The following is a 144,179-nucleotide window of genomic DNA, read 5'->3' on the forward strand; positions in this document are numbered from 1 at the left end:
GTTACCTCTTTGTGACACTCTCCTTACACATCAGTCCAACACACAAGCCATTGTACAGTTGCCATTCTATTTTTTAGCTACAAGTTCATTTTTCAGAAAACATTATCTTATGTGACAGTTATGAATTTATAAGTGTAGTAACATTTTAATCAAACTAGTACACGCTGCACTTTTTAAACACTAAAATAATAATGATTAAGTGAAAGAGTGCTCAAGTTGAAGTTCAACTGCTAGATCTGAGATGTAAAATAGTGACATTATGGACAAAAATGTTGATTTAGCAAATTTTTACTTCATTCAATCCACATTCTTTAACCATGGTATGGTCACTGCTCACAGGTTTCAAGTCTTGAGAGGATCAGGTTTACCTGCATTGTGACATTTGAAATTTTATCTTTCAATCTGATGAGCATAACTTCCTCATTAACTTTATACACAAAACATCTTCAATTTGGGCATTTTGGGGCATATTTTCCAAGAACTTAGATCTGGCACACCCCAAATTGAACTATACTGCCATTTGCCTCCTAAGACTTCTAGAAGAAAGTAAATGACTGAAATAATTTGAGGGATTTCCTTGGCCATCCAGTGTTAAGACTGTGCTTCCACTGCAGGAACACGGGTTGGATCCCTGGTGGGGGAACTAAGATCCCACATGCCTTGTGTGCGTGTGTGCATGTGCTCAGTCGTGTCCAACTCTCTGCAACCCCATGGACTGTAGTCCTCCAGGCTCTTCTGTCCTTGGTATTTTCCAGGCAAGAATACTGGAGTGGGTTGCCATGTCCTCATCCAGGGGATCTTCCTGACACAGGGATTGAACCCACATCCCTGAACTGGCAGGTGGATTCTTTACCACTGAGCTACCAGGGAAGCTCACATGCCCTGCATGTTCAGTAAAATGAAGTACTGAGTTGCTGCAAATTCTACTCATTCTACACTGGGTTCATATTTACAGATTGTGATAGTTTAAGATAATAAACAAATGCCTCCTAAAAACCTGTTTCACTGACCACCTCTAAAACTCTGTTGTGTGTGCTAAGTCACTTCAGTCATGTCGGACTCTTTGCGACCCCATGGACTGAAGACCACCCAGGCTCCTCTGTCCATGGGATTCTCCAGGCAAGAACACTGGAGTCGGTTGCCATATCCTTCTCCAAATCCTCTGCTGATGGAAGTGTAAAATGGACCACTCTTTGAAGGGTGACGGTCAATAGTAATAACTTTCTCAAATATTTTTCCTTTTTAATCCTGCACTTGTCTTGACATTTACACCTAATCCGAAGGGCAGGTCAGGCCAGCTTCTTACCCTGGTGCTGCTGCTGCACCAGTTAAAAGGCTGACAAGGTGCAGAGACCAGTCCAGCCAGTACCTGGGCTGCACCGGCCCACTCGCCCATCTATTCAAAGCTGAATTCTACCGAGTCTCCTCAGACTCTCAAAAGCTGGCTACTGGGCACGTGGGAGCTCTTCCTACAGTTCCCTGAGGAAAATCAGCTTCTTCCCTTACTGCAGGGATTGTCACGTGCCTTCAAGGGAAGCAGGGATACTTCCAGCAGTCACCCACGAGCTTCTTTTGCTCTCATCGCGTTCTATGATTTTCCTCTAGTAGAAGTGAAAATTTTCCCTAAAAGAAAAAAAATGCGATAGCGAGAGAGAAATGGAAACTCCATAAATCTAAATTGAAATTAAACTCTCTGAACCCGGTGTGTCTCACTGATTCGCTCGTGGGGCTTAAAAGGCATATTTTGAGGGCAGCTACCCGGATTCACCACAGAAAACGAAGTGAAGGATCTGGCTGGTAGGGTTCGTAAAGTGCGGAGCTTATTGACTGGAAGTCCCTACTACATGTCACATTCAGTTCAGTTCAGTTCAGTTCAGTCGCTCAGTCGTGTCCGACTCTTTGCGACCCCATGAATTGCAGCACGCCAGGCCTCCCTGTCTATCACCAGCTCCCGGAGTTCATTCAAATTCACGTCCATCGCGTCAGTGATGCCATCAGATGAAGAGAAAATTAGGATGAGGATGAGGTAAGGCCTGAAAAATGGGGCCGAGGCTTATGGCTTGAGGAAAATAGCGGAAAGGGGAGTTGTCGCCCTCTGTTTGAGGTGGCTAATCAGACGAACCGCGGATGCGTTGAACACCACACTCGTGCTACTGGGCCCGCGTGGCTTTCCCGCGCCCTGTCTTGCAGGCGGGGAAGAACCCGGATGGAACCACCCTTGCAGCTGGGACCACCCCCCAGTCTTTGAATCGCTGCGCGGGGCGGAGTTACCCTCCCTCCTTTGCTTTGATTGGTTTACCTCCGTAGGTCCCTCCTTGGGATTGGACTTTCCGGATGCCAGTCACAATGCGTCGCTAGTCACTCAAATTGTTGCTGGAAGCAGACGGTACTGTAGACGTCTGACCAGATTTCGGGGCGTCTTACTCTCGTGGAGTAGGCTGTCGCTCCGGCGCTCGGAACTTGTCACCGGCTTTTCGGCCGCGAGGCCTGGAAGGAGGCTTATTTAGGCGGCTTGAGAACGATCCTGGGCGTCTGAGTGTTCCGCTCGTCACGCACTCAGCGCCATGTCCTGGATGTTCAAGAGGTGAAGGGGGCGGAGGGGGGGTGGGGCGCCGGCGGTAACCGTCTAGCGGAGTTCTGAAATGAACCTGACCTTCCCAGCGTTTCCTTCTCCTTCGGGGTGCGAGCTGTGCAACTGTTGTTCGTCCTGCTGGCGGCTCGTATAGCCGCGGGAGAAATAAATGCAGAGGGGAGGATCCTCGGGCGAGTCTCCTGCTAGAGCCTTGGGGAAATATCTGTCAAGGGATTTGGGGAACCTGGGGCTCTAAGCTCACTCCTTACCCGGGGTCTCAACCTGTGCTTTATTCCACGAAACACCTATCAGGTACCCACTGTGCGCTGGGCATTGTGCTCGGCAGAAAGGGCTGGGTAAGACAGCTTCTCCCCAAGCACCTCGCAGTTGATGTGTATGCACAGACGTGCAAATATCTATCTGCAGAGGAGCCAAAAGCGGTGTTCGCGACGTTCGAGGAAAACGCAGGGGAAATAGCTTCTATCCATTCCAGAAAAGTGGAAGCTTTCTGGAAGGCCCCAGCCAACTGCCTGTTAGTTTTCATTGTCCGATTCGGTTTACATATTCGTTCCGGAAACAGTTCTCGATCTAAGGGTTGAGGTTACCCTTTAACCAACGGGAGTGGGAGGCTTGGGGTAAGCTTCCCATGATGGCACGGTTTAGATACCTGAATAAAAGAAGGGTTCTCTTCGAAGGGAATTCGAGTAATGGATGCTGAATGTATTATTTGTAAAGCTGTAAGTGGCTTCATGTAAAAAATAGTTCTATATTTTCGAGTTTCTTCTAGCTCAATATTGAAATTTTGGTGTAAAATTAATTACAGACGTCACATAATTTTTCAGTTTAAGTAAGTGATTGTGACTAAGAAAGGTTTGTGAACCCTTATTGGTGTTTTCACTTTGAATACCTGTGGGTAGAAGACGCATTATTGAACAGGTAGGGTTTCTAGAAACCTCCCCCACTCACTCCAATCCTTGCTTTAGCCAGAGCAGATTCATCTCTGTACAGCACTTCCCATATTAGATTTTTTTTTGTTGAAATAAAGTGTGAGAAAGCAATTGGCTTTTAAATATGGTATGGTCTTTGAGGACTGTTTGGTTAAATATTATATTTTTGTGCCCCCCCCCCCCCCTTTTTTTAAATAGAGATCCTGTTTGGAAGTACTTGCAGACTGTCCAGTATGGAGTCCATGGAAATTTTCCACGCCTCTCATATCCAACTTTCTTTCCTCGTTTTGAATTTCAAGATATTATTCCTCCAGATGACTTCCTAACAAGTGATGAAGAGTTAGATTCAGTTTTATTTGGAACTTTGAGAGGCCATGTTGTTGGACTACGCTACTACACAGGAGTAGTGAGTATAGTATTAGATATTAAGTTGATGTGATGTGATGTTATTAACCTAGAAAAGAAGAATTAGGTGATATGTGCAGTAAATATTTAAATAATTGAAATATATCTGGGCAAGAGATAACAAATAATTATTAATGTTCTATTTCTTTTATATCATGGTTACAGTATACAAAGCACTGTTTCCTGTGTAGTCTCATTTGATCACTACACTGTCTCTGTGGTGGATGGAACACTTATTATCCCATTTCAGGAACTGAAGAACTAAAGCTCAGGAAGGTTAAATGATTTGCCCAAAAAGCATAGATAATTGTTTGCAAAGTGACTTCTAAATCAGTTAATTGTTTTCTCTTGTCCTGTCCCTGAGCCCATTTCTACACTTTTTTTTTTAAGTTAGGAAGATCATTTCATGCTACATATGGGACTTGTCTTTTTTAGGTCCTTTTCTTTCTTCCTGTGTTTCTCTTTTTGTGTCTCTATTCTCTGCTTTGTGTGTGTGTGTGAGTGAGAGAACAGAGACAAAGACGGAGAAAACAGTTGTCTTTGTTATGGTTGCCTAGTATGCCTCTGTGTTATCTGCATGGTATATCTCTAGTTTTTTTAATTTTGAAAAATTTCAGATAGGCATAAAAGTAGAATAATACAGTAAACTTCCATGTACCCATGATCCAGATTCAGTAGTTAACAATTTTTTTGCACATTTGCTTCATCACTTTTTTCCTTTGGTACTAAAAATTCCAACTGTATCACTTTACACATTTAAGTGTGTATCTCTAAAAAATGGCAGACATTTTCTTACATCATTGTTGTACTTAGTAAAATTAATAATAATTCCCTGTTATATCCAATAGCTAATACATGACCAGTTTTCTTAATTGGTTAAAATGTCTTTTTATAATTAATTTTTTTTGAATTAGGATCAAAACAAGTTAATAATAGTATCTTTGGTTGTTATGTAAATCACCTCCCTACTCTTTGTTTTATGTCATTGATTTATTGCATAAGCTGCTTATATTGTTCTATGGAAATTTGATTTACCAGTTCTTTCATTCTCCCATATTTTTCTTATGTTGAAGCTTCTCAAATCATTTTTTGGTTGTGTAAAGTATGTTCTGCAGGAGATTCCTTGGGGAAGAATTCCATTTGTCTAGTGTTTTGTCCTCTCGTATTTTCTTTATAATATTAGAGCTTCTCAAATCATTTTGTGGTTGTCTGAAATGTGTTGAAGTGTGTTGTCTAGGAGATTCCTTAAGAAGCAACAATATTTCCTGAGATTTTGTATATTTGTAATTGTGATACGCTTCAAGGACAGTTTGGTTGAATATAAAATCCTTGACTCATATTTTCTATCCATGATATCTTTTTAAAAAAAATTGTATTTATTTTTGCCTGTGAAGTATCTTTGTTGCTGCATGGACTTTTCTCTATTTGCAGAGAGTGGGGGCAACTTTTTAGTTGTGGTGCACAGGTTTCTCATTGTGGTGGCTTATCTTATTGCAGAGCATGTGCTCTGGGATGCATGAGCTTCAATTGCTGGGGCAAGTGGGCTCAGGAGTTGTGGTTCCTGGGCTCTGATATCAAGGATTGAACTTATGTCTCCTGCATTGGAGGTGGACTCTTCACTACAAGCCACCAGGGAAGCCCATGCTATCTTGACGTTGTATAAGATATTGTTGGTGAAATGCCAATATAATTTCTCTCCTATATAAGTGAATTAGAAGTCCCGTAATTTTCATTAGGGAATGTCTTAGTGTTGATTGTTCTGTAACTGTTTTCTTCTATTTCAGAAAACTTTAATTATAGTTTTTCTTTTTTTGGCTGCCCTGGATCTTCGTTGCTGTGCATGGACTTTATGTAGTTGTGGTACCTGGGCTTCTCACTGCGGTGACTTTTCTTGTTTCGGAGCACAGTCTCTAGAGTGCAATCTCAGTAATTGTGGCATACAGGCCTAGTTGCCCCTCAACAAGTGGGATCTTCGCAGACCAGAAATCAAACCCGTGTTCCTTGCATTGGCAGATTCTTAACCACTGGACCACTAGGAAAGTCCTAATTATAGTTTTAAATGGTTTTTGTTTCAAAGCTTGTTTTTTTCTTCAGAGTACTCCATTCTGCTCTTTCTGTATTAGATCTTCTGTGCATATACATATGCCAATTACTTCCTCTGAGGTCATTTTTATCATGTTTTTTCACTTTGCTCTTTTCATCATTTATTTCCCTTACCATTTTTTTTTTAACAAGATGTGTTCACTTTTGTGTTCTTTCTACTTTATTCTTTAATTCTGTATACTACTTTTTTTTTTTTGACTACACTGTGTGACAGGCAGAATCTTAGTTCCCCAACCAGGCTTTGAACTTGTGCTCCTTCAATGGAAGCACAGAGTCATAACCATTGGACCACCAGGGGAGTCCCTATTCTTTAATTCTGAAGTAGTTTTTCTTTTCTGTTTTTTTCCTGAAGTCTATCAGTTCTCAGTTCATGTATCCCATCTGTTCTCCAGCTCTCATACTCATTTCAGAACTTTCCTATTTTAGATTTGTGAAATTTTTCCAAACTAAATATTGTTTTTAAATTTAAACAACCATTAAATCATGGTTGTTTTTTATTATAGAACAATCACTATTTGTTGATCTTAGAATAATTTCTGTGACACTGGTAAGCTATTAAAAATGTGATGGGCTGATTTGGACTGACTAAAATTTATTATTGCTTAATTTTTTAATTTCATAAAGTGTGTATTATTTTATAAGTACTACACATTTATTATTTTAAAATGGCTAAAAAAAAAAAGTAGTGAGTCTCCCTCAGTCCAGAACCACAACTTACTTTGTTATGTCTTCCACACTTTAATTTGAGAGCATATGCATATAAATTGCAACCTTATTATATATTAACAAAAATGAGGGTTGTATTATATATATTATCACCTTTTTTAAAGTAAAATATTAGGAATAATGTCTTTTCAATACAAATATTTATTGTATCTTTTATTTTCTTGATGGACATTTTGGAGTTGATCACTGATAAAAATATTGAAATAAAAATTGAGGTATTTATCTTTGTATACTTTTTTATTATTTATTATTTTCAACTTTTTTATGCTTTATTGAGATGTGATTTATATATATTTTTTAAATGCAAACATTGTAAATACATGATTCTGAGTTTTAAACAAATATATATACCTAATAATCATTACCCCATCAACATATAGATCATTTCCATTACCTCTGAAAGTTCCCTTGTATTCTGTTGCAGTCATTCATCCCTGCCTTTGCCCTAAGAACCACCAGTCTGATTTCTATCACTGTAGATGGTTTAGCCTGTTCTAGAACTTCATATACATTATTTTATTTTTTGTTTTTTTGTGGTGTTCCCTGAGTCATGTAGGATCTTAGTTCCATGCCCAGGGGTCAAACCTGTGACCCCTGCAGTGGAAGCATGGAGTCCTAACCACTAGACTGCCAGGGAATTCTCAAGAGCTTCATATGCGTTGAATCATACAATATGTACTTTTTAAGTCTGGTTTCATTCAAACAACATAATTAAGATACTTCTTGAGTCAGTTTCAGCAATTTATATTTTTATTGAAAAGCGTCCATTTATATTTTCAAATTTATTGCCACAAAATTTGCATAATAGTCATTTATACTTAAAAATATTTTGAGTATGTTTATGGTTGTATTCCTGTTTTCATTGTTTGTGTTATGTATTTGTGTCTATTCTTATTTTTTATTGATTAGCCTCAATAGAGATTTGTCTGTTTCATCTTTTCCTATAATCTTTCTTGAATTTTTTTAATGATTATCATCTTTCTTCATTGATTTATATATTCTGTTATCCTATTTTCCTTAGGTTCATTTTATTTTATTTTTGTATTCTTGATTTGAATGCTTAATTTTAATAATAAAAGCTTTTAATCTTTTAAATTTTCTTCAAAGTACTGCATTGGCTGTATCTCCTAGGTTTTGTTATTTAATATTGGCATTATACATTTTTAACTTTAAAAATGTTTTCCATTTGCTTATGTTTACATTTTTAATTTCTTGACCCTTCAAAGTCTTTATAATAGATTATTTCTTGTCTAAAAATACTGTTATAATTAGTCCTTATTCTTTTTGTTGTCTTAATCTTGTTTTAATATAGCCTTTTTTGTCTTGTGCTTGGATCATATTTTCTTCGTTTTTATAGTCTCCACATTTTGCCCTACTTTTTGGTTATATATTTCCTGTAATTTGCATTAATATGGTTTAAAGAAGATCATGCTTTAATAGTGGCATGGGGAAGGTGGGGTGGTAGAAAACAGAGTTATGCCTCACAGAATATCTTGAAGGAGTAATATTTGTCTGATAATCTGGATAGTTAGACTGTAGTCTCTTAAGTCAGTAGACAGATACTGGGAGATTTAAGCAGCTTTCCTGCATATTTTTCAGGCAATTTAAAGAATTGAGGTAATTCACATACCATAAAATTTATCATTTTTAAGTATACAATTCAGTGGTTTTTAGATATTCACAAGGTTGAATCCCCACTGTCTGATTCCAAAATATTTTCATCATTCCAAAAAACTTTATACTATTACTTTTATAGTATACTATTATACAGAGAAGGCAATGGCACCCCACTCCAGTACTCTTACCTGGAAAATCCCATGGACGGAGGAGCCTGGTAGGCGGTAGTCCATGGGGTCACACAGAGTCGAACACGACTGAGCGACTTCCCTTTCACTTTTCACTTTCATGCATTGGAGAAGGAAATGGCAACCCACTCCAGTGTTCTTGCCTGGAGAATCCCAGGGACGGGGGAGCCTGGTGGGCTGCTGTCTATGGGGTCGCACAGAGTCAGACACTACTGAAGTGACTTAGCAGCAGCAGCATTACTATTATAAGTAATCACTCCTTATTTCTCTCTTCTCTTAGCCCATGGCATCCATTAATTTATGTTCTGTTTCTGTGGATTTACTTACTTTAGACATTTCATATAAAAAGAATCATGCAATATATAACCCTTGGGTCTGGCCTCCATTACTGTCTTCTTTTGTGTTAAATATATAATAGTTCCCTTCTTGTTTCTTTTGTTCTATATTTTGAGTTGTTTCGTACTACTAAGAAACTACTACTAACTACTAATGCCCATGGGAATTGTAGTTATCTTAATTCATAAGTTTGGATTTGTGCTAACTTACTTTTAATTGTTTATAAAAACTTTGCTTTAAAATAGTTCCATTGTCTTCTTCCCCACTCTTCTGTGCTGTTATCATACAAATTAAATCTTTATATACATTGTATATTCATCAGTACAGGTTTAAAATGATTGTTATATGTCCTTTTAAATCAGTGAGGTGAAAAAAGTTACAACCAGAAATTTCATACTGTCTTTTACATTTACCTGTGTTTACTTTTACCTTTACTTGTGCTTTTTATTTCTTCATATATTCACAAATGTTACTGTCTAGTGGCTTTGATTTCAGCCTGAAGGTCTTTTAATATTTCTTGTGGAGCAGTCAGCAAGTGATAGATTCTCTCAGTTTTTGTTTGTCTGGGAAGTCTTAATTTCTTCTTTATTTTTGAAGGATAGTTTTGCCAGATAAAGAATTCTTGGTTGAGTTTTTTCCTTTTAGCACTTTGAGAAGTTATCCCACTGTATTCTGGCCTCTATGGTTTCTGGTGAGAAATCAATTGTTAATCTTCTTGAGGAGCCCCTGTATGTGACGAGTTGCTTCTTTCTGTTGTTTTCAGTGTTCTTTCCACAGTTTGATTATGATGTGTCTGGGTTTGAAGTCTAAGTGTTTTCTACCTGGAATTTGTTCAGTTTCTTAAATATGTAGATTAATGTTTTTCTCATCAAATTTGGGAAGTTTTTGGCTATGACTTCTTCACATGTATTCTCTACCTTTTTTTCTTCTCTCCTTCTGAGATTCTGTGTGTGTTGGTATGCTGCTGTTGTCCCATAGGATCTGTTCATGTTTCTTCATTCTTTTTTCTTGCTGTTCCTCTAACTTTTCCTCAGACATTATAGTCTCAATTGACCTATCATCAGCTTTACTGATTCTTTCTTCTGCCTGCTCATATCTGCTGTTTGGTCCTCTCTAGTGAATTTTAAACTTCGTTAACTATATACTTTTTTGACTCCAGATTTCTGTATGTCAGGAAATTTCTCATGCTTTCCTTTAGTTATTTAGAAATGGTTTGCTTTAGGTCTTTGAACATATTTAAAATTAAAACTTTAAGTTTTTTCTAGTTGTTATCTGTACTTCCTGGGGGATAGGTAATTGATAGCATTTCTCCTATGTGTGGATATACTTTCTCATTTCTTTGCATGTCTCATGTTTTTTTTGGTTGTTGAAAATTAGACACTTTGCATAATGTGACAACTGTAAATCATATCCTGCAGTCCCACTCCTGGACATATATCTGAGGAAAACTATAATTTGAAAAGATTTGTGCAACCTAATGTTCATCGCAGTGGTATTTTCAATAGCCAGGACATGGAAGCAACCTAAATGTCAATCAACAAATGGATGGATAAAGAAAATGTAGTATATCTGTACAATGCAATATTACGCAGCCATAAGAAAGAATGAAATAAGGCCATTTGCAGCAACATGGATGGACCTAAAGATTATCATGCTAAGTGAAGTAAACCTGACAGAGAAAGACAAGTATCATATGATATCACTTATACATGGAATCTAAAAAAAAAAGATAAAAATGAACTTATTTACAAAACAGAAATAGGTCCAAAGACATAGTTACCAAAGGGGAAGTTTGGGGAGAGAGAAATTAGGAGTTTGGGATTAAAATGTACACACTACTATAGAACCAAGAAGGACCTACCATATAGCACAGGGAACGGTACACAATATTTTGTAATGACTTTTAAGTGAAAAGAATATGAAAAATAATAGATTTTATACATATAAATATGTGTGTATGTATATATGCTATGCTATGCTATGGTAAGTCACTTCAGTCGTGTCTGACTCTGTGCGACCCCATTGACGGCAGCCCATCAGGCTCCCTCGTCCCTGGGATTCTCCAGGCAAGAACACTGGAGTGGGTTGCCATTTCCTTCTCCAATGCATGAAAGTGAAAAGTGAAAGTGAAGTCGCTTAGTTGTGTCTGACTCCTAGCGACTCCATGGACTGCAGCCTACCAGGCTCCTCTGTCCATGGGATTTTCCAGGCAAGAGTACTGGAGTGGGGTGCCATTGCCTTCTCCGGTATGTATATATATATACACACAAATATATATGTATAACTGAATCACTGCTCTACACCTGAAACTACCACAGCAGTGTAAATCAACTATACTTCAGTTAAAAGAATAATCTACGTGAGATAAAGAATGTGAACAACAACAAAAATAATGTGGCAACTTTCAAAATCACATTCTTCCTTCTCCCCATAGTTGCTGGTGGTTATTGATTTTAGTAATTGTTGTTTGTTTAGTAACTTTTCTAAATTAACCTTGTAAAAGTTTTTGCTGTCTGTGGCGACTGATAGCTGTATTTGGTTAGCTTAGTGGTCAGCTAATGATTGAATTAGAACCAGTAAATTTCCCAGTCTTTACTGAGAGGACCTGTGTGCATTTGGGGCACTCCTTCGACACTCAGACTGATAGTCGACAACTGTGCCTTAGCCTTTATTTTCTGCCTGTTGAGATCTTCAAGTTTAGCCAGAGGTAAGAGTTTAGGGCCTCTCAGGTCTTTCTTGAACATGTGCACAATGCTGGGCATGCAAATAGCCATGTGCTTGCTTTTGCCCTTCTAGATTTCCAGGAATATGCTGGAGCTTTTCAAAGCCCCTATGGACATCTTATTTTCCGCTTTTTCCTTTTAAACTCTTTGGTTATTGTTTTGTTTGCCTCAGCTATTAATCATTGCTTATAAATTTAAAAAAAAATATATTTTTATTTATTTACGTGGCTGTACTAGTTCTTAGTTGTGGCATGTTGGATGTAGTTCCCTAACCAGGGATTGAACTTGGGCCCCTGTGTTGGGAGTGTGGAGTCTTAACCACTGGACCACCAGGGAGGTCCCTGTAAAATTGTTTTTTATAAACACCCACCCAAGGAAGAAGGTTTTATGTATTGGATGAGTTCAGAGGTCAAGCAGAAACAGCTTTGTAAGTGAAAGTCTTCTAGAGAACCACCATACCGGTCAAATGACAATTCTATAGAAATGAGTCTTTGAAAGATTCTGCTTCAGTATGCTTACTCTGGTAACTACCAGGCTGTACTGAGAATTCTGGCAGGTTGTTCTACTTTAAAAGGCTGTCATGAACTGAGAGCTGGAGATGAGACTAGGGCATTCATATTCAGCTGTTTTCTTGAATTAAGACTCCCCAGGTTTCTGTGACACTTAGGTTAGTTTCCAGAGTTCTGAAAAAGTTGATTCAGTTTTTGCCAGATTTTTTATTGCTTTTATGGAAGAGACAATTTTTGGAAATCTTTCAATTAGAAAATTGGTAGTTTTTAATTAAGTGGGATCAGATAATGGCAGGAGTTGAAGGCTGGATGTGTTTTCTTGATCCACTTCCAATCGGACTTACAATTAATACCTTTTTCCCCTTTCAGATTCTGGAGAACTTAGGCTTAGGAACCAGCCTGCTGGATTCAAATTCTAAGCTCTGCTACTTATTAACTTTATGACCTTGGACAAGTTACTTAACTTTCCTGTGCTTTAGTGTCTTCATCTGCAAGATGGAGATAATGATAAGATCTATCAGTAGGGTTGTGACAATTTTGAAAGCCAATCCGTATAAGGTACTTAGAACAGTGTTTGGTATGTAATAAGCATTCAAGAGATTATCTGTTTTTGAAGTTATGTTGGGAATTTTATATAATGTGTATCTGTTAGTTTTGATTATACCTTTTATATATCAAGGATTTGTTAACTTTCCAATTAATGTAAATTAGGAAAATACTGCAAAAGAGTTATTTTAAAATATATTCTCTAATATTTCTATAGAAATTTGAGTCTAAGAAAATGTACATTTCTTATGTGTGGTGTTATTCAGCAAGCATTAAAAAAATGAATGGAAATCCCAGATAAAGTACAATGAAGAAATCTATCATATATTATTTATAACATATCTGTTTATTTTTATTAGGTTAATAATAATGAAATGGTTGCATTACAACGAGAGCCGACTAACCCCTATGATAAGAATGCAATTAAAGTAAACAATGTGAATGGAAATCAGGTTGGTCATATAAAGAAAGATCTTGCAGCTGCCTTGGCCTATATCATGGACAACAAATTGGCACAAATTGAAGGGTAATGCACTTTTGGAGTTTAGTTTTAATAATTGTGAATTGTGGTGATCTTGGAATTTAAGGATATGTATAGTTGCTCTGACAACTTCTGTCACCATACTTTTAGTATATGTTCAGTAAATATTTTAATTTTATCATCTGCCTGCAGTACCCTAGCCATCAAATAGCTATTCCCTCACTTTCCTGGTAAATTTGGCTCAAATATTAGAAAGTCCACACAATCTTTTAAGAAAAAAGCCTTTTTGTTGTTGTTCAGTCACTCAGTCATGTCTGACTCTTTGCGACCCCATGGACTGCAGCACGCCAGGCTTCCCTGTCCTTTACCACCTCCCAGAGCTTGCTCAAACTCATGTCCATTGAGTCAGTGATGCCATCCAACCATCTCATCCTCTGCTGTTTCCTTCTCCTCCTGGCTTCTATCTTTCCCAGCATCAGGGTCTTTTCCAATGAGTGGGCTCTTTGTATCAGTTGGCCAAAGTATTGGAGCTTCAGCTTTGGCATGAGTTCATCCAGTGTGAATATTCAGGGTTGATTTTCTTTACGATTGACTGGTTTGATCTTGCTCTCCAAGGGACTCTCTTGAGTCTTCTCCAACACCACAGTGCAAAAGCATCAGTTCTTCAGCACTCAGCCTTCTTTATGGTCCAACTTTCACATCCATATGTGACTACTGGAAAAACCCATAGCTTTAACTAGATGGACTTTTATCTGCCATGATTTTAGTTTTTTGAATGTTGAGTTTTAAGCCAGCTTTTTCACTCCTCTTTCACTTTCATCAAGAGGCTCTTTTGTTTCTCTTTGCTTTCTGCCATAAGGATGGTATTATCTGCATGTGTAAGGTTATTCATATTTCTCCCAGCAATCTTGATTCCAGCTTGTGCTTCATCCAGCCTGGCATTTTGCATGATGTACTCTGCATATAAGTTAAATAAACAGGGTGACAATATACAGCCTTGATATACTCCTTTCCCAGTTTGGAACCAGTCGATTGTTTCATGTCCTGTTCTGAGTGTTGGTTCTTGACCTGTGTACATATTTCTCAGGAGGCAGGTAAGGTGGTCTGGTATTCTCATCTCTTGAAGAATTTTCTAGTTTGTTGTGATCCATACAAGCTTTAGCATAGTCAATGAAGCAGATGTTTTTCTGGAATTCTCTTGCTTTTTCTATGATCCAGTGGATCTTGGCAATTTGATCTCTGGTTCCTCTGCCTTTTCTAAATCCAGCTTGTATATCCAGAAGTTTTTGGTTCACATACTGTTGAAGCTTAGCTTGGAACATTTTGAGCATGACCATGCTAATGTGTGAAATGAGTTTAATTGTGCAGTAATTTGAACATTATTTGGCATTGCCCTTCTTTGGGATTGGAGTGTAAACTGACCTTTTCCAGTCTTGTGGCCACTGCTGAGTTTTCCAAATTTGCTGGCATATTGAGTGCAGCACTTTCACAGCATCATCTTTTAGTCTTTGAAATAGCTCAGCTGGAATTCCATCACTTCTACTAGCTTTGTTTGTAGTGATGCTTCCTAAGGCCCACCTGACTTTGCCCACAATGTCTTGCTCTAGGTGACTGATCACACCATTGTGGTTATCTGGGTTTATCTTCTTTGTTATCTTTGGTGGTTATCTTCTTTGTATAGTTCTTTTGTGTATTCTTGCCACCTCTTCTTAATATCTTCTGCTTCTGTTAGGTCCGTACCATTTCTGTTCTTTATTGTGCCCATCTTTGCATGAAATGTTCCCTTGGTATCTCTAATTTTTTTGAGGAGAAAAAAAAGCCTTTTAGTGTATTGGTTTTAGAAGTTTGGGAATGTTTGTTTAAATCTGGTTGTAAGCTGATAGGCTGTGATCAGTTCCAGATGAGTTTGATTTTGCCTGCACAGTGTTTAAATTTTTTCAGTTATTTCCAGTATTAAAATATCTGGACATTCTGCATTTTATGCATATTATTTTTTCCCTAATTATAAAACATTATTTACAAAATTTTCTCTTGATAAATGGAAGATCTGGTAATGCAGGATACTCATTTCCACTTGACATCATTTGACTGGAGCTAGGTAGTTGGAGAAGGCAATGGCACCCCACTCCAGTACTCTTGCCTGGAAAATCCCATGGACGGAGGAGCCCGGTAGGCTGCAGTCCATGGGGTCGCTAAGAGTTGGATACGACTGAGCGACTTCACTTTCACCTTTCACTTTCATGCATTGGAGAAAGAAATGGCAACCCACTCCAGTGTCCTTGCCTGGAGAATCCCAGGGGCGGGGGAGCTGGTGAGATGCCGTCTATGGGGTCGCACAGAGTCGGACACGACTGAAGCGACTTAGCAGCAGCAGGTAGTAGCTGTTGCATTAATTAGGCATATCCCTTCTTAGTTTTACCACCTGTTCCTTTTTTAAAATTCAGTGTCCTTGGTTATATTTTATATGCATTTGTATTTGTGATCTAAATTTTAGTGTAGATTGTTTAGAATATTTAAAGGTGAGTTTGGAAGATAAATACTTAGCAGTGTCTTCTCACTTGTTTACTTGTTTTCTCCTTTTTCAATTCATTTCCTTTCTCAAGTTTTTCAGATGTTGAGAGTAAACTTTCAGTGAATCCTGAATCAGAAATAATTCTTTGAAATCATTCCCCATTTTCTCAGATTGAGTTGCTACACACAGTGGTTCTGTTAGTGAAAGCTCTACCTTCTCAAGTAAACTTACTATTTTACTTATCTTACAACCTTGGTAATAGGTTATCTTATGTATTTAAACACTTTTATCCCATCTTAGTTTCTTCTGGCATTCTGATCCTAAAAACTGCCCTTTCCTTCTCATTGTTGGTCCTCCTCCATGTTCTTTTTCTTGCTAGTCTGCCCAGTTAGTTCCTTTTTGTTGTGGTTGATCAGTTGCTATCATGTCCGACTCTGCAACCCCGTGGACTGTAGCACTCCAGGCTTCTCTGTCCTTCACAATCTCTTTCTGTTTTACTTCCATGTAAAATTTGCATGTGACAGTTATTTAACATGGTTCTTAATAGGACTTAAAATTAAATGTAAAAAAATAACTCTACTAACTTCTAGTTTTTTTCCCTTAATTATAATAGGGTAGTTCCTTTTGGTGCAAACAATACTTTTACCATGCCTCTGCAAATGACATTTTGGGGAAAAGAAGAAAATAGAAAAGCAGTTTTAGATGAGTTAAAGAAACATGGATTTAAATTGGGACCTGCACCAAAATGTAAGTTTAGGGTTTAATATACTATTATTTTGATACTGTAAGATGCCAGAATTATAAAACATTTATTTTCTTAAGTAATAGTTTTGAGTTTGGTTGACTAATTATTGCTGAAGCCTCCAAGTTCTTTTTTAGGACTATTTTTAAGGACATCCCTGAATTTTTTTTCTTTATTTTGAAGTAACAATAGATTCATAGGAGGTTGCACACATACACAGAAGAATGTACAGGGAGGGCCCTCCCCAGATTTCCCCCAGTGATAATACCTGGAAATCCCCGATTTTAAACATTCTTTTTAATAAGTAATAGACAAAAAGAATTTCCTAATAGAGAATGAAAAAGTATTATTTGTGTTTCAGAAGTTCAAATCATGTGCAATTCTTTTAATGTATTTTTTGAATGACCTAGGAAATTTACCTTTAAAATGTTTAAAACGTGTATTAAGGAAAGTTTTAATTTAGCTTATTAGACAAGCTTTAAAAACAATTTACTAAAATATAATTTTGTATTCTTTTCATTTTGTAAATTACAGCTTTAGGGTTCAGTTTGGAAAGTGGTTGGGGCTCTGGAAGAGCTGGACCAAGCTACAGTATGCCAGTTCATGCTGCAGTACAGATGACAACTGAACAGGTGTTCTTTTTTAAAATTTTGTAACCTGAAAGTGAATTTTAAATGTTGAAGATTGATGTTTAAAAATGAGATAAGTATGCATGTGCTAGTGTTAGTGATTTATGCTTTGATGTTTTTGTATTACTTGAAAAATTTTAAGTGTCCATAATTTTTAAAAAATTGAAGCTTGAAACTTATTCCTTCAGTAAGATTGCAAATTCAATGCTACAAAAAACTAGTTCCAAATCTTAGGCCTTAGTCTTTTTCTTACTTTTGTCTACTTTGTGATCCAGGATACTATTACATTGGGTTATGTGAAGTATGTGAAGTCACTCAGTCTGACTCTTTGTGACCCCATGGACTGTAGCCCAGCAGGCTCCTCCATCCATGGAATTTTCTAGGCAAGAGTACTTGGAGTGGGTTGCCATTTCCTTCTCCAGGGGATCTTCCCAACCCAGGGATCGAACCTGGATCTCCCACATTGCAGGCAGACGCTTTACCGTCTAAGCCACCAGGGAATTATATTGGTTTAGTTTGGGGGAACTGGAGAAGGCAATGGCAACCCACTCCAGTGTTCTTGTCTGGAGAATCCCAGGGACGGCGGAACCTGGTGGGCTGCAGTCTCTGGGGTCGCACAGAGTCGGACACGACTGAAGCGACTTAGCAGCAGCAGCAGCAGTTTGGGGGAAAATGGATATAAAATAGTGAAATCAATCTTCCAATTACACAATTACATTAAAAAAAATTTTTGTCTCTACTCACCAGTGTTAGCCTTTTTATATTCTAAGGTAGCTAGTGTGTTTTCTCTGTTCATTGTTAGAAGGGCTTGAGCCTGTGTCTGGTGGGTAAACCCCAGATTACTTCTCCTTACTTTTAGACTTGGCATGGTTTCTTCTGGACTGATGCTCTGTATTTATTTGCTAATTTACAGAAGTAATTATAACACATATATGTTACTATAAAATTGGGACAGGATCAGTTTAAAGAACCAACTAAATTAGCATTAAGATTGAAATTATTGTAATATTTTGTTGCACATAGCAAGTTTCTGATCATAGTATTAATCAATGTAATGTCATTTACTTGAAAAAGTCAAATATACCTGATAGGATCTGCTAAAATGGTTTGAATACAGCTAGTAGAATCATAGAATTTCAATGGCAGAAGGAACCTTAGATACACTCTAAATCTAGTTCATTCTGTTTGTTTTGCCGTAATAAGATACAGGGCCATATAAGTTAAATGTCTTGCCCAAAGTTATATAAAGGTTTATTTGTGACAGAGCTGTGACTGAAACCCAGGACTTCAAACTACAGCCCATATTTTTTCAACTGTAATAGAGCAGTGTAGTATCTCAAAGAATTAATATATTTTATGTACCTTTGGTATGCAACTCTTTTAGTTAAATGACTAGAAGTCTCTGAATTAAGTGCAGTTATTAATTGGTTTGTTTCACTATGTTTCTTGTTGCTGTTTATGGTAGCTTAAGACCGAGTTTGACAAATTGTTTGAAGATTTAAAAGAAGATGATAAAACTCAGGAAATGGAACCAGCTGAGGTACTGAGCCAGTATTTTATATCTAAAACTATTTGAAATTTTAAAATGTAGCATTAATATATACTTTTTTTTTTTATCAGATCAACTGTTTTCCAGATTCTTTGTGGGGTTTATTATAAGAAAGGACTTACTATATTTCTGTTTATGGCATTTCTTATAGGCTATTGAAACACCATTGCTTCCACATCAAAAACAAGCTTTAGCTTGGATGGTTTCACGGGAAAACAGTGAAGAACTTCCGCCATTCTGGGAACAGCGAAGTGACTTATACTATAACACAATAACAAATTTTTCTGAAAAGGACCGACCAGAAAATGTTCATGGAGGAATTTTAGCTGATGATATGGGTTTGGTAATTACATTTTTTATTAAGTTAATAACATTTTATTTTTTAACTAAGATTTTTTTTAACTTTATTTATTTGACTTCACTGGTTCTTTATTGCTGCACACAGGCTTTCTCTTGTGGCGAGCAAGGGCTACTCTCCAGTTGAAGTGAGCGGGCTTCTCATTGTAGTGGCTTCTCTTGTAGTGGAACCCAGGCTCCAGAGCTCACAGGCTTCAGTAATTGCAGCACACAGGCTACGTAGTTGCAGCTTGTGGACTTCAGAGCACAGACTTAGTAGTGCTTAGCTAAGCCTGCTGCCTGTGCCATCTTTCTGGTCCAGGGATTGAACCTGTGTCCCCTGCATTTCCAGGCAGGCTCTTCTCCTCTGGGCATAAGGGAAGTTCAGTAACTTAAGATTTATATGAAGTAATCTTAAAGTAGATAGAGATGGGAATATATTGGTGCCAGTATGGGAATAGATATCACTATAAGTGTAGAATGTAGTTTTTCTTTTCACTTAAAATAATGCTGAATTTTTCTTCTTTTTCTTTCTTTTGGCTTGTTTGCCCAAGGTACAATTAAAATAATTGGCAGTAATGATATAAACATGTTTCTCAATTTCTTTTGAAATTTAAGATTGCTTATCTTTTATAGGTTTTATTAAAGGAAAGACATGATTTGTTACATCAGCAGTTTTTATACTTTTTGGTTTTGATAATAAATTTTTAATTTTAACTCATTACTTGCTAATAGAACTAGCATATTTTTCAGTGAAAAGTGCACTCCAAAACAAGAACAGTTTTGATGAGAAAACTGGCATTGTTTTACATTTTTGCAAGTCTCTTTAATGTGTAGCTTAATAGTTGATAGCTGATTTCTTATACCTGTTTTTTCATTCATTCTGTTGTTTTCATTGAGATATACAGAGAAGATTAGTCCTCACATAGATATGTATTTGAAAGAGGTATACTTATGCAGTTTTTTTGGATAACTAGATCTTCTTTGCCAGAACATCAAAATTAAGCAAGTGTTAGTTTATTAAAGGGCCTCCCTGGTAGCTCAGCAGGTAAAGAATCCACGTGCAATGCAGGAGACCCCGGTTTGATTCTTGTGTCGGGAAGCTCCACTGGAGAAGGGATAGGCTACCCACTCCAGTGTTACAGCTTGTGGGCTTCTGTCTAGTAGTGGTAGTTGTGGCATTATATATATGCCACAAGTGGTAGCTGTGGCATATGTATAATTTCTATATATATATGGGCTCTGTAGTTGTGGGGCATGGGCCTAGATCCCCCTGAGCATTTGGGATCTTAGTTCCTCAGCCAGGGCTCGAATCCACATCCACTACATTGGAAAGTGGATTCTTAACCACCAGACCACCAGTGAAATCCCTATTAAAGGTTAATAGTTAGAATGTGGAACTTTTCTTTTTGGCTGTGCCATGTGACATGCAGGATCTTAGTTCCCCACCCAGGGATTGAACCTGTGCTCACTACACTGGGAGTGCAGAGTCTTAACCCCTAGACTGCCAGGGAAATTCCGATAATGTAAAAATTAAATATCATGTCAGTGAACTTTTTATAGTCTGTTCTGTTAAAATTCATTGGTGTAGCTTGAACATTGCATGGATATTTTACCCATGCATGATTTTGTAACATTAGGTATTGCTCATTTGGAATATATTGGTTCACTGAGTTACACAGATCTGCCAAATGTTGATACATTTCACTATATAATATAAAAAATTTTATGTTCGTGGGTATTACTTCTGATCTTATTAGAAAGGCATTTACATTTGGGAAGCTTCTGTGCTTATGGTGTTGATACAAGTTTTCTAATATAAATTTTGCTTAAAAGCTCAAATTTTATCATTAACCACAAACATTGTCAGTTTTTTCCTTTGGAATTGATAGGCTCACTTTGTTCGTAGGCTCACTTTATTCATTTTTCAAGAAAATGTCTGCGCTCAATCATAAATAACTAGTTGTCAGTCATTCTTTCAAGTTAAAATGGTGATACTTGAAAATGATGATGTACGGTAATTAGCTGAGTTGCAATTCAGTCTCAAGTGATTTTTCTCTAGATAACATTCATGTTTTGGTATGGAAAAGAAGTATTTTGTGTTCTTCCCATCTTATTACAAGAATAGTTAAAAGATCCATACTTAAGAGGTGAGATTTGGTAAAATGAATGTGTACTGCTTTATCAAGAGCATTCTTCAAGTAAAACATTTTTTTTCTTTTTACTGTATGTGTTAGTTAGAAATACGTTGACTCCTGGTATAGTACAGTGTCAACTGCTTTGTTTTATGCTAAGGCGGCAGCAGCAGCTTTGCCCACCATTGCATTTTGTGGTATTACTACAAATATCCAACACAAAGTTTGAGTAATATCAAAATATTTTTGACTGTACACACTCCTGAAAGAGTCCTAGGGGGAACTTCTAGGAGCTATGGACCACACTTTGAAAATGGCTGCTTTACACTGCTTCCAACTTGAAAGAGATTTATTTCTGTGTTGCTCACTATAAATTCAGCTAAATAGTGGAAAATAATGAAAATTTTTATATTTCTACTTTTAAAAAATACAAAAGAAGTATCTTGTCCTTTATGCTCTATTGGTAAGATGTAGCCTTTAACTTTTGAAATTAAATTAAGTTTAATAAAATAATGACCTTATGTTCATACTGGAATTACTAATCATTTTAAGTTAGCTTTGAATTATATGGCAGGCAAATAGTTGTGGTGTCATGATAAAGTTATTAGTTCAGGGTTAAATGTGAAATTTTAAATGGCAGTTGTTCAATAAAATAACATTTCTCAAAGATGCTTATAGTGTTTTAGAGTAAATTATTTAATAACTCCCAGTAATACAGAATGGTAAGACATTTGCTAATGTAATCAGTGAAATAACTTCATTAATATGTATATTATTTAGCATAATAATCAGCACACTTCTTTGGCCCTGAATGCTGTTTGATATTTTCTTACTTTATTTAAAAATTGGTTTTGAAATGTTTTCTAGTCATCTGGGTTTCAGAATCTTACCTGTTTTCTTTGTAAAACATTTTATAGGGCAAAACTCTGACAGCCATTGCTGTGATTCTTACCAACTTCCATGATGGCAAGTCTCTTCCTGTTGAAAGAATTAAGAAAAATCAACTGAAGAAGGTAAAGTATTAGTGTTTTTTTTTCTAAACTCTCTGGTTTATTGTAAAACTTAAATTTTGTCATTAAAAAATTATTGGTAAAAAGTTGATAATACCCAGTTTTTAGAGGTATGATGAAATGGCCTTGTATATTGCTGATGAGAGTGAAAGTTGATACTACATTTGAAGTCAGTTTGTAATATGTATCAGAAGCATTAAAAGCATTTATAATCTTTGACTCAGTAATGCCATTTCAAAAAAACTGTCTGAAAAAGTTATCAGAAATGTATTTATTCCAAAGAGAAAAATACAGCTTTATTGCCACAGCATTATTTTAAACACAGAAAAGCAATACCTTTCAATAAGATGAGAATTAACTTATTATCCAACTATAAAATCCTATTTTTGAAGAATACTTTCATGGTCTTTTTTCGTTAAAAAAAAGAGGCCAGGTACATCTTCTATAGAATTTGAATCTTCATTTGTAAATACATATTTGTATATGTCTTAAGTGTAGTCACACATACTGTATGTGCCAAAATGTTAATAGTGATAATTCTGTCCTATTGATGAGCATATGGGTGACTATTCTTGATACTTAACTTATGTATGTTTTTATATATAGTGTGTATACACATAATATATTTATATTCAGAACCACTTCAGTATTCTTGCCTTGAGAACCCATGAACAGTATGAAAAGCCAAAAAGATAGGACACTGAAAGATGAACTCCCCAGGTCGGTAGGTGCTGGATATCAGTGGAGAAATAACTCCAGAAAGAATGAAGAGATGGAGCCAAAGCAAAAACAAAACCTGTTTGTGGATGTGACTGGTGATAGAAGCAAGGTCTGTTGCTGTAAAGAGCAATATTGCATAGGAACCTGGAATGTTAGGTCCATGAACCAAGGCAAATTGGAAGTGGTCAAACAGGAGATGGCAAGAGTGAATGTCAACGTTCTAGGAATCAGCGAACTAAGATGGACTGGAATGGGTGAATTTAACTCAGATGACCATTATATCTACTACTGTGGGAAGGAATCCCTTAGAAGAAATGGAGTACCCTCAAAGTCAACAAAAGAGTCCGAAATGCAGTACTTGCTGCTGCTGCTAAGTTGCTTCAGTCGTGTCCGACTCTGTGCGACCCCATAGACGGCAGCCCACCAGGCCCCGCTGTCCCTGGGATTCTCCAGGCAAGAACACTGGAGTGGGTTGCCATTTCCTCCTCCAATGCATGAAAGTGAAAAGTGAAAAGTGAAAGTGAAGTCGCTCAGTTGTGTCTGACTCTTAGCGACCCCATGGACTGCAGCCTACCAGGCTCCTCCGTCCATGGGATTTTCCAGGCAAGAGTACTGGAGTGGGGTGCCATTGCAGTGCTTGGATGCAATCTAAAAAATGACAGAATGATCTTGTTCGTTTCCAAGGCAAATATCACGGTAATCCAAGTCTATGCCCCAACCAGTAACGCTGAAGAAGCTGAAGCTGAATGGTTCTATGAAGACCTACAAGACCTTTTAGAACTAACACCCAAAAAAGATGTCCTTTTCATTATAGGAGACTGGAATGCAAAAGTAGGAAGTCAAGAAACACCTGGAATAACAGGCAGATTTGGCCTTGGAGTACAGAATGAAGCAGGGCAAAGGCTAATACATTCTGCTAAGAGAGCACACTGCCAACAACACAAGAGAAGACTCGACACATGGACATCACCAGATGGTCGACACCAATATCATATTGATTATATTCTTTGCAACCAAAGATGGAGAAGCTCTATACAGTCAGCAAAAACAAGACTGAGAGCTGACTGTGGCTCAGATCATGAACTCCTTATTGCCAAATTCAGACTAAAATTGAAGACAGTGGGGGAAAACCACTAGACCATTCAGGTATGGCCTAAATCAAATCCTTTATGATTATACAGGGGAAGTGAGAAATAGATTTAAGGGACTAGATCTGATAGACAGAGTGCCTGATGAACTATGGATGGAGGTTCATGACATTCTATAGGAGCAAGACCGTCCCCAAGAAAAAGAAATGCAAAAAAGCAAAATGGCTGTCTGAGGAGGCCTTACAAATAGCTGTGAAAAGAAGAGAAGCGAAAAGCAAAGGAAAAGAAAAGGAAAGATATACCTAGCTGAATGCAGAGTTTCAAAGAATACCAAGAAGAGATAAGAAAGCCTTCCTCTGCAATCAATGCAAAGAAATATAAGAAAACAATAGAATGGGAAAGACTAGAGATCTCTTCAAAAAAATTAGAGATACCAAGGGAACATTTCATGAAAGATGGGCTCAATAAAGGACAGAAATGGTATGGACCTAACAGAAGCAGAAGATATTAAGAAGAGATGGCAAGAATACACAGAAGAACTGTACAAAAAAGATCTTCACAACCCAGATAATCACAATGGTGTGATCACTCACCTAGAGCCAGACATCCTGGAACGTGAAGTCAAGTGATCCTTAGGAAACATCACTACAAACAAAGCTAGTGGAGGTGATGGAATTCCAGTTGAGCTAGTTCAAATTCTGAAATATGATGCTGTGAAAGTGCTGCACTCAGTATGCCAGCAAATTTGGAAAACTCAGCAGTGGCCACAGGACTGGAAAAGGTCAGTTTTCATTCCAATCCCAAAGAAGGGCAATGCCAAAGAATGCTCAAACTACTGCACAATTTCACTCATCTCACACACTAGTAAAGTAATGCTTAAAATTCTGCAGGCCAGACTTCAGCAATACGTGAATTGTGAACTTGCAGATGTTCAAGCTGGTTTTAGAAAAGGCAGAGGAACCAGAGATAAAATTACCAACATCCGCTGAATCATTGAAAAAGCAAGAGTTCCAGAAAAACATCTATTTCTGCTTTATTGACTATGCCAAAGCCTTTGACTGTGGATCACAATAAACCGTGGAAAATTCTGAAAGAGATGGGAATACCAGACCACCTGACCTGCCTCTTGAGAAATCTGTATGCAGGTCAGGAAGCAACAGTTAGAACTGAACATGGAACAACAGACTGGTTCCAAATTGGAAAAGGAGTACGTCAAGGCTGTATATTGTCACCCTGTTTATTTAACTTATATGCAGAGTACATCATGCGAAATGCTGGGCTGAATGAAGCACAAACTGGAATCAAGATTGCCAGGAGAAATATCAATAACCTCAGATATGCAGATGATAACAACTCTTATGGCAGAAAGTGAAGAACTAAAGAGCCTCTTGATGAAAGTGAAAGAGGAGAGTGAAAAAGTTGGCTTAAATCTCAACATTCAGAAAACTAAGATCATGGCATCCAGTCCTATCACTTCATAGCAAATCAGTGGGGAAACAGTGGAGACAGTGGCTGACTTTATTTTCTTGGGCTCCAAAATCACTGCAGATGGTGATTGCAGCTATGAAATTAAAAGATGCTTAACTTCTTGGAAAGAAAGTTATGACCAACCTAGACAGCATATTAAAAAGCAGAGACATTACTTTGCCAACAAAGTTCCATCTAGTCAAGGCTATGGTTTTTCCAGTAGTCATGTATGGATATGAGAGTTGGACTGTGAAGAAAGCTGAGTGCTGAAGAATTGATGCTTTTGAAATGTGTTGGAGAAGACTCTTGAGAGTCCCTTGGACTGCAAGAAGATCCCACCAGTCCTTATTAAAGGAGATCAGTCCTGGGTGTTCATTGGAAGGACTGATGTTGAAGCTGAAACTCCAATACTTTGGCCACCTGATGCAAAAAGCTGACTCATTTGAAAAGACCCTGATGCTGGGAAAGATTGAGGGCAGGAGAAGGGGACGACAGAGGATGAGATGGTTGGATGGCATCACCGACTCAATGGACATGAGTTTGGGTAAACCCTGGTAGTTGGTGTTGGACAGGGAGGCCTGGCGTGCTGCGGCCCATGGGGTTGCAAGAGTCGGACACAACTGAGTGACTGAACTGAACTGAAGAATTAATAAATAATTAGTTTATAAAGCAAATAAGTGCTATTAGAATGAAATGGTTGTTCTTCATTCTCAGCTGAAAGCCCAAAAAACTTAAAATAGGTAATAATTTAAGTACAATGTATATGCAAAATATTTTTTCTTTTCGACTTTTCTATTGCTGCTGTTCTGATTTTTTAGCTTTCAAAGATGCTGCATATCAGTTTCCTACCGCTGTTTATTAATTTTCCATTTTCCTAATTTCTAAGCTTAGTTGCATTTCCTCTTTATACTTTTATTGGGAGTTTAACTATGGTAATAATATGTAAGATTCAGTCCCCTACCCTGAATATTCCAGTGCTTTTTACCTTTTATTCCCCCCCTACATTTTAGTTATTAAAACTGAAAAGTAGTACCTAAGACTACTTAGAACTTCATTGTTAATTACCTTTTTAACAGTAAGGCATTCTTTTTTCCCTTTACGATCAGCCATGCATTTAACGTGTTATGTGGTAGAAAGGCTTTAGGATATTTTGTTTGCTACATTAGTTGAAATTGAGACTAAGAATGTGATTTCCAGCAAGGCATTTACTGCAACAGAAATTTCATTATGTCAGATAGATTTGGATATTGCATACTTACAGAGTGAAATGTTAAATTCCATGAGATTGGAACATCGTATTTGATAGGTTAGACTTTATATGTACATTTTTTTGAACTTCATGAAGAAAAGGCTTGCTGAGCAAAGTCATTGAATGTGAAAAGAATAATGTAAAGGACATCCTTTATTTTATAGATAAATTTTTAAATTATTTCTGCATGCTATTTAATATAAGTGATTGTGCTGATTACTGAGGAAGACTGGGTGGGATGTCTTGACTAAAGGCATTTTTAACATCTGCTTCTTGGAGCTAATGCTTTTAAAAATTAATTATCTAATTTCTAGTCACATATTTCTAAATATGGTATATCTTGGATTTTTAATTTATTTAGACTCGTACTATTGGAAGGGGATGGATTTTCTTTTCAGCCACATTTTTGGAAAAATGTAAACTCTAGTGGGATTTTATAAAATGTTGAAAATTGTCTTTTAAAAAATAAAATAAAATCTTTTATTGGCCTTAATTCTAGGTAAAAATTACATTGTACTCCTGCTGTCCAATCTTGAACCCACTCTGAGGTTTTGATTCAAAATAATGATCTTCCTTTCACAATATACCTACCTTTCTTTTTAAACTGAAATAATTCATTTAATTAAACCCAATTTTATTTGTCATTCCTTCATACAGAATCAAGTCTAGAATTAAGATTGGAGGAACCCTGCTCTAGTAGACTCAGTTGAAAATACTTTCATAGAGAAGAATAAAAGCTTGCTTTTATAGAAGTTCTTGTGCTCACATAGATGCATTTTTGAAACAAAGAAACAGGAAGGGAAGAGAACAGAGAGTTGGCAGGAAAATCCCTGATAGAGCAAGGGAGGAGGTACTCTGATACCTGACTATTGGATCTACCCACTCTAGGAATTACAGAGAAAATAAGGATGTCAATGGCAGCTTAGCTTCATTATAGATCTATTAACTATTGAGAAGGGACTCTTGGTTTGAAAGTTTCTGGTGTTAGAATTCCTTTTAATTTTGAAGTAAATTTCATTCGTGACTGTTTCTCACAGTAATATGCCATTTATAATTGAAGTTTGCTCTTTTGTTATTTCTTTTGAAAAGATTGAGACAGACTAGTTTTCTTTTTTTAGATCCCTGTTAAAATTTTTTTTCAATTTGTACATTTTTCCTCTTAATGTACCTCCTTACATTGCTCCAGAATAGGGTAGCCATTTTAGTAGTCTTTATTGTGTAAAGTAAAGCAGTGTAAAATAGGATATATTTCTAAGTTTACTTAAAACTGATAGCAGTACTATGTAAGAAATATGCCTTTTCATCTAGGAATGTAATGTTTACGATGAATCTATGGAACTTGGAGGAAACAATACCAGTGAAAAGGCAGCTGGACTAATCAAAGGTAAACCTTAATTTTGGACATGACCCCATAGATTTTTCCAGTTTAATGATGTAATTCCACCTCTGGCTTTAGATACTTTTTTCTAAAGAATCTCATGGAAACTAGTAGTCAAGAAAAATTTCATGAAGGAGGCCATGATGAAATTGTGTGGTAGCACATTAAAGAACCTGAGGAAGAACATTTTTGGTTGAGAAAAAAAGCCCCAGGAAAGGGCAGCTAAAAGCAAAACAAAACAGAGTATCTTGCTATGGGACCTCAGAATAATTTGTGCTATTTATAATGTAAATAAATAACTGTATATGAATAAATAGGCATGAATAGCAGCAGATTAAGATAGATAGATTAGAGCCAAATTAGAGGAGAAATGAAAAGGGATGCAGTTATAATAGGTTGCATTTAGCAGTTAGTGACTTTCATAAAATTAATTTCTGAAGATTGGTTAGAGTAGAGCAAGACTGAAATATTTTAAAAGAAGACTAGTAGATGAAGAAAGAAATAACATCTGTGTTCTGTTACGAATTTTGCCATGTTTAAGACAGGGGCAAAATGGAGAGAGAGGCAGAATTGAGGGCTTCGTTGTGGCGGCAGGGTTTAGGAAAAAATTTTGTATGTAATGGAAAGAATAATTTGTTGGCCTTTATGAGGAAATGTGATCAAGAAAATAGGTAGATGAGTTAGCATTAGAAGGAAAGGAAGTAATGCTGAGGAAAAATATAGTTAATTGAGAGAATTAAAAAATTTAAAAAAAGGAAAATTGATTATAGAAGATGACATCTGATTTTCTTTACAAAGTGAAGTAGGTCATCTGCTGGGAGTAAAAGGAGTTTAAAATCTGGGCAGAGGATCCAGTGTATGATAGTAGTGGGTAGGGAGGCACTGTGATAGGTAGAATAGTTGCTAAGTGATGCAAGGTTGACAACTGAGATTGGGAAGTGTACATTTATTATCCCACTTGTTTGTTGTCCATTTTTTTCTGCAGCAGCTCTCAGCTGCCTTGGTATAGCAGGAAATACAGTCAGTGTGGGGACTGACTGGATGGCTTTAGGGGAAACGACTAGGTTACAAAAAAGTTGAAGTTACTTTTGTGAGAAAATACTAGATTAGGAAATTGTAGCTATTGAGTTATAAAACCAGTGTTTTAAGAAAGATGCTTCTTGTCTGAGACAGTTTACTAATACTCTTTATCCTTTTCTTTGAAATGGAAGGATCTAGATGTAGTGGAGAACCCAGTATTTCAGATGTCAAGACACAGAATAAATATCCCAAGTCAGAATTCTCTAGCTCCCGCTCCAAAAGGTAAACTCTTTATGGTTTGATTTTATGTAATATGTTTAAACTCTTTCTCTATTTTCTTACATATACAAGAAAGATATGACCATTATCTCCACAGCATAGTTCTTTCAAATACATTCTTTAATTTGAAACTGCTAAAATCATTGTGACTTAGGGAGGTAGACTGTTCTTATTTTATAGGTTAAAAGTAACATTAATATATAAAAGAAGTAATTGGTAATTTTTAATATCACTATCTTTCTATTATTTTCCTATTTGTTTCACATAGGAACTGAGATCTCTTGGGTTTTTTGTTTTCAATTGAGACTTTAGAAGAGTTTTCTTTGTGAATTTAAGGAGTTGAGAACTGATGTATATTTATTGGACGACTTGACAAAAGCATTGTTTGCTTATCTGAGTTGTTTCTCAATTCACCTTTAGTAGAAATAAAACATGATAAAGTTATTTATGGACAGTATTATATTCATGTAGACTGGAAGGAGAATTTGAATAAAACCCATAATGCCCCTCTGATTTCCCCTTGAATTGTTAAGTTTATAAATTTTATTTATTCTCTGAGGTAGATCTAAATACTTGGCTTTTGTGTTTTGTTGTTCACTATCAATACCTGCAGGTATGACCCCAAATCTTAGTCCCTCTTAGCTATTCTATTTGAAATAGAGATTTCAAATCTGGGGCTTTGTTAATTGTTCTGTCTTTAATACCTGTCTGAACTGAGTATAAAACCAGGACTCATCAGTTTCCCTTTTATCTAGATCTCAAATCTATATAACTCTGAACTGACCATGAGTCTGGGTAACAGAGCACTATCAGCTGGACAAGATTAGGTTCAAGGGTGCGGAAATAATGACATGGGAAAAACAACAACCAACACACAAACTATTAATTAAACTATTAATTAAAAAGTAGATATATACTTAGTGTATGGCAGGTACTATTTTAGAGGCTTTACATGTGGTAACACATTTTATCGTACAGAGTGAATTGTATCTTTATTCCTATTTTCCGAGTGAGGAAACTGAAACTTAGAAGAATATTAGCCAAAAGTCACATAGCAAATAAATGGTGGAATGGAGATTTGAATCTAGGCAGTCTCATTCCACAGTCTGTTGTTTCTAGGCACTTAAACATAGTACTGTACTACTTCTACACGGAATTTATAAAAGTTTCCATTATGAAAGAATTATATTTTTGCCTCTTAGCTGCTTACTTTGTATTGGAGGGTTCTCTTTGATAATCAGAATCACTTCTTTTTTGTTCTAGTTTTATACAAGTATTTTAATTGAATTACCAAATACTGAATTATTAAGTGTTGAAGAGATTAGTATTCTAGAAGGTTTACTTTCTCAAATTTATTTTAATAATCATGATACTGTATTTTGTACAGTTAAATGCATCTGGCTGTGAAAACAAAATGCTTTTAGCAAATTTGGCTTTCATTTGTCAAATAAAAATTTTTTTCCCTTGAAATTTTCTCAAAAAATAAACCAGGGTAAGAAAAAAGCATTTGTATTAAATTTATTAAGCATAGATTTTGTATCCCATTTTATTTTGGGTTGATTAAAAAATTGTGTATACTTAATTTTAGGAGAAAACCTGCTGCTGTACAGTACACTGAAAGTAGTGATTCAGAGGAAGTTGAACCAAGTGAATTGCCGCAGAAAATGAAAGGTAATATGAAATGAGTTTGATTTGATAACGTGTCCTATATTTTAATTTCCTAGTGTGACCATGTTATATTTGGTTTTATTTTTAGGCAAACTGAAAAGAACACAATCAGAGACTAAAATCAGAGTAAAAGGTATGTATATACATATCAATATCCACTATCTATACTTAAAGATTATTAAAGTAATCACTGATTTGTATCTCATTGATTTGTATCTATCAAGCTTGGAATTCTTTAGTAATAGTTCTTAAACTTGACTACTTTTTACATTTAAACTATTTATGGAGCTTACCAAGGGTGTTAAATGAATGAAGCAAATTGAAAGAATAGTTTCAAATTAAAATCTAAGAGAAAATATTTAAACCGACTTTAGACAAAATGAAAATCTTTCTGCTACTTATAAAATGACTTCAATAAAACCTGTTTTGTATATGTATAAATTGTAGTTACAGAAGTAGGGTGAGACTGCCTTTTCGTCAATATAGCTTAGCTATTATATTTAGCATTATACAAATTTATAAATGTTGAGTATCTTTACTTTTTCCTGTGTCTTTAAAACATAATTTACTTTGTTTATCTCCTAATCTAATTGTATCATATTCCTAGGTTAAGAAATTGTGTTGCATTTGGATAATAACTTATCACCATTTGACTGATCTGAAAATTTGGCAGCATCTTCATTAAACGTTAAACACCTGTTTCATTGAACATATTCTCCTTCCACCTAGGAGCTGAATCACTTTGCATTTGACTGCTTCTACTTTCACATTTCTTCCTTAGGAGAAGCTTCAATTTATCATGAATGACTGTTTCTTCTCTGAGCTAGAAAGATGCTTAGTGTCAAAAGAGGCAGTTTTGGTTACTAGAAATTATTTTATATTTATTAAATAATACAAACTCTTGAAGTGTGTAAGTGGTATTATGTTTCCTATCCTTAGAAAGTTATCTGTACTTAAGTACAGGAGAGAATTAGTTTTCAAATATCTTAATGATTCTGTGGTTTGTACTTTAGCAGGATCTTCTAAGGTTCAAGAGGATGCAGAATTTGCATGTGCACTTACTTCATCTACCCCTGTAACAAAAAAGAAAATGTTGAAAAGGGGTAAGTAAATCTGCTTTTGTTTGGTTTATTTTTTCTGTTTCTCAAATAAAAAAATTTTAAATGACAAAAGTATAAAACCATATTATAAGAAAAAAGTAGAGAAAAAAAGATAATCTCATTTTTAAAAGTACAATTTTATGTATTTTCCTATTCTATTTGTTTTAGTTAGGCTAAAAATATGATGGGCAGAGGTCTCTTACTCATCTGAGTAGCAGAGATACTGTTTCCAGTAAAGGCACAGAGCAATTTATGGCTGTTTTAAAACTTAATTTGGATTAATTAGAATTGTAAATATTTATTATTGGTATGAGAAGAATTTGTTTTTCAATTAAAAATGTGAGTGATATTTATTACTACTTTATAATTTGTAATTCGTAAGAAAGAAGAGTCTAAATATTTGAAATGGAAAGAGATTGGACTGTGGTTAAGGAGATCTAACAAATTATTTTATCTCTGTACCTTAGTATCTTCCATTTTACATATTGAAGATGCAGCAGACAAGTCTATTTTCATGGGGCTTATGTCTAATGATGAGGTGGAAACATAAACATGTAAACATAATTTAAAATGTTTTTAATTTATTTTTTACTTAAGTGTAGTTGCTTTACAGTATTATATGTTACAGGTGTACAGTTTTTAAAGGTACTACTCCACTTATAGTTATTATAAAATATTAGCTATATTCCCCATGTTGTACAATATATCCTTGTAGCTCATACCTAATATTTTGTACTTACTCCCCTATCTCTCCTTTGCGGCTCCCCTATTCCTTCTCCCTACTGTTGACCACTAGTTCTCCATATCTGTGAGTCTACTTTTTTGTTATATTCACTAGTTGGTAGTATTTGTTAGATTCTCCTTATAAGTGATATCATACAATATTTGTCTTCTCTGTCTGACTTATTTCATTTAGCATAATGCTCTTCAAGTCCAGTCATGTTGTTTCAAATAGTAAAATTTTATTTTTCTTTTTGAAAATATTATTTGTTTTATTTATTTTTGTTGTTGTTCAGTCACTCAGTTGTGTCCGATTCTTTGAGACCCCATGGACCACAGGATGCTAGGCTTCCTTGTCCTTCATTATCTCCTGGAGTTTGCTCAAACTCATGTCCATTGAGTTGGTGATGCAATCCAACCATCTCATCCTCTGTTGTTCCCTTCTTCTCATGCCCTCAGTCTTTCCCAGCATCAGGGTCTTTTCCAGTGAGTCAGCTTTTCTCAAGTGGCCAAAGTATTGGAACTTCAGCATCTGTCCTTCCAATGAATATTCAGAGTTACTTTCCTTTAGGATTAACTCGTTTGATCTCCTTGCTGTCCAAGGAACTCTCAAGAGTCTTCTTGAACACCACAGTTCGAAAGCATCCATCTTCAGTGTTCAGCCTTCTTTATGGTCCAACTCTCACAGATGTCCATGACTACTGGAAAAACCATAGCTTTGACTAGATGGACCTTTGTCAGCAAAGTAGTGTCTTTGCTTTTTACTGCGCTATCTAGGTTTTTCATAGGTTTTCTTCCAAGGAGCAGGAGTCTTTTAATTTTGTGGCTGCGGTCGCCATCTGCAGTGATTTTGGAGCCCAAGAAAATAGTCTGTCACTATTTTTGTTGTTTCCCTATCTGTTTGCCATGAAGTGATGGAAACGGATACCATGATCTTCGTTTTTTGATTGTTGAGTTTTTAAGCCAACTTTTTCACTCTTTTCTTTAACCTTTATCAAGAGGCTCTTTAGTTCCTCTTCACTTTCTGCCATTATTTGTTTTTAACTTTTTCTTTTGGCTGTACCACATGGCTTGTGAAATCTTTGTTCCCAGACCAGGGATTGAACATGGGCCTTAGCAGTGAAAGTGCTGAGTTCTAACCACTGGACTACCAGTGAATTCCCCAAATTTCATTCTTTTTTAATGGCTGAATAATATTCCATTGTGTGTGTATGTGAGACATTTTTTTTTTCCATTCATCTGCTGATGGACACTTAGGTTGCTCTGTATCTTGGCAGTTGTAAATAACGCTGTTGTGAACATTGGGGTGAGCGTGTTTTTTTAGAATTAGTGTTTTTATCTTTTTGTGTATATCCAAGTGTAGACCTGCTGGGTCATATGGTTCTTTGAGAAACTACCTTACTGTTTTTTTCAGTTGCTGTACCAATTTTTATTTCCACTAATAGTATATGAGGGTTCCATTTTCTCTACAGCCTCACTAACATTTGTTATTTGCATTCTTTTTGATGACAGCCATTCTGACAGGTATGAGGTATTTGATACCTCATTGTGGTTTTGATTTGCATTTCCCCAATGGTTAGTGATGTTGAGCATATTTTCATGTGCCTGTTGGCCATCTATATTTCCTCTTTGAATCAATGTCTCTTCAGGTCTTCTGCCCATTTTTTAATTGGGTTGTGTTTTTGATGTTGAGTTATATGAGCTGATTGCATATGTTGGATATTAATCCCTTATTAGTCATATCATTTGCAAATATATCCTCCCATTTAGTAGGCCTCCCATTTAGCTTATTTGTTTTATCAGTGGTTTCCTTTGCTGTGCAAAAGCTTTTAAGTTTAATCAGGTCCCATTTGTTTATCTTTGCTTTTATTTTCTTTAGGAGATGGATCCAAAAAATATTGCAGTGATTCATATCAAAGAGTGTTCTGTTTTCCCATAGGAGTTTTATAGTATCTGGTCTTACATTTAGGTCTTTAGTCTATTTTGAGTTTATTTTCATATGTGGTGGTAGAGAATGTTCTGCTTTCATTTTTTTACATGTAGCTGTCCAGATTTCCCATCACCGCTTATTGAAGAGGCTGTTTTCCATTGTATATTCTTGTCTTTTTTGTTGTAGGTTAATTGTTGATAAATGTGTAGGTTTATTTCTGAGCTCTCTGTACTGTTCCATTGATCTGTTTGCCACAGCCATACTGTTTTGATTACTGTAGCTTTATGGTATAGTTTGAAGTCAGAGAGCATGATTCCTCCAGCTCTGTAAAAATCACTGCTACTAAACAGAAAAAAGAAAAAAAAAGTGAACCTATTTACAGGACAGCAGTGTAGATGCAGACATAGAAAACAGATTTGTGGACACAGTGCGAGGAGGAGAGGGTGGGACAAATTGAGAGAGTAGCATCAAAACATATACATTACCTTATGTAAAATTAGATAGCCAGTGGGAGTTTGCTGTATGACACAGGGAGCTCAATTCTGGTGTGCTGAGACAACCTAGGGGTGGGGTGGGAGGGAGGTTCAAGAGGGAGGGGACATATTGATACCTGTGGTTGGTTCATGTTGATCCATGGCAGAAACCAGCCTACTAATGTAAAGCAGTTATCCTCCAATTAAAAATAATTAAAAGAAAAATAAAAAATGAATGAAAAGAAATGAGGACACTTTAAGAGACTTTCTGGGAAAGCAGCAAGCTCACTAATATTTGCATTATAGTAGTCCCAGAAGGAGAAGAGGAAAAGAAAAAGCCTGAGATGTAATAGCTGAAAACTTCACTAACTTGGGAAACAGTCACCCAAATTGAGGAACAACTGAGTTCCATACAGGATGAATCCAGGGAGGAACATGCTAAGACACATTGTAATTAAAATGGCAAAAATTAAAGAGTAAATATTTAATGCAGCAAGGAAAAAGCAGCAAATAACATACAAGGGAACTCCCTTAAGGATATCAGTTGATTTTTCAGCAGAAACTCTGCAGCCCAGAAGGGAGTGGCTTGATAAATTTAAAGTAATGAAAGAGAACAACCTACAACCAAGAATACTATACCTAGCAAGAGTCTTCTAAAGATTTGATGGAGAAATCAAAAGCTTTACAGACAAGCAAAAGATGAAAGAGTTCAGCACTACAAAACCAGGTTTACGACAGTTGTTAAAGGAACTTCTCTAGGCAAAGAAGGAAAGGCCACAACTAGGAACAAAATTACGGAAAGAAAAAACTCACCAGTAAAGGGCAAACGTACAGTTAAAGTAGAAATCATCCTCATACAAAGCTAGTTATGGAGGTTAAAAGACAAAAGTAGTAAAATCATCTATGTCCACAACAAACAGTTAAGGAATACACAAAACAATTAGATGTAAAATATCTCAAAAGTAGTTATCATAAGGGAGTTTTAAAATACATTTGAAATTAAGAGATCAGCAACTTAAAATAATTATGTATGTATAGAGACTGTTGTACAAAAACCTCATTAGTTCAGTCATTCATTCGTGTCCGACTCTTTGTGACCCATGAACTGCAGCATGCCAGGCTTCTCTGTCCATCACCACCTCCCAGAGCTTATTCAAACTCGTGCAGTGAGTCAGTGATGCCATCCAATGATGGTGATGCGATCTCATCCTCAGTCGTCCCTTTCTCCTCCTCCCTTCAGTCTTTCTCAGCGTCAGGGTCTTTTCCAGTGCATTAGTCCTTTGCATCAGGTGGCCAGAGTATTGGGGCTTCAGCTTCAGCATGAGTCCTTCCAAAGAATATTCAGGACTGATTTCCTTTGGGATTTACAAAACCTCATGGTAACTGCAAACCAAAATCTATAAAAAATTTGCATACAAAAAAGAAAAAGGAGTGCAAGTTTAACACTAAAGATAGTCATCAAATAATAAGAGAAGGGGAAAAAAGACCTACAAAAGGAAATCCAAAATAACTACCAAAATGGCAATACGAAGATAGATAAGATAGATATATATCAATAATTATGGACCAAATGTTCCAGTCAAAAGACATAGAATGGGACTTTTCCTTATGGGCAGTGGTTAAGACTTTGCCTTCCAATTCAGGGGGTTCAGGTCAATCCCTGGTCAGGGAGCTAAGATCCTACATATTTAGGGGCCAAAAAACCCAAAATGTAAAGCATGATCATTATTTTAACAAATTCAATAAGGACTTTAAAAATGGAGCTTCCCTGGTAGCTCAGTTGGTAAAGAGTCCACCTACAGTGCAAGAGACACAAGAGACTCTGGTTTGATCCCTTGGTCAGGAAGATCCCCTGGAGGGATGCATGGCCATCCACTCCATTATTCTTACTTAGAGAATCCCATGGACAGAGGAACCTGGTGGGCTATAGTCCCTAGGGTGGCAAAGAATCAGACACAACTGAAATGACTTAGCAAGCAGCAAACATTAAGAAAATAAAGGAAAATAGTGAAATAAATATGACCTAAGGTTCCTGGTTAAAAATTATGAAAGGAGTACATCAAGGCTGTGTATTATCACCCTGCTCATTTAACTTATATTCAGATTACATCCTGTGAAATGCCAGGCTGGATGAAGCACAAACTGGAATCAAGATTTCTGGAGAAGTGTCAATAAGCTCAGATACACAGATGACACCACCCTTATGGCAGAAAGCAAAGAGGAACTAAAGACCCTTTTGATGAAGGTGAAAGAGGAGGGTGAAAAAGCTGGCTTAAAACTCAGCATTCAGAAAACAAAGATCTTGGCATCTGGTCCCATCACTTCATTGGAAATAGATGAGGAAACAATGGAAACAGTGACAGACTATTTTCTTGGCTCCAAAATTATTGTGCATGGTGACTGCAGCCATGAAATTAAGACACTTGCTCCTTGGATGAAAAGCTGTGACAGACCTAGACAATATATTAAAAATTAGAGATATTACTTTGCCAATGAAGGTCCATCTAGTCAAAGCTATGGTTTTTCCAGTAGTCATGTACAAGATGTGAGAGTTGGTCCATAAGGAAGATGGAGCACTGAAGAATTGATGCTTTCGAATTGTGGTGTTGGAGAAGACTCTTGAGAGTCCCTTGGACTGCAAGGAGATCCAACCAGTTAATCCTAAAGGAAATCAGTCCTGAATATTCATTGGAAGGACTGATGCTGAAGTTGAAACTCCAGTACTTTGGCCACCTGATGGGAAGAGCTGACTTATTGGAAAAGAGTCTGATGCTGGGAAAGATTGAAGGCAGGAGGGAAAGGGAATGAGCGAGGACAAGATGGTTGGATGGCATCACTGGTTCAAAGGACATGAATTTGAGCAAACTCTGGGAGATGGTAAAGGACAGGGAAGCCTGGTGTGCTGTCGTCCATGGGGTCACAAAGAGTCGGATACAATTGAGCAACTAAACAACAACAACCTGTTTAAGAAGGTGATATTTGAACTAGCAAAGAATGATGAGAAAGAGTTAAGTTTCGTCTAAAATTAGAAATAGAAAATTCTTTTTAGATTACTGTTGACCCTAACTTTAGAAATTTTAAGAATGTGGGACTTCTCTGGCATTTCAGTGGTTAAGACTCTGCTCCTAATGCAGGTAGCAAGGATTAGATCCCTGGAAACCAAGATCCCAGAAGCTGTGGGGCACAGCCTACCCCGCGCCCCTCCCCCCCACCAAATCTCAGTTTATAGGCAAGGAACAGGAACACACAGTGTATGGAAGTGTAAATTACCTTGGAGAACAAGTAAGCCATACAGTGAACCCAAAGATACATGACTTAGAACTCTTGATATCTACTGGGAGATATGAAAAAATAGTTTTGTCACATTATTTTAGCAACATATTAGAAAAAATGTCAGTACTGTCCAGTAGGGAAGTGGAAAATAAAATTATAGTGTGTCCTCCCATAGGGTGTCTTAAATGTCCTCATGTGGCAGCTGGCCTCTCCCAGAGAGAGTGATCAGAGAGAGAAGCTGACTAGACAGAGGGAGAGGGCATCTGAGTCAGAAGTTGTGTCTTTTATAACAATCTCAGAAGTGATACACTATCATTTCTACCATATCCTGTTGGTCATATTGTTGTTGTTTAGTCGCTAAGTTGTGTCTGACTCTTCGCAACCCCATGGACTGTGGCGCACCAGGCTCCTCTGTCCATGGGATTTTCCGGGCAAGAATACTAGAGTGGGTTGGCATTTCCTTCTCCAGGGGATCATATACACCAAGTCTAGTTGAATGTGGAAGGGGGCTATACAAGATTGTGACTTTGGGGAAGTAGATACCATTTGGGCCCATCTTGGAGTCTGATACCACATTAACTATAGTACAAATTCAGAAAACTGCATAAAACAAAATTTAATAACTATGAATAACCTAAAAAGTATTAGGAGATATTCCATACTTCCTCCCTATACCCTTTCTCAGTCATCATTCTCTACATTCCCCATAAACAATCACTATTCAGATTTTTAGTTGTATAAAGTGGCAAGATAAAATCTAGTTCCTGATACTTCATTATGGTTAGAAACAGAAGTTTTTTTTGTTTCTTTTTAATTACTCCTAATTTCTCTTCATAGAGGCACATTTTTGACATACCTTTATTGACTTCATGTATGTTTGAGAAAAAACTGCTGAAGGATGTGTCACTGATTCATTCTTTCAGGAGCGTCTGCAGTGGAGAGTTCAAAGAAAACTGATGTTGAAGATAAACCAAGAACAACACTGATCATCTGTCCACTTTCTGTATTAAGCAACTGGATGGTAAGTCTTTACAGCCCTTTAAAAATATAATTTATATTTGTCTTACACTATAAGAGAGTCATTCATTGGGAGAAATATGGTTGGTCAGCACTTTATAGTTAAATTCAAATAATTGTTAATTGACTTGGGGTTATTTTTACTGAATTGAAGTAATTTTTCTCTGAAAATGTATAGTAGAGAAAGAAACATTGTCAGTTGCTATTGTAAGATTTGACTTGTACTTCCGCCTCTTTTCTTTCTGTCTCCTGAAGTAGGAAAGGTGTATAATTTAATACCACATCATATTTATGAACTGTTGAAATCTCTTTCTTAAGCACACCACTAATGATAACTTGTTTATTTTAACACCTTATTACAAACATTTAATGAGCTCTTATGTGCTCAGTTTTTCCTAAACTCTTTTCATAGATTTTCTCAATGAATCCTCACAACTAGTATTCTCATTTTCCAAGTGACTGAATTAAAACACAGAGAAATTAAATAACTTGCCTGAGGTCATCCAGCCAATAAATGACGGAGCAAGGAGATAGTATCCAACATTCTGACTCTAGAGCCTATACTTTTTTTTTTTTTTTTTAATTTTATTTTATTTTTAAACTTTACATAATTGTATTAGTTTTGCCAAATATCAAAATGAATCCGCCACAGGTATACATGTGTTCCCCATCCTGAACCCTCCACCCTCCTCCCTCGCCATACCATCCCTCTGGGTCGTCCCAGTGCGCTAGCCCCAAGCATCCAGTATTGTGCATCGAACCTGGACTGGCAACTCGTTTCATACATGATATATTACATGTTTTAATGCCATTCTCCCAAATCTTCCCACCCTCTCCCTCTCCCACAGAGTCCATAAGATTGTTCTATACATCAGTGTCTCTTTTGCTATCTCGTACACAGGGTTATTGTTACCATCTTTCTAAATTCCATATATATGCGTTAGTATACTGTATTGGTGTTTTTCTTTCTGGCTTACTTCACTCTGTATAATAGGCTCCAGTTTCATCCACCTCATTAGAACTGATTCAAATGTATTCTTTTTAATGGCTGAGTAATACTCCATTGTGTATATGTACCACAGCTTTCTTATCCATTCATCTGCTGATGGACATCTAGGTTGCTTCCATGTCCTGGCTATTATAAACTGCTGCGATGAACATTGGGGTACACGTGTCTCTTTCCCTTCTGGTTTCCTCAGTGTGTATGCCCAGCAGTGGGATTGCTGGATCATAAGGCAGTTCTATTTCCAGTTTTTTAAGGAATCTCCACACTGTTCTCCATAGTGGCTGTACTAGTTTGCATTCCCACCAAGTGTAAGAGGGTTCCCTTTTCTCCACACCCTCTCCAGCATTTATTATTTGTAGACTTTTGGATTGCAGCCATTCTGACTGGTGTGAGATGGTATAGAGCCTATACTTTTTGACTCGCCAGAAAAATATAGTCTTTTTTTTTTTCCTTTGAGATTGCTTTTCTGTTGTAAAACATTACATTGGAATGGAGCCTTTTTTTGTGTAGAAGCAGCTTGGTTCTATTTCCTTTCTAGTTTGACCTTCAAGCTGCCTGCTATAATGAGATAATGACTGTTGGAAGCATTGTGAACATAAAGACCACTGGATTTGAACTTCCATTCTTGCCACCTGCAAGGTTATCTGCATCTGTCCTCAACTTGCCTCCTTTTATCTCAGACGTGGAAGAGTTCTTACTCTTTGTAAGATCAGTACATTAGTCTCTACATTAGGTTCCATCTCTTTCTGCTTTTGCATTTTGTTATTCTTCCTCTTACCTGGTTATCCAGTCTCTCTCCACTGGCTCTTTCATGAAACATACTCAGATCCTTTTGATTTTCAAATGCTTTCTCTTGATTATGTCTCACATTTAATGATTATGTCTCATTTTAAAGGAGTGATGGTTGAGCATATAGGGATATAAGAATTAGAATTTTGCAATCTCTGCAAGTGGCTCTCTTCCAAGACCCCCAGTGATATAACTGTACAGTACTGTAATAAGCAGGCTAGAAGTAACCTTTCGTTCCCTTCTTGGTCTTCAGATGTGGGAAAGAATCCAGTTGAAGGAGTAACATAACCAATCCCACATACACCACATAATTTTTTTGGGTATTTAGGTTACCTATCCTCCCAGTGGAAAATTAAGTAGTAACTCCTATTTCATTCATGTAGACAGACACACACATACAACCTACCACAGTGACTACAAACTCAATACTATAGGTTCTCTTTCACCAAAAGAGTTAATTTTCTTTTATGTCAAGTCTAATCTTTCCACAAATATTATCTGTTCCATTTCAAGGCTAACACACTGATTGACTTTTCTCATACTGTTCTCTTTCTCCTTTCCTTTTCCACTTGATAAAATTCTTGTGATAATTGATAAAGATTTCTGATAAAATTTCTGCATTTCGCCTTTAATGTTTCATGTTTTATCTTCTTTATATTTTTGCCTTTGCTGTTTCAGATTTCATTCTCTCTTTAGCCCACAGTAAGTCTGGGTTTTGCTCCCGTCTTCCTTAGTCTCGTCAAAGACTTCATTGTTGCCATGTCCAATGAATTCCCTTTATCTTTTCCCCTGCGCTGACTTTGTTTTCCTTTTATTACTTTTTGGTATGTGTTATTTTGTAAATCGTCTTTAACCGTTTTGGTAAATAGAGGGAATGAACATAAATTACAAATTAAAAATTAATCTTGTATTTGTTCTTGAAACTTTGGTATTCTTTGGTCCTTCACTCAAGATTTTGTTTGCTGTCCTAGTGACCATTGTTTTTCTCCACCTCTTCCATACATCAGACGTAGTCTGCCTTTTTTCTCCTAAGCTTTTTTTTTTTAGTATTATAAAAATTTGTAATGAGATCCATGTTCAGTTCAGTTCAGGCGCTTAGTCATGTCTGACTCTTTGTGACTCCATGGACTGCAGCACGCCAGGCTGCCCTGTCCATCACCAACTCCCGGAGTTTACCCAAACTCATGTCCATCGAGTTGGTGATGCCATCCAACCATCTCATCCTCTGTCGTCCCCTTCTCTTCCCACCTTCGGTCTTTCCCAGCATCAGGGTATTTTCAAATGAGTCAGTTCTTCGCATCAGGTGGCCAAAGTATTGGAGTTTCAGCTTCAATGTCAGTCCTTCCAATGAACACCCAGGACTGATCTCCTTTAGTATGGAATGGTTAGATCTCCTTGCAGTCCAAGGAACTCTCAAGAGTCTTCTCCAGCACCACAGTTCAAAAGCATCAATTCTTTGGTGCTCAGCTTTCTTTATAGTCCAACTCTCACATCCATCCATGACTACTGGAAAAACCATAGCCTTGACTAGATGGACCTTTGTTGGCAAAGTAATGTCTCTGCTTTTTAATATGCTGTCTAGGTTGGTCATAACTTTCCTTCCCAGGTGTAAGCGTCTTTTAATTTCTTGGCTTCAGTCACCATCTGCAGTGATTTTGGAGCCCCAAAAAATAAAGTCTGTGACTGTTTCCCCATCTATTTGCCATGAAGTGATGGGATTGGATGCCGTGATCTTAGTTTTTGAATGTTGAGCTTTAAGCCAACTTTTTCATTCTCTTTCGTATTAATCCTCTAGATTTAAGAACCAAAAGTTCGCCACATTTGCTTTATATTTTTCTTTACTAAAATATTTTAAATTGTACCTCAGACCTCATGACCTTATCTCCCAATAGAAGCATAAGCTTTGCTCTTTAAATACTGCTCTCTTTCCCTAATCCTACCTTTATCATTGTGTTTGTTTTCCTTAGAGAATCTTATTTATTCCAGTGGTTTCATGTACTGATACTGATATCTTTGAAGTCTATATCTACACTTGCATTATAGGTCAATATTTAAATTTTTGTGGTGTATTTCTCCAGTTAGATATTTTAAGGTGACCAAAATTTTAAAATGTCTAAAATAGTAGTACTCATTACCTCTTTCTCATCTTTATGCCTGTTTTTCCTTATTTTTTGAAACTTCTCTGTATCATTATCACACAATTCTTCTAGTAGTGTTTTAAGTTTCAGAGTCTTCTTTTGTTTTCTCCCTTTTCTTCATATTCCTTATTTACTTAGTTCTCAAGTCCCCATCAGTCCATGTACATAACAGTCCTTTCAATTCTGGACTTACTTTTGCCATTCTGGTTTAGGTCTTCATCTTTCATCATTTTTCACCTAATAGTTTCCCAGCTATGTCTCCTTAGTGTCTTCTCTTTCTCATCTTTTTTTTTTTTTTCTGCTCAGAATCTCTCAGCTTTGTTGTTTTCATAAGTTAAAAAAACCCAAACAAAAAACTCTTTAAGTTTTAAAAACTGATCGTATTGTTAAGGAGAGCAGCAGTTCAGTTCAGTCAGTCAGTCAGTCGTGTCCGATTCTTTGCGACCTCATGAATCGCAGCGCGCCAGGCCTCCCTGTCCATCACCAACTCCCGGAGTTCACTCAAACTCATGTCCATCGAGTCAGTGATGCCATCCAGCCATCTCATCCTCTGTCATCCCCTTTTCCTCCTGCCCCCAATCCCTCCCAGCATCAGAGTCTTTTCCAGTGAGTCAACTCTTCGCATGAGGTGGCCAAAGTATTGGAGTTTCAGCTTTAGCATCATTCCTTCCAAAGAAATCCCAGGGCTGATCTCCTTCAGAACGGACTGGTTGGATCTCCTTGCAGTCCAAGGGACTCTCAAGTGTCTTCTCCAACACCACAGTTCAAGAGCAACAGTTCTTCGGCACTCAGCTTTCTTCACAGTCCAACTCTCACATCAACCAGGAGAGCAGCAACCTGGTCTTATTTTTTTCTTTAGCTGTACCATCTTTCTAGTTTATACCTGACAAATAGTAGTCTTATAATAAATGAATGAAAGTGGATACTGTGCTTGAAACTCTACCTACATTCATGAAAATATTCCTTACTGTTCTTTTATTATTTAATTTTTAAAGATTAAACTGGAATCATTAAAGATCCTTTTTGTAGAATACTAAATTAAAAAAACCTAATTACTATCTTAAAAGAGCGTGGTTGCTTTTAACTTCTAAAGATGAAGCAGCCGCTCACTGATAGGGCCAGGCAAAATTTATATAACTTATTATGACTGTAAATATGTCAGTTTCTCTGGCAATAAAATATTAGTATTGTTATTGTTGTTTTAGTTTAGATTTCGTGAAACTTGTTTTTATGGGATTTTAGTAGTTTGACTTGTGAAACTGCCAAGACAGTATATTTTATATACATATTAAACCTGATACTAATCTTCTCATTATTAAAATATTTCTAATTTTCTTTTAGGACCAGTTTGGACAACACATAAAATCAGATGTGCACTTGAATTTTTATGTTTATTATGGTCCTGATCGTGTTAGAGACCCAACATTGCTTTCAAAACAGGATATTGTTTTGACTACATACAATATTTTAACTCATGACTATGGTGTAAGTGTGTTGATACTCAAGAGATTTTCAGAAGTTGAATTTAAGAAATTGCTTCAGGTTTCTAAAATGTTCTAAAATTTAGGCTTTATATTCTTCCCTTTTTTCTTTCTGAATATATAAGAAATAAATAGGAAATTTTTTGGTAAAATATTTTATTAAAATTAATTTCACCTATATCTTGTTACTTAAGTGTGGCTACTAGAAAATTGAATATGACATATGTGCTTGCACAACATTCCTGTTGGACAGTGCTACTCTAGACCCTTTTTTCAGAACCATTTATGTGCATACCTATCCACATAATTTAGCATATAATTTCAGGAACTGGTGGGAGTGCCCTGAATCCCTCTGTGGGCTCTACTTCCAAATTAAGGATCTCTGTTTCAGGAGTTGTTGGGTTTCTTTAGATGTGGAATTTGCCACATCATCACTGCACAGATGGAGAAACTTGAGCATCAAGCTGTCCTTCCAGCTGTGATCACAGCTAGTGTGGGGACCCCGTCCTCTGATCTTCTGGGGTGTGGGGTTGCCTTGCCCTCATGAACAGGTGTGGAGGGCAGGCCCTGGGTGTCACCTCTTAGAGGGTGATGCTGCTGTTCTGCCTCTCTAGTTGCCACAAGAGAAAATTGTTTTTTTAATATTTTGCCAAAAAAAAGAAGGTTCAACTTCCTTTAGATAATTTAGGAATAGTTTATATTTAGACCACTTAAATTTTTAAATTTGAATTTACGTGTATCCAGCAATTGGTCAATGAATTCTTTTTCTAATTTGGAATATTGTTTTCTGTCACAGTGATTTAATAATTGTTTATCTCTATTTAAAAATAAGCTTTTTTAATATCTGAAACTTAGGAGTTTCCCAATTCATTTAGGATTTCAATTGTCTAGTTCCAGTTGTTAAGTGAAAATGTTCTCCAAAATACTTTATTATAAAAATTTTAGTCTTCAGGTAAGAACGTTGATTTTTACATAAAAAAGTCATTGTGTTATATTCAAGTAATTCTTATAGCTGACATCATATGTCATATGTTTGACTCTGAGGCATGATAACTTAGTGTTTTGAACCATGATCTAAGCAGAAAGCTAGACAACCTGGATTTGAATGCTAGCTCAGCACTTCCTAGCTGTGGTACTTTGAGCAACATATACCATACCTTGGTGCTTCAGTTTTCTCATTTGTAAAATAGGAATAATAATACTTTATAAGTTGGTGAACATTCAATAATTTAATGTATGTAATGCTTAAAGAAGTACCTACCACATAGTAAGTGATGATATTAAAAGATAAGAACTCATGTTATTATCAAATTACATAAAATATTATTTTAATTTCCCATGTTTTTAATTCATATGAAATATTTATTTTAGACTAAGGGTGACAGTCCATTACATAGCATAAGGTGGCTAAGAGTGATCCTGGATGAAGGCCATGCCATACGGAATCCAAATGCTCAGCAAACAAAAGCTGTACTTGATTTAGAAGCAGAAAGAAGATGGGTTTTGACAGGTAATGATACGGATTTTGAGATAACATATACTATCTCACTGGATTTTGAGATAGCATTTACTTTAGAAAAGTTAATTCCAAAATACATATTGTTAAGTAAGTTATGAGGTAACTTGTAAATTTGAAGTGGATATAAAGTCTTTCCAAAAATTAATTACAGAAATAATTTTATAAAACTGACTTTTTTTCATAACTGCCCATGATACAGCAACATTTGAATTATAGTTTATTTATAGAACAGTCACCAGCATAATTTTTCAACATTGGATTTGACACTTTAATTCTCCAATCAGAATCTTGATTTCTCTGTTTCCCATCTTGGAGCTTGTTTGCTACATGTGAACTGTACTGGAAGATGGGGACAAGAATATAAACTCAAAAATTATTTTTTTTCTTCTTTCTAGTGCTGCTGATTTAAAAATCTGATAAACAAATGTTCTTGATAAGGGGAAAGTTAAGTTGACGGGATCTGTGTTCTTTTTGTTAGTATGGCAAGTGAGAGCTAAAAGTTAGAGCCAGACTGGATTTTGAGATTGTCTGTATGTTTAACAAAGCATTATAGTCACAGCTTAATCGTGGGTATGCTTAGAACTAAGTGCCCATTGTCAAGTGTTGTCTCAGTTAATTGGGCCATGTGGATATTTTGACTGTGTACTCTTGCTGTAGAATTATAAGAGTTTTCTGTTCTCTTTAGGCACTCCAATTCAGAATTCTTTAAAGGACTTGTGGTCTCTTCTTTCCTTTTTAAAACTTAAACCATTTGTTGATAGAGAATGGTGGCATAGAACAATACAGCGTCCTGTCACAATGGGAGATGAAGCTGGACTTAGGTAAGTAATTCCACAGCTGATAGCTGTAAGCAATTGTTAGCAGCTTGAACCGGTTGCCACTTTCATTACCCCTTTAACCTGACTGTTGTGGCTTTCCTCTCCAAAACATGTTCACAGCTTAATGCATTTGACTCTCAAAATCTAAGTATTCTTGTTTATGGAGATGAAAATTTCTAACTATCACTAAAAGGTTAACCAGACTTTCCACTGATTTTAGTCAAAACTGTGAAGAAAGAGCAGAGCTATATGGTCTTTGTGTGTTGCTCTTACCCTCAAAACCACCATTAATAAAGAGTAATAGGAAAAACATTATATGCTCAGAGAATCCAATATGCACTAAATTTTCATAACTGAGTGATAAGCTTTAGATCGTTTTAGATAGTGATAATTGAATGATGTGATAATACAGTGGCATCACCAAGAGTTTCTACAAAAGAGAAAGTTGTTTCTGGTGGAGATAGGTAAAAGTTGAGAACATAAAAGTCAACTTGGTGATAGCCATTTTAAAAGCAAGGTATTCGGCTAACGTGGTTCAGATATTTTGCTACAGTGGTGGGTTTCAGACAGGGTTTAGGATTCATTAGCAGTTTGTAAAATCATAAAGATGGCAACTAGCATTATAGCTGTTCATTACATAAAATGAAATAGAGTAGAAGATTTAATAAAACAGCATTGTGTATCACACAGTATCATTTTGTGAAGTATTCATTTCTCTCATGTGTGTGTTTGTGTATGTGTTTGTTGGATAGAGTAAAATAAACTTCTTACTGTGAGTTACAGTGAAAAAGGTTCAAAAGCCACTAACGTAGCTTGCAGTATTATCTACTTGATTCCTTAGAATCAACTGTTTGAATTCTAATTTAAGAAATTGTATTTATATTTCAGTGTTAGGAAAATATCTTTTTTTAAAGAGTTGATATGCTTCCTTTTTTCCCTGATACTAAGAGAGTGTAAAGGTTGTAGAATCTAAAAAGGCATTTATCCCTCTTCTGAATTGTCACATCATGTTTTTATTTTTGGTATTCATTATTTTATAAAAATTATTTACGTACCTTGATTTTCATATTACTGGAGAGCCTTTTTGAAGATAAGATCTTACTCATATTTATGAACTTACGATACTTACTATAATGCCTTGTGCGTAATAGGTGCTTATTAAGAATTTGAGTGTCAAACATTGGGTGATATAGCTGACAGAATTGAGACTTAAGTAAAAAGGGTTAGTGATTAGAAAAATGGGGAGACGAGTATAAGAAAAATAAGGACAGAATAAAAGATTAAACTGTGACAGGTACTGAATTGAGAGCAAATTTAGATGCGTTTTGTTGCTCTAATAATTTTCCCTGTAGAATATGTTTGTCATTATCAGATTGGATAAAAATCCCTAAACATTTTTTTTTTCCCAAATCTTTACTAAGTTTATAAAACTAACAGATTAATATATTTATTTTTGTTCTCATTGAATCAACTTATGTAGGAATAAAAAGTTATATAATTATTTGTTTTATTTTGACTAGGCGTTTGCAGTCCCTAATTAAAAATATTACACTTAGAAGAACAAAGACAAGCAAAATTAAAGGAAAACCTGTTTTGGAGTTACCAGAACGTAAAGTATTTATTCAGCACATTACACTTTCAGATGAAGAGAGAAAGATTTACCAGTCTGTGAAAAATGAAGGCAAAGCTACTATTGGAAGGTATGGAGAAAGAAAGTCATTTTAGAAATTAGTTTTTTTCTTTGTTAACTTTAATTGAAGAGCCTTTTTAAAAATGTAAGTTATAAAAGCCTTCAGTACACTGAAGTATAATTTGTTTTTAAGTATTCAAACTACTTTTTTACAAATTAATAGTTGGAGTGAAATAGTATTATAATTCACCAGGTAAGTAACTCCTACAGTTAGGCAAAAAAGTTTATGTGAAATGGCAAGTTTTGAATTGCTAGTCAGAAGACCTTGCTTGCTTCTATTCCTGTTTTTGTGACATGGAAGAAGATTAAAAGCATTGAAAAAAGTATACATAGGGAAAATAAACCTATTAAAGACTAAAACTTGAAATTTTTATAGTGCTCAGGGAAGATCATTTCACCAAGAAGGTAATATGTGGCAAAGGATTTAGAGAAGATTGGGGCTAGGGGACATTTCTGGCAGAGGGGAACAGCAAGTGTAAAGGTCCTGAATTGGGAGCAAACTAGAGAAACTTGAGCAACAAAGAGGCAACTGTGGCTGGAGACTGTGAGCAAGGTGGAAAATAGTAATGATGCTAGAGAGCTGTTGGAGTAGGGGCGGGTGACACTTATGTAAGGCATTGTGGCATATTTCAGGAACTTTGGCTTTTACTGTTGATGAGATTTAGGAACCTCTCAAGTGTTTTGAACTGCAAGAGTGACTTAATTTTAATTTTATTTTAAAGTATCACTGGCTGTTGTGTTATTTAGTAATAAGGCATAAATAGAACAGTTGGGACTTCTCAGGTCTCAGGTGGCGCTAGTGGTAAAGAAACTGCCTGCCAGTGCAGGAGACATAAGAACTGCAGGTTCGGTCCCTGGGTTGGGAAGATCCCCTGGAGGAGGGCAGGGCAACTCACTCTAGTATTCTTGCCTGAAGAATCCCCATGAACAGAGGAGCCTGGTGGGCTACCGTCCATAGGGTTGCAAAGAGTCAGACATGACTGAAGCGAGTGAGCACAGGGAGAACAGTGGCAGTAATCAAAGTAAGAGATGATGGTGTTTTTTTACTGCAGTAGTAGTGATGAGGAGGGTGAGAAATGCCTAGGTTTTGTTATATTTTGAAGGGAGAGCCAACAGAACTTGCTGATTTATATAGTGTGGGGTGTGAGAGAAGTGGAAGATTACTGCAAGGTTTTTCACATGAGTGACTAGAAGGATGAAATTGCCATTTGCAGAATATATCTATGGGAGGAGCAGAATTTTTTCAGGGAAAATGAGAAACTCCGCTTTGGACACATTGATTCTGTGATCCCTGTGTGTTTTCCAAGTGGAGATGTCACATACTCAGTTGGATATGAGGTTAGAGTTCATAGGAATTATCTTGGTTTGATACACATTTGAAAGTCACCTGTGTGTAAATGATAAAGCCACGGGACTGGATAAGGTCACCAAGAGAGTGAGTGAAGTTAGAGAAGAGTTCTAACAAGACAGAAGTAGCTGGTGAGGTAGGAGGAGGCTTCTACTTCAGTATCTGGCACTCAAAAGGAATTTCTTAAACTGAAATAATGATTTTCAGTGTAAGAAGTGATGCCAGGAAGTAGTTAGACTATTGGTAAATGTTATTGTGTTTGAAAGATTGAAAAAAAAAATAACTTTATTGAAACTGTTCTTAAATAAGTATTTTAAAAATATCTTAATAGGTAATACATTTACAAACATTGAGCAGTTACTAGGTGTTAATGCATCTGAGAGTGCTTTATGTGTATTAATTCACAGCAGTTCTATTAAGTCAGTACAAAGATTACCTACATTGTACTGAGGAAGAATCTGAGGCATGGAGGCAGTTAGTTGACTTACCTTGTGTCACACAGCTAGTGACAGAGCTGGTGCTTAAACTCAGGCAGTTTGATTCTAGAATTTGTAAGTTTAATCTTTATATTGCCTGTTCTTGCATTGTTGTTGTTGTGTGCGTGCTCAGTTGCATTTGACTCTTTGTGACTCCATGGACTGTGTAGAACGCCCGGGCAAGAATACTGGAGTGGGTAGCCATCTCCTGCTCCAGGGGTTCTTCCCGACCCAGAGATCAAACCCAAGTTTCCTGCGTCTCCTGCATTGGCGGGTGGATTCTTTACTACTGTGCCACCTGGGAAGCCTGTATTCCTGAATACTGAGAAGCATTTGTTGTCATAATACTACCCTTACAAACAATATTAGCACATATATATCGTTCATTGTAGTTCCGCACCATTGTAAATGCTTTGCATGTGGTAACTTTTTTAATATAGCAATCCTATTAGGTATGTATTATGCCACTGTTACAACTGAGGAAGCTCAAGGCACAGGTTGAGAAACCTGCCCAAGGTTTCACAGTTAAACTGAGAGTCAGGTTTTGAATTCAGATAGTTTAGCTCTGAAGTCTGTCCTCTTAACCCTTAGGCTATATTTCTTCTATTGCCTTAATACTTAAATATCAGATTGCCTTGTTATATAATGGTATATAATTTTTGGATCACTCATTCTTCCTTCAGAAACTTTATTGTCTTTTTTCTATATTTTATATTGAATCTTTCCCTTGAAAACCTTGATTTTATTTTTAAGAAAAGTCCAGCAATTTCACGAGGACCTCTCTCTGTTGATTTTTTTTTTTCCCCTGGAACAGATGGTACCATTTAAATCTGTAGACTCCAGGTACCCCTGTACCCCACTTTGGGAAAGTTTTCTTAAATATTGCTTTCTGCTCCATCATTTTATTTCTCTCTGTGTAGGTTGGATAGTCTTTGTTTTTTCATAGGTATCATTTTACTCTAATCTTTTATATCTTTCTGTTTAATTTTGCTTTTTTTCAATCCTGTTTCCCACATTCTTTCCTGTGTTTTTATCAATGGCTAGTCCAGTGGCTCAGTGGTAAAGAATCCACCTGCAATGAAGGAGACAGGGGTTTGATACCTGTATGGGGAAGAATCCCTGGAGGGGGCCATGGTAACCCACTCCAGTATTCTTGCCTGGAGAATCCCATCGACAGAGGAGCCTGGTGGGCTACTGTCCATATGGTCACAAAGAGTCAGACATAACTGAAGCGACTGAGCACATACCCACACAGGCTCTTTTATGCTGGCTTTGCTGTGGCTTTCTCTGATACTTCACTTTTCTCTTTCTCACTCTTTAGCTGTACCAGGCTCGTTTTTGATCTCTGTTTTGTTTTGCCATACCTTTTCAAAGTTTTGTCTCTGCCTTAAGCTATTGGTGTTTTTTTAGGAGGAACTGTTTTATCGAGTGGTATTATCATGGCAGAATTCTTGGTCATAATTTTTAATTTGTTCTATGGAAACTTTTTTCTGGTGAGTTTTCTTTCTCCCTTGATCTGTGCTGATTATTACTCTTATATGAATGTCCTGAGTTCTTTCTGGACTAGCTTTTTGCAAGAGATTCATCATACAAAGGGATAGGAATCATAGCTGTATCTTTGACTGGTAGGAAATATATCCTATTTAATTATGACTCAGGGTGTTACATGTGAGTTCTTTCAACAGAGATCAGAAGCTTTAGGGTTCCCTATGATATGGAATGCTGTGCTTGTAGTATTTTCTGGAAAAAAAACAAACACACACACTAGGTCAGTGTGTTTCCTTATTCAGTTTGTCTTCCCTCTGTCCTGGTATAGACTTGTCCTGGGATGTTCAAGCCATGAGCCATGCACCCTATTTTTGTTTCTGCATGTAAGAGATGGTGGTTTTCTCCTTAGGGCATGCTGCCTATTTTGAAGAATTGTGCTCTGGCAGGTCTGCTTGAGATCTGCAGTCATCTCTCTCATTATCTTCCTATTTGACATTACCTGTAGTTTGCAGCCATTTCTCATATACTTTGCTTTATTGGTGTAAATCTCATGGTTTCATTAAAGGTAAGAGTTTACTTTTCTGTTTTCCATTCTTGTTTTGAAGTGATTTCTAGGGAAGAAGAGAACAATGCTATTTGTGTGTGTGTGTGTGCTGTTTTAGAATAGGAAATACTATTTTTAGAGGCCTTCATAGTATTTAACATTTTTACCTCTAGGTATTTTAATGAAGGGACTGTCCTTGCACACTATGCAGATGTCCTGGGTCTTTTGCTTAGATTGCGGCAGATTTGTTGTCATACACATCTTCTTGCAAATGCAGTGTCTTCCAGTGGTCCTTCAGGTAGGTAAATGTGATTGGTTTACACATTATATTTATTAGAGATATTTAAATCAAAATAAGAAATTGTTCATGTGGCCTAAATTTGGTTTGTCAAATGAACATTGATTTTTAGTATAGGACTGAACTGGAAATATACTCAAAAACCTCTTTAACAATGAAATGGAATATTAATGAGGTTTTCCAGGTTTTCCAATGATAGTCTTAGAAGAAAGGATCAAATTGCCTTTTATTCTATGGTAGTACCTGCAGATTGTGTTATAATATTGTTTCTGTGTAAGGTATGTTATGTGGAACTTCTGAATTTTTCTTAAAAATTCAAATTTAAGTCATGCTTTTTACCTATGATAAAAAAATAAAAGACTAAGAACTACCCAAGCAAAACTTTACCCTATATAAGGAGGATTAAGATTGTCTAGTCGTATTACAAGTCTTCCTCTGAAATTAATTATTCAGCCTTTTCTCTAGGGAATGATACACCTGAAGAACTACGAAAGAAGTTAATAAAGAAGATGAAGTTAATTCTGAGCTCAGGTTCTGATGAAGAATGTGCAATTTGCTTGGATTCTTTAATGGCCCCTGTCATAACACATTGTGCACATGTCTTCTGTAAACCTTGTATTTGCCAAGTCATTCAGAATGAGCAGGTGAGTTTTATGCCTAGTACAAATTCCGTGTTTGATGGTGTGGAGTTCCAGTGATGAGTATAGTGAAAACCCAAGCCCAACAAAGACTATAAGGAGTTTTTCATTTGGGTTTGCTAGTGCACCTTTTATAGTTAATTTTATCAGTGTTTATATTTCATGTAACTAAACTCTTGTCATATAAAAAGACATAGCTTTGGAGGTATATTTCACAGTCAGTGTTTTAATTCTACTTACTCTTCAGATCATTTCTAAGAAATAGACTTATAATGTGAGACACAAAGGTAATTTAAAATTTTCTAGTAAAACAGATCAATTTTTATAATGCATTTTTATTTATCCAGTATATCTAAAATATAAAAATTATTAATGAGATGCCTTATATGATTTTTTTTAAACTTAGGAGTTCAAAATTCAGTGGTATTGTGCACTTAAAGCACATCTCAATTTGTCTTTGCCATATTCAAACAGCTTAGTTGCCATGCCATGGCTATTGGACTGTTATGTCTAGGTAGGTCTAAATTTATATGAAGTGGAATAATCCTTTAAGCAATCCTTTTAAAGTATAATTTTTTTAAACATTTTTATGGAGAGGTAATATACATACAGGGGAAAATGCACCTCTTGATTGTACATATTTTCAGAATCTTTTGTATTGTAATGGTATTTGGTATGTAGTTCTTTTAGAGATAATCTTATTAGTATGCCAGACAACTGCTTTGAATGAACCTGCTAGGACTTAACACATCTGAACTACTTTATAAGCTATTAAGAAGGAATTGTTTTTCTTCTAAAGAATAGTTTCAGTTAGTATGCTGAATTTTAATTAGCTCAAGAAACTGTTACTCATAGTTTCTTTATTTGGCTGAAAATAATATTTATTGTTTCAAGCTCTTGCTGCTTGTCAGGATTACCTACTTTTGCTCTCTTACCAATCCCACTTCCTACATTAGAACATTATATCTGCCTGGAGTTCAGCATGTACAGATTTATCTCAAATGGATGAATCTAATAAAAGGTTTAATAAAATGCTGACTATTAGGGATATGGAATTTACCTTGCCTTTTAAACGTTTTAGGTAAATTTACATTTCTGTTCCTTTGTTAAGTGTCACTCGTACTTTGTTCTTTCTTATATAGCCTCATGCTAAATGCCCTTTATGCAGAAATGATATACATGGAGACAGTTTAATAGAATGTCCTCCAGAAGAATTGGCATGCAACACTGAGAAAAAGTCTAATATGGAATGGACATCCAGTTCGAAGGTAAATATACATGTGCAAATATTTCAATGTTTGTTTTATGTTTATATAAATAATCATATTTAAAAATAATAAATCTGCTTTTAATCTTGTCACTTGAGCATTATACTTTGTTGGTGGTTACTGGCTTTTTGTTTATATCTAGTGGTGAATTTAAGGGGAGAGAGAAAGGGTTCAGATTATGAAAAATATGATAGTCTCAATTTTTTAAAAAAATTAGTGATCTTTTACATTTGCATTTTGGGGAGGTTATAATATGTCAGAACCTTTCTCTTCCCATTTAAAATGGAACCTAATGGGTGTCCTAATTTTTTTCAGATTAATGCTCTAATGCATGCATTGATCGATTTAAGAAAGAAGAACCCCAACATAAAAAGTTTAGTTGTTTCTCAGTTTACAACATTTCTGTCTTTAATAGAAACACCCCTCAGGTAAGTTAAACAGTGTTTTTCACTTTGAGCAAAAGGATTTTATATAAATGTTTTAATTTGAATCGCAAAAAAAACACATTATTTCTGTTTTAGCAGTTTTATTCATCCATCTAAAATAACAGTAACAATAAAGAATATTCTTGAGAACTTAGAATTTTAAAGTTTAAGTCTTGAATTTATAGGAAAAAACATTGACTGTAGAGCCTGACATATTAGTAGATGATTAGTACATATTTGTCAGAAGAAATGAATGAAAAAATTGGTTTAATGAAAAGATTACAATTACTTAACATGTTTTTATAGTGTAGTAACTTACTTGTCTCTTTTGTCCCCTCCATTAGAGCCTCTGGATTTGTATTTACTCGTTTGGATGGTTCCATGGCCCAAAAAAAAAGAGTTGAATCAATTCAGTGTTTTCAAAACACTGAAGCAGGGTCTCCAACTATAATGCTTCTGTCCTTAAAAGCAGGTGGAGTTGGTTTGAATCTTTCTGCAGCTTCTCGAGTTTTTTTAATGGATCCAGTAAGTAATTTTATAGACTTTTTGATCTGTTACTACTTCTTTACCAAATAGTTTTTTGTTTATTTTTTTAAAAGACCTTTATAGTTGTAACTGATTGTGGAAATGCTTAGGCAAACTTTAGAAATAGATAACAACTTAGGAAATGTGTTTTGAGGGCTTTCTCTTTAAGTGCTTCACATAAATCAACTGAAATTCTCACAACATCTCTGTGAGTAGATCTTGTTACTTATCCCTATTTTACAGGTGAGGAAACTGAAACTGAGATGTGAAATAACTTGCCCTATCACACAGCTAGTAATACACAAATCAGGATCTGAGTCCATGTTCATAAGTACTGTGCTGTGCTTTTCTACTGTTCTTCTATATACAGAATATATTCTGTTATGTCTAATGCTTTAGGGAAGTGTTTTCATTGATTTGGCCCATGAATAATGAGATCCTATTTTGTATCAGGGAATCTTCCAGATGTAGAATCTGGCTATAAACAGAATAGACAAAGTAGCCACCATCATGGTACTAATAGTCTCAAGCTTTAATGTGCATAAGAATTAAGAAATACAGCTTGACCTCTGTCCTCAAATTTAGGAGTTCCTAGATGAGACCCAGGAAACTGCATTTTTATATGGGTGCAGGTGGTCCAGCATCACAATTTAGAAACAAATAACATTAACGGAATGTTTTGGGTAAATTTTAATGTCTGATACAGTTCAGTCACTGTGTGTGAAACAGGCCTAGGGATAGAGTGGGAGCTAAAATTCACTCTGAACTTGACTCATCAAACTGTGTGACTTAGAGTTGCATCCCCATAGGAGCACTTTTTCTTGATTGTACAAAGGGCTTTTTTGGACTGGAAACCCTCTGAACTAATTCAGTTTCTAATTTGTATTGTGTTCTGTTTTGCCTAGAGGAAACCCTGTTCTATTTCTGTGTAACCACAGACTTAATTAAAGTTTGTAGTTTTAACTTGCTGCCTGAAACTCAGAAAATTCATAACATAAAGAAATTTTACTAAGATCCAAATTTTGAATTATTCTGGATACACAATCTAGTTGAAGCATATACCTGTTACCAAGGTTGTTTTTTTTTCTCACCTGAGGGTAACCTTTCTAGTAATATCACAGCCATAAGCCATACTCAGGCATTCATGGATTTCATGTTAATGCCATGGGGATGGCAGTGTATTGTATTTTCTTGCCTTAGTTCTGTGGATGAAGTTTTAAATATCTGCTGGAGTTCTGGTATTATGGTTATTATATAAACTATGCATTGTAACTATAGATAATAATTCTAGAAGCTGATTTTTGGAACAAATTCCCAATTTTTTTTTCTTTGGTTATAATCTTAGTACTTGATAAGAAAGAGGTTGTTAATACCAAATACAGTAATTTAATTATTATTATAAAGTTGACCAGAGACTAAACTCTTTGAACTGTTATACTTTTAGAAAACTTACAGAATGTTAATAGTTTCATAGTAAGTTGATTGTTTTTCATTGAACATTTTAAGTTTCAAATATTGTTTCTAACTTTAAAACAAAAGCCAGGTCCCCAAAAAATAAGATTCAGTGGGAAAAAAATTGCTCATGAAAATGTTTTACATCTTTATGGAGTATTATATAAAAGATAAGATAAATTTTGATATTTCATTATGAACTTTTGATAAAGTTAATTGCTTCCTTCATCACTGCCTGTGAGAATGGGAGCTGTCAGTTTTCTATTACCATGAGGTAAATTTTATTATACATCTTAGTCATACTTGTTATATACTGCCATTTCACCATGAGGTTTCTAGACAAAATACAGACAGCAGAAAGGAACATTTTATCTGGCCTTTAGTATAATGATTTTAAAGCGTGTCCAGTTGCAAACTACAAAATATTCACAGAATATGACTCTCAGTTTTAGAAAATCATAAGCTACATAAGTCCTTTAAATCTAACTTCTATACCAAAAAACAATCCCAAAATCAAATTATAGCAAGTTAATAGTTAAAAAAATCTCCTTTTCTCTAGATCTCAGTTCAGTTCAGTTCAGTTCAGTTCAATCGCTCAGTCGTGTACGACTCTTTGCGACCCCATGAATCGCAGCACGCCAGGCCTCCCTGTCCATCACCAACTTCTGGAGTTCACTGAGACTCACGTCCATCGAGTCAGTGATGCCATCCAGCCATCAAATCCTCTGTCGTCCCCTTCTTCTCCTGCCCTCAATCCCTCCCAGCATCAGAGTCTTTTCCAATGAGTCAACTCTTCGCATGAGGTGGCCAAAGTACTGGAGTTTCAGCTTTAGCATCATTCCTTCCAAAGAACTCCCAGGGCTGATCTCCTTCAGAATGGATTGGTTGGATCTCCTTGCAGTCCAAGGGACTCTCAAGAGTCTTCTCCAACACCACAGTTCAAAAGCATCAATTCTTCGGCGCTCAGCCTTCTTCACAGTCCAACTCTCACATCCATACATGACCACTGGAAAAACCATAGCCTTGACTAGACGGACCTTTGTTGGCAAAGTAATGTCTCTGCTTTTGAATATGCTATCTAGGTTGGTCATAACTTTTCTTCCAAGGAGTAAGCGTCTTTTAATTTCATGGCTGCAGTCACCATCTGCAGTGATTTTGGAGCCCAAAAAAATAGTCTGACACCGTTTCCACTGATTCCTCATCTATTTCCCATGAAGTGATGGGACCAGATGCCATGATCTTCGTTTTCTGAATGTAGAGCTTTAAGCCAACTTTTTCACTCTCCACTTTCACTTTCATCAAGAGACTTTTTAGTTCCTCTTCACTTTTCTGCCATTAAGGGTGGTGTCATCTGCATATCTGAGGTTATTAATATTTCTCCCGGCAATCTTGATTGCAGCTTGTGCTTCTTCCAGTACAGCGTTTCTCATGATGTACTCTGCGTATAAGTTAAATAAGCAGGGTGACAATATACAGCCTTGACATCCTCCTTTCCCTATTTGGAACCAGTCTGTTGTTCCATGTCCAGTTCTAACTGTTGCTTCCTGACCTGCATATAGGTTTCTCAAGAGGCAGGTCAGGTGGTCTGGTATTCCCATCTCTTTCAGAATTTTCCACAGTTTATTGTGATCCACACAGTCAGAGGCTTTGGCATAGTCAATAAAGCAGAAATAGATGTTTTTCTGGAACTCTCTTGCTTTTTCGATGATCCAGCGGATGTTGGCAATTTTATCTCTGGTTCCTCTGCTGTTTCTAAAACCAGCTTGAGCATCTGGAAGTTCACGGTTCACGTATTGTTGAAGCCTGGCTTGGAGAATTTTGAGCATTACTTTACTAGTGTGTGAGATGAGTGCAATTGTGCGGTAGTTTGAGCCTTCTTTGGCATTGCCTTTCTTTGGGATTGGAATTAAAACTGACCTTTTCCAGTCCTGTGGCCACTGCTGAGTTTTCCAAATTTGCTGGCATATTGAGTGCAGCACTTTGACAGCATCATGTTTCAGGATTTGAAATAGCTCAACTGGAATTCCATCACCTCCACTAGCTTTGTTCATAGTGATGCTTTCTAAGGCCCACTTGACTTCACATTCCAGGATGTCTGGCTCTAGGTGAGTGATCACACCATTGTGATTATCTTGGTCATGAAAATCTTTTTTGTATAGTTCTTCTGTGTATTCCTGCCACCTCTTCTTAATATCTTCTGCTTCTGTTAGGTCCCTACCATTTCTGTCCTCTATTGAGCCCATCTTTGCATGAAATGTTCCCTTGGTATCTCTATCATTTTCTTGAGATCTCTAGTCTTTCCCATTCTGTTGTTTTCCTCTATTTCTTTGCATTGATTGCTGAGGAAGGCTCTCTTATCTCTTCTTGCTATTCTTTAAAACTCTGCATTCAGATGCTTATATCTTTCCTTTTCTCCTTTGCTTTTCACTTCTCTTCTTTTCACAGCTATTTGTAAGGCCTCCCCAGACAGCCATTTTGCTTTTTTGCATTTCTTTTCCATGGGGATGGTCTTGATCCTTGTCTCCTGTACAGTGTCATGAATCTCTCTCCATAGTTCATCAGGTACTTTATCTATCAGATCTAGTCCCTTAAATCTATTTCTCACTTCCACTGTATAATCATAAAGGATTTGATTTAGGTCATACCTGAATGGTCTAGTGGTTTTTCCCTACTTTCTTCAATTTAAGTCTGAATTTGGCAATAAGTTCATGATCTGAGCCACAGTCAGCTCCTGGTCTTGTTTTTGTTGACTGTATAGAGCTTCTCCATCTTTGGCTGCAAAGAATATAATCGGTCTGATTTCGGTGTTGACCATCTGGTGATGTCCATGTGTAGAGTCTTCTCTTGTGTTGTTGGAAGAGGGTGTTTGCTATGACCAGTGCATTTTCTTTGCAAAACTCTATTAGTCTTTGCCCTGCTTCATTCCGTATTCCAAGGCGAAATTTGCTTGTTACTCCAGGTGTTTCTTGACTTCCTACTTTTGCATTCCAGTCCCCTATAATGAAAAGGACATCTTTTTTGGGTGTTAGTTCTAAAAGGTCTTGCAGGTCTTCATAGAACCATTCAACTTCAGCTTCTTCACCTTTACTGGTTGGGGCATAGACTTGGATTACTGTGATCTCAAGAGAAGGCAATGGCACCCCACTCCGTGATCTCAAGGGAACTTTAAAAAGAAGAAAATAACTTCCTAAGTATAAATTGTACTGTGAACTTGTCATCTACTTACTCATTTATGATTCTGTTTCTGTTTTCCGTTGGTACTTTGTTGTATAAATTTTCCTTTTCTCCAAAAACCCTATTTTCAGCTTCAAGAATCATTCCATAGTTTAGTTTAAAATTTAATGATCCCACCCTGACAATTCATATTATTTCAAAACCACTTGACTCCTATCTTCTAGACTGAAAAGCTCTTCGATATCCTTCTTGCTTATTCTTCCCTTTTCAGTGCTCCATTGTTTTATTCTTTACCATAAGAGAGTCCCTATGATAATGCTTATGTTAATTAGCTAATGTTACTTTCTTAGATCAGTTTTGAAGTCAAACTGATTTCAAATATATATACTGAAAATTATATTGCAAAGTCTTAAATAATTTTTAGGACTTTTGACTACTCCTGAAATCTTTTTTTGTACTTTTTACATAATGAGTGGAGGAAAATGAAAGAAAAAGAACAAAGACCAGCAAAAAGGGAGAAAACTTTTTCATTAAATGGACTCACCTGTCTTTTCTGATGTAAATTATTTCGGAGCGTGTATAACCTTCCTCTGTTAAGCAAATATAGTTTGACTTGAAAGTGGGTTGATAAGAAACTGGAAAGATATTAGTTGACTACTCAACAATCATTTATACTGTATGATTTCTATTTTTCAGACCCTTACTTAGATACTGGAGGCAGTGGAGTGAAATGACAGGGGAGAGAACACCTGCCTATCATAGTAGTGATTGGGGAAGGCAGTCAGGGGTGTGTGTGGATTGTTTTGTTCCCAGAACATTTATTAGTATTGTCATTATCTGAATTCATTCAGAAAGATTTCAGTCAGTAAAAGGTGAATGAATAATACTGCAACAAAAGGACTTGTATAGAACACATACAGACTAGGTGGTAGTGATGCAATTCATGTTCTTACTAGGCCTGGAATCCAGCTGCTGAAGATCAGTGCTTTGACAGATGCCATAGACTTGGCCAGAAGCAAGAAGTTATTATCACAAAAGTGAGTTTTTAAGATACCTATTTTAAAATTAGGTTGTAAGATTTTAAAAACTACATAAATAGTGTGTGAGTTTATTGTTATAAAATATTGAAATAGAATTATGCTGAGCAAACTATAAGGGACATCTTTATTCTGGTCTTGTTAATTTTGTTTTTATGTGAATTGCTTATATCTTTTGCCAAGTTTTCATAAAGACAAATACAGTTTTATAGTATAAAGGACTTTATAAATTCTGGTTTTAAATGTTTTGTTGTATGTATTGAAAATTTTTTATCCCAGGCTCTTGTTTATCTTTGAACTTTGTGTTTTTTTGTCATGAAAGTTTAGAAATTTTTATGATTTAAAATATGGCAGCCTTTTTCTTTATATCTCCTGGATTTTTGAGGTCTTGCTTAGAACAGAAGACTTTTATCTTCAAATTTTAAAAATGAATCTTCTGTAAGTTATATAAACTGGAGGGGTGCTGTGCTTAGTCTCTTAGTTGTGTCTGACTCTGTGCAACCCCATGGACTGTAGTCTGCCAGGCTCCTCTGTCCATGGGGATATTCCAGGCAAGAATACTGGAGTGGGTTGCCATGCCCTCCTACAGGGGATCTTCCCAACCCAGGGATCGAACCCAGGTCTCCTGCATTGCAGGTGGATTCTTTATCATCTGATCTACCACTGGAAGTAGTGTTTTATAAAAATATCAATAAAAATTGTCATATTCAAAATTTGGAAAATGTTACCCCCCAAAATCTCATGTAGTTCTGATTCTTTTGAAATATTTTACTTTTTGTTTATGATTCATGATATGGATCTAACTTTCTTGTTTTCAAATGAAGAATCATTTGTTACATTACCATTTTTAAGTCCATCTTTTTTTTCCTACCAATTTGAAATGTCACGTCTTCATAAATTCATATATATTACATGGGTCTCTTTCTGGACTCTGTTCCATTTCATTGATCTCTTTTCCTGTTCCCAGGACAATGTTACTTTAATAATTTCTATGGTTTTATAAAGTATGCCTTGATATCTAATAGAGCATAGTGCTCTCACTACCCTTCTTTTTGAAAATTGTGTTGGTTTTTATGATTTAGTCATGAATTGAACTTTGGATTTGGATTACCGAATCCCATTTAAAAAATCTTGTTTGGGATTTACTAAATTTATGATTAATTTGAAAACTGTATTCTTTATAAATCAGGAGTGTTCCCATATAAGAACTTGGTAACATTTTATAACACAATTTGTCATTACAGTAACTGGGACCTCTTGTACAGTGTTAAATAGTAGTAGTGATAGTAGTCATTCTTGACTTGTTCCTATCTTTGTTGGAAATACTTTTATTGTTTTACATTAAGTATGGTGTTCTTGGTAAGTTTCTAGTAGATGTCCTTAATGATATTGAGGACATTTATTTCTAGGTTAATGAGGATTCTTTTTAAAATCAAAGTTTTTAGTCAGGAATAAATATTGAACTTTATCACATTCTTCTTTGGTATTTATTGAGATGATCACATTTTTTCTCTTTTAATTTTCTGAATTATGCCAGATGAAGGTATATTCTTTCTGGGAAAATCTTACTTGGCTTTTTAAATATGCTGAATTTATTTTGCTAATATTCCAGCTACAGTGTTGTCCATAAAGTTTGCTTTTTTTATATGTTGCTCTTATCTGATGATAGAGTTATAACATGTCCTTATAGCTATATTCTTTATACAGGAGAAATACACTGAGTAATAGGGGAAAATGGCACTCATCTCTAGCTATCATACCATATTCTAATATTACCACTGTATATTGAGGAAAAGAGGGATAGTGAAACAGTTTGTAATAGATTACTATTGATCATTTTTGACAGCTACATAATACTATAAGGAAGCAGATTCCTTTAGAGTAGGGCATTATTTTCATTAGGTCTCAGTTTTTTAATTAAAGAATTTAAGTATTGTGACCTATAAAGTACCTAACCAATTTAACTTTGTTTTTCTTTTTACAGTTCATTGTGAAGGATTCTGTTGAAGAAAACATGCTGAAAATACAAAACACGAAGAGAGAACTTGCAGCTGGAGCCTTTGGAACTAAGAAAACAAATGCGAGTGAAATGAAACAAGCTAAAATCAATGAAATCAGAACTTTAATTGATTTATAAATTTGTGGAATTTGGTAAGCTCAGTTTAATCAGATACATACACAAGTTTTAGAAATGAGAAAAATGCAGTTCTAGAAATTATATCTAGAGTATGTCTGCTAAAAGGGGCATATTTTATATTAGTGAAGAGGTATTACTAATCGCCTTCTATATATGAACCTATTTTTAATGATATTTCAAATAGCAATAAGTTCTGTTATATGCCGTGGCCTAAAATAATTTTTTTGGGAGAAAAAGTTACTTTTATTCAACTTTTCATATTATCTATGCTGAGTATTTTCATGTATCTCCCAAGTACTCAGCTTTTTCATATTTCCAAAAAAGTCAAACCTTTTATACTTTGACCAAATAGAGAGTTATTTTCTATGTTGACACATTTGGTTAGTCACCAAAGCCTCCCATTTGTGATGCTGTGGATTCACAATCCTTGTAAACGATTAATATGTACACAGACTAGACAAGAGATTGATTTTATTGGACCTTTGAAAACCATATATGCATTCCAGAACATTACATGAGAGACCAAAGTCCAGGTTAGCAAGTTACCTGGTTTTTGTTTGGTTTTGTTCATATATGTGTGTGTGTTTTGGTTTATTTTTCTTTCACAGTATCATTGAGAGAAAATTCAAATAAGAAAATTCAAAAATTCAAATAAGACTTACAATTTTATGTTCATGAAAAAAAATTAGGGTTTGTGTTAGAGCAGAATTCTCTCCATTTAGTCAGGTGGTACTATTCTTTTTATTTAAATGTAACTTGATGTGTTAGTGTGTAAATACAGTCTGTGGGGATGAGAAGGAACCAGTTCTGCCCAGTTTGATTTGACTATTTAAATTATGGAGTTGCTGAATAGATATTTCTATATATAGATAATATTATTTATGTGCTTTAAAAAAAAACTTTATAAATTTTTATAATTCAGAAGACTACTATATGTGAGAGGCATGATATCTGGATGGAAGTTGGGTTGGATGACCTCCAAAATTATTTCGACTTTTAAAGACATCTTAATCCCTAAATGGAGAATTCTCTTTGGTATTATGTTTAGAATCAGAGTTTGATTTTGGAACTTGAGTAATTCACCCTTACACCTACTTATAGAATCAGTCATCATTTTCCTACTTTTTTGTTAATAATCAAACAGTAGCTGCCACAGAATTCTTGATAACTCTTTTAGTCATATTTAAAACAATCTATAACTTTATCAATCAGGTTAGGTAGTAAGTGGTGTTTTTTCCTTAAGGGAAACTTTATTTTTAATCCAAAGAAGGAAGAAATTGATAATTGTAACAGGAGAAGCTTCATGTTTGATGACACAAATTTAAGAACACCTTATATTTTACTTACAGTGTTGGAAGTGACTTGACTGAAAGATAAGAGGAGATTGGAGGCAGGGTTGTCTTCTAGGGCACACATCTTAGATTTAACACATATTTTATCACCAGCTAAATCCTTCCCTTCTCTGAGCCCTATCCTTTGCTCTAAGGGAACAGTGGATTAGACAGCAAGAATCTTCCCAGGCCTTTTTCTCTTCAGCAGCAGGTGATGAAAAGGACCAATAGACCTTGCTGCGACGATGAGAATGGAATTACAATTTGAGGTTGGTCCACTAGCATAAGGAGTGATAGAGAGGAACTAGCACAAAGAATCAAGTTGATCAGGATCTCATAAAACATGATAGATATACGGGTTCTCAATATACCAGTACTCTTGTAAGATTAAGTATAAAAAGAGTTTGCAGCAAAAAACACACTCTACTCTCCTTGCTTACAAAGGCAAAACCTTACAAACTCACTGTAAAGTGAAGACTGCTTCTTTACCCAAGCATTTACAGACTTGTGTTTTTAAACACATTCATGTGACAAGTCATTTAAAAAATACCTTTTTGGTTTTATATAGTTCCATTAAGTGGTGTTAAATAAAAAACAAATTCGTCCTATGAGAATATATAAACTCCTGGAATGAAAAGTTCACATTATGTTTGTGCTGTTAACTCTGTTTCATTATTATGTAGAGTAATAGCTTTAGAAATATCTTGAAAATACTGTGTTTCCATTTGTGGTTCAAACTGGATTTTGTTTTAAATTTAAAATTAATAAAAGTTTCAAAAATTATTACTTTCTCAGTGCCATATTTTAATGAGTACCTTTTCTTTAAAGAATGTTTAATCTTTATAAATCTCATATTTCTGTTAAGATGTCTATTTTATATAATTATTTTTTACTGACAGTACATAAAAAGTACAAGTAGCTGAGAAAAATTGACTCATATTCCTGCCCTTTTTTAATTTTACTAAATTTCAGTTTAACTGACTTTCTTGTTTAGAACTCAGTGTATATATTTTAAAATTTTAAGTATCTTGATCTTAAACATTGGTTTCAGTTATTTTTATTTTCCCATCAGGCAGAAAAAAAGGAGCTGTGATAACAGCTATGTATAGTGGTATACTAGATACCACTATGGATTATAGACTTTGCCCTTTTTACAGCTCCATGATTGGGAATATCAAGAAAATAATCGTCTTATGTTTAAAACCAGTTAAGTACCAATAAAATTATACTCAGGTAATGCATATTTTCTTTTGGGGGATATCAAAGGCATTCACTGGTGTGGTTTTTTAAATTAATTTTAATTGGAGGCTAATTACAATATTGTAGTGGTTTTTGTCATACATTGACATGAATCAGCCATGGGTGTACATGTGTTCCCCATCCTGAACCCTCCGCCCCCGCAACTACACTCCCATCCTATCCCTCAGGGTCATCCCAGTGCACCGGCCCTGAACACCCTGTCTCATGCATCAAACCTGGACTGGCGATCTATTTTACATATGGTAATATACATGTTTCAATGCTCTCCTCTTAAATCATCCCACCCTCTTGCCTTCTCCCACAGAGTCCAAAAGTCTGTTCTTTACATCTGTGTTTCTTTTGCTGTCTCGCATATAGTGTCATCATTACCATCTTTCTAAATTCCATATATATGCGTTAATTAATATGCATCGGTGTTTTTCTTTCTGACTTACTTCACTCTGTATAATAGGCTCCAGTTTCATCCACCTCATTAGAACTGATTCAAATGCATTCCTTTTAATAGCTGAGTAATATTCCATTGTGTATATGTTTACCATAGCTTTCTTATCCATTCATCTGCCGATGGACATCTGGGTTGCTTCCAGGCCCTAGCTATTGTAAACAGTGCTGCGATGAACATTGGGGTACACGTGTCTCTTTGAATTCTGGTTTCCTTGGTGTGTATGCCCAGCAGTGGGATTGCTGGGTTGTATGGCAGTTCTGTTTCCAGTTTTTTAAGGCATCTCCACACTGAGTCGGACACGACTGAAGTGACTTAGCAGCAGCAGCAGCTTTTCTCACAGAGAAGGCGATGGCACCCCACTCCAGTACTCTTGCCTGGAAAATCCCATGGACAGAGGAGCCTGGAAGGCTGCAGTCCATGGGGTCTCGAAGAGTCGGACACGACTGAGCGACTTCCCTTTAACTTTTCACTTTCATGCACTGGAGAAGGAAATGGCAACCCACTCCAGTGTTCTTGCCTGAAGAATCCCAGTGACGGGGCAGCCTGGTGGGCTGCCGTCTATGGGGTCACACAGAGTTGGACACGACTGAAGTGACTTAGCAGCAGCAGCAGCAGCACACTGTTCTCCATAGTGGCTGTAGTAGTTTGCATTCCCACTCACTGGTGTGTTTTTTATTCCTTAACAAAGGTCTGTTCATTAGTATTTGGAAAGAAGATTCATCAAAAACATGAGGACAATGATATGTTTGGCTTATTAATAAGAATTCAAATGCTTAACCTTAGGTTTTCAACTATATTAAACTTGTGGAGAAGGCAATGGCAACCCACTCCAGTACGCTTGCCTGGAAGATCCCATGGGTGGAAGAGCCTGGTAGGCTGCAGTCTGTGGGGTCACATAGAGTCGGAAATGACTGAAGTGACTTAGCAGCAGCAGCATATTAAACTTGAAAATATTTTCAAAAGGTGAAATACAACAGCTTTCCTTCATTTAATTCACCAATAAGTATGTATAACCTTCCTTACAAGTTCTACATTCTGGAATTCAGTACCTCATTTTTATGTTACTTCTAAATAAAAAGATCTTAAGATACTGATAGCTGTGAATAATGGTTGGGAGGCTTCCCTGCAGTAATGTCTACTTCAGAGGGAGAAACTGTGTTGATTAGAAACCCTGTTAGCAGACATAATGTTTTCTTCCATGTTAATGTATTTACACTTACTGTGTGGTAATAAGGGAGAACAGTCTTCTAGATGAAGCCATAATAATATGCTGCTTTTGAAAGGGCAGATGATTTCTTATTTCCAGTCAGATCTTTCAAAGGTTAAGATGGGATTTTAAAAAATCTCTTTTCCAGCTCCGTGTTGAACCTTCTTGATCAAGAATTTTCTGACAGATTTAAACCTGCTTCTACTTTTAAATATGAAAATTAATTTTTACATGAAAATATAATTTTAATAATGCATATGATTCAAATGTACATCGAACAGGACACCTCTATTAATCTGAACCAAGATATAATAACTAGGCTACACTGGGACTTCACGTAGAAGAACAGCAAATGTCAAAATGATTTCTTAAATTGGTAGATAAATTCTAGGGCATGTCTTTGCACAGTTGAAACCCAGTCTAGTATTCCAAGAGGGTATTTAATGTGATAAATGTGATATTAAAGGTCATCAGAGAGATTATATATTATTAAAATATGTGGGCCATTTGCTAAAGCAGAGACAGGACTAATGTTTTGAAATGTTTTCAGTAAGTTTGCCATTTTTTCAGCATTCTGTCAATAGTGTCTTAGAAAGGCAGATAAAATTAACTAGGCTACAGTTTGCTGAATGTTTAAACTATTTTACCCTTTTTGTTAGGGTAGGGAAGGGCTATTCCCTAATAGTACATCATAGGATTTTAAAACCACTGCAGTGAGGAGCCTGCACGCCACAACTAGAGAGCAGCCCCCACTCTCTGCAAGTAGAGAAAGCCCGTGTGCAGCAACAAGGACCCAGCACAGCCAAAGAAAAGTTACGTCAGCCTTTTACGTTTAGAGCTCTTCTCTTATGCAGTGTAAAAAAATTGGGAACCAAAGGGAATAAGTAAACACAGAAAGTCTATACTAGATGATATATTTCATTCTCCTCACTCCCTAGTTAAGATGCTTTGATATCCTCAATTTTATAAAAAAAGGACGAGTCTTGTGATCTCGTGATACAGGTGGAGAGCTCCAAATTATTTGGATTGCATATTACATGGTCACAACAATAAGGCAGTATTAGTTATCTGAAGACTAGGTTTCTGTTCATCCCAACTAGGAGCACAGAAACCAAAAAAGGCTTCTAACCACCTAAAATAAAGTTAAATAAATCCATATACTTAATAGAAAAGGACCTAGTGTTCAAAGGCTCTGTTATTGAACATTTAACTCTTCCTATTTTTGTTCTAGGCAAACAGTAGTGAGAAGTGGTAGCTGGAAGACTGGACATTATAGAAGGAAACTTCAAAGTGAACACAGAATAAGTAAATCACAAGAGTTGAGTGGCTTAGTATAGGTGTATGCTAAGTGATGCATGCTAAGTCGCTTCAGTCGTGTCCGACTCTGTGCAGCCCTATGGATAGCAGCCCACCAGGCTCCTCCATCCACAGGATTCTCTAGCCACGAATACTGGAGTGGGTTGCCATTTCCTTCTCCAAGTTTCAGTCTATGAGACAAAACCAAACAGAAACAGTTCACAGAATATCCAACCTGCACTCTTCAAAACATCAAAGTCACAGGAGACAAGAAAAGTCTGAAAAGCCTCCGCAGACCAGAGGTTGCTGAGGAGACGTGAAAACTAAGTGTAACTCGGCATCCTGGGGGGATCCTGAAACAGAGGAAGGGGTTAGGGAACAACAGGTGAAATCAGAAGATAGGGTGGGCGAGGGGGAGGTCACAGAAACAGACTGACACTGCCCCCGAGTTGTGACAAACACCAGTATAACACAAGATGCCCACAGGGAGGGGGGAGACTGAGGGGTTCCTCGGGAACTCTACTGTCTTTGCAGCTTTGTGGTCAATCTACAGTTATTCCACAATAAAAAGTTTATTTAAAGAAAAATACTCCACCTAATCCACCAGTTATAATCTAGAAGAGAAGACTGGGGGGTGACTGTGCTTCCTCCCTGCCAGCAGCCTGTCCAGTGGTCTCCCCTAATCCCACCTGCTAGTACTCATCACTGAGGAGTGGAAGTCAGTCCTTACTTAAAAGACCTTTAGAAGCACTGCTGCTGGGCACTGGAGATAAAACATATCCACCTTAATAATAACAATGAATCCCTTATGTAACACCTTACTCTGTGCCAGGCACTAGTCCAAGGGCACCTGACCTGAATTCATTTAATCTTCAAAACAATACTAAGAAATAGGTACTGTCGATGGCCACATACGTTGGCCATCAGCACATTTCTATTAACTCCATATTTGATTCTGGAACTATTAATGGAAAGCAAGACACATGGAAGGGAAATTGCCAGTAAGCTAGTTAAGTGGGGTGTAGTCAGGGGTTGAATCTAACAACTTGGCTCCAGAGTCCATGCTCTTAACCATTATTCTGTTGCCTCAGTAAAAAACATGGCCCCTATAGGGCAAGAGCTCAAATACTGGCAGAGTGGATAAAGTACTCTAAGGGAATGTGGTCGGATCCCAAGAAGGACTTCCTGTACGCAAGAGTAGCCTGTATTAGGGATGCAATATACAATAAACCTAATTAATACCACCATATGTTATATATGAAAGCTGTTACAAGAGTAAATCCTAAGAGTTCTCATCACAAGGAAAGCAGGATGTATTTTTTTCTATTTCTTCAGTTTTGTATCTGTAGGAGATAATGTTCACTGCTGCTGCAGCTGCTAAGTAACTTCAGTTGTGTCTGACTCTGTGTGACCCCATAGACAGCAGCCCACCAGGCTCTCCTGCCCCTGGGATTCTCCAGGCAAGAACACTGGAGTGGGTTGCCATTTCCTTCTCCAATGCATGAAAGTGAGAAGTGAAAGTGAAGCCGCTCAGTTGTATCCGACTCTTAGCGACCCCATGGACTGCAGCCTACCAGGCTCCTCCATCCATGGGATTTTCCAGGCAAATCACTATGCTGTACGCCTTACGCTTACCCAGTGTTACATGTCATTCATATCCCAATAAATCTGGAAGGAAAAAAAAGAGCATCTGAACTTAGAGGAAGAAAAAAAAAAAGCCTGCATGTCTTCATTCTCTGATAACTCTCAAGATCAAGGTCCCGTGCCTTCTCTGGCTCTTGATTCAGTCTCCTAAGCACCAGGAAAAGCCCAACTCCAGGTGTAATGTCCTGCTGTGGATGAACGGAGGTGGGTAAGGAGGGGTTTCTGCAGCACAGGAAAGACGCACAACCACTTGGGCTGGGAGGGTCCAGCACACCGGGAGGGGATGGCTAGGAAGGCCCATCTCTTTGAGCAGTGGGTTACAGATCTTCCTATTTCTGGCAGACCTGCACGACTGATGGTGGGGTGGGGGGAGCTGAGGTAGAGGACAGTCTGAAAGGGAGCCTAGGTGGGGGGTATGGACAAAAGAAGGAACCAACTGGCCTGAAAGGAATGCGGAGGATAAGTGTTGAGGGTAGGTGGGCAGGAGACAGAGAAAAGATAAGCCTGAGGGCAATAACTGACTCCCTGCACCAAGACGGGGCTGAGCGTCCATGTTGTGAATGGGAAAGGGCAGGGATGGCTGGGAATTACCTTGGAGGAGGCAAAGGAGACACAAGGATGACCTTTTAGCAAGTGTTGGATGGTCTAGCGTCGGGTTCCTGCCAGGGGGGTCGGAAGGGGTGACACCGGGCCCCAGGGTTCCTTCTGCGCAGCCCTTATCTCTAAAAGGATGCCGACCCTGAATACACCACAGTATTATATAGTCATATCATAGAAGTTTTCTCTCTTCTGGGCCAATAAAACAACTGTGAAAACAGGATAATTCTATATAGGCTTTTAAGATACAAAGTCTATACATTGTGAAGCTGAATTGTGTCCAAGCCAAAATTTATGACTTAACCCTATCCTTGAATTTTCTTACCCACTCATTTTTATAAAATTTCAGGCAGCCTATTTAGGAATGCCTTTTTGTAAAAAGTATTTTCCAAGTCCTATTTCAAGGCCATTGTCCTTATCTTCATAGCAAGCAAAATGAAAGCTTTTCCATTATTTGTTTCTGGCATTTATGGGTATATACAGAGAATACTCTTGATCTCTTGGCCCATTTCCCTGATCTCATTGTCTGTATTGATCATTCATTTGTTTAATGCAGAGCATAGCTTTAGATTTAGAACATACACAGATCTGAATCAAAGTTTTTAACCTTTCTTATTCTCTGATTACCAGAGAAATGAGAAATCTATATATACATTATAGGGCTGATATGAGAATTGAGCTATAAGTACCTAGTAAATATTGTCTTTCCTCATTGCTTTCTTACAGATTGTTTTCTCTTAAAGAAGATTAAATCTCAGCATCAGAAACTCAGAGAAATAAATTATCAAAGGCTGAGCCAGCAGGGAAGCCCATCACATAACATACCCAAGTGTAAAAATAGTTAATAATCCATTTGTAGTAGAAAAAAAGCAGACTGTGGCAGACTTTTATTTAAGGGGAAACCAAGTCTTCCTTAGCTTGCAGCTGCTACTGCTGCTAAGTCACTTCAGTCGTGTCCGACTCTGTGCGACCCCATAGACGGCAGCCCACCAGGCTCCCCCGTCCCTGGGATTCTCCAGGCAAGAACACTGGAGTGGGTTGCCATTTCCTTCTCCAATGCATGAGAGTGAAAAATGAAAGTGAAGTCGCTCAGTCGTGTCCAACTCTTAGCGACCCCATGGACTGTGTAGCCTATCAGGCTCCTCCGTCCATGGGATTTTCCAGCAAGAGTACTGGAGTGGGGTGCCATTGCCTTCTCCGCTTCCTTAGCTTAATTCCATACATTTCAGTGACATTAAAGAGGTAAATATTACAATTCATTTATAGATGTTATTTATGATAATATTGCCTATTCACTCAAGGGGCCAAGTTTGTCTTCTGGAAAGCCTTTACTAAATACAAGTTGAATCCCCTGCTATATAACAACATTGCACCATGCATCTTCTGAAAGCTCTGACTCCCTATTTAGTGTAAATACCTTCTTAATGTATCAAATGGTTCTCAAATGTCCCTTGGGTCACAGTCACTGCTTGATAGTACTTGGAATAGAAATACTATGGCCTCAACCTCAACCAAGGTCTACTGAATCATAATCTATAGTGATAAGCCTGAGAGACTGTACTTACAACTCCAGTGTCTTTCAGGAGCAGCCAGGTTGGAGACTGTTGCTTAAGCCTCTAGTTTTTATTTACTCCTTCCTCTCTCTTCATATCCAATCCATCAGCAGCTTTATGCCTTCAGCCTGGTGGAAGGTGTGTTGGAATACTACTGTCTCTCTCCAGGATCACCACAGTGAACTAATTTGCCTTCTAATCAACTCTTGTTCTCATTTAAGCTGTTTTCCACCAGCTTCAGAAGCAGTGTTCTTAAAATGTAAATCACAAAGGTAAGACAATTAGACCTTCTTTAAGATGACTGGCATTGGACTGAAACAAACTATATTAAAATTAATTCATTCATAATGATACTAGAACCAACCCCCTCAAAACCACCTTTGGAGGATGCTATGAAACCAGTTGCATATTTTATATACTGACTAGTGAGTAAAGGGAAGGAATAAAGCATTTATCCTGCCTCTTTAATAGGAAAAACTCAGGATAACCAGATTGTTGATGAATGGAAGTATATAGAAATATTTCAGCTAGTGAGAGTATTACCATTTTGTAACCCCAGTGAGATAATGTATCTAGGCAATGATCATTAATGGCAGTTAATATCATAACGAGATTAAATCACACCTTAATCTGGTCCTCTGAATCAGTTTATGAGAAATACAGAATACAAGGAAACAAACTGCCATCAGTAAAGTGTAGAATGTGGGAGAGACTAAAGGACAACTAATCTGGTTTCTTCAGTAAATTGCAAGGCAACAACAAAACAAGGGAGTGTAAGGAAACACAGCTGAATCAGAGATATCAACCAGTTGCACTGTAAGGGCCTTACTTGTGATAGAGTCAATTCCTAGGCAGGTTGATAGGAAGTCTGGGGTCCCCGAGGAGGATAAAGGGGTCTGGGGCTCTCGAGGAGGAGATAGGGGTCTGGAGTTCTCAAGGGGGAGAAAAGGATGAACTTTTTATTCTACATTGCTTTGTCTTAGTCAATATAAACAATGTAAGGACATGTTTCTGCTTTTCAATATGCTATCTAGGTTGGTCATAACTTTTCTTCCAAGGAGTAAACGTCTTTTAATTTCATGGCTGTAGTCACCATCTGCAGTGATTTTGTAGCCCCCCAAAATAAAGTCTGACACTGTTTCCACTGTTTCCCCATCTATTCCCGTGAAGTGATGGGACGAGATGCCATGATCTTAGTTTTCTGAATGTTGAATTTTAAGCAAACTTTTTCACTCTCCTCTTTCACCTTCATCAAGAGGCTTTTTAGTTCCTCCTCACTTTCTGCCATAAGGGTGGTGTCATCTGCATATCTGAGGTTATTGATATTTCTCCCGGCAATCTTGATTCCAGCTTGTGCTTCTTCCAGCCTAGGGTTTCTCATGATGTACTCTGCATATAAGTTAAATAAGCAGGGTGACAATATACAGCCTTGATGTACTCCTTTTCCTATTTGGAACCAGTCTGTTGTTCCATGTCCAGTTCTAACTGTTGCTTCCTGACCTGCATACAAATTTCTCAAGAGGCAGGTCAGGTGGTCTGAAGAATTGATGCTTTTGAACTGTGGTGTTGGAGAAGACTCTTGAGAGTCCCTTGGACTGCAAGGAGATCCAACCAGTCCATTCTAAAGGAGATCAGCCCTGGGATTTCTTTGGAAGGAATGATGCTAAAGCTGAAACTCCAGTACTTTGGCCACCTCATGCGAAGAGTTGACTCACTGCAAAAGACTCTGATGCTGGGAGGGATTGTGGGCAGGAGGAGAAGGGGACGACAGAAGATGAGATGGGTGGATGGCATCACTGACTCGATGGACGTGAGTCTGAGTGAACTCCGGGAGTTTGTGATGGACAGGGAGGCCTGGCGTGCTGCGATTCATGGGGTCGTAGAGTCGGACACGACTGAGCGACTGAACTGAACTGAACTGAACTGAAGGACATGTTTCTCCTTAAGAAGAACCTTCTGACTAGTTTTGTTATCTTAGGTATATTGTGGGAGTGGGTCTGGTGAGACCTTTCTATTGTTAGTTCTAATCTTAATTTAAGATGTATGTTGTGGGAATGGGTCTGGCAAAAGTATATAAGGACTTGATAAGACTAGCGAGTGGGGGGCTCTCTGTCCCCTTTCTGATGTCTATGTCAGAAGCTTCCTCTGTCCCTTTTTATACTTTAATAAAACTCTGCCACACAAAAGCTCTTGAGTGATCAAATCTGGTCCCCTGGTCCTGAAGCTCAATCTTCTTCAGAGATCAAGAATCTGACATCCTTCACCTTAAGCTATCACTTGGATCCTGATAAGATCAAGTGGAAGTAAAACACAACATAATGGAGGACATTTAGAATTAAGTTTCTTGGTGTGAGCATTTTATGAAGTCCCTATGTTTTAAAGATAGCGGGTGTATATCATGTGAGTTTTTTTTTATCTAGGATTTGCTTCCAAATAGTTTGGTAGGGGAAGAGTTCATGGGGATATAGGGACATAGATGAAACAACTGTTGAAAGTAGGTGATGGGAGTTCTTTATACTATTCTGCTTACCTTGGTATGTAAGTTCCCATTAATAAAACATTACATATAAATTAACATTAGTAAAACTTCAGTCATTATTGAATTTAAAATCCAAAGCCCAAACATTCATCTATGAAGGCAATACGTTCCTCTCCATCCTGTCTTGAAAGCCTTTATTTCCACCCAGTTCTCCCATTCCCACAATTTCCTCTGAATGGAATAGTCTTCTTCTCCTCACTCCCTTTTGGCTTCTGGAGAGCCTCTCTTTCTGGCTTAATCAGCATCTTGTAGGCTTTTCTTGAAGACCCTAGGGCTGGACTTGCTCAGGGGCAAGTGTACTTGTCAGTGTATTTTATTTAATATAATTTGCAATTATATATGTTAGTTTCTTTCAGTCTGTTTGCTACTAGAATATCAGGAAATATGTCTGTCTTATACATGCCTATGTATCTACTGTCCATCACATGTGTGATATGGTCATTACTTAGTAAGTGCTTATTGAATGAATTATTCAGAGTTGTGTTGTATAAATGTATATGTCAACCCAAATTGTGTTTGATGTGAAAATAAGATGACTGAATAAATGCTTTGGTAGATGTAATTTCTGGAATAAGCTCAAGTTTGTCCTTGAAATCAGACATTTTTATAACCATTGAGACTGTGAAAGCAACGTAGGGCTGAAACCAACTTTAAAATTAGGCACAGATTCCTTAAGAAAAATGGAAATGAAACTACCATATGACCCAGCAATCCCACTACTGGGCATTACCCTGAGGAAACCATAACTGAAAAAGACACATATACCCCAGTGTCCACTGCAGCACTACTTACAATAGCTAGGACATGGAAGCAACCTAGATGTCCATCAACATATTAATAAATAAAGAAGCAGTGGTACATGGAATATTACTTAGCCATAAAAAGGAACACATTTGACTCAATTCTAATGAGGTGGATGAACCTAGAGTCTATTATACAGAGTGAAGTAAGTCAGAAAAACAAATGTTGTATATTTGTATATTTGCATGGAAGTGAAAAGTGAAAGTGAAGTTGCTCAGTCGTATCCGACTCTTAGCGACCCCATGGACTCCAGCCCACCAGGCTCCTCTGTCCATGGGATTTTCCAGGCAAGAGTACTGGAGTGGGGTGCCATTGCCTTCTCCGACCTGACACGCAGAGGCACTTAAATCTTTGGTAGTGCTTCACGTATTTGAAGACCACAGCAACTCACTTTCCACCAGTCCAACTAACCAGCCTATTTCACCTTCAGAAATAATTTGTTATTTAACAGTTTACACTCTGAGGTAAGTCCTCAGGCTCTTCTTAAGCTCTTCTGGTAGCCAACATCCAAGGTGGTCCCCCAATCCAGTCTTGCCTCCAAGTTTCCATATTCCAACATTCATTCACACCCTTACTGTGGAAATAAAGGAATCTTTATTTCTGATCTTGAAGGTTAAAAGCCACTGCAGCTTCTAAAGTTTCTTCTCGTCATGGTTTTCCCTCTTGTTTTCTTCAACAGAATAATTTGTGATTACTCACTTCAGATTTAAAAGGTCATTTAAATCATGCCCTTTACTAGCTTGCCATCCATGCAACCTGGAATGACCTGCACATTTAATGAGTATGTTTTATATTGGTACTTCTATCATTTTGAGCCACGGATAAAAATGCTAGAAGACACTGAGTCTGATACTGATTCTAATAGTCCTGAAAGATTATTGAGTATGTTTAGACACTGACAATGAACCTAGGTTCATTAAGGTTACAATATTCTAAAATTTGAGTACCCACTTAATATAGAGATGAAATGTGAGTGACAGATGAGATAAACTTGATCTTCCTTTCCTCTATCTATCATATCAGATACATCACCATCACTGGAAAGCACTAGATGTAGATTTCCCTAGGTATCTAGAAAAAAACTTCTAAAGCATATCTTTCAGTGTCAAGTTTTACACTGGTTTTTAAAATACAAATTCTATCTCATTAGAACTGATTCAAATGTATTCTTTTTAATGGCTGAGTAATACTCCATTGTGTATATGTACCACAGCTTTCTTATCCATTCATCTGCTGATGGGCATCTAGGTTGCTTCCATGTCCTGGCTATTATAAACAGTGCTGCAATGAACATTGGGGTACACGTGTCTCTTTACCTTCTGGTTTCCTCAGTGTGTATGCCCAGCAGTGGGATTGCTGGATCATAAGGCAGTTCTATTTCCAGTTTTTTAAGGAATCTCCACACTGTTCTCCATAGTGGCTGTACTAGTTTGCATTCCCACCAACAGTGTAAGAGAGTTCCCTTTTCTCCACACCCTCTCCAGCATTTATTGCTTGTAGACTTTTGGATCGCAGCCATTCTGACTGGCGTGAGATGGTACCTCATAGTGGTTCTGATTTGCATTTCTCTGATAATGAGTGATGTTGAGCATCTTTTCATGTGTTTGTTAGCCATCTGTATGTCTTCTTTGGAGAAATGTCTATTTAGTTCTTTGGCCCACTTTTTGATTGGGTCATTTATTTTTCTGGAGCCTATTATACAGAGTGAAGTAAGCCAGAAAGAAAAACACCAATACAGTATACTAACGCATATATATGGAATTTAGAAAGATGGTAACAATAACCCTGTGTACAAGACTGCAAAAGAGACACCGATGTATAGATCAGTCTTATGGACTCTGTGGGAGAGGGAGAGGGTGGGGAGATTTGGGAGAATAGCATTGAAACATGTATAATATCATGTATGAAACGAGTCGCCAGTCCAGGTTCGATGCACGGTACTGGATGCTTGGGGCTGGTGCACTGGGATGACCCAGAGGGAGGGTAGGGGAGGGAGGAGGGAGGAGGGTTCAGGATGGGGAACTCGGGTATACCTGTGGCGGATTCATTTCGATATTTGGCAAAACTAATATTGTAAAGTTTAAAAATAAAAAAAATTAAAAAAAAATACAAATTCTACAAATTATGAAAAATTCCCTGATACTTTTTTTCCCCATGAGGAGTGGGTGTCCTTAATGAAACAACCAAGATATGGCAGTAAGTGTTTATTTTTCATACAGGGTGCCATTGCAGGGAACCATCACACTGCTGTTTTCAGATATACAGAACGGAACAAAGCATTTTAGCATGCCGCCTTACTGTACACAGAAAACTGGTGAACACCTTCAGACGCTAAGACTAGGAAATGGGTTAACACCATTTGTTGATACGCTTATGAATCACTCAGCAGTGCTATTACAGGCTGTCTTTATCTGAAAGCAGAATTACAATCACTCTGGCAGCCTCTGGGAGACTCTAAAATGCAGGTCTAGTGAGGGGTACAGCAAGCAAGCAAGAGACATGTACCATGCGTGTCCCATTCTGAAAGGAGACTGATCTGAAGCCTGGCTTGGCACATTTTAAGAGTTGATACAGCTATCTTAACAACTTAAGATTGAATTTCCCTTACCATATACATTGGCAGTCAGCTTAATTGAGAATTTCTGAAATATAAGCTCAGGTTTAAAAAGCAGAACTGTTGTTCATATAACAGAATTGCTAAACAACTTTTGCCCAGTTCTCACCAGTTGTCTTGCAAAAAACCCCACATCTGATAAATTTTAGTGAAAGCCTCTAGCAACTGTAACAGACCTTTCTTAACCCAGCTCTAGGTACTAAGTATCAGAAACAAGTGCCTGTGACGTGGATGTGTCCACAGAAAACTGCAGTGTTTCTACTGGAGGTAAGTGTCAAGTTTCCTCTTGATGTTGTCAAAGGAATCTGCTCCCATGTAGTCAGCCTGACCTTGTTCCCACCGCTCCTTCCGTTCTTCTGAGGATACAAAAGGCTGTGCCGGAGCTGGGATCTCCCCAAGGGACAGCTGTGATACGGCTCCTGAGACATTTTCCTAGAAAGGAGAGAATAAGTAGAGGCTCCTTTAGAGGTTAAAGTCGGACCATTTTAAAGAACGCAATAAATTGAGGAAGGTGAGTAAAACCAGGATGAATTATCATGCAAAGTAGCAAAAACCAAAAAGTATTACATGAAACAAAACAAACAAAGACACGGAAATACAAGGATCATGTGATTTTTTTTTCCTAACAAAATGAAGACTTCTTGACTTGGTGAAAACATTGGGGGAACAAATTAACTGGGTAGGGTTAATGTTTAAGTTCTGCATACCTTTCTACAGAAGCCACAAGAGAAAGCCAGTGTATAGACCAAGTCTGAAAGCTGCAACAGTTCATTAGAAAGCGTAAGATGGATGAACAAGGGAACAGAAGTCTCATGATAAGTTCCTGATCTGTGTGGGCTCAGAAAGGTTGAGAACTTAAACAAAATGGTACTTCAGAAGCTAAGAACCTAAGCAGAGAGCCGCACCACATATACAGCCGTCACATTATAAAAGCGAGCTAAATGGTTTGAGACTATACACCAAACTTATCTTCCTGTTCAAGTTTATTGCCAAGTCAGATCTATTCCTGTAGCTTCTGTTAATCTGCTTAGTTTTGAATGAATCTTCATTTCCCATCTTTACTTCCCTTGGTTCATAACCCTCAGCCCCTGGCTTGTGTGGAAGGAACAAGGTAACTGTGCAGGGAATGGAGCAAGCCTCCTTGGTATTAAGCTCAAATCTCATTACATACAGGTGGGGAATTAACTTCAGGCTTCCCAGATGGCACTAGCGGTAAAGTATCCGCCTGCCAACGAAGCAGACACAAGAGACGTGGGTTCAATCCCTGGGTCAGGAAGATCCCCTGGGGTAGGAAACGGCACCCCACTCCAGTACTCTTGCCTGGAAAATTCCAAAGGCAGAGGAGCCTGGTGGGCTACAGTCTGTGGGGTCACAAAGAGGTGGACACGACTGAGCACACACCACACGGGCAATTAACTTCAGTGGTAGCATAAGAGAACATTTAAGGTTATCCTTCATGAAGCTCTCAGGTGTGACAGGACTAGAACCATTAGTAGAGAAAAAGGAAGGCAAATGAATACATACAGGTATTGCTTTTAACAGAGAAAATGGGAGAGCAGAACATGTTATTACCTATTTCTGTTGCTATATGTAAGTATGAGTATATATGTATGAATTTAAATATTCTAGAATTCCAAGGTATTTGGGTAGATTCCAGGGGATTCTATTATAGCTGCGGCAACGCCTGTCCTTCCCCTGGATTAGTCCTGCCTCTGCCTTCCACTTGCCACAGGAATGATACAGGCAGCCTCTCAGAGAGTCCCCCTCTCACAAGGCTCTTCACAAGGACCACAGTCTCTCAGGCCTGGGTGTGAGTCCCAGCTCTGCTACTGCCTGGTCTGTTACATAACTAGGAGAAGCTGTGGGACTTCTTTGCTGCTGCTGCTGCTGCTAAGTCACCTCAGTCGTGTCCGACTCTGTGCGACCCCATGGACTGCAGCCCACCAGGCTCCCCCGTCCCCGGGATTCTCCAGGCAAGAACACTGGAGTGGGTTGCCATTTCCTTCTCCAATGCATGAAAGTGGAAAGTGAAAGTGAAGTCGCTCAGTCATGTCGTGTCTGACTCTTAGCGACCCCCTGGACTGCAGCCTACCAGGCTCCTCCATCCATGGGATTTTCCAGGCAAGAGTACTGGAGTGGGGTGCCATTGCCTTCTCCCAAGTCTCAGTTAATTTTAATATATAAGAAGGGGATATTAACAAAAATAATACTTACTTGCCAGAGTGGTTATAAGGGTTAAATAAGAATAGATAACTTTTTGTAAGCACTTCCTACGTACAAGGCAATATTCCAAGTACTGTATAAATATTAGTTCATGGTCCATATAAAGCAAATAGTCTAAGAATGTGTTGTTTTTCACTTTCTCCTTTTTATATTTCAGTACCAGTGCTCATAAGTGAAATGACTAAAATCTAACTTTATAGTCTCTTATATTATAGCAAGGTAATTAACTGATCTTTTAGACTTGATTATAATTCACCCATTTAGTTTTATTCTTTATATCTTAATACGTAACATAAAAGTTTAATTTCCAATCGTCCTCCAACTCTTCCAAAAGAACCAACCTCAGAGGAAGACCTTTAAAGTCAGAAAAGATGCTAAGCATCTTTTAAGGATGTAACTGTAAATGTTACTATGTAATCTTCTTCTTACAAAGGGATTTTTCTAAAATCCCATATAACCAGAGGAATAAAACACAGCAACTCAAAATAATCCCAGAAAAGTATTTATTGTATGTTCCTGTTATTGTAATTTTCACTTGAAAAATATTCTTCTACACAAATGGCAAAACTAAAATAGGTATATTTAAAACTTTTGCGGCTTCTAAAACATGAACTGGGGCATTCTTTGTTTTTGTAAACCACTACTTTAGGAATAATCTTACAGTCTTAGGACAATGGACTAAGGATTTTATAGTTATAACATATGGATATATATAGATACATCTATCAGTCTAAACCTCTAAAAACCTTTCTTGTACTCCCAAGTCTAATGAAATCTGCCACAATATCTACTTCTGCTTTAATCTTTGCTGGTAATATTTCTCCCCCTCTACGATGAACACTGTTTTCTTTCCACAAAGTCTTGCTTATGTCTCTGTTCAAAATACCACTAAAAAGTCTGTCTCTACTCATATACCAAGTTTTTAAAAACAAAACACCAAATTACCTGAAGGAAAAAAAGAGAACCTACCACATGTACACATGAGCGGGTGTCTTTGACAAGGCCAAACTGCTGAAGCACAGGTAACACGCTGGTAGTGAAGATGTTCCACCACAGGCTGAGAAACTCTGGGTGAGTCATATTGGGATCGTGGGACTCACTCTGAATACTTTTTGTTTGAGGATCGTAAGTATAATTCCATGGTTTGGTTCGTCCTAGGAAATGCACAACTTTGGCATTTGCACCAAATCTGCCAAGTGAACACAAGTTGAAACAGTTAGTGAACTCTGAGCACTGACAGTGCACCTTCCATCCTTCAGTCGTGGTTAGAAAAGTTGAGCTCACTGAAAAAACTTTAGACCTACCTCTAAAATTATTCAATTGTACATTGTGCCTGAGTGCTAAGTTGCCTCAGTCTTGTCCAGCTCTTTGCAACCCTACAGACTGGAGCCAGCCAGGCTCCTCTGTTCATGGGATTCTCCAGGCAGGTATACTGGAGTGGGTTGCCAAGCACTCCTCCAGGGGATCTTCCTGACCCAGAGACTGAACCCAAGTCTCGCGCAGCTCTTACACTAGGTAGATTCTCTGCTACTGAGCCACCAGAGAAGTCCTCAATTGTATGTTAAATACACACAAAAATCCCAAAGTAACAGTGGATCAGTGCAACAACCAAATACTGATCCACCAAGGACAGAGCCGGTGGCTCAGTGGTAAAGAATCTGCCTGCAATGCCGGAGACTCAGGAGACGTGGGTTTGATACCTGGGTTGGGAAAATCCCCTGGAGGAGGGCGTGGCAACCCACCCCAGTATTCCTGTCTGGAGAATCCCATGGACAGAGAAGCCTGGTGGGCTACGGTCCACGGGGTTGCACAGAGTCAGCACGACTGAAACGACTGAGCACACATGCAAGGACAGAGAAGATACAACCACCTGGAGAGCCATTTGATATCACCCAGGAAAGCTGAAAATGCTCACGCTTTACAACCCAGAAGCAAGCTCACCTCCTAGGCATGAAACCCAGAGAAACTCCTACACGTGCACATAGGAGACATAAAACGTTCACAGGCACAGCACTGTCTGAAATAGTCATTAACTGGAAACAACCAGAATGGCCACACATCAGGTTAGTTCACTGTTCTGCGAACGTTCACTTTCTTGCCCAATCTCTTTCCTGCCTCCCTGATATTGGTGTGGTTGCATGATTTGCTTTCACTGATGAAATGCGCAGAAGGGACAGTGTGCCTTCTAAAAGCACTGTTGTTTCTGTTCAGCCTCCCTGAGAAGCTACAACTTCTGCCAGCAAAAGAATGTTCCAGAAGAATGAGACGATCACAACAGATGTGGATCAAAACCTGTGGCCTGGCTCCTAACTCAGCTGAGACAATCAGAGCTGTCCCAATCTAGTCACTAACATATGAGCAAGAAATACATTGCTGACTGTTGAATGTCACTGAAATCTGATGGTTACTTATCCATTCTGTTTTCTTAAGGACAACTTCTGGTATACTGATATCATAGAATACAATACAGCAACCAAAATAAATGAACTGTAGCTATAAACATCTTGTAGCCAACAGATGACTGATTTTTAAAATATGAACAAACTATACAAATTCAAATAGAAATATGAATACAGGTATGTATTCATATGTATGTAAATATGGATACATACATATGAATCTACTTACATAAGGACAAACAAAAAAAAGTACTGTTTAAAGAGCAGAAAACCGTAATCAATATAAATTTCATGATACTGGTTATCCTGAGAAGAGAGGGGAAGCTGTGATAGGAAAGAGACAAAAAGAGGCTTCTAAGATGCTGGTTATAGTCCACTTCTGAACTTGAGTGGTGGATGTTTCTTAAAACTGAACATTTCTGATATCCTCTTGTGTATATACTATATTTCACAATACACACACACTATATAAGATAAGAAAAGGAAGAGTTAAGAATGGTCCTATTCTGTTTGTCCTATGTATATAATCTGCTGCTGCTGCTGCTAAGTCACTTCAGTCGTGTCCGACTCTGTGTGACCCCACAGACGGCAGCCCACCAGGCTCCCCCATCCCTGGGATTCTCCAGGCAGGAACATTGGAGTGGGTTGCCATTTCCTTCTCCAATGCAGGAAAGTGAAAAGTAAAAGGGAAGTCGCTCAGTCGTGTCCGACTCTATACATGGAAAACGAAATAATGATAAAGGTGAATACAAGTGCCAAAAGGAAGATGGGAACAGCAAGTGCCCTAGGAGTTCAGAGGCAAAGAGGTCACTGACAGCTAAGGTCAGTGGGGCAGGTGGTGGTGAGAGAGAGGATGTGACTTAAAAACTTGTACAGCAGACGGGCATTGGGTCCAGGTGGTAATACAGGGTCTTCTAGGCAGGGGCTGCAGAGCATGTATATGCCAGACTGAGTGTCCTCCAATTAGAGACAAGCAGGAAACCTGTATGCAGGTCAGGAAGCAACAGTTAGAACTGGACATGGAACAACAGACTGGTCCCAAATAGGAAAAGGAGTACATCAAGGCTGTATATTGTCACCCTGCTTATTTAACTACTATGCAGAGTACATCATGAGAAACCCTGGGTTGGAAGAAGCACAAGCTGGAATCAAGATTGCCGGGAGAAATATCAATAACCTCAGATATGCAGATGACACCACCCTTATGGCAGAAAGTGAAGAGGAACTAAAAAGCCTCTTGATGAAACTGAAAGAGGAGAGTGAAAAAGCTGGCTTAAAGCTCAACATTCAGGAAACTAAGATCATGGCATCTGGTCCCATCACTTCATGGGAAATAGATGGGCAAACAGTGGAAACAGTGTCAGACTTTATTTATTTGGGCTCCAAAGTCACTGTTGATGGTGACTGCAGCCATGAAATTAAAAGACGCTTACTCCTTGGAAGGAAAGTTATGACCAACCTAGATAGCATATTCAAAAGCAGAGATATTACTTTGCCAACAAAGGTCCATCTAGTCAAGGCTATGGTTTTTCCTGTGGTCATGTATGGATGTGAGAGTTGGACTGTGAAGAAAGCTGAGCGCTGAAGAATTGATGCTTTTGAACTGTGGTGTTGGAGAAGACTCTTGAGAGTGTCTTGGACTGCAAGGAGATCCAACCAGTCCATTCTAAAGGAGATCAGTCCTGGGTGTTCTTTGGAAGGACTGATGCTAAAGCTGAAACTCTAATACTTTGGCCACCTCATGTGAAGAGTTGACTCATTGGAAAAGACTCTGATGCTGGGAGGGATTGGGGGCAGGAAGAGAAGGGGACGACAGAGGATGAGATGGCTGGATGGCATCACTGACTCGATGGACATGAGTTTGAGTGAACTCCGGGAGTTGGTGATGGACAGGGAGGCCTGGTGTGCTGGAATTCATGGGGTCGCAAAGAGTCGGACACAACTGAGCGACTGAACTGAACTGAGGAAGATCTGAGGGCTTCCCTCATGTCTCTGCTGGTAAAGAGTCCACCTGCAATGTGGGAGACCTGGGTTCAATTCCTGGGTTGGGAAGATCCCCTGGAGAAGGGAAAGGCTACTCACGCCGGTATTCTGGCCTGGAGAATTCCATGGACTGTATAGTCCATGGGGTCGCAAAGAGTTGGACATGATTGAGTGACTGTCACTTTCAGAAAGCTCTGATAGGGAAAGGTAACATGGGACAGATCCCTGGGTGTTGGGTTCAAGTGTCAGATTTTAGTGGAGGTATCCTGTAGGCAATGGAAGTACTTGAGCATGATGGGCAGATCAAAACAATGCAAACTCTATTCATGTAACCTTTCTTATCTCCTAAAGTTTTTTTGTTTTGTTTTTAATGTCAGAGACCTGCTATATAGCTATCATTATCTGACATTTTGTTGACAAAAGTCCATCTAATCAAAGCTATTGTTTTCCCAGTAGTCATGTAATGATGTGAGAGTTGGATCATAAAGAAGGCTGAGCACCAAAGAATTGATGCTTCTGAGCTGTGGTGTTGGAGACTCTTGAGAGTCCCTTCTACTGCAAGGAGATCCAACCAGTCAATCCTAAAGGAAAACAGTCTTGAATATTCATTAGGACTGATGCTAGAGCTCCAATACTTTGACCACCTGATGCGAACAGCTGACTCATTAGAAAAGACCCTGATGCTGGGAAAGACTGAAGGCAGGAGAAGGGGATGACAGACGATGAGATGGGTGGATGGCATCAATGACTCAATGGACATGAATTTAAGCAAATGCCGGGAGATGGTGAAGGACAGGGATGCCCGGGGTGCTGCAGTCCATGGGGTCACAAAGACTTGGACACAACTGAGCAACTGAACAACAACATCTGGGGTCCAAATTCTTTCAGGACACATTTGGGAATAATAATAGTCCTGCCAGGTAGATTTTTACTAATGTGTTAAATGGAAGGTCCTAGAGCTGAGTTGTCTAGAGTCATAGGGCTATTTAGTGGCAGCGATGGGGTCTTGTCCCTCTCTTAAGCCTAAGTTCTTACCATCCTGCCACGCTGCTACTCCAAAACCAAGCACAAAAAGAGAGCCTACTGTCTAATTCCTCCTAAGGATAACTATCTCCCCTCAAGGCATTTCTTCTGATGATGGAGTAGATACTTGAGATTCCCAAGCATACTCTTTATTTTATACATGTGGTATACTTTACATGCATTCACATACTTGGGCACATCACACACAAGAACTCTGAATGTTATTCTTGAAGGGATAAATCATAATGCTCAAATTTGTGCATAGACAGGCTTCCCTTGTAGCTCAGCAGGTAATGAATCTGCCTGCAATGCAGGAGACCTGGGTTCGATCCCTGGGTTGGGAAGATCCCCCGGAGAAGGAAATGGCAACTCACTCCAGTATTCTTGCCTGTAGAATCCTATGGACAGAGGAACCTGGCAGGCTACAGTCCATGGGGTCACAAGAGTCGGACATGATTTAGCAACTAAACCACCACCAGGGCGATCAATTAAATAACCAACACTTCCATGTAAGGCACCACTACTATGGTCAGTGTGCAGCCCCAAGAGCCTTTATCCAAACATGGAGATGAGTCATCCACATAAAAATAAGAAACAATAGAACAAGCAGGCAACACATCAGAGCCAGCAGGGCAGTGCTGACATTAAGTGCTATGGACATTCCAAAGCAATTACTGCAGGTAGGGATTTTCGGAAGAGGCTCAGTCAAGGCCTGAGGAAGATGAGCAGGATTAAGAGAAGTGCCTTCAACAAATGTTCTAATGATGAGGGGGCAACCCATCCCAGAGACCTGATACATGTGTTCTGGGGCAGCGGGGGCCAGGCAGGGACAACAGGCACTGCCTCAGCCTAGCGGTACACTTAAGCCTAAAACCAGAATAGAGCACCCGTGAGAGGGGGGCCCCCTCCCACCTCCTCTGATATCCACCCCTCTTGCCCCGACTTCCCTGCCTGAAGCAATAGCACTTAAAGGCTTCTCCTTTATTAACTAACCAATGTCTCAACCCATGACCTGCTGAGCCTAATTTAAATGTCATGTACAGTCATTACATGAGAGACAGCAACACTAAGAAAAATAATATTAAAACATGAATACAGCATGAACTTTATTCCTTTCCAGCCCACTCTCCTCATAGTTCACACATGCTTAGGCAATAGTAATTGGAAGAGCTAACCTCTATCAGGGCTTCCTAGGTGGCTCAGTGGTAAAGAATCCACCTGCCAATTCAGGAGATGCAGGTTCAATCCCTGGGTCAGGAAGATCCCCTGGAGGAGGAAATGGCAACTCCCTTGAGTATTACCTGGAAAATTCCATGGGCAGAGGAGCCTGGCAGGCTACAGACCATGGGGTCGTAAAGAGTCAGACATAGCTAAGTGACTGAGCATGCACTGAGTACTCACGTGTGCCAGGCACTGGTTAACATTTGCCTGGTTTACCTCAGTTAATTTCCAAAACAACTTTGTGATTCCTACCAAGGTAGGAAGAAATTGTCTAGAATCATGTGGTTGGTGAATAACAGGACTAGGATTTCAGCAAAGTAGTCTGGCTCTAGAGCTAAGGTTCTCCACCACAGCCAGGCTGTAAGACATTCCCAGAATTATTAAGGACATAATCTCAGAGTATCACTCCACAGATTAACCCCTTGCCTACAGACAGTCAGGCTTCCCTGGTGGCACAGATGGTAAAGAATCTGCCGGCAATGCAGAAGACCCACGACTGATCCCAGGGTCAGGAACATCCCCTGGAGAAGGGAATGGCTACCCACTCCAGTATTCTTGCCTGGAGAATTCCGTGGACAAAGAAGCCTGGCGGGCTACAGTCCGTGGGATCGCAAAGAGTCAGACATTACTGAGCAACTAATAAAACAGACAGTCAATATCAAAGCTGGAAACGAACCCTGGAAATATCCCCAATATAGTCAAGGACATAGCAGCAGGAAGTAATTAACAGGAAATGAAGCTAGAGAGCAAGCAACTTAGCACTGTCTGAAAACTGTTCTCAGAAGGATGCAGTCTGCATGAAGTTTAGGGGGAAAGGGGAAAACAAGAGCAAGAAATGGATGGTGCTTCTTAGGGACTCTCAAGTGGACTGTGCTTGACAGTGTCTAGGGGCCTTCCCAGCACCTCACTCCATGAACTGGGCCATCAGAGCACATGCAGAGGAAGGCACAATGGTCTATTCTACAGCAGAATGCCACCGCAAAGCAGCAAACCCACCTACCTGCAGGACTGCCCACTGTCTGTGGGAGGCAGAAGCGTACATTGGTTCTGCCTGTGCCCCGAGGTGGCTCAGAGCCCTCTGCCACCTCCCTGGACACCCGGCTCACGCCCGTTGGATTCCTGCCCACATGGCCCATGGCCTTCTCCTAGTCAACAGGAATGCCACTGGGGACAGTCCATACCCTGCATTTCACTGTGGTTCAGGCCTGGGCTCTTCCTTCATGAATCCACGGTGCCTGAGTGTTTCTTTAATGCTAAGTCACCGTTACCTTCTGTGGCCAGGGGAAGGACTTCTTTTCTCTAGGACTTCACATTCCACCCTAACAATGTGAAAAATTCTATTCACTGGAGGGTCCTTGCCTAGATAGAGCGGTGTTGGTTTTAAGAGAGTTCTTTGATAAGTCTGTTAGAGGTAGAAACTGAGATCTTAAAGGGTCCTAACACACACAGAAGTCACTCAGTTGTGTCCGACTCTTTGAGACCCCATGGATTGTAGCCCACCAGGCTCCTTGGTCCATGGGATTTTCCAGGCATGAATACTGGAGTGGGTTGCCGTTTCCTTCTCCAAAAGGGTCCTAAATGTGGGGTGAACTGCTCTTTCTGCTCAAAGGAGAGGAATCCCTTGGCTGCTGGTAAGCGGTGGTGGGGGTCAAGAGGTGAGCAGAACTGTGGAAGCCTGCCCAGTGTGATGTACTCCCCCAACAGCTACTCAAATTCCAGCAACAAAACAAGTCACAAAATGCCCAACGTGAGGTGTTTCTTGGGAAAAAAATGACTGGGTCCAGGGTACTGGGGGGCAGACTTGGAAGAGTTCACGAGGATCCAGGAGGTGACAGCAGAGAGATACGCGAGACAGGAAGATGCTGGGCTTATAGCCCATGGTGCGGAGGCTTCCGATGTCACAGGTTCATTCTACAGTCAGCCCTATTTCTGCACAGTCAGGAATCAGAACTTGTTTTTTAGGTGCTGAGGTATTACTTTAACCTCAGTGCCACCTACCTGACAGATCTGTGGGAATGAACAGGGGTGGGAGAAAAACAAGTTTCAGAGCAAGGATGAACAGAAGAACAGGCCTGGTGAGTCACTGAAAGTTCTGCCCTGGGCCCTTCGAGGGTGGGGAGAGAGGCAGCTGCTGAGTGGGAATCATGGGGCTCAGACAGAAAGGTGGGAGGAAGTGAAGACAGACTCAGCAGTTGTGCAAAAGGTAGTCACCCAAAGGATGTTCCTGGAGATCACCGGAGGCTGCCCTGGGCTCCACGAAAGGGGCGGCCTCATTAGGCCTAACCCTGAACACCACATATGAAGGTTTGTCAGTTACACAGTTTATGTAACCATGGTCTCACTGCACAAACAGAATGGTATTTAATTACAAAACACAGTAGCCTGAACGGCCTGCTCTATTAGCTTTCATGATAAAACAGTCTGTTGGCAAAAGAGATGAGCAAAAGGTCTCAGTTTTTGTATCTGGAATTTCCATTCATCTAGATATGGATTTCATGTAATTATGTTTGTCACAATCATGTTCCCTGAGGACTGTTTTTAAAAATCATTTTCTATCATTTTAACCAACTTACTCTTCAGCCATTTATAAAAAGTCCAAAATAACCATGTGAAATGAAATAACAGTGGGCACAGGTCATAAGAAAAGGGAAAATTACTTCTGCTTAAAAGAACAATTTAGCTTAAAAGCAAATTTGGGGGAGGGGTGTTTCTTAGAGAAGAGAAACCCAGAGTATTTTTCTGGTGGTATCTCTCTCCCTTACCAAAGGCCAAACAGGTACGACAGTCAAAATTTAGGTCGCTTTTTTAGTCAAAAGCAAAGTAGGCAGTGAACAAGAAGGGGACATGCTAATATCAGAAGATCAAATTCATCTGACCTCGATTCAGTGCAAGGATAACCAGAAGAATCACTGACTCACTGCCCGATTTATCCACCAAATTTTACCAGCCAGGAAAAAAAAAAAAATGGGTACATATCACAATTGTCTCTAAATTACTGAGAGCCATTCATTCTGACCCACTACTGGGGATTTGTCTCAGCTTGCACACATCTCTTAAAATAAGTGTTCTAATTTTAACTTGATAGAATCTCAAAAGTGACGTCCAGATCACAAGACATAGTTTGAACCCAAGCCAGCAATAATACTGCTTAGGTTAGCCGTTAAAATAATCCCTGTGACCTGGTGTTACCAAAAGATCAGATAGAATTTTCACGACCAGTTTAGCAGTTGAGAAATGCAGCCGGTAAGGTGTGGATGAGACGACAGGACTGGCCAGAGCAGAATGGGAACTAACCCATGACGGTGCACACAGGAGCAATTTCAATTCTCACGAAGCTCTTTGCGTGCACTGTTCACGCAGGTTCCAGGAAGAGACACGCAGCACTGCCAGCCCAATCCTTCCCTAGGAAATGTGGCCGCCGTGCCAATCATCCTCGGACCATTTCAGTGACTCATGCTCTCTGATCTGTGGCTACTCACTTTCGTATCTTCTCGGATTCCCTCTCACACACAAACCCAAACCGATTCCCACAGTCGATCAGCCAGCCACCTCTCCTCTCTCACCAAAAATTTCCTCCTCTTACTCACTCACAATCTAGATCAAGAGTTATAAAGCCAAGTACCCATGGGGTGGGCTGGTCATGTAGAGAGTGGAGCTGGTGAGGGGGGTCATGGGGTGAGTGCCTTTCCCATCACCAGAAGACAGCTGCTACCCAGCAACAATCAACTGCAGCCTCCAGGGACCCACCCAATCTTTGGCTTTCAAGCTAAATTAAATAACCCTTCCAACTGTGCCCTGGAAATGCCAACAACATCAGTACTCAAACCCAGACTTAAATAAGCTCAACTTGGGACTTCCTGGTGGTTTAGGGGGCTAAGAATCTACCTGCCAGTGCAGGGGACACAGGTTCCCCACCTGAAGACCCCGCATGCTGCGGGGCAACTGAGCCCAAGCACTGCAGCTACTGAGCCTGTTGCACCCTAGAGTCTGTGCTCCACAACAACAGAAGCCGCTGCAATGAGAAGCCCACACACCGCAATGAAGAATAGCTCCCGCTCACTGAATCTAGAGAAAGACCACACGCAGCAATGAAGACCCAGTGCAGCCATAAATAAACAAACAAATATTTAAAAAAAAAAAAACCTCAACTTGGACCGTGTCAACTCCGCCACCTACCTGGTTGGCTACTCTTCACAAAGTAGCAGAGGGAGCCCCGTGAGGTAAGGTCACTAGGGAGACTCTCCTGGGGGTAGCATGTCACTCTCAGTCTCTTCTGGCTGACTGCTCATTCATTCACTCGATCAAAAAACCACAGCCACCTACCTGCATCCGTCCCACACAACCGTCCTCCCCTTGTCTGAAGCCAACCTCTCCACCTGTGCACTCAGACACATTCCTTTTCACCTTCTCAAGGGCATCACTCAGCAAGTCTCCCTCCAGGTTTTTCAGGGCTCTCTCCCCCTCCTGGATCATTTCCATCAACACACAAACACGCTGTAACTGCTTCCATCTTAAAAAACCACCACCACCACTGTCTCTTGGTCCATCATTCCCATCCAGTTAGGAGTCCCTTTCTCTTCTCTCTTTTAATTAAATGCTTCAGAAGGGTTCCAATTCTCCCTTCCCTAGGATCTGCTGTGGTAAGGTTTTCTCCTCCACCCTCCACCAGACGTGTCCCTGCCAAAGTCACTGGTGACCCCACGTTCTAGGTCCAGGACCACTTCTCAGCGGTCCTCTTACCTGGCTTACCATAGCACTGACATGGATGGATCACTGCCCCCTCTCCTGAAATGTTTTCTTTGTTTGGCTTGTGCAAAACCTCACTTTGCAGGGTTTCCTCCTGCCTTGCTGGTCTTGGTCTCTTGTTCTTATGGCTCCACATATTCCCGTCTCAGGGCTCAGTCTCCAGGACTCTTCTGTATCATAACCACTCTCTTGCTGATATCATCTTGTCTCCCAGCTATAAATATCACTTATATGCTGACACTCGTGTGGCAATGTCTTACCCGACCTCTCTCCTGAACTTAATATTTGCCCCACAACTTCACACACTGGATACATCTCTGGTCAGTCCCTGCTCCTAATAACCGGCTTTGCTCACAGTCTTCCCCATCTTGGGAAATGGCAGCTCCTCTGCTCCAGCTGCTTAGGTCCCATGCTGGTAACAATATCTTTGACATTCTTCTTCCACATCCTGCTAAAGATCTTTTTTTTTAAGGACTTGGAAATTTGCATTTCATGTGAAATTCCCTAATTTTAATCATTAATAACTGAGAAAATTAAAAAAAAGATTATGTTAGGAAGACAAAACATATCCGTGGGACAAATACAGTCTGTAGCCCACCAGCTTGAGACCTCTGAAGAGCCCGAATCTTCCACTCAATCCCCACGTTCTTCCCCTCCCACGAGCTCCCTCTCCTGTGAGACAGCATTTCTCAGAGTCCTGCCCATGTCCTCAGACCCTTTTGTGCCTACTGTCAGAGCAGCCTCTGAAGGCTGCAATGGGACTGTCGTGGAAGCTTCCCGCTTCATGATGAGGACCCGGGTAGCAGAATGGGCTGCAGCAGTAAGATCTGAGGACAGACCACCCGACAGGTGCTTAGAGGTGAAGTCAGAACAACCCGATGGCTATGCTGAGACATGGGGCACCTGGGGCCCGGCAGGCACCCCTGACACCCAGAAAGGAGAAAGAAGACATCCGTGGAACCACAGACTTGATTCTTCGACACTCAAACCATGCTGGACTGTACCATGGGATGTACAGGAAGCTCTGCATGCTTAAGCATTTGCCACATTGATTAGATTACAGTACCCTCATTCATTCTTCCGGTCCTCTGTGAGCAGAAGGCAGGCACCCTCCATATGCTCCATGCTGGATAATCAGTAAGAAGACAACAAATGGATGAAAAAATAAGAGCCATACCAAGTACAGCTCCTCAGGGTTTTAGGTGAAGATGGAGGAGTGTGGAAAGAAATGAACACAGATGGTCTATATCTTCAATGACAGCAGTTCCAGGCAGAACTGGAGCCAGGGGTCTCTTAGGGATCAAGGAAAAACCACCACATCAGAAATATGTGTACACAACCGAAATGAGGACACCAAAGGTTCAATTTCACTTTCAGAAAATACTGACTTTAAAGAGGCTAGAAAAGGTTTTAGTGAATAAGCTACATTTCTGGGAAAGAAATAATGGATATGAACATCCTCCGAAACATCTAAAGCAGCAAACAAATGGAAAGAAATATTTTGGGTCTGTAGATATAGTTTCTGAGATTAGATCACTAGGCCAGGTCTTAGATCATATTTAAACTCAAGTTAAAGGGTAAGTTTGGAGCCCCCAAAAATAAAGTCTGACACTGTTTCCCCATCTATTTGCCATGAAGTGATGTGACTGCAGCCATGAAATTAAAAGACACTTACTCCTTGGGAGGAAAGTTATGACCATCCTAGACAGCATATTCAAAAGCAGAGACATTACTTTGCCAACAAAGGTCCGTCTAGTCAAGGCTATGGTTTTTCCAGTGGTCATGTATGGATGTGAGAGTTGGACTCTGAAGAAGGCTGAGCGCTGAAGAATTGATGCTTTTGAACTGTGGTGTTGGAGGAGACTCTTGCGAGTCCCTTGGACTGCAAGGAGATCCAACCAGTCCATTCTGAAGGAGATCAGCCCTGGGATTTCTTTGGAAGGAATGATGCTAAAGCTGAAACTCCAGTACTTTGGCCACCTCATGCGAAGAGCTGACTCACTGGAAAAGACTGATGCTGGGAGGGATTGGGGGCAGGAGGAGAAGGGGATGACAGAGGATGAGATGGGTGGATGGCATCACCGACTCGATGGACGTGAGTTTGAGTGAACTCCGGGAGTTGGTGATGGACAGGGAGGCCTGGTGTGCTGCAATTCATAGGGTCGCAAAGAGTCGGAGATGACTGACTGACTGAACTGAACTGAAAAAGGGTAAGTTAAAAATATTTATTTGGAAATTATTTGACAAATCAAGTTTTTTTATTCAATCAATTCGACCAATTAAAATGTATGGCGGTTTGAAACAATACCATAGAATTCTTTATCTTTGCTTTAGGTCAATTTTATATAGCATAATATAACAGAAACAGCTTTTAGTCAATGGATTTAATAGAAAGTAAAAATGGAACTAAATGGCTGATTTTAAAAAGACTAATGAGATTTTACCCAGCATTATGTACAAGCCAAAATCTATGCTATATGGATAAAACAGGCCCTCCAGATGGAGAAAACATAAAGAAACGAATATTAACTAGGAGCCTGCTATTTCCCAAACATTATGCGAGGCACTTTCAGAAATATTATTTCATTAAGAAATACATTTATGAGCTTGTTTTTCAGCACATATATTACAAATTAATTGAAAAGTTCTAAGCCAAGCATTTTGGTTCTCAAGTTATGCAGTATTAAACAGGATCTTTTGTTACAGAGAATATTATTAATTTGGTTTTTCAGAAGCTATGTTTGAGAATCCATTCAAAGTGGTAAAACTAGTACATCTGCTTCCTTTGTGCTCTGTTCTGCCCAAACAGTCTGCAGAGAAAGGCTTTAGATATGCTACCCCTGTGGCTCAAATTCATGTTCATTTTGATTCATGTCAGGCTGTCCTTTTGCAGAAACTTCACGTAAGAGCAAAGGCTACATTGCTGTAAGACATCCAAGGTGCTGAGGCTCTGGGGCATCTAAAGACTGTCTCGGCATTCTCAAGGCACACGGTTGCTAGGAGTGGGGGGCCAAATTCTTGACTTCTTCCATGAAGCCTCTAAACCACTCCTTAGTTTCATCCCACCTGCCACCACCTGTGCTGCCCTGGGGAAGGCCAGCACACCACGGAGCCACTCGGTCCTGGAGGCCAGCAAGGCTATCCTGAGCCCAGCTGAGTTCTCAGCGGTGCACAGGGTTCTTGGTCAGGTAGCGATGGCAGCCCAAGAGTTCATGACTGTCTGTGTTGCTGTTTAGTTGCTAAACTGTATCAGACTCTTTGCAATCCCACGGACTCACAGCCCTCCAAGCTCCATGGGATTTTCCAGGCAAGAATACTAGAGTAGGTTGCCGTTTCCTTCTCCAGGGGATCTTCCTGACTCAGGGATCAAACCCACATCTCCTGGATTGGCAGGCGGATTCTTTACCACCGAGCTACCAGGGAAGCTTCAAAGATTTGGGCCACAATTTTATATTAACTTAAAACAAAAAAGAAAATGTAACTGCCTGCCTTTTTAGCCATTCCCAGTTGTAACAAAAATGTAAGGAAAAATTTCTCTGGAGACGGATATCTGCAAAATAAAACAAAAGAATTTTCTGGCAAAGGGAAGGGAAAATGAGTTCTGTGATCTGGTTTCCACTTCCCTAAATAACTAGCAATGGGGAAAGGGAAGGCATCTCTCTGAGAAGCCTCATTACCAAACTGTGGAGCCGACACCCCCCAGGGAGAGCAGCACGGAGGCAGTGTTAACTCCCGTCAGGTCACACGCCAGCTGACGTCGAGCTAGTGATGGGGCTGCTCCTAACCTCCCAGTGCGTCATCTACACTACGGTTATGGCAATACACCAAGCAGATGTCCAAAATTAGCACTCATTTCTAGAGTCAGGAAGAAGAAACCATCCTAACCATTTTGGTAATTTAGATCCCAAACTGTTGTGCTGGGAAATTCATTTAGAGGATATAAAAACCACTGGGATTCTGACAGAGGCGGCCAAGATTCCAGCAAGTCAGTCTGTCTTCTCCCTAAATAATTTAACTCGGCTCTACCTGCTTCTTGTTCTTTGTCAAAATAAAATGAACACAAGCAATGTCTGTGCAAACCAGGCTTATCACTAAAAGGACAGTAAGTTCAACGTTGGTAGGAAAATGAAAATCAGAGGGAATCTCTGAATGAACCAGAGTGGAAATAAGGCCATGTTACATGAAAAATATGAATCTTTAAACTCTGCATCAACATGGTATGGGAACCAAGTCCAACTGGGAGGATGTCAAATTCATGTTTCCCCAGTACAGTCATCTCAGGATACAAGCTCGATGAGCAGACTTGAGTGGAAGGAGGCGCAGAATTGCTCACACCACTAATGATTCTTTCTCTTTTGCACGCTCACCTTTGCTTGTCCAGCTGAAGCTAGTCAATTAAATTAAGCAACTGCCCTCTTATAGAGCAATTCAGTTCTAGAGGGCTTTCAAACTATAGTGCTGAAGAAGACTCTTGAGAGCCCCTTGGCCAGCAAGATCAAACCAGTCACTCCTAAAGAAAATCAACCCTGAATAGTCATTGGAAGGACTGATGCTGAAGCTGAAGCTCTAATACTTTGGCCACCTGATTTGAAGAGCTGGCTCACTGGAAAAGCCCCTAACGCTGGGAAACATAGAAGGCAGGAGGAGAAGGGGACGACAGAGGATGACATGGTTGGATGGCATCACCGACTCAGTGGACATGCGTTTTAGCAAACTCTGAGAGACAATGAAGGATAGGGAAGCCCAGTGTGCTGCAGTCCATGGGGTTGCAGAGTCGGACATGACTGAGTGACCAACAAAGTGACCACGGTTTGTAGGAACACTTTTAGTTATGAGGCAATAAGGGTTACAAAGAATCAGGCACAGAGAAAATATTATACTTAGTGAAGTAAGTCAGACAAAAACGAATATTCTATGTTATCACTCATATATAGAATCTAAAAAATAATACAAATGAATTTATATCCAAAACAGAAACAGACTCACAGACATGGAAAACAAACTTATGGTTACCGAAGGGGAACAGGGAGGGGAAGGAACAAGTTAGGAATTTACGATTAACGAACTACTATACATCAAAAAAATCAACAAGGATATAGTGTAAAGCACAGGGAATTATACTCAGTATCTTGTAATAACCTTTATTGGAATATAATCTGAAAAAAATAATCACTTTGCTGTATATCTGAAACTAAAAGCAAAACTAGAGAAAATCAAGTCCACACTTCCAAGCAAGACAGGCTTGTACCTCACAAGGCCAAGGACTAGAGGCAGAGATAATGCATCTCCTATTTCATCCCTTGACAGTGAATTGTGTTCTGTTTGCTTACTCAGACCACAGTTGGTAGGTTTGAGAGGCTGTCTGTTTTGTTCTAGAAAGGAAGAGGCTGCAATATGTCAGAGACACACACTCCAAGAGAACAGTTAGGGAGGAAAGAACACAAAATACTTGTAATCTTTAGCTGGGTAACGTTGACAGAGTTTGCCCAGAAAAGAACACAAAAGGAAACATTTCGGCCTCAAAAACCCAGGCATGCTCATTACCGCGGGGCAAGATATCTAGAGGGGACTTTGGATAATGAAACACAAGGCGTGAAAGACCCTTTGTTTTCTGCTCACTCAGGAACGCCCATGCGGGATACAGAGATCACGAGCCTAGCCCAACTCAGCAGAGTGTCGCTGCTCACGGCTACGTCTCAGGATCAACCTGACAGCTTGGCCTCTGCTCAAGAAGCCTGAATCATCATCTTGGTTGCACACGAATGAGTCAGAGCCTAAAGGACAGCGCCCCGGCCCTCACTGGGAGACAAGCACTGTTAACTGGGCTGTATTAGCTGCTGAATTAGAAATACACAGGGAACAGTGTGAAATGAGCACGTTGCAAAAACAGCAAATGTCCGCTGAGCACTTTATGTATATGAACTGCTTTATCCCAACAGCCTGACGAGGGAGGTTTTTACTTCCCTCCTCCTTTTACATATGGTGGACTGAAGCCAAGAGCCTTCCCGACGCTGCACGGAAATGGCAGAATGAGAACACACACGCTGCTCCTCGGGCTGGGAGATTGCCTGCATTGCTGGATCACCTCCCAGAGAGGACGCATCGCCTGCTATTACTAAATGCTAAGGGAGGCCGAAGAATCGATGCTTTGGAACTGAGGTGTTGCAGAAGACTTGAGGGTCCCTTGGACTGCAAGGAGATCCAACCAGTCCATCCTAAAGGAGATCAGCCCTGAATATTTATTGGAAGGACGGATGCTGAAGCTGAAACTCCAATACCTTGGCCACCTGATGCGAAGAACTGACTCACTGGAAAATACCCTGATGCTGGGAAAGATTGAGGGCAAGAGGAGAAGGGTCGACAGAGGATGAGATGGTTGGATGGTATCACTGATTCACTGGACATGAACTTGGGTAAACTCTTGGAGTTGATGAGGGACAGGGAATTCTGGTGTGCTGCAGTACACGGGGTCACAAAGAGTCAGACACGACTTGGTGACTGAACCACAACAACAAAGGGAGGCCAGCCTCTCTTAGCTCTTCACATGATTGCCTCCCTTGGGCAGGCTGAGTGGCTCAGTCATGTCTGACTCTTTGTGACCCCATGGACTGTGCAGCCTTCCATGCTCCTCTGTCCATGGGATTTCCCAGGCAAAGAATACTGTAGTGGGTTGCCATTTCCTTCTCCAGGGAATCCTCCCAACCCAGGGATCAAACCCTGGTCTCCTGCATTGCAGGCAGACTCTTGACTGACCGAGCCACCTCCCTTAGTGCTCACAATAACCTTTGGAGGACACCCAGGATGAGAGTTCAGTAACAAGCACAACTTCTACTAAGCTGCGACTTCAGTAACTAGTAACCATCCAGGAAGTGGCTTCTCCAAGATGTGAAGTGAAGGAGGCCAGCTCCACAGGCCCTGAGCTTGACCATGACACCACTCATCTTATATCACCCCGACTGCAACCTCAGAGGGAGCTGTTCACACTCTCATTTTAGAGAGCTGAGGCTCAACAGCTTGTGCAAGGCAGAAGTGTTCTTGACCGTGTCAGAGAGATGATTCATCAGAGGGCCTGGCTTCCAGGAACCAATGGGAACCTTTTCCCACAGGCAGCAAAGTGCCCTCTGGGTTCCTCCAAACGTAAAGTGATGAATACCAGCAAGGCCCCTCCCCATCACAGCCAAGTTTCTTATGAGAGAAAGGACTTTCCTCAAAGTCTCCACCTGTTTTTGCCCCAAGAATGACACTGAGGCACCCCCCCTCCCCAAATATGAACCGCACCCCCTGCCCTCACCATCCCACACCACAGTTAAACCCCTTGCACTTACGCTTTAAATGCTGGGAGGTAGGAGTATATAGAAATGCTGCTTAGGTTATAAATAAATGGCAGGTGTTTTCTGATATCTGTTGTTGCCCAGCTGCTAAAAAACGTGTTCAGTAAACCCTGGTCCCCACCTGAAAGAAACAAACAAATTACAGTCACGGACTTCAAGGACAGGTCAGTAATTTTACAGGAATATATAACTGGACCTTTATAAATAGGCTAATTCTATTTTTTTTGTTTTGGCTTTTTTTTCTGGCCGTGCCTCAAGGCTGGTGGGATTTTAGTTCCCTAACCAGGGATTGAATCCAGGCCCTCCGAAGTGAGAGCCCAGAGTCCTAACCCCTGGACTGCCAGGAAATTCCCACTAATTCCATTTTTAAAATAACAAATTCTATGTCATGCTCCCAAAGGACATTTTAGAGGGCAGCCATCTCCCTGAGTTAATTAATTGAGAAAATATTCACTGAGAAGCTACTATGTGCCAGACACCAGCCCAGGCACTAGAGAATCAGCTGTGGGCAGAGACAGAGCCATCATCTCTAGGACAGTCTGGGTAGGGTGGGAGGCACCACTATCAGCAAATCAAGAATCCACAACACCATCGCAAATGGGGATGAGGGCAGTGAGGCAAAGTTCTGAGTGCTATGAGGCACGTGGCAGTGGCTTGAGACTTGGTCTGACAGGCTGCGGATGCTGTATGTAAGCCAGAACTGCCTACATACACAGGGTGTCCGAGGGATGCACAGGCGGGCTGACAACTGCAGCTGGAGAGAAGGTGGGCAGATGGCGATCCAGGCAGAACACTTACATAGCACCACAGACCTGAGGAGGGCAAAACGTGCAGCTATGGAAAGAAGACCTGGAAGGCGGCCTGGGTAAGTGGACTGCAGAGTAGGGCGGGGTCACCTGGCACCAGGTGGGCCTCCAAGGGGTAGGCCACAACTAGACCACCCCAGGCTTCGATTTTAGACTGTTCTCGGTTAAAGATTTTGGACTTTAGGTTAAAGAGTGATGGGACAGGGTGTCCCTGGTGGCTCAGTGATTAAAAAAAAAAAAAAATCCACCTGCCAATGCTGGGGACACAGGTTCGAACCCTGATCCAGGAAGATCCCATATGCTGGGGAGCGACTAAGCTCGTGCACCCCAACTACTACGCCTGTGCTCTAGAATCTGGGAGCCACAACTACGGAAGTCTGAACACCCCACAGCCCATGCCCTGCAACAAGAGAAGCCACCACAATGGGAAGCCCACACACCACAACTGGAGAGCAGCCCACACAGCAAAAGGACCCAGCGCAGCCAAAAATAAACAAATGAACAAATAAATACAAATATTTTAAAAGGTCAGATGGCACATGTTTTTTTAAAGAAAGAGAAATGGTACAGAAAAAGTCAAAAGCCCAAAAGAGAGCAAACTTAGTAGAATTGCTTCTGAAGCCCCCAGCATTGATGGAAGGCTGATGGACAGCAGGCCATGGCACCCTGGTGCACCCTTCCGCCACGAAACACACCTCCAGGCAGGTCAGTCCTCACTGGGCTAACGTCAACAGCAGCCACAGACACCTAGCACGATGACTGCTCAGACCCTGGGGGTTCCTGGACCTCACACTTTGCTTAGATAGTGAGGACCATGCCATTCATTTAAAAGAAATAAAACAATAAAAATCTCAACAGCTAAGAGCAAGACCTAAGTCATAAACACACAAGTAACCAAAAAGTCATTGCCATGCTAAGTCACTTCAGTCGTGTCCAACTCTGTGCGACCCCATAGACAGCAGCCCACCAGGCTGCCCCGTCCCTGGGATTCTCCAGGCAAGAACACTGGGGTGGGCTGCCATTTCCTTCCCCAATGCGTGAAAGTGAAGTCGCTCAGTCGTGTCTGACTCTTAGCGACCCCATGGATTGCAGCCTAACAGGCTCCTCCATCCATGGGATTTTCCAAGCAGGAGTACTGGAGTGGGGTGCCATTGCCTTCTCCATCACTTCAAAACACATTCAACTACAGAGCCCACGTGCTTCTCACCTTAGGCTCATGAGCCTAAGAAACACCCAGAACCAGAGTCTCCCGTGAATCAGAATAGCAGCTCAGGTGTACAGGTGTTCATAGGTGTGTGCAGGTGTGTGTATGTGTGCTTAGGAGGGAGGGAGGGCGACAGGCAAGCAGAATCCTGCTCTTTCAAAGTGCAAGGCTGGTAAACCCCCCAGATACTTCCCTTCCTGGTTCGCTTTGCACTAAGACCTAGTTTCCTTTCTAAACATACCCGAATTGGCTGTCATTATTATTTGATTTTTCTTGGTTCTGAAAAAGACTTTAAAGATCTGGAGATGTATTTAATATTGAGAGCTAAGTAGTAAGATCAGGGCATTAGGCTTAAAGTCCAAACGTACCTTACCTATCCTGTGTGTCCCATCCTTTCCAAATGCCTTCGATCAACTCTATGGATCAAAGGCATCATTGAGCAACTGTCTGGAGTGACCTCACATGGAGTGATCTCTCTGTATCAGAAAGTTCTGATAGGCCTCCATTACTTAAGGGACAAGTAGCTCAACAGAGAATCAAGGTTGGTGGACTGTGTCAATGCATCAATTCCTGTTGCAGAATTACAATTCTATAAGATGTTACCATTGGGGGAAACTGTGTGAATGAAGTATATGTGGGGTTTCTCTATACATTTTTTAAAGCTGCATGTAAATCTACAATTCACTCAAAAAACTTTTTTTAAAGTTCAAAAATTAATGTGACTAAAATGCAAAATGCCATCAAGAACTGTTAGTCATTAGATTCTAGATTCCACATGGACAGAGATTATGGCTCTTTCTGCTTATCATTATAATTCTAGCAGCTAGCAGAATGCCTTACACATGGGTAAGTTATTTGTAGAATGAAAAAAAGAACCATGAAGGACATTAATGGCAGAAAAGCTGAAACAACTTGAATTTTCTACCATAGAAGAGTGGTTAGTATACTCTGATGCTGGGAAGGATTGGGGGCAGGAGGAGAAGGGGACGACAGAGGATGAGATGGCTGGATGGTATCACCGACTTGATGGACATGAGTTTGGGTGAACTCTGGGAGTTGGTGATGGACAGGGAGGCCTGGCGTGCTGCAATTCATGGGGTCGCAAAGAGTCGGACACGACTGAGCGACTGAACTGAACTGAACCACTCCCTGAACATTATTCAGCCATTAAAACCAGTGGTTATAAAGACCATCAATATACTGTGTAATATAAAAATAAACAACGACACATTATGATTATAACTAAGAACATAAGAGTGTGTGTGTGTGTGTGTGTGTGTGTGTGTGTGCGCACGCGTGCTCAGTCGTGTATGACTCTCTGTGACCCCATGGACTGTAGCCCGTCAGGCTCCTCGGTCCGTGGAATTCTCCAGGCAAGAATACTGGAGTGGGTTGCCATTTCCTTTTCTGGGGGATTTTCCCAATCCAGGGATCGAACCCTCATCTCCTGGGTCTCCTGTATTGGCAAGCAGATTCTTTACCACTGAGGAAGCCCCAAGAACATACACATTCCTACCAGAAGATCATAAATCCAACAACAGTAGCAGTGTGAGGGGATTGGTGTTACCGATGTTCCCTCACTCCAACTTTTCCTTAATATTGTTACATTATTTTTGTAATTCTAGCATATTAATAATACAATTGGGGAAGAATGAGAATTGTGCCAAGACCTTTTCTTTCCATTTTTCACTTATTTATTTTCAGTATGAAGTATATTATCAAAAGAAAAATATATGTGTAGGTTATAAAGCGTACAACAACACTGCTGCTGCTGCTAAGTCGCTTCAGTCCTGTCTGACTCTGTGCGACCCCAGAGACAGCAGCCCACCAGGCTCCCCCGTCCCTGGGATTCTCCAGGCAAGAACACTGGAGTGGGTTGCCATTTCCTTCTCCAATGCGTGAAAGTGAAAAGTGAAAGTGAAGTCGCTCAGTCATGTCTGACTCTGTGACCCCATGGACTGTAACCTACCAGGCTCCTCCATCCATAGGATTTTCCAGGCAAGACTACTGGAGTGGGGTGCCATTGCCTTCTCCAACAACAACACTAAATATACCCAATATCCAACTGAAAAACTCATACATTACCAACACTGTTTAAATTCTCTGTGGGGGTTCCCTTACCCAATTTCACTGCCCCTGATCCCAGAAGGAACTATTTATTATGAAATTTGTTTGTAATCATCGTGATTTCCTTGAGCACGTGTGTGTGTATCTCCAGACAATACATGCGTTTTCACTTGTTTTTGAACTTCATAAAACTAGGCATCAGACTACATATCTTTTTCTACTACTTGTTTTTTCCTGCCATATTTAAAGACTTTTCTTTTTAAATTAAGCAATTCCACTTAAAATGACTACTGACGACATTGTAACGCAGAGAAGAAATCCGATTCCACGAAGGTCAGAAGAGTAAGTATAAAGCAGGACAGGGTGAGCCTGGGAAACAGGGTGAGCCTGGGAAACAGGAGTCAAGAGTTTTGTTGATCCCTCAGAGTCCCTGGCCAGCTGCCTCCAGCCACAAACGGCCGCTTCCGTTCACTCTCAGGTACTCTCCGAATACCATCAGTCCCTCAGCTGTGTGCCATGGCAGGGCTGAGAAGCACTGCTAGACCAGGAAACAAGCAACAAGTGGAAGAGACAGGGCAGCAGATGTGTGTATCAATGGTACGCATTCAAATGGTTCATCCTTACACCGTTAACAAGGACCCTACCTCTCAGGGCACAGAACATATAGACCATGAAACTTCCATGGCCACTGCCTTCATTATGTGACTATGAAGAGTGACCCTTTAGTCAGAAGTTGTGGATTAAAAATAGAATTAAATACCACCTAGAAGTCTATGGCTTCTTATATAATTTTTAAATTCAGCCATCTAACCATCTTCTCCCAAATATACAACTGCACATTTCAAGATCATACAAAACTATGTTTTAGTTTCACTAGAAAAATCTGTGTTTGGTGCTATCAATATCCTTTCATTAGAAGTCCCTAAACTCGAGCACACTTTAAAGCAGAATACAAATCTAAGCAGGTCTTTGCTATAAGACATACAAGGATATAATGAAGGCTGCTGAATTTTCCCAATGAAAACCCCAGGACTTTTGTCCAGTACATTCTAGTCAGGCTTCCAGAGGCAACTTTATTTATTTTGACAGGTTAAGACACTGTTCATCTCAATCAGCTCAGAACCAACAAGCGTGATTAGCAGACACGCCAGCAGCTGTGATCCAGCAAGCGTGGGTGTGGTGACACAGGTGAGAGACAGAGAGAAAGGAAATGGAACGAGAGACGCATGGCACCTGTTCTGCAACAAAAGCAAACATCAGAATTCTGTATCTTCCTTCCCCCAGGCTGGCCAAGTGCTAGTGATAACGTTACAACCACTCAGTATTTCCAGGTCTTTTGACCAGAGTCATGAACCTGATAAACATGAACATATCACAGCACTTATCAGAACTGTGTCCATTATTTTATGAGACAGAAATGGAATTGAGTGCTGTTATGTTTTTTAATGTGTGCACTATTCAATGCTTACGGAGAAGACAATGGCACCCCACTCCAGTACTCTTGCCTGGAAAATTCCATGGACGGAGGAGCCTGGTAGGCTGCAGTCCATGGGGTTGGACACGACTGAGCAACTTCACTTTCACTTTTCACTTTCATACATTGGAGAAGGAAATAGCAACCCACTCCAATATTCTTGCCTGGAGAATCCCAGGGACGGGGGAGCCTGGTGGGCCGCCTTCTATGGGGTCGCACAGAGTCTGATATGACTGAAGCGACTTAGCAGCAGCAGCAGCATTCAGTGCTTAAGTATTTTGTGTGTTTTCCCATAGTTTGTTGGCAGCCGGCTTGCCTACTGTGAATAGCAGGGCAGGAGTAGGGGGATGAATTTTGGTTTAAACATGAACCTGAATTTCTCAGCCCCAAGGAAATGTTCCCCTAAAACCATGTTGCTCAACACACGGATCCAGAAGTAGGGGCATCACATGAGTTTGACAGAACTGTGGAACAGTAAGTCCCCAATCCCACCAGACCCACAGAATCAGAATGCTCATCTGAATCCTTAGATGCTTTGTTTGCATATTAAAATCTGAGAAGCACTGGTCTAGGGTCTTTTAGAGAATGACCCTTTTTAAATTTTATTATATTAGAGAATGTAACTCTTAGAAATGTCATTTCTATAGAAAATGTCTGAGGTTATATAAATTACATATAGGTACTATAGGATGATGACTAAAATAGGCTCCAGCTTTCAAATGGTTTTCAACCTAATCAGGGAGTAGAAGAGCATAAACCAAGCAAACAATGTAAAGCAAAATATGGTTAATATTATAAGAGAGGGATGGGCTTCCCAGGTGGCTCAGTGGTAAAGAATCCACATGAGATGCAGGTTTGATCCCTGGGTCAGGAAGATTCCCTGGAGAAGGAAATGAAACCCACTCCAGTATTCTTGCATGGAAAATCTCATGGACAGGGGATCCTGGCAGGCAACAGTCCATGGGGTCACAAAGAGCTGGACGTGACTTAGTGACTGAACAACATAAGCAAGAGATAGGCAAATGCTGAAATGAAAATGTGACTCAGTCCTTAACACTGAATTCCTATAACATGCTCGGCAGGTGTTACCACTCTTGTCGACAGAGAGCATGCCAAGGATACTAAGTTATTGTCTGTGAGTGTTCCATCTCTTGGGGATATTTCCATTAGGTTTACTAAGGATCATCGGATTAACCCAGGTGGCTCATGGGAATCCAGGTACTTTGAGCCCTGGTCTTAGCATCACTGCATCTCGCTGGCCTCAATCCATTTAAACGAAGAACGATTGATTTATTTTACCATTTCATGTTCAGCTTTTGTTTCTCACTGTAAAAAATATTTTAAATAATCAAGCTATTAAATAATTACATAGATGCAAGGGAACACTTATTTGTGGTTTAAATTTCACTTTCTCAATTTAAGGCAGCTCCTCCTAAGTCTAGATTCTTTTAGCACGCTGAATTTATCAGATTCACGATTACATAATTGTGTAATTAGGTGTTAAATGTAAGGTCTCATAAAATATACAGTGTACAAGGTTTATACAGGTAGGGATAAAAAAAAAAAAACTGTATTATTTACTTATATATTCCTAGCCCTTAAACTTAGTATCTTCCCCAGATGAGGAGCTCAAATGGTTTTTTTTCAATACCATAGGAATGGATTACAGAAACAAAAACAAAATTAATCATTTGCAAAAATACTTCTGAACCCACAAAACAATTTGAGACTATCAACTGTGCTGCTGATTAAAAAAGACAAAGTAACTTATAGACACAGAAAACTAACGGTTGCCAGTGGGGAAAGGAAAGTGGGGACAAGATAGGGGTCAGGGTGTTAAGAGGTACAGACTACTATGTATAAAATAAGCCACATGGATAGACTGTCTGGCACAAGGGATATGGCCAATATTTTGTAATAACTATGAGAGGAGTGTAACCTTTAAAAATGGTGACTCACTATGTTGTACACCTGAAACTTATATATATTATAAATCAACCATATCTCATTCATCAAATAAAACACATCCACTATTTTAACAATAAAAAGACAAAATATTTCTAGACATTATGGTTTAGAGGGGAGAAACAGTAGCTGCAGAGATAGAAGACTTAAGTGTCCTCATCTCTAAAATGAGGAATATATCAACTGCTTTCTCTAGTCAGGGCAATGCATTTTAAGTAATTAATCTGTAATAAAGCCAGTATAATATTTTCCTCCATCCTGTATCATTCCCAGGATATATTTTCATGAATGTTGCAGCATGTGGTGATCCATTGGAAGAGAAGACATAAAACTACACTCATACAACCCAGCCATAGCTTCAAGATAGACTGTCTGCTTCACACCTTGCCAGACTGTCTGGCAAGAGGCTGTCCAAACTGTATCGATGCCGGTGCCCAGTACAGCCATATAGCAGGCCTTCAATAAACATCTATTGAATTAATATACTAATGAATAAATAAATGACTACTTCACAAAACTGTTAAGGAATAAATGAAGAAGTAAAATGACCTCCCTAAGAGCCTGTACACATGAACATGTTAGTTCTTCCTTCCGTCTCTATTCGAGTTCATGATCTCTGCTGGTTACGAGGCTAGAAACAGATGGCTAAGTTAAAAAAAAATACTCATGGGTAGGTACAGTGAGATAAAAATAGCCCTTAAAACCTGTGTGTACTCATTTATTTTGCTACATGATATGACTTTTGCTTTTCATCTTTATTCAATATACTACCCAAACTATCAATTAAAATTTACTTACTGAATGATATAAACACAAGAGAACAGAGTAATTTTCAAGCAACTGACAACACAGCTTAAGGCCTATATAGCCACAAGTAGCCTAGTCTGTGGGCCACTGGGGAAAGCCTACCATGAGCACCTGTCAAAGTGGAACCTTTCAAGTCAGGGGACCAGGTGAGGCACATCTGAATTTCTGAGCATCTCTGGTTTGAACAAGACAAGTACTATCTGGGAATATCTCTCTCCTTCACTACTTTTTTGGACAGCTTGAATCCAAACTAATCGCAAAGGTTAGAGAACACTGGGGTCACTTTTACACTTTAAAACTTAGAATTTAGAACAAACTCTTTTAAAATTATTTAAAAACTTCATTGTACTCTCCCAGTTTACATTTCCAAGCACAGAAAAAAATTCAGTTTAAGGGTCTCAGTGACCCCTTAAAAATCAGAATAGGAAACACACAGTTTAATGACCTCACAGCAGATTTTAGATTCTGCTGAAGGAAAACCATACCTAACATTCTACACCAATTTACTGTTCATTTTTTTTTTTTTTGAAAATTCAACTACACACCAAAATGTCATGACTTCAAAAAAAGCTTAGGATATTTAGACTACACTAAGAATTCCATTTTTTTTTAAAGATGGATACTTGAAATTGGAAAATATCAATTCTAATTTTTCACTTAGGTTTTTGAAGGTAACACATGGAAACAAAATTTAATATACAGCAACTGTCAAGCACTAAACTTTTCGACTGTATCAGTTCAGTTCAGTTGCTCAGTTGTGTCCAACTCTTTGCGACCCCATGGACTGCAGCACACCAGGATTCCCTGTCCATCACCAACTCCCGGAGCTTACTCAAACTAATGTCCATCAAGTCAGTGATGCCATACAATGATTTCAACTGTATAGGCATCCTTAATTTAGGATACTCTGGAGTCATGGGAGAAAAGGAAATAAAAATCTCAACTTGCATCCAGATTAACTTAATCAAATGAAGAGTCAAGTGAATCAGCCTTACTGTACTCTCTCATGTGTGGAGATAAAACTGCTGACTAGTATCTACAAAATCATCACCTCTTTTCCTTCTCACTGTTAAGTCCTGAAGTCGACCTTATCTTGTCAGAGTCTATAAAATATTACTGTATATGTGTTTTGCAATAGTTATCATATAACTCTTCAGAAAACATGTAATGTTGGTTATGAAGTAAGTGCAAGACAGTCCACAAATATTAACAGCATAGGAAGTTAGACACCTCATTGTGGGAAATTAAACGCCAGCCATGAGTTAGGTATGAAGTCACTAGTTCGAAATTTCTAACACTCTATAGATATTGGGGAAGAAAAAAGATGTCAAGGTCCCTAGCATGATTTGCCATATTAGGAATATCCTCTTGGTCAGAGGCAAGGGTGTGGTGTGATTAGAGGACTGGTGATTAGAAGCCTTGACAGCCACATTCTTTCACATGAGAAGGGCTGCAGAAGCAGCTGCAAATACTCAGCCATCAGCAGCCCACGTGGCTTGTCAGTGGACATCAGGCCCCATCAATTTTTGTTGAACGTATGAGGAGATTAAGCAGAACTTGCAAGACATTCAGACAGAGCTATAGGTATCTGCAAACAGGTTTTCTTTAATATCAGTCTAAAAATGCTAGGACTGAAGACCCCTGTTCAGTACACCTGGGGGCTGGGGGTGGGGGGAGATATCTGTGGGTATTAGGAAATGTATGGTAAAGTGAAAGGAAATGCCTGAAAGTGCTCATCTCAGAGCCTGTGGCGTGACATTTGCACTGAGAGCTTGACGTCAGTTCCTTGGTTCAACTAAGCCCAGAAACCACGAGCCGAGGGACCATAACTACTGAAACCTGTGCTCGGTAATAGGAAAAGCCACTGCAACCCACCACGAGAAGTCCTCTCCCGACAACCAGGGAGTAGCCCCCTCTCTTCACAACTAGAGAAAAGCCCATGCAGCAGTGAAGACCTAACACAGTCAAAAATATAAATAAATAAATAACATTTAAAAAAAGAATAAGCATAAGCTCCTATCTACATAGTTGAATTTTCACCTCTTTCAACTAGGTATTTCCATGAGTCACAGAAAAAATTCAAATCCTTTGCCACCAACGAGCCAGTAAGTGGAGCACCCTCCAGAAAGGCCAGCTCCTGGAAACCCTGCTGCTGAATAATGAATGTGCTCCCAGGCACAGAGAGAATCGCCTGCGGTTTCAGATTCTAGCTGAAAGAGCAGAAAGCGCTTTCTAGTTGAGCCCTCTTTACACGTTCTTGCTTCTTAACAACGGACCATCAATTCCTTTAGTACCTCTTGGTTCCAGAAAAAATACATGATCCAGGTTGGTTTCTATCAGCTAATTAAACCATTTTATATTCTGAAATTGTAACCCAGTAATTTATCACGGCACACTGGCATCCAAACTTTCATCTTGCGACAACAGAATCTAGTATTCTTCAAAATTAGAAAGTGGATTCTCTTTACGCAATTATAATCATGTGCATTTTAGGCAGCTAGATCTACTGTAGCATGCGACTCACTTATTAGATCTGATAATTTATATGAAATTTCTGGCAGGATTATGCTACTTCCTTTAAATTTAATGAGAGGAGGTGAAGAAAGCCACAATCTGACGCAAAGGTTAAGACAAACAGTGGACTTCTGCTAAAAATACTCTTATCTTCCTTCTGTGCAAAGGTAACTATTTTTGTGTGAGCAAGAGAAATACATGTTTTGAACTCAAATGCCAATATAACTTTCATTCCTTATATGAAAGGAAAATAGCAGGAGCTACAAAATAAGTCAGTGAAGTGAAGAAGTTACATTTGGCCATAACCACAGTGAGCACTCAGCGCATTATTTCTCACTTAAGGTTGCTTAAAGTAAAAATGCACTTCCTGTCAGAGGCTGCCACTTATTACGGCTCAGATACTTTTGCTCACTGTTTTAAGGGCACATAATGACTTGGCACTGAGCAGAATTTCTCAACCTTGGCGCTACTGACCTCTTGAGCCGGATGATTCTTTGGTGTGGGGGCGTGCGTTGGAGGATGTTTAGCAGCATCCCTGGCTTCTACTCACTAGATGCCAGTCCTGTCTTCCCATTCACTTGTGACAGCTAAAAATGTCTCCAGACATTGCCAAAAGTCCCCAGGGGGTGGGGCCAAATCGCCCCAGGTTTAGCACTACTGGTATAGAATATAAACTAGTCAAACAGTGAAACAAGATTGAGATTTAAATTTCTCCTTCCTTTTCATTGACATTTCAAATAGCTGCTGTTCCAAATCCTCAAATGACTAAACAGAATTCAATTTCTGTGAACAGCAACAACAAAAACCCAATTTCAATTTAATATTTAACTAAAACTGTTTTGGGCTTCCCTAGTGGGGAAGGTAAAGAATCCGACTGCAATGCAGGAGACCTGGGTTCAATCTCTGGATCAGGAAGATCCTCTGAAAAAAAGGAATGGCTACCCACTCCAGTGTTCTTGCTTAGAGAATTCCATAGACAGAGGAGCCTGGCAGGGTAAGGTTCCTGGGGTCACAAAGAGTTGGACATGACTGAGTGACTAACACACAAAAATGTTTTAAATTCCAATTTCTTAATTTCAGCAATCCCATGAACGTCTAGATGTATTTTTAATTCAAAAACTTTAAATTTGAAATTGTGATTTTTAACTTTACAACTAGTTAAGGGAGATGAACCCCCATATCTGCATCCAGGGCTGAACTTTATGTCAGTTGAGGATGGTCATTCCTGCTGGTGTCAAAAGATCTACTCACTGCAAATCTCATACCTGCTCTTGGAGTGGAAAGTAGGGCCTGGGGTCTGCTCAGGGCTCTGGACTACCCCCATGCTCCTGGCCCTGGCTTCTGCCACAGTGTCAAGTATCTGACAGAGAGTCACTGCTGAGAGGGGGGTCTCCTTGTACAAATCCTTCTTCCTAGATACAACTGGGTCTTTTCTTAATTCAAAGGATCCATCAACATTTATTTTCAAAAAAGCTGCTTTTGCATACTAACTGCTAGTTTTGTGGTTTGTGCTGTTAAAAACAAAAGTGACTTATTATTTATTATTTTAGAGGCTGGCCTAAAATAGAAGTTGCTGCTGCTAAGTTGCTTCAGTCGTGTCCGACTTTGTGCTACCCCAGAGACAGCAGCCCACCAGGCTCCCCTGTCCCTGGGATTCTCCAGGCAACAACACTGGAGTGGGTTGCCATTGCCTTCTCCAATGCATGAAAGTGAAAAGCGACCCCATGAATTTCAGCCCAACAGGCTCCTCCGTCCATGGGATTTGCCAGGCAAGAGTACCGGAGTGGGTTGCCAAAATAGAAGTATACCTAACTAATTAATTTAACCAAAATTCTCCAAAGGATCTGAAGCCCTAAATCACAGTTATAACCTTTCTATATAAACACATATTGACAGCTATAGATAGATACACATACGCCTTACGGAAAATGGATGGTGACTGCCAAGGTTCTATGCTTTAGCTTTGCAGATAGCACTCTATCTGATGCACTTCCTTATAGACAGTGAAAGTTTGGAGACAAAGATTACTCACAGAGCCTGTGTTCTGAGAATGAGAGCCTAAATTTATTCCTCAAATTTCCACAGAAACAATTCTGGGTCCTCCTGTTCTTGCACTTCAGTTTACTCAGGCTTAAGACAGCTGTTAAACTCTTTCATCTGTTTCGTGATCTTTTGAATTCCTGAATAATCATGGTTGCTTTAATCATACTCCAATTTAGGCACAGGAAGATCAATGAATGGCAAGTCTGTAAAACAGCCTAGGTACCTATAGGAAAAAGATGCATACACACACACAAAACACACTATTTCCCAGAACAACACGACTTAAAACGCTTATCACATGTATCACTATCTTGTAGACACAAGGAAACGTAGCAACTCCCTGAGAAGAGCAGCCCCTAGAAGTTATTCACAGCTTATCTGATACAAGGAAAACAGATACGTACCATCAAAACTACCTTGCTCGGAAGCAAGATGCAACAGCTGATTGTATGTTTCGACTGAAGGCTGATAAACAAAGACTCCAGAATTGAAGCAGTCAGGCCACCCTGGGTCTGGTGCCGCCGACAATTCTTCTCTCTCAAAAAGATCGTCAATATTGGCTAGGACCTGATTCAAGGGTAAGGGGGTGGGGAGAAGGGAAAGCATTTCAGAACTGTTCTTCTATAGCATAACCCTTCCTAAGTTCTCCAACACATAAGATGCAATCTGTTGCTGGTCTTTAACTCTTCAGATGACACCTGTGAGGCAGACTGCTCCTACTCTCCTTCAACACCTGACACTTTTCACAACAGCAGTTTTATCTGAACTTTACTGTCAAGTCCCGACAGCATTCTTCACATGCCTAACCGCTTTCAGTTACTATATCCATCTCTCCAGCCATCAAAGTCATACTCACCAGAGTATCTGCATCCATGAATACACATTTTGAGTACTGTGTAAGTGACCAGCAGTGGAGTTTAGTCAACGTGACACCCAACTCAGGCCTCTTCATTAAAGTTAGATGTGCTGAATCACCGCTGTCCAGGACATCTACCATAATGACTTCATCGAAGACTGTCTCTAGAGCTTTCCTGTCAAAATAAAATCCAGAAAACAGCTCTTAGCATCTCTTCAGAACAAATGACCCAGACAACATAAGACTGCATTCTTATTAGCTTATTGACAACTACAGCAATCTATTACTTTGGTATGTTAGTCTCTTAAGTATGTTCTGACTTCAGCACAAACTTTTAATTTGCATGTGCAGTTAACTTCACTAAAATGTCAAGACTTATGGTGAGGATGAACTACTTGTCTTAAACACTATCATAGAAGAAGTTCCGTACCACTGACTACCAGTCAAATTGTGAAACAGCCTGTAAAAATGTAACTCATGTTTGGTCAGATGTCTTTTCAACAGCCTCTGTCTTTAACGATATTTTATTAGAACTGCTTCTTGCTGACCGCTGAATACTTTTCCAAGTGATGCTGAGTTAAGGCATACAATATCTGCACTGACGCCTATAACTAATAATTTTTGCTAAAGCAGCTGACAACTGCCTGAAACTGTGTGTCGTAAAAGAAGTTGAGTGACTCAATTACTCGGTTTCCATTCTTTTGCATCAAATATAACCAGCATGTATTATATGCTTAGCACCCCTGGCATGAGAGACTCACTTTGGTTTGTGAGGTATAACACCTATCTCTGCCCAAAATTAACTAAAGACTTACTTTAGAAAGCAAGCCAGAGGTGAGAGAAGTCGGGGTGTACTTCTTAGGTGAGACACTAAACTCAGCACAAGAAAAAACACAGGATAAAGACAGATCATCACTGAAAGTTTATAACAATATCAAGCATGGAGAACAAAACTGGTATTGTGCTAGTAATCTCCAAAGCTGTACAAAAATATGTTCCAGTTCACACTGTAAACTTGATTTCTTGGAAAGAAATGATTGGTGTACCACTTACCACAGGAAAGGGGGCTTGGTTTCTTGGTTTCTAAGACTACATCCACTTTCTTACAGTATCCTCACTAAAGTGATTACAGATTAGCACATACACATAGGAGACAGTTTGGGCGTAATTTGGTTTTCCTAAATTACCCTTTAGGAACAAGATTGTTAGTGTGTGAGATATACGTATGCATATATAATGCCTCTTTTTCAGGGGTCCTTGGCATGTGCTTATATTTTTTGAAAAGAGTCACAAAAGGGGCATTTTCAACTTCTAAAAGGGATAAAAGAACGCAAAAATAAAGCAATACAGAGGTGCTAGTGTGGCAAGATACTCTTAAATAAGTTAGTATGAGGATCAAGGCAGTTGATTGAGATACTTCAAAATTTAATTCCAAAAAAGTAATATGCACTAACCCAATAAACAAGCAGCTTGTACCCCTCAGGGTCTCTCCTAGCAGGACCCCTAATTCAGAGAGCCCTTTGGAAAATACCTAGTCTGCTGAATTGTAAATAAAGATCATTAGGTCAGATGGTGTCAGATGTGGTGGAGAAAACTGCTACTGCTGCTGCTGCTGCTGCTGCTAAGTCACTTCAGTCGTGTCCGACTCTGTGCGACCCCATAGACGGCAGCCCACCAGGCTCACCCGTCCCTGGGATTCTCCAGGCAAGAACTGCTTTCTTTCTTTCAAAGGCAAGGGAGGTTTGCTTGGCTGGAAACAGGAACAATAGCCCCTGTTCCCTTTGGGGGAAAGGTATGCAGGTGAAGGAGGAGGACACAGAGGGAACGGCTGGACTGAATCACTCACTTGGATCACCCGGAGAGGACCTGCCTATGAGAGAGCCCAACTCCTGGTTGTGATCAGTAAGCACAAGGGCCAGAACTCCACCTCCCAGATGGAGCTTGGGTGGAACATCTCCCAAGAGCCAGGAAGAGGTTTCAGACCCAGGAATCCTTCACTCAGCAGCTCTCATCGTTCTCCACCAGCACTCAATCTCTGGAAAGGGTCTGGCCTTAAGGTCCACTGATGCTAGAAACAGGGGAGGTGATGTCAGAGCCCAACCAACAGCCCGGCAGCAAGGTCCTCACCTCATAGAGTCCGAGACCTGTGGGGTGATGAGCACAACCAGCCTCCTGGTGGTCCTGTGCTGTTTCAGAGACAAGCCCAGGACCAGGGCTCCTTTGGCGTAGGAATCGTTTGTGGTCAGTGTCACAAAGGCCTGATCTTAAAACAAGGAAAACAGAAGGTATTCATTACATCATTCTAACTAGAAAACATGACCCCAGGACCCTGGTCAACCAATAATTGGGCAAAATCAACTCCTCTGTGATCAACCTGCTCGATTAATAAAGGAAGAACCTCTTGGGGGATGGGGGGTGGGAGAGAGAACCCAGTGCCCACTTTCAGAGTGTCTCAATACCATTCTTTAGTAGGAGATCATTGGCAACCTTCAAGAGGCTATAAAAATTAAATCTAGAGTCCAGACACACTAAATTCTCAGACTACACAGTAGCTTAACACCCGGAGGGCAATTACCAGGTAGTAGAGAAGAGATCAAGAAGTGCATTTTCTGTTTGTCCTACAAGGTATCATAGACAGTATTCTCAGTCAAGAACAAACCCAGCCAACAACCTCAACTGAGAGAATCTGAAGCAGAGCCCATATTCTTCATCCTGGTGCTCACGTGTGCCAAGCCTCCGGCTTTTTCAACTCTTTCCTCAACCTGGAGCAAAGACTCCACAGTCACCCAACCATCTCTCCAGAGACACTTTGAGTCTCTCTTAAACATCACTTCCCCCAAGAAGCCTTCCCTCCTTGATGCTTCCATCTAAATAGTGGCCCATCACTGTTGAATGGATTTAGGGACTACCTCACAAGCTCCAGCAAACCTGCGTCCTTTTCCTTGGAGAAGCAAGCACTACATCCTACCCAGTACCCTGGGGCCCCTCAACCCTCTCTTTCACACCCATGCTTGTTCTCAGTCGCTCAGTCCTGTCTGACTCTTTGTGACCCCCTGGACTGTAGCCCGCCAGGCTCCTCTGTTCATGGAATTTTTTAGGCAACAACACTGGAGTGGGTTGCCATTTTCTCCTCCAGGGACTGTCCTGACCCAGGGATCAAACGCACATCTGCTTGGCAGGTGGATTCTTTACCACCTGGCCACCAGGGAATCCCCTCTCTCTCACACACACACCCACATTCAAATATCAATCTCCAATAATCACTTAGTTGCAAATACATGAATTATTCTTCCTCCTGAACAGGCCTTACCCTTCCAAGGCCACCAGCCAAGCCTTTAGGATTTCTTTAGTCCTTCCCAGGATGATTCTGGGACACATTCCCTCTCGAAAGGGATTTTAACGTTAAAACAGGTTGGTGGGCATACAAACACAAAGGATCCAGTGCTGCTGGGGCTCACGTGGGTCACTGTTGCCCAACTGGGCAGTTGGGACACTGTAACGAAGTCACTCTGATTCTGTCTTAGGTTTCCTCTTCCTCCCTTTGCCCATTTTCCAGTGGAGCCTGGAGGCAAATTCCATTGAGAAGTAAGAGGAAATTGTAGGCTGTCCAGTGAGCCAGCACAGTCCCCATCCGCAGATTTGAGGGCAACCTTCACATACAGCCTTGGATTCTCTGTTAAGCAGTAGAAGGTCTAGAGTTTCTACCTGCACCTCGCCCTCCTCCAGGGTCATCTGCTTCTAGGAAAGCTCGGAACAGGGCCCCCATCCCTTGACATACCCATCAACCTCTGCCTGTTCTCGTTTCTTCAACCCGTCATAAGATAGCAATATTTTAGTCAGCCCACCACAGGGGCGCTTAACCTGGGGCATGATGAATGATGTTTCAACTCAAAGATGGTCCTGATTCCAGGACCATGCAGGAGGGCATGGCAACCCACCCCAGTACTCTTGCCTGGAGAATCGCTGGACAAGAGGGGCTACAGTCTATGGGGTCCCAAAGGGCAGGACATGCCTGAAGCCACTTAGCACACATACACACACCGGGGGATCAAAGAGAAAAGTTTACAGGTAAGTAGGATTCAAGGCTTTCAGGAAGCAAGGATATGGATGATTTCCCAAAGGAAGAGGGAAGCAGGACAACCTTAGGAACTGAGGTTTGCAAGGCAAACCTAGCAAAGGAAAGACCAATGACAGCTGGGGAGGAGGCTAAACCCTCCCAGAGATGGCCGAGCTCCGGGTGACTTCTGCAATCTTTCCGCAGTTCAGTGGCTGTAATAACCCCACTATTAGACTCAACAGCACGGTCTGCGGTCCTCGGGGGCAGACTCGCCGAGCGGCCCGGACACTCTGCAACAAGTGGGCCGGCGCCTTCCCACCGCGCGGGTCCCGCTCCCCGGGGGCGCTCGCCGGGCTCCGGCTTCCCGCAACCCAGCCCCAAAGGCCTAAAAATAGGCTCGGCGAGGCGGCCAGCGCCGGGACTGACGGCCGAGGAGCCGGGCCGGGGCCGCCGGTGTGCCCGTCTCGCGGCCGCCCCTTTCCAGAGGTTCCAACCCGTGGGCTGTGGAGGCGGCGCCCCGCGACCCCGCCGCTCTCCGGCTTCGGGCCGGGCGCCCCGGAGGAGCCGGCTCCCCGCCCCTACGCAGCCCGCCGCAGCTGCTCCGCCCGCCCGCCCGCCCTTCACGGTGCGCGCAGGAGGAAGGGCAAGGAGACGGAAGCAGGAACGGGGGCTTCGGCGGAGGGCCCAGGCGCTGCCCGGCGGGGGCCCCTCGGCTGCGCTCCGGGTCGGGACGGCAGCTCGGGCCCCCGGGGCGGCGAGGCAGCGGCTGACGCAGGAAGCGACACGCCCGGCTGCGGCCAGCCTGCAACTTTGCGACGGTCTTCGTCCTGCCGGGAGCTCCCCCGGGGCAGAGGGCCGGGTGCGGGGGGAGAAGCGCTGCGGCAGCGGCGGGCGGCGCGTACCTGTCATGGTGCAGCCGGGGGCGCGGGCGGCCGCCACAGCCGCAGCCGCAAGTTCGTGACTCGGAGACGCCGGGCGCGGGGAGCGAGCGCGGCCGGCGAGGAGGCGCGGCGGGAGCCGAGCGTCCGCCCGGAGCGCTCTTATAGCGGCCGTCACGTGGCCGCGCACGCTCCCCGCGCCCGCCGGCATCCTCGTGGGGAGGCGGCCCCGGGACTGCGGGACCCCGGTCCTCACCCAGCCTTTCCACTGGGGGGCTGGGCTCCGCGTCCACCTCCGTGGCCGCTCCAGTCCTGGTCCGGCTCCCGCGGGGCACCTGCCTGAGACCGTGAGCTGGGGCTTTGGAGGGGGATTTTAGCGGCAGAGTGTGGCATCCCAGGGACAAACTCCCAAAGAAGCCAAGGATTAGGGAACTTTACAAAACAAAAACCCCAGATCACTCCAGTTAGAATAATTCATCTGAACGTAAAGTTTAACTGCACTTTCTTCACCTGGAATTCCAAATCACCCTCCGGAAGCATTTCTCAGTGTACTCACAGCGGTTTTGTGGCCTTAACCTAAAAACAGAATACATTTTCAGTACGTTAGATTCTCGAAGTCCTCTGCATCAATTAGATATTTCAGTGTTTCATTGAATTGTCAAACGTTAACTCAATGAAGTAGGTTCTATAGTCTTTACAGATGAAGAAGCTGAGTCACAGAAAAATCACTTGTCTATGGTCGTATCATGTAAGTGGAGAAAGTAGGGTTTGAACCATAGCAGTTTTGTTACATCCGGAGAAGGCAAAGGCACCCCACTCCAGTACTCTTGCCTGGAGAATCCCATGGACGGAGGAGCTTGGGTAGGCTGCAGGCCATGGTGTCGCTAAGAGTCTGACACGACTGAGCGACTTCACTTTCACTTTTCACTTTCATGCATTGGAGAAGGAAATGGCAACCCATTCCAGTGTTCTTGCCTGGAGAATCCCAGGGACGGGGGAGCCTGGTGGGCTGCCGTCTATGGGGTCGCACAGAGTCGGACACACTGAAGCGACTTAGCAGCAGCAGCAGCAGTTTTGTTACAGAACTGACCTTGCAAGCAAGACCATGGCATCTCTGGTACTCTGGTGCCCAAAAGGTTAGTAAACTATGGGTAGTACAGTCTTTTAGGTTAATCTGTTTCACAAATCATGAAAAGGTGAGTTTGTCGTTTTTCTAGGAAGTTGAGAAATAGTTCTCTGATGTGATCATACCCTTCTCTCCCATCTCTTCCATCCAGTCCAATCACACAGGAAAGCAGCAGCTAGTATTGAAACAATTCTCTGCAAACAATAGTTGCTCAGTGTCTGCTGAATGGAAACCAAACAGGAAGTTGACAACATCAGTTGAAACAACCAAACAGATGCTTTAGAATAAGTGATTTATTTGTTAAGGTGGTATTGCTATTCTCAAACCAATCCTGTATGTGTGCTTAGTCACTCACACAACTCCTTCCAACTCTGCAGCCCTGTAGGCTGTAGCCCACCCTGGAATTCTCTGACCATGGAATTTTCCAAGCAAGAATACTGGAGCAGGTTGCCATTTCCCGCACTGGGGAATCTTCCTGACACAGTATTCGAACCCCAGTCTCTGGTGTCTCCTGCTTTGGCAGGCAGATCCTTTACCACTAGTGCCACCAGGGAAGCCCAAACTAATTATATCACTGTTTATTCAAGTGTAGGCCTGGACTTCCTACATCAGAATCACTTGGGGGCACTTGCTAAAAAGGCAGATTTTTGGTTCTAAGCCCAGACCCCTGAATCAGAATCTTAATAATAGAACCCAGGAATCAGCATTTTAAATGTCATCTCTGGGAGACTTGACTCCTTTCCCCCATCCTGACCATAGCAATTGACACCACTCATTTGCTTCGGAACGCCGCCTGATTACTTGGCATTCTAAACTTCCTTTGAAGGAAGTGGAAATGTGGGGAGAAGGTGCAGTAAGTGGATTACCACTTACTCAAAGCCTACAAGTTTAGAAGAGTTGGAGCTCTCTAAGGACGATAAGGCTTCCCAGGTGGTGCTAGTTGTAAAGAACCCGCCTGCCAATGCAGGAGATAAAAAAGATGAGGATTCAATCCCTGGGTCAGGAAGATCCCCTAGAGGAGGAAATGGCAATCCATTCCAGCATTCTTACCTGGAGAATCCCATGGACAGAGGAGCCTGGTGGGCTACTGTCCATAGGATCCCAAAGAGTTGGAGATAACTGAAGCAACTTAGCAAACACGCAAGGAAGATAAAAGGCTATAGCTGAGTTGCACCTACCTGAGGAGAGGAAAGGGGCGCTAGTGGTAAAGAACCCACCAGCCAAGCAGGACATGTAAGAGACGCAGGTTCAATCCCTGGGCCAGGAAGATCCCCTGGAGGAGGAAATGGCAACCCAGTATTCTTGCTTGGAATAGCCCATGGACAGAGGAGTCTCGAACCCTACAGTCCACGGTGTTGCCAAGAGTTGGACACGACTGAAATGACTTAGCACACATATGCACCGGGAAAGGGAAAACAGAGTGGTGCTTTCAGGTTTGAATTGCTCTTTTCCATACTGATAAGTGGACTCGAGAGAGTGAGGTTTTCCTCTTTCACCCAGGAACCCTCCTACCCTTACGACAGTTAACCACCTGCTGCTTGAAGTCTAAGTATTCATACTGGGCTCCCACAGGATGTGGTTCTGGGGCCAGAAGGGCAAAGCCTAGAGGAAGAGCTGTGGACAACTAGAACTAGCAGGCTTTCCTTAGGAACAGCTCCTCTCGGCTCCACACTCCCCCCAACCCCCTTCCCACCCCACACCCCACCAACCCGCAGTGTTTCAGTAAAAGCAGTCACCATAGCCTCCTTTCCTGTGTTTCATATGAGAAAAACATTTACATGAAACAGAGTTACAGAAACAGAGACTTTGCAGCTTTTACCACATTGAGTCAAATAGGGGCATTTTGAGGTTGCTACAATCTATTCTTAGATGTTGTCTTAATTGAGATTACTAATAGTGACCCACTGACCAGTTTTCCTGACGCTATTCCACATTGAGCTTCGTGAATTATGAGATCAAAGCGTCTCAAATTTTAATGTGACCACAAATTGCCTGGGGATTTTGCTGAAATGCAGATTCTGACTCAGTGGTTTGGGGTGGATCTCTCAGGTGATGTCCCAGGCTGTGGACCAAGTAGGTATTCAAACGTTCTGGCTTATAAGGCTTTGCAGGTGGTAGATAGATACTACCTGCAAATACTACCTTAATACATGTACCGAGACAGATGTTTGAGACTTTCATTTGTTTATTGTTTTTCTGTGAAATTTAAACTTGTAGATTTTCTGATTCCTAAAAGAAGATTTAAGGTTAAAAAAAAAATTGGTATTCTACAAGAGTACCCAGAACTATTAACCATTTAAACTTTTGCTAAATCCATATACTCAGCATGGTTGGTCCAAATTAATTTTTAGTTGGCCTTGGAATGCATTATGTAATTTTTTTTGGCAGGATACGTACCTTCCTGATTATGTTTTGTTTAAGATAATGCTGAAATCAGTTTGCATTCCCTTGAGCACACATGCTAATTGATGGTGGGAACAACTGACCTGGAAATATAATCAAGAGCAGAGGGCAATGTGCGGCCCTAAGACACAAAGAGTTCCCACAGACAGTCCATGGAATAAATACACCGCATCTGGCCAAACACAGGAACTAACTAGGTAACTGACAGCCTAAAAGTTTTCCCTTAATTGATAATACATAAAATCCATTCCTGGAATTGTTGCCAGTGACCACAACCCTGTTCATATCTAACTGGAAGCTTAGTTTCAAGATATATTATCCTTGGAGGCCTAAAGGAGTCCATTCTTTACTCAAGAGTTGGAGTTCCAACTCCACAAGTTGCAAGAGCTTGGTGACCAGCTACATTACCTTAAAAGAAAGTTTTGTTGTTGTTCAGTCACCAAGTCATGTCCGACTCTTTGTGACCCCACGGATTGCAGCATGCCAGGCTTCCTTGTCCTTCACCATCTCTTGGAGTTTTCCCAAATTTATGTCCATTGAGTCAATGATGACATCCAACCATCTCATCCTCTGTCACCCTCTTCTGCCTTCAATCTTTTCCAGCATCAAGGTCTTTTCTAATGAATCAGCTGTTCACATCAAGTGGCCAAAATATTGGAGCTTCAGAATCAGTCCTTCCGATGAAGATTCAGGGTTGAGTTCCTTTAAGATTGACTGGTTTGATCTCCTTGCTGTCCAAGGGACTCAGTCTTCTCCAGGACCACAGTTCAAAAGCATCAATTCTTTGGTTCTCAGCCTTCTTTATGGTCCAGCTCTCACATCCGTACATGACTACTGGAAAGACCATAGCTTTGATTATACGGACCTTTGTCAGCAAAGTGATGTCTTCACTTTTTAGCACACCGTCTAGGTTTGTCTTAGCTTTCCTGCCAAGAAGCAGTTGTCTTCTAATTTCATTGCTGCAGTCACCTCCGCAGTGATTTTAGAGCCCTAAGAAAGGAAATCTGTCACTACTTCCACCATTTCCCCTTAAAGATATTGGGTTTTAAGCTGACTTTTTCACTCTCCTCTCTTACCCTCATTAAGAGGCTCTTTAGTTCCTCTTGCTTTTGCCATTAAAGAAGTATCATTATATCTTTATGGAGATATAATTCACATACTGTGAAATCAAGCTATTTAAAGTATACAATTAGGGGCTTCCCTGGCATTTGGTGGTTATGACTCTGTAGGCGGCATGGGTTCCATCCCTGGTTGGGAACTAAGATCCCACGTGCTATGAGGTGTGACCGAAAAAAAAAAAAAAAAAAAAAGGCACACAATTAGTTTTTAGTATATTCACAGAGTTGTGTAAACATCACCACAATATAAGTAGAGAATATTTTCATCACCCCAAAGAAACCTATAACCAGTTGCAATCATTCCTTTTTCTTTCCCCTTTCCTCAGCACTCAGTCAACTACTAATCTATTTTTTGTCTCTATAGACTTGTCTATAGAGATTTGCCTATGTGTAGTCTTTTATAACTGGGTTCTTTCACTTAGCAAAATGTTTTTGTGATTCTTCAATCTTGTGGCATGCATTATTAGTATTTCATTTCTTTTCATTGCCAAATAATATTTCATTATATGGATATACCAGTTTTAATTATTCATATCATGGATAAACATGTTGATGGGCATTTCAGTAATTTCTGTTTTTTAGCTATATGAGTAATGCTCCTATGAATATTTGTTTCCCAGCTTTTGTGTGAATATATGTTTTTCTTTCTCCTGGATATATACCAAGAGTAGAATTGCTAGATCAGTTAGTAACTCTGTGTTTAACATTTCAAGAACGGCTAGACTTTTCAAAAGTATAGGGATCATTTTGCATTCCCACTAGTAGGAGAGTTCTAATTTCTTTACTTTTTAGCCAATACACGTTATTTTTTTTTTTTTTTATGGCTATTCTAATGGGTTTGGAGTGGTATTGGCCATTTGAGAATCTTCTTTGGAGAAAGGTCCATTCAAACTCTTTACCCATCCTTTAACGGAGTTGGTTTTTTTATTTTTGAGTTGTAAGTTACTGTTTTTGTTTAGTTACTAAATCACGTCTGACTCTTTGGTGACCCTGTGGACTGTAGCCCCCCAGGCTCCTCTGTCCAAGGGATTTCCCAGGAAAGAATACTGGAGTCAGTTGCTATTTACTTCTCCAGGGGATCTTCCTGACCCAGGGATCAAACCCGAGTCTCCTGAATTTGCAGGCCGATTCTTTACTACTTAGCCACCAGGGAAACCCTTTTGAGTTGTAAGAGTTCTTTGTAAGATAGGAGTTTGAGATTAACTTATATCTACTGTGAAAGTCACTCAGTCGTGTCCAACTCTGCAACCCCATGCACTGTTCAGTCCATGGAATTCTCCAGGCCAGAATACTGGCATGGGTAGCCTTTCCCTTCTCCAGGGGATCTTCCCAACCCAGGAATCGAACCCAGGTCTCCTACTTGCAGGAGGATTCTTTACCAGCTGAGCCACCAGGGAAGCCCAATTTATACACACTACTGTATATAAAATAGGTAAACAACAGGAGCTACTGTATCGCAAAGGGAACTATACTGAATGCTTTACAATTATCTATAGTGAAAAAGAATCTGAAAAGGAAACTGAATCACACATATGTATATACATATATACTATATATATATATATAAATAACCGGATCACTTTGCTCTACACTGGAAACTAACACAGTATTGTAAACTAACTATATTTCAATTAAAAAATCTGGGAAAAAAGAGGTCTTTACTAGATACAAGTCCTTTTCAGATATATATTACATGTATATAATTTGCAAATATATCTTCCCATTCTATGGGTTGACTTTTCTTGCTAGTATATTTTGTAGCAAATAGTTTGACATTTCTACAAAATCAAACTTCTTTCTTTTTTTGTTTGTTTGTTTTTGCTTTTGGTGTCATATCTAAGAAACCATTGCCTAATCCAAAGTCATGAAGATTTACCCCTAAGTTTTCTTCTAAGAGTTTTATAGTTTTAATTCTTAAATTTCGGTCTGTAATCCATTCTGAGTTATTTTTTGTGTGTGATCTGAAGTAGAGGTCCAACCTCTTTCTTCTCAGTGTGAACATTGAGTTGTCCCAGCACCATTGTGGAAAATACTATTGTTTCTCTTTGGAGTTGTCTTGGCACCTTTTGAAAAATCATTTGACTGTAAATGTGAGAGCTCTATTTCTGGACTCAATTCTATTCCATTGACATATATGTCTATCCTAATGCTAGTTCCATGGTTTCTTGATTTCTGCAGCTTTGTAGTACATTTAGAATTGGGAAGGGTGAGTTCTCTGTTTTTATTCTGTTTTCAGATTGTTTTGGTTATTCTGAATCCTTTGCATTTTCATATAAATTTTAGGATCAATTTATTAATTTCTACAGTAAAGGAAGCTGGAATGTTGATAAGCTTGCACTGAATTTGTGGCTCAATTTGGGGAGTATTGACAACAATTAAGCCTTCTGATCTATGAACGTAGGATGTCTTTTCATTTACTTAAATCTTCTTTAATTTCTTTCAGCAATGCTTACTATTCTATTGCCTTTTAAAACATATAACAAAACTCAAACAATTCAGGCTTGTTAGCTATATAAATCCCACAGGCATGGCAGCTGATTTTCATATCTGCTAGATACTCTAAATTTATATTCCTGGCTAAAATCTGATTATTATTTAACTTCATACAAGCAACAATATCTTGGCCCATCATAGGACTGCTGCTGCTGCTAAGTCACTTCAGTCGTGTCCGACTCTGTGTGACCCCATGGATGGCAGCCCACCAGGCTCCCCTGTCCCTGGGATTCTCCAGGCAAGAACACTGGAGTGGGTTGCCATTTCCTTCTCCAATGCATGAAAGTGAAAAGTGAAAGTGAAGTCGCTTAGTCGTGTCCGACCCTCAGCGATCCCATGGACTGCAGCCTACCAGGCTCCTCCGTCCATGGGATTTTCCCGGCAGGAATACTGGAGTGGGGTGCCATTGCCTTCTCCTCATCATAGGACAACCTTGACAAATCTTCACTTTGGCTTTATTGTTAGTAATGACTGACACATACTTGATGCTAAGCTTCTTATACACATTAAATCATTTAACCTTCCCAGCAATCTGATGAGGTAGTCTCTACTCCCTACTTTAGAGGTGAGGCTCAGAGCTTGCCCAACATTTTGCAGCTAGTAATTTGTACAGCTAGGATTTGAATCAGGTGGCTTGCCTCTCCAGTCTGTGTACTAACCTCTGTTTGGCAATGTGTGTAGGTGTGCACTACTAAAAAACATGTGTGTACGTGAAAAGTAAGTCTTGCCTGCTACCTTCCCCCCAGCCCAGCTACCATGTTCCCCTCCTAGAATGGCATTATCTTCTTGACTTTTCCCATGGTTTTAAGGATGTCACAAAAAACTCACTGTTGTGACTTTTCCTATGTTGCTGTTCAGTTGCTTAGTCACGTCCGACTCTTCACATCAGGAGGCCAAAGTATTGGAGCTTCAGCTTCAGCGTCAGTCCTTCCAATGAATATTCAGGGTTGATTTCTTATAGGATTGACTGGATTGATCTCCTTACTGTCCAAGGGACTCTCAAAAATCTTCTCCAACACCACGGTTTGAAAGCATTAATTCTATGGATTCTATTTTTTAAAATTTTATTTATTTTTGATGCTACACATGGCCTTTTTCTAGTTGCAGTGCGCAGGCTTCTCACTGCTGTGACTTCATCTGGTTTCTAATCATGGGCCCTAGGGCACACGTGCTCAGTAGTTGCTGCATGTGGGCTTTGATGCCCTGAGGCTGGTAGGATCTTAGTTCCCAGACCAGGGATCAAACCTGTGACCCCTGCTTTGGAAGGCAGATTATTAATATTAACCACTGGACCACTAGGGTTAATAGGTCCCTCCTATGGGCTCTTGTAGATGTTTCTTGGTGTCACAGAATTTCCTCTTTCAGAGGCTCCATGGGAAAATTTTCACCTTGGTCTTGGTATCAGAAAGAGTGTTGTACGCCTTAATACTTAGTTTTTTTTCATTATCTAATAGACATTTTGAGTTATATTAATTCTTTTTTTCTTTTTTTAGGCCACTGGCTGCAGTCCATGGGGTCGTTAGGAGTCGGACACGACTGAGTGACTTCACTTTTAACTTTTCACTTTCATGCATTGGAGGAAATGGCAACCCACTCCAGTGTTCTTGCTTGGAGAATCCCGGGGACGGGAGAGCCTGGTGGGCTGCCGTCTATGGGGTCACACAGAGTCAGACACGACTGAAACGACTTGGCAGCAGCAGCAGCAAGAGGCTTAGAGCAAAATTTGTAACTTTCCATTAGTTACTTGGCTCTTCACCCTGCATTTATTTATGCTTTAACCTTTTTTCTCCATTATTACCCTGCCTGATTTATTTCTGAAGTTGCTGAGATCCTTTGGAAGTGGGGAAAGAATGTGGAATTAATTAGTAAATAATTAAGTGATCAGAGTTTTTGTGGGAGTAGAGAAGGGAAGATGACATTTCAGCTCAATTTGGGTGACTGGAGTTTTTTGCAGTGATCTGTCAGTAAAATGAAAATTTCATAGACAGGCTTAACTGATCCAGACATGGGAATAACCTGTAATTAGTTTAAAATCTTAAAAAGACACAGTAATGGCTTGATTTGTCAGCCTTAGTTTTATTATCTATTCTAACCAGTAATATAATAACAACATGATAATGGTCAAAAGGGAGGGATAAGGTTGTCCAGTTTCTCAAATGTATTTCAAATATTTTTCACCTTTCAAGTTCTAGTTATCATATTTGTGATCTTTTAGTTGATGGATTGCCATTTAAATTAGCTAATTATCAGGCTAAAATTAGGAGAATCTCTTTGGCAGTTACCTTTTCTTTAAAATGCTTTATGATGGCATAATTTATATACAGTTATTTCACTTTTTCACACGCTAGTAATGCTCAAAATTCTCCAAGCCAGGCTTCAGCAATATGTGAACCATGAACTTCCTGATGTTCAAGCTGGTTTTAGAAAAGGCAGAGGAACCAGAGATCAAATTGCCAACATCTGCTGGATCATGGAAAAAGCAAGAGAGTTCCAGAAAAGCATCTATTTCTGCTTTATTGACTATGCCAAAGCCTTTGACTGTGTGGATCACAATAAACTGTGGAAAATTCTGAAAGAGATGGGAATACCAGACCACCTGATCTGCCTCTTGAGAAATTTGTATGCAGGTCAGGAAGCAACAGTTAGAACTGGACATGGAACAACATACTAGTTCCAAATAGGAAAAGGAGTTCGTCAAGGCTGTATATTATCACCCTGTTTATTTAACTTATACGCAGAGTACATCATGAGAAACGCTGGACTGGAAGAAACACAAGCTGGAATCAAGACTGCCGGGAGAAATATCAATAACCACCCTTATGGCAGAAAGTGAAGAGGAACTAAAAAGCCTCTTGATGAAAGTGAAAGTGGAGAGTGAAAAAGTTGGCTTAAAGCTCAACATTCAGAAAACGAAGATCATGGCATCCGGTCCCATCACTTCATGGGAAATAGATGGGGAAACAGTGGAAACAGTATCAGACTTTATTTTTCTGGGCTCCAAAATCACTGCAGATGGTGACTGCAGGCATGAAATTAAAAGACGCTTACTCCTTGGAAGGAAAGTTATGACCAACCTAGATAGCATATTCAAAAGCAGAGACATTACTTTGCCAACAAGGGTTTGTCTAGTCAAGGCTAATGTTTTTCCTGTGGTCATGTATGGATGTGAGAGTTGGACTGTGAAGAAGGCTGAGCGCTGAAGAATTGATGCTTTTGAACTGTGGTGTTGGAGAAGACTCTTGAGAGTCCCTTGGACTGCAAGGAGATCCAACCAGTCCATTCTGAAGGAGATCAGCCCTGGGATTTCTTTGGAAGGAATGATGCTAAAGCTGAAACTCCAGTACTCTGGCCACCTCATTCGAAGAGTTGACTCATTGGAAAAGAATCTTATGCTGGGAGGGATTGTGGGCAAGAGGAGAAGGGGACGACAGAGGATGAGATGGCTGGATGGCATCACTGACTCGATGGATGTGAGACTGGGTGAACTCTGGGAGTTGGTGATAGAGAGGGAGGCCTGGCGTGCTGTGATTCATGGGGTCGCAAAGAGTCGGACACGACTGAGCGACTGATCTGATCTGATCTGATTTCACTTTTTAAAAGGATACAATTCAATGAGTTTTAACAAATATACAATCATATAACTATCACCACAATTATCTCCAAAACTTTCTTATTGCATCTTGTGGTCAATTCCATTCTCCTCCCCTGCCAAACACAGCTCTGATTTCCATCTGTATAGATTTACTTTTTCTAGAATTTCATAGAATGCAATCATACAGTATGTAGGCTCTTGTATATGGCTTCTTTTACTTAGCATGATGCTTCTGAGATTTATTCATGTGGTTGAATATCAGTGATTCATTCCTTTCTATTGCTGAGTAGGATTCTTTTGCCTGCATATACCACAATGTAATTATTTCAGCCTGTGGACATTGGAGCTGCTTCTACTTGGGTTTTATTAATAAAGCTGCCAGGAATATTCAAAGGAGTGGGATTACTGGGTTGTATAGTATGGTATATTTAATTTTATAAAGAAACATTTAGCTTTATAGGAATGGCAGTTAACTTTCAAAGGTCATTGCCAAATTTAGATACAATCATGAAGAACAGAAGTTATTGTTTTTATACAAATCAATTATGTCTTAAGATGATCATATGTCCATTCATAGTTCACTGAGAGAAAAGGGGACATAAATCCCCATGTGTATCACTGCAGAATTTCTTTTTTATAAGCATGGCAGTGTCATTCACTTCTACTTGTCCAGCATGTGTACACATGGGAACTCATTTGAGAAGGACTGGAAAAGATGACCCCAAGGTTCATTACAATCCAAAGTCTTAGTGCTTTGTCAACTGCAGGGATTTTGCCCAAAGAGCAGAAAACATAGACAGAGAAAACATTACCAAACCTCAAGGTCACAATATATATTATAGAAAGTTTTCTCCCATGGATTGTGTCTTTTGGTCCTCAAAATAGCCAATCGTTAATCCAGCTGGATACATGACATTTTCACAAGGCCACTCTGGGAATCTAGAACAGTTTTAGTCTTCTTTTTTAAAAACTAAGCTTCTAGTTTTAAAAATATTAAAGGCTGTAACAAGCACCCCCACCTAACTCAGAGCCATCTTCACATCACTGAACTATACCTCATCCCTCAGACTCTTTGTATCTCTGATTCAGTCTCAACCTTGAACCTCTAAGGTGAGGATGAGGGTGAGGGATGTATTATCGAGCACAATGTTTGAAAACAAAGTTTCATTTTTTGGTTTCTGTCCTGTCTTTTTCTTTTCCATTAGGAAAATGATTTTCTTTAGCTCATGTGGAATGTATATGACCAGTGACGTAACAGATATGGAGAAAAGAAGAAATTGTTCAGGGTTATTTTAGTAGAGAGTAGCAAATCTGGGTCTCCTTAAGCTGTGCTGCTTCACTGCCATGTAAGTGGGAAGCAAAGCATTCCTCAGAATTTAGGACCTCAGAGATACTCATTTCCAATGAAGACAATCAATACATCATCAGTACCCCACCATCTGCTGCTGCTTTTGACGTAAGGGAAGTGGAGGAATGAATGGGCACTGGATTTTTGAAGAAGCTCTCTAAGATCTCTAAGAATAAAAATAAAGGTAGAAAGTAAAAGAAGATGGATGAATGCAAGAAGGAGCTTGAGAGAGGCTCCCAGGCCATGGGCAGGCAGAGAAGGAGAAGGGGTGAGTTAAGAGTAAAGAAAGCTCCAAGGTGCTGGAAAAGCTGCTGTTAAAGGACATACATGATTTCCCTCCCTATGATTCCCAAGCAGCTGCTAGAATAGATCCTGTTGCATATTTCTGGTTCCAGGGAGGGGTCATTTAAATGAAGGCTTAATGATTTCTTGGAGTGTCCTAAAATCCTGAAATACCTCCACGAGTCTGAAATTCTTTTTGATGACAAATATGTCACCTACAGTTAGAAAAGTAAATTCTGATTGATGGAGGAGAGACACTTATATTGAGTGCTAATTAATATCAGGCACAGTAAAGAAGAAGTCCTACATATATGATCTCATTTCATTTTTTAGCAGCCTGTGCAAAAGACTAGTAGCTCCATTTGGTAAACAAAAATGATGAAACCGAGAGGTTAAGAGACTGATAACTTTCAATGTGTGTCTTTGTCTTTTGTGAGCCAGTAAAGAAGACTCTGTGTCCAGAGGTATTTTTGTCATATATGAGTACGTTTGGTTTGGCTTGAAATGACTGCTGAAGATTTTTTAAAACGAAGTGCCTAGTAAAGCAACACGTTTTCAGAGGATACATTGATTGAGGTATCACTATTTTGCACATAGAGCAATTATAGTAACATGATTGTTAGAAACATGAATACCTAGTGCTATTGTTGTCATTTGCAAATTGAAAAGGTGTTTATGTACAAGCAGACATCTCCTCAGTCCTGGTACTAAAACTTTTTAAGGACTATTTAAGGTTTTTTTTCCCCCCAAATATGTATTTTAAACAATTTTTTCCCAGTAAGGCAGGAAAAAGTGACTTACTATTATTTTGTACAGAAAAATAAGGTCCTTGAGCTAGAAAATACTAACTCATTTCTATTTTTAAAAAGTTAATTTATTTTAACTGGAGGCTAATTACTTTACAATATTGTAGTGGTTTGTTTGCCATGGCTCTTAAAGTTATGCAGCTGGCTGCTTTCACTTTTGCTTCTGATGAACTTTCAAGTTCTTTGTGACCAGATAAACATTTCCCCCTCAGAGAAGGCAATGGCACCCCACTCCAGCACTCTTGCCTGGGAAATCCCATAGATGGAGGAGCCTGGTAGGCTACAGTCCATGAGGTCGCTAAGAGTCGGACACGACTAAACGACTTCACTTTCACTTTTCACTTTCATGCACTGGAGAAGAAAATGGCAACCCACTCCAGTGTTCTTGCCTGGAGAATCCCAGGGACAGAGGAGCCTTGTGGGCTGCCATCTATGGGGTCACACAGAGTTGGACACGACTGATGTGACTTAGCAGCAGCAGCAAACTTTTCCCCAAACATTTCAGATTTTGTTCTGTTGGATGATTGAGATAATTTTTGATTTGGAATTAAACAGCTGTAAAAATTTACTCAAGTACCCACCATGTTAACCTTCATTGGAAAGGATTTAGGACTCACAGTCTCCTAACATCTGTATTTCAGAAAGACTTGCAATCAGTAGTTGAAGGGTGTGTGGGTGAACTGGCTCCGTGCAGCACAGACTGACCTTGAACTGAAGATTTTTCTCGGCCAGTTTACATTAGGAAAATCCCTCCTGCAGCCCAGGATCTTCCTTGACTGTTACAGAGCCAAAAGCTGTCGTCAGAATTTGATACTACACCTCTCCGTGCCAAACAGGATCCCATAGCCAAAACCTGTTCTGTCATGGTACATCATTAGGACTCACCCGGCTTCTGGCCTGGCCAAAAGTTTAGGAGGGGTGATGGTATCTAACCTCCCCGGGCATATCAGAAAATCAGCATGTGAGCTGCTTGGCATGTTCAGTTGGTGTCAACTAAGGGCAGCCCTTTCTGGAAGCCAGTGGGTTCTCCCAAAGGGAGATGAGGCAAAGATGCCCAGCACCTGCCCTGAAGTGATACTGCTTAGGATTCTGGTGTGTTAGGCTAGAATCAAATTCATGAAAAAAGTGTGTGACCACTGTTAAGTAAAACTCACAAGGCGATGTCTGTAAGAAAGGCAGTACCCACCCCAGGGGCAAGCAGAAGAATGGCTTGTATCAAAGATACCGGTTCTCGAAATTTGACCAACAGACCTAGACAAATAGACTTTGAAAGAAATAGTATTTACCTGCTGCTGTTGCCGCTGCTAAGTCGCTTCAGTTGTGTCCGACTCTGTGCTACCCCATAGACGGCAGCCCACCAGGCTCCACCGTCCCTGGGATTCTCCAGGCAAGAACACTGGAGTGGGTTGCCATTTCCTTCTCCAATGCATGAAAGTGAAAAGTGAAAGTGAAGTCGCTCAGTTGTATCCGACTCCTAGTGACCCCATGGACTGCAACCCACCAGGCTCCTCTGTCCATGGGATTTTCCAGGCAAGAGTATTGCAGTGGGGTGCCATTGCCTTCTCCAAGTATTTACCTAGAAAAGGTGTTTAGATACTTTTCGAGGTCAGGAGAAAAATGTTTCACAGCACAGAAAGCCCTGCAGTTCCCAAGAAATATGCTCAGCTGATAAGGACAGCTGGGTGTTTCTGACAGACCTGGGACACAGCACCATGTATTCCCTGCTCACAGAATCTTTTTGGATTGGAGGCTTAAAAGTTTAAGGCCTTAAATGGAAGCCAAGTAATCAAGACATGGCTGATGTTAAAGGTGAAGTTTACATAAGGAAAAAAATGGAACGCAGAGGTTAATACAGGAATCCCCATTGATTTAAGATTTGATTTTTCTCTTTTGGAGACTTTATAGGATTTTCTTTATACTTTTGTTGGTTTCAAGAAGATTGAAAATTGAGTCCACGTTTTCAAGGTTAAAATAAATAGTGTGTGTGTGTGTGTGTGTGTGTGCTCAGTTGTGTTTCTTTGCTACTCTGTGGACTGTAGCCCACCAGGCTCCTCTGTCCATGGAATTTTCCAGGCATCAATACCAGAGTGGGTTGTCATTTCCTACTCCAGGAGGTCTTCCTAACCCAGGGCTAGAACCTGAGTGTCTTGAGTCTCCTTCATTGGCAAGTAGATTCTTTACTACTATGGCACCTGGGAAGCCCTAAAAATAAATACACCACTGTGTAATTGTCTCAGTTGAAAAAAAATATGTATATAAAGAAGGAACCTCAATGAGACAGGTATGAGAGGGTGGAGCCTTGATTCTGTCAAGACCCATACCACTGGTAGGTAACCTACAAATGGGAGGATAATTGAAATTGCCAAGTTTTTCCCCAAAGATGAAGTGGTCTGAGCCCCACATTGGGTCCCATAGCCTGGGGGTCCTGCACCAGGAAGAGAAGCCCCCAGAATGTTTGACTTTGAAGGCCAGCAAGACTTATTTTCAGGAGAACCAGAGTGCTGTGGGAAATAGATTGCACACTTAAAGGGTGCACACATCACACTTGGACCCAGGTAGAAAGAAGCGATTTAAAAGGAGCCTGGTGAGACCCCTGTGCTGATATTGGAGAGCCTCTTGGAGAGGTACCAAAAAGCTGGGGCTCATCCTGGGGACGTAGATGCTAGAAGCAGCCATTTTGGGGAGCGTGTTATACCATGAGGACGCTGGTGCTGGCAAGCATCACTTTGGAACCTTCTCTCTGGTTTATTAGCACTGGGACCCAGCCCCACCCACCAGCTTGTCAGCACCTGCGCTGGGACACTTTAGACCAGGCGACTAGTAAAGCTGAGGAACCACCCACCGCCATCTACCACGAGGCCTGCTACTGTAAGATCCCTGAGCCTACAGCCGCCCTGGGACCCGGCCCTGTCCACAAGGGGGCCAGCACCTGGTCTGCAAACTTACATGGAAGTAGTCCCTGACCCCCAGGACCCTGAAGTCAGAAGCCCTGGGACTCAGCTCTACCCACAAGGGGGTGGTCACCAGTTCTAGGCCCACCTGGGCCCCAGCCCCACCCACCAGTGGGCCAAAACCTACCCCAGGGCCCTGCAGTTAGAGACCCTGGACCTAGATCCACTCTCCAGTGGGCTTACGTTTGTCCCAGGATCCAGCCCCACCCACCAGCAACCGACAGCCTCCATATAGGGTAGAGCTTGGCAACCAACTGGACTGAGGACCTGCCACAACTTCCAGACTGCCCATAGTCGTCAGCTTGCCACAACAGAAGTACCCTCACAGCCTAAATAAGGGACATGCCTAGAGTCGATAGTTCTAGTGACAGAGGGGAGTATGCTTCTGGGATGCATAGCATGACTTTTATAAAAGGCAGCTTCTCCAAGGTTGGGAAATGTATCCAACCTGCTGAATATATAGAAATAAAAACAGCAAATTAGGCAAAATGAGAGGACAGAAGAATATATTTCAAATGAACAAACAAGATAAAAACCCCAGAAGAACTAAGTGGAGATAGGCAACTTACCTGATAAAGAGTTCAAGGAAATGATTGTAAAGATGCTCAAAGAACTCAGGAAAAGAATGGATGAACACAGCGAGTTTAATAGAGTTAAAAGAAGAATCAAACAGAACTGAATAACACAATAATTTGTTATTTTACTTTATTTAATTTAATTTATTTTAAATTACTCTCTACTGGGATTCTACCAATTTATACTCATACTCCCAGTCTGGGGCCTATGTTTCCATTCTCTTGACAGTGTCTTTCACAAGGCAATTGTACCAATTTATACTCACACCATATATGAAATATTTGAAAAGCTGTATCTCAGTCTAGTTTTGATTTGTATTTCTCTTACTATAAGCAAGGTTGAGTGTATCTTCTCTTTTTATATTTGAATCACTTATGTTTCTTTTTCTTTCTACATCCTCTGCCCATTTTTCTATTGGACTATTGGTATTTTTCTTGTGAGGTATAGTAGCTTTTCACATATTATGAAGATTATCCATTTATCTGATATGAATTTCAATTGAGTGTATATATGTACAGACTATTTTAACAAAGAGTAGATACTCTGCCCCAGTGGTGTTCAAACATAAGATCCCTTGATAAGAATTTTATATCAGATATTCTTGGATCAAATCTGTGGACCATATGACTTTTAAAGTATATTTCCAATTTCAGCTTTTATACTTTATTGATGAAGGACATGGCAATCCACTCCAGTATTCTTGCCTGGAAAATCCCGTGGATGGAAGAGCCTGCTAGGCTACAGTCCATGGGGTTGTAAAGAGTTGGACATGGCTGAGCGACTTCACTTTCTACCTAACCTAGAAAACCTAGGTCAGGCTGACTCTGCATTCTCCATATAAAGCAGTTTGCTTGAAACACAGTCTACCCAGCATCTCCTCAGAAGACAAAGCCAGAACACTTGGGAAGCACGTACTTGTCCAGTATCCAGCGGCCTGCACCTTTGTACCCTTTCCCCTAGAAAGGAGGAAGCAGCTGTGGCCTCTCACCTTTGAGTATTTTTGGCTAGCAGCCTGGCACTTTGGGAATTTATCCAGCATGCTTTACAGAGGTATTTAGACCCTTTTATGAAGAAAGCAAAGTCATGAAAGGAAACCAAGAACATTAAAGATTCATGCCTCTTGTGTAATTTGGCTGTTAAGACACAAAGCCAATTTCTACTCAGCACTTCCTGTAAGATGAACTGAAAACTGCAAAGAAACATGTTTAAAGATAATATGTTTGTATGATAGTTTTGTCGAAACACTTGTACCACACATCTTACAGGCAGCTTGAAAACATTTTGCACGCTAGAAAGATGAAAGCATTCGATATTTATTTCCTGGAGGTGGAAGAAGAATCCTGGGTTTCTGAAGTCCCCAGATGATTCAGCGTATACTCACATAGCTACCAACCATGGGAAATCAGCGAGGCCTCATTGGGATTTTGGACGTGTCAAGAAACAGTATGGGGCCGAATGAAGCAAATGCCAATGTGACGTCAGCAGTTGCTGAAGGATTTTTGTTCAACTTTTTTTTTTTTTTCAAGTTTAAGAGCAAGACTTCCCTAACTTAGAATGATTAAACACAGAACTTTTCTAAAAGGAATGAAATAATAAGGTTAGGTCATATCGAAAAGTTTGGAACTTCAATTTTCCTCATTTTTTTTCTTTTTTTTTTAAGAAAAGTTTTCCTTCTCTCAACTCTCCTAATTAGCTGTTTGATCCTCATAACTCTGCCTCTCATTGCCCCCCTCCACCTTTAAATTCTGTGCTCTCCTATCTCTGAGAGGGTCTAATCAAAGGAATATATTTTTTACTTCCTTTTTGTTTTCTCTCCTCAAGGGTAGATCCCTTGTGCTTATGCTGCTGCTGCTGCTAAGTCGCTTCAGTCGTGTCCAACTCTGTGCGACCCCATAGACGGCAGCCCACCAGGCTCCCCCGTCCCTGGGATTCTCCAGGCAAGAACACTGGAGTGGGTTGCCATTGCCTTCTCCAATGCATGAAAGTGAAAAGTGAAAGTGAAGTCGCTCAGTCGTGCCCGACTCTTAGCGACCCCATGGACTGCAGCCCACCAGGCTCCTCCGTCCATGGGATTTTCCAGGCGAGAGTACTGGAGTGGGGTGCCATCGCCTTCTCCTTGTGCTTATGGACCACTCGATATTATTGAAGAAGGATGAGTTTGGGATCTAAAAAAGATGCCAGATGCAGCAAAGTACACAACTGTGACCACAATCCCTGATTGGGAGGTGGCATTAGGAAAGGCCAAGAGTGAAATCAGTGGCTCTAAGCATTTCTCATGGCTGACCTGGAGCCTGATGTAGCCGTAGACAGAAGTGGATGTTTCGGGAATGCACGGCCAAGCCAGACCGTCAGGAGTCCTGCAAAGCAAATAATGGTTGGATCCACTATACTTGGCCAGCCATGGAGAACACCCCAAGGCACCCCACCTGTTAGGCACCAGAAGAAACAATCAATCTTGTCTGTCAGTTAAAAAATGAGGAGAGTGTGTGGGAAGGAGTGGAAGAGAGAGAGAGATTAAAAAGAAGCAGTATTTTTTTCTTTAACCGAAGTTTTAAGACCTCCAGGTTGAATTCACAATAATGATGGGGTGGAGAAAGTTCAAATAGATGTATCCCATGCATGGCATTAAAAATGAAGCTTAAGCATATGCAAACAGCAAGTCGATGGCAGCTCTGAGATGATGGTGAAGCATAGGCTCTGGGTTGAGAAATAAGCTTGTGCTGAGAAACCATCTGGGAAAACTCTTCAACTAATTTGAATTGAGCCAAGCTGAGACCTTAAGCATTTCTTCCCAATGAGATCCAAGCTGAACAATGACACGAGCTGATGTTCAGTGGTGGAGATGCCCGTGTATCCTCGCCTAACAGCTGTCACGGTAGGTCCACACTGCTCCTGAAAGCTAGATAATTAACTGCCATTTGCTTTGAAGTCCAGGGAAAGCTGCTTCCTACTGCGGTGCATTTACAACTTCTACAATTGCCTCGTCAAATGTTCAGTGCCTCGACCGCGTCAGTTCCACTAACTCCTTTAAATGTTCAGGTTTCTCAAAGGTATTCAAATCACTGAAGCTGCCATGTGAGGTTTTTCAAGACAGATGTTCTAAAAAAGTGACTTATTTTTTAATCACTAGATTATTAAATAAGTTTGCCAAAAACATGACTATAAGTCATGGATGTTTGCAGCTTTTTCTTTATTTTTAACTGATGGAGAGCTGTTTTCAAAAGGATCAAGTTTGGCACGCATGGATATCGGATTGTTAAATCTATAGAACAGTCCAGGTAGTAGCATCACACTAGGAAAAGAAGACTAGATTAGTTTATTATTATTTTTTAAGAGCTTGATAAAAGGACTAAATTCACTTCTGTCTACCTTAGAAGTTTCCAAATAGGCCTTGGGAAAAAAATATATTTATAAAAAGGTTCAGAGTAGAGGTTCAGAATGAACCTAAATTTAGTGTATACATGCATTAAAGGTAGCAGAGTAAAGAACAACTGAATGAATACTTTATTTGTGTTCCATATATATCTCTCTGTGGCAGAGTGACACAGAGGACTTGGGTTTCTAGATATTAATCATTCAAACCAAAGTGAATGTAATTTTACTCGGAGACAGTTATGAAGGGAAAGGAATTAACATGATATTTTAAAAGATAATGTTTCACAGCACAATTTTGAAATGGATTACTAAGACTTTTAGTGAAATTACATTAGTTGATTCACTATATGTGACATTGTATTAAGAAAAACACCAGTTTTCATGCTGAGATTACTTGGTAGGGTAACCCAAGGGTAATTGCCAGTTTGGGTTTATCTTTGCAGTAAAAATCAAATGTGGACTGCATTGAAACAGAAATCCAGGACTTAACCTGTCCAATGGAAATCATCCATGCTTAGCAAAGCCTCACAGTTATTTTTCTTTCAAATTTACATTGTTTTGCCTTTAGGGAGTTGATGGAAATTCATTGTGAGTGTTTTTGTGGGTAAAGTTAAAATTGTTTCATTAAATGTTAATGGACTTAATAGTCCAGTTATAAAGACCTAATATATTAGCCTATATTCAGCACTTAATGCTGACATGGCTTATGTTCCAGAATTGCATTTGGGCCCATAGAGCTGAACATCAGATGTGAGCATAGGTTAGGAATGGGTTTTGTTCTTCTGCCATAAGGAAATAACCATTCTGTTTACAAATGACTCTGATTTTTAACAAAGCAGCTATTTTAGATGCAATTCATTGGTTTATTTTGGCCCAAAGAAAGATTTGGACATCTACTTGTACATTAGGAACACAGTACGGCTCACTGGACTTGACAAGCAAATAGAATGTAAGTTACCTAAAATCCCATAATATGCCTCTAACTTTCTTTGGCACCTTTACTATCAAATAAGCTAACAGTGCTATGGGAGGGAATTACCAATTTTAAGGTATTTTGCAAATCTGCAAGAGATATCTTGCTGATTGTTTTTTTGGGAATGGAAACTTATGCCATAAAAGATATATCTTGAAAAATGAGTTTGTCCTTGGCTGATGAAGAGAGTTAAAAGGCCATTTCCTCCAGATTAGATGAGAATAATAACTTGTTGGTAATTTTGAGCAGTTAAGGGTACATTATGTTAAGTATAGGAATGCAGGCTCAGCTTAGCCCACAAGTTCACAAGACCACCCTTATTCTTGTCTTCAGGAATCACAACATCATGTGGCTTTGGATACATCTTTGTCAGCTCTTTTGAAATCAAACAACACTCATTTTAATATAATCTTTAAACATTGGGAAATAGAAATCCTGCATGGTTTCACAATACATGAACCACATGTAGTTTCAACCATAGGGACTATATATAGGCTGATATGATCATACACCAGGGTCTCCATTTCCTCCTCCTACTTTATAAAAGGTTAGGAATTCAACAAAGAGATTGTAAGATGATATGAAACAAAAGCTTTAAGAATTTTCATTCATTCATTCAACAAGTATTTTTGTGCACTGACTGTTTTTGTTTTCCACCCAGAGAGAAATGTAAAATTTGCACAAAAGTCTACAACTGTTTTTAGTTACAGCAATTCTAGAGATAGGAATTTATCCAAAAGAATTCAGAATAAACTATACATGCAAAATGATGACAGAAGTAGAAGGGACAGAGAAAAAGCCTGAGACTAACCAATGGGTCCTCAAAGAAACAACTGAATTCTCTCTGCATTAGTGTCCTCAGCCAAATGAGGAATTGATTGGTAACTTGAGAGGTTCCTTCTCACTCAACAAGTCTGAATCACAACATAAATCACTGTTGAATCACTAATAATCATAATAATACCAGCACAATAGGAGAGATTGATACTCTGAGTCTTCCCAAGGGCATGAAGTTTTCAAAATTCTCTGGTTTTCAGATGCTTTGAATGGACATTTTACCGTTGTCTAATATTCAAGTGCTTTGAAAGCTGCTAGGCACTTGAATGCAAAGCATATTTCTTGCAAGATCACAAATCTTCAGTTTGTAAGACAAATTCATGGGTAAGTTTCTAAGCCTAAGTCTCCACTTTGAATTTCTTTCATAGATAAATAAGGGAAGCTGATAGAAGGTAGATAAAATATTAAAAATTAGCCAAGCCTAGGACTCCCCTGGTAGTCCAGTGATTAAGACTGTGTACTTCCACCGCAAGGGATGTGAGTTAGATCCCTGGTCAGGGAACTTAATATCCTGCATGCCATGAAACGTGGCCCCTCCCCCCAAAAAAAACATTAATCAAGCTTGCATGGTCATTCCTCTATCTCTTGAATTTTATATCATTAAGCTACCTTTAGGAAATCATGATAAAGCTATTGCCTTAATGACCTGAGAATGTTTGGTTCTTCAAGAGTTTTTCTATGGTAACTCAATAATTTTGTTAATGTCAGAAACTTAAAGCCAGTCAGTTATAGTCATGAGGGAAAAAAAGTGAAAGTGTTAGTTGCTCAGCCATGCTGTTTGACTCTTTGCAACTCTCTGGACTGTAGCCTGCCATGGGATTCTCCAGGTTAAGAATACTGGAGTGGGTTGCCATTCCATTCTCCAGGGGATCTTCCCAATCCAGGGATCAAACCCAGTTTCCTGCATTGCAGGTAGATTCTTTACCGTCGGAGCCACCAGGGTACAACAGGACATATCTAGCATTTGTTTCTTTCCTTTGTCAGGTACTTTTCTAAACCTCTTACATATATTAACTCATTTAATCTTTGCAGCAATCCTCAGGTTGGTACTGTTATTACTCCTATGGCATGGATGAGGAGATTAAGTCATAGAGAAAATAAATGACTTGCTTAATTTCACTTAAATTGTAAATGACAGAGCTGGCATTCAAACCTGTATGATCTATGTTTAACGCCCATGCTTATGTCCGCAATAACATATCTACCTTCTAACATGACTACCCATTTGTCATATTCACAGTGACACACACTTAGTAACCAAGAGTAACCAGTGTTTAACCCAAGCACTGCTGAGCTGGAGGCAGCTCAGCTCTATCTGTCAGGCATAGGAGGCCAGGGTCTAAGACCCATGATACATTCAGGGGCCCAAGAAAATGTTTTAGTTTCTTTCAAAATCAGAAGGAAAAACCCCAAATATAATTTAGCCTGGATCATATTTGTTTATATCAGCATTGCCATAATCTATACTTTATATATTTTAAAAGGTGCCCAGGAACATTATAGTGTGGGCCTGACTGGAGTAGAAGTTGATAGGCGTGGACAAAGCTGCTCTTCCCATCTGGTCTCTTCCTCCTCTCTGCAGGGTGGTACCCAGGAAAGCTGCCATATAGCCCATCTTTGGCTCAACACAGCATCAAAACCTCTGGTTTCTCCTGGAAGTGCCACTCCCCCTGCCCCTGGCCCCTGCCTTGGTCACTGGGTACATGGAACTTTTCTCTTCTCTCCTGCCCCGTACTGAGGCAAGCCTGTTTCACTGCTGGCCTGCAGGTGGGTCTGGTCTGGTCTGTACAATGTTTGAACAAATCAGAATACAGTAAGCCCTCTACATCAGAATGAGTTCTACTCCGAGAGTGTGTTCATAACTCCAGTTTGTTTGTAGGTTCTAACAAAGTTAGCCTAGGGACCCAAGTAAAGCAATCGGCTATATGATACTGTACTGTAATAGGTTTATAATACTTTTCACACAAATAATATGCTTCCTTGGTGGCTCAGCAGCAAAGAATCTGCCTGCAATGCAGGAGACACTGCAGATGAGGATTCGATCCCTGGGTTGGGAAGATCCCCTGGAGGAGCGCATGGCAACCCACTCCAGTATTCTTGCCCAGGAAATTCCATGGACAGAGGAGCCTGGCGGGCTATAGTCCATGGGGTCGCAAAAAGTCGGATACAACTAAAGTGACTGAGTACAGCACAGCACAGCACATAAATAATATATAAAAAACAAGCACAAAAAAATAAGGAAAACATTTTCAATCCTACAGTACAGAACCTTGAAAAGCACAGCAGTACAGTACAACAGCTGGAAAACAGGGGCTGGCACTGAACGAACAGGCAAGAAGAGTTACTGACTGGAGGAGGGAGAGGAGGTGGGAGATGGTAGAGCTGAAGCTTCGTCAGCAATAGGAGAGGAGGACAAGCTGCAGTTTCACTCATGCCTGACGTTGATAGAATGTACATTCCCGTTTTTTAAAGTTTGCAACTTGAAAGTTCATATATAGGGAAATTATTGTAGTTGCCAACGTTTTTTTTTTTTTTATAAATGGGAGGTTTCACATAAAAATCTGGATTTCTGTCTTCTCTTGAAAAATCAGAAGGGTTAGTAGCACCGGGCCGGTATTACACAGCTCCATTTGGCTGGAGGTGAGTGGAGCCATTGCTTCAGCCCCTCCCAGCCCTGCCTGGCCCTGTAAATATGGGAGAATTTCAAATCTTTGTGCTAAGATATACATGATAGCTTAAAACATTATCTTTCCTCAAAATTCTTGCAGGTTTACTGAGAAGGAAGAAAGCTTTAGTAATTATACAGTGATAATGGCTGGATGGGAGATGGCAATGGCACCCCACTCGAGTACTCTTGCCTGGAAAATCCCATGAACAGAGGAGCCTGGTAGGCTGGAGTCTGTAGGGTCGCTAAGAGTCAGACACGACTGAGTGACTTCACTTTCACTTTTCACTTTCATGCATTGGAGAAGGAAATGGCAGTCCACTCCAGTGTTCTTGCCTGGAGGATCCCAGGGACGGGGAGCCTGGTGGGCTGCCGTCTATGGGGTCACACAGAGTTGGACACGACTGAAGTGACTTAGCAGCAACAGCAGCAATGGCTGGATGGCCTCACCAATGCAATGAACATGAACTTGGGCAAACTTCGGAAGATGGTGAGGGACAGGGAGGCCTGGTGTCCTGCAGGCCATGGGGTTGCAAAGAGTCAGACACGACTTAGTGACTGAACAACAACAATGGAATTATAGGCTTCAGCCGTTGGGAAGGCATGAAGAACATCAGGGCTTCAGCTTTTTATGTCGGGTGAGGCCTTTGCTTACATCTCACTGTGAGCAAGGTTTGTCCCAAGCTTCACATGAATGGTGTGGCCAGGACAGCCTGACTTTGCAGGGATAAAGGTAGGTAGAATGCGAATCAGGAGAGGCCATGGAAGTTGGCGATTTGCCACCTAATCTCACCTGCCCTACTGTCCATGCTTCATTCTGCCAAAACCAGGTGAAATATGAATATGAATTGAATACAGATTATATGCATCTCTTCTTTTTAACTGTATTGTGACTATTATTATTTTAAAAGACAGAACTTCAAGGAAGCTGGCAAGTGCTAACTTCAAAGAACGAACATATAACACCGTCCTGACAGTTGAGTTCCATTGGGTGACTCTGTGCAAGCCCAACAGACATCCAAATGTGAAAAGGATTTTTATTTTAGCTTCT

The 144,179-nt window shown here is 39.9% G+C and overlaps 2 protein-coding genes across 5 annotated transcripts; one reads left to right on the forward strand and one right to left on the reverse strand.

Annotated features, from left to right (window-relative positions):
* Positions 1 to 2,341: 2,341 nt before the first annotated feature.
* Positions 2,342 to 65,494, forward strand: HLTF (helicase like transcription factor). 2 transcript variants are annotated; one of them, XM_027543801.1, is made up of 25 exons: positions 2,342 to 2,584; positions 3,718 to 3,925; positions 13,032 to 13,198; positions 16,279 to 16,412; positions 16,942 to 17,039; positions 18,502 to 18,576; positions 18,737 to 18,928; positions 21,974 to 22,069; positions 27,899 to 27,974; positions 29,180 to 29,270; positions 30,856 to 30,938; positions 31,024 to 31,068; positions 31,949 to 32,038; positions 39,355 to 39,452; positions 44,723 to 44,866; positions 46,234 to 46,372; positions 47,067 to 47,202; positions 48,720 to 48,899; positions 52,919 to 53,043; positions 53,509 to 53,687; positions 54,824 to 54,949; positions 55,265 to 55,377; positions 55,719 to 55,899; positions 61,482 to 61,562; positions 63,547 to 65,494. In XM_027543801.1, exons 1-25 carry the CDS (start codon positions 2,565 to 2,567, stop codon positions 63,697 to 63,699), a joined length of 3,030 nt encoding a protein of 1,009 aa, XP_027399602.1. In that variant the 5' UTR covers positions 2,342 to 2,564; the 3' UTR covers positions 63,700 to 65,494. The 2 variants fall into 2 exon arrangements, with proteins under 2 accessions (XP_027399602.1, XP_027399612.1); XM_027543811.1 differs by having other exon boundaries at positions 31,952 to 32,038; positions 63,547 to 63,913.
* A 13,067-nt stretch (positions 65,495 to 78,561) lies between these two features.
* GYG1 (glycogenin 1) lies at positions 78,562 to 118,753 on the reverse strand. 3 transcript variants are annotated; one of them, XM_027543823.1, is made up of 8 exons: positions 118,608 to 118,715; positions 115,776 to 115,911; positions 113,649 to 113,823; positions 113,197 to 113,359; positions 99,907 to 100,033; positions 82,179 to 82,398; positions 79,694 to 79,744; positions 78,562 to 79,418 (listed from the first exon to the last, which is right to left on the reverse strand). In XM_027543823.1, the coding sequence occupies exons 1-8, from the start codon at positions 118,612 to 118,614 to the stop codon at positions 79,245 to 79,247; spliced, it is 1,053 nt and encodes a 350-aa protein (XP_027399624.1). In that variant the 5' UTR covers positions 118,615 to 118,715; the 3' UTR covers positions 78,562 to 79,244. The 3 variants fall into 3 exon arrangements, with proteins under 3 accessions (XP_027399624.1, XP_027399636.1, XP_027399633.1); XM_027543835.1 differs by lacking the exon at positions 118,608 to 118,715 and adding an exon at positions 117,790 to 117,912; XM_027543832.1 differs by lacking the exon at positions 79,694 to 79,744 and having other exon boundaries at positions 118,608 to 118,753.
* Positions 118,754 to 144,179: the final 25,426 nt, after the last annotated feature.

Source organism: Bos indicus x Bos taurus, chromosome 1, assembly GCF_003369695.1.
Source record: "Bos indicus x Bos taurus breed Angus x Brahman F1 hybrid chromosome 1, Bos_hybrid_MaternalHap_v2.0, whole genome shotgun sequence".
Lineage (NCBI taxonomy): Eukaryota > Metazoa > Chordata > Mammalia > Artiodactyla > Bovidae > Bos > Bos indicus x Bos taurus.

Bases quoted from the DNA above. Each gene is read 5' to 3' on its own strand.
- GYG1 (XM_027543823.1), bottom strand. The intron at 113,360-113,648 runs GTGAGTATGACT...CCCTTGAATCAG, and splicing joins TCATGGATGCAGATACTCTG to GTCCTAGCCAATATTGACGA. The intron at 79,745-82,178 runs GTAGGTTCTCTT...GAACTGTTGCAG, and splicing joins CCCGCTCATGTGTACATGTG to CTTTCAGACTTGGTCTATAC.
- HLTF (XM_027543801.1), top strand. From the start codon at position 2,565: ATGTCCTGGATGTTCAAGAG. The intron at 29,271-30,855 runs GTAAACTCTTTA...ACTTAATTTTAG, and splicing joins TCTAGCTCCCGCTCCAAAAG to GAGAAAACCTGCTGCTGTAC. The intron at 30,939-31,023 runs GTAATATGAAAT...TTTTATTTTTAG, and splicing joins ATTGCCGCAGAAAATGAAAG to GCAAACTGAAAAGAACACAA.